The 133,242-nt window shown below is 42.1% G+C and overlaps 3 protein-coding genes across 3 annotated transcripts in view; all 3 read left to right on the top strand.

Moving 5' to 3' along the window:
* The window catches only part of LOC108414337, a 679,571-nt gene extending 654,960 nt beyond the window's left edge, over positions 1 to 24,611 (top strand). The window contains 15 exon segments of the mRNA XM_037546145.1: positions 5,877 to 6,053; positions 6,376 to 6,549; positions 9,078 to 9,251; positions 10,234 to 10,410; positions 10,572 to 10,745; positions 10,978 to 11,151; positions 11,304 to 11,471; positions 11,706 to 11,879; positions 15,468 to 15,644; positions 16,830 to 17,003; positions 17,781 to 17,951; positions 18,874 to 19,044; positions 19,416 to 19,586; positions 21,507 to 21,671; positions 22,706 to 24,611. Coding sequence (XP_037402042.1) covers positions 5,877 to 6,053; positions 6,376 to 6,549; positions 9,078 to 9,251; positions 10,234 to 10,410; positions 10,572 to 10,745; positions 10,978 to 11,151; positions 11,304 to 11,471; positions 11,706 to 11,879; positions 15,468 to 15,644; positions 16,830 to 17,003; positions 17,781 to 17,951; positions 18,874 to 19,044; positions 19,416 to 19,586; positions 21,507 to 21,671; positions 22,706 to 23,018 — 2,734 coding nt within the window. The 3' untranslated portion in view covers positions 23,019 to 24,611.
* Positions 24,612 to 50,637: 26,026 nt separating this feature from the next.
* LOC108416502 (NACHT, LRR and PYD domains-containing protein 12-like) lies at positions 50,638 to 108,756 on the top strand. Its single transcript, XM_037546156.1, is given in 22 exon segments — positions 50,638 to 50,848; positions 58,479 to 58,589; positions 58,816 to 58,923; positions 72,381 to 72,491; positions 72,718 to 72,825; positions 74,722 to 74,787; positions 82,277 to 82,351; positions 82,572 to 82,647; positions 86,664 to 86,856; positions 86,976 to 88,469; positions 88,472 to 88,748; positions 91,078 to 91,251; positions 94,836 to 95,009; positions 96,972 to 97,145; positions 97,298 to 97,465; positions 97,700 to 97,873; positions 101,543 to 101,719; positions 103,326 to 103,499; positions 104,434 to 104,604; positions 104,981 to 105,151; positions 107,068 to 107,232; positions 108,298 to 108,756. Coding segments are annotated over 22 exon segments (4,506 nt in total). The 5' UTR covers positions 50,638 to 50,825; the 3' UTR covers positions 108,440 to 108,756.
* LOC119265432 lies at positions 62,319 to 70,233 on the top strand. The gene is made up of 2 exons (XM_037546160.1): positions 62,319 to 64,419; positions 68,153 to 70,233. The coding sequence occupies exon 1, from the start codon at positions 63,497 to 63,499 to the stop codon at positions 64,364 to 64,366; it is 870 nt and encodes a 289-aa protein (XP_037402057.1). The 5' UTR covers positions 62,319 to 63,496; the 3' UTR covers positions 64,367 to 64,419; positions 68,153 to 70,233.
* Positions 108,757 to 133,242: the final 24,486 nt, after the last annotated feature.

Below are 133,242 nucleotides of genomic sequence, written 5' to 3' on the forward strand. Positions count from 1 at the left end.
GATGTTAGAATGGCAGGGCTCAGGCTGCATGCCAACATCAGCTGAAACTGCAGGTTCTTGACTATGTACTGGCTCTTGCTGCAGAGTTCCTTTATAGGCTTTGAGGCGATTGTGGTGTACTACCCACCGTCTTGAATGCCTGTCCTTGGAATCGGTAATCTCATATGTGACACCCAAGCCACCACCTCTGTCCATCCGTTTGAGAATAACAAAAGGTCCCTTCCATCTAGGAGCCAGCTTTTTCTGTCATTGAGCTGGATCATCAAGCCATACCAGATCTCTGGCCTTGTGAGGGTGAAATACAGCCTTTTTGTCATACTGGAGTTTCTGATGCTGTTTGGCTGCAGCTGAGTTCTGAGCAGCCGCACCCAGAGCCTGTGACAAGCGAGTAGTGAGGTCATTTGCATATACTGCAGGGGTACCAGGTGTAGGAGATGTCAGAGCTGGGTCACACTTTAGCAAAATGTCGACTGGAAGGTGAGGCTCTCTCCCATGAGCCAGAAAGAAAGGAGAAAACCCTGTGCTTGAATGTACACTGGAGTTATAAGCGAGTTCAATCTGTGGCAAATAACTGTCCCATTCACCCCCACTCTGAGACATATATTTAGCTAACTGATCCTTCAGTGTCCTATTCAGTCTCTCAACCATTCCATCAGATTGTGCGTGATATGGAGATGTGCGGGTTTTCTCAATCCCTAGCATCCTGCACAGCTGTTTCATTAAATCTGAGTCAAATTGTCTACCCTGATCAGTGTGAATTGTTTCAGGAATGCCATGATGGCGGATGTATTCCTCAAAGATACACTGAGCTACTGTAATGGCACGCTGGTCTTTCAGAGGAAAGAGATTGATGTAGCGTGTGAAATAGTCCATGATGACCAACACATACCGATGACCCTTTGATGTAATGGGCAGCTCGGTGATGTCAGCAGCAATGCTTTGGAAAGGACGATTGGCATGGACAGACTGCAATGGGGCACGCTCATGTGGAGTCGGTGAACTGCGTGTTTGACAGGGGAGGCACTCGAAGCAGAACTTGTGAATGTCACGAGACATATATGGCCAATAACAGATTCGTCATGCTCTCTGCAGGGTACGATCTGCCCCCAAATGTCCACTAAACTCAGTACTATGCAGGGCTTTCAATGCAGTAGGTATAAGCACATCAGGGAGAACAATCTGATAAACTGGCAATGTGTGCGGTGAGCATTTGAACTTCCTACATAATATCCCATTACGAAGAGACAGTTTGGGAAATTCATGCCAGAGTTTCCTCACAGTAGGAGACCGACCCTTTAAAGAGCCAAAATGTGGCCGGTGTCTGCCTACCTCCATCCATGCTCTCACGGTGCAAAGTGTATCATCAGCCTCCTGGTGTTTGCGCATATCATCTGGATCGATGGACAAAGTTGGGCAGATGTCAGGAATGTGCTTGACATCCTCCTTGTCACCAGTAGATGTTGCCATTTCCCTGGCACCTGGGGTGGTTAAGACACACTGAACAGCTTTCGTTTCCATAAGAAAACAGGGCCGCCTGGACATGGCATCAGCGTTGGCATGTTTCTTGCCTTCTTTGTGAATGACTGTGTAGTCATATACACCCAGTTCCAGTATCCAACGTCCCCGTCTACCAGTCGGATCACTCTCAACTGCTGCTTTCTGAAGGCTCAACAAAGGCTTATGATCTGAAACAGTTGTTAAGGTGGTACCAGCCAGGAAGTGTTTAAAGTGTCTTACAGACCAAACAATTGCCCAGAGCTCACGATCATATGTAGACCACTTTCGCTGTGAGGGGGTCAGTGTATGATTGGCGTAAGATATAACTCGCTCCGTCTGCTCTTGAACTTGAGCAAGCGCTGACCCTATGCAGTCCTGTGAAGCATCAGTGTAGAGCAAAAACGGTTGAGAAAAGACAGGATGGGCCACAATGGGAGGGTTAGTTAGAGCATGCTTTAGAGATTGGAAAGCATCTTCACAAGCAGGCATCCAGCTGAACAAAGCACCCTTCTGTGTGAGAGCATGAAGGGGCGCAGCAATGACTGAAAAGTTCCTGATAAAATGTCTATAATATGAACACAACCCCACAAATGCTCTCACCTCAGTCGTGGTTGTAGGGGTGGGCCAGTTAAGAACTTTGTCCAGGTTCTTCACATCTGGCTGGAGCCCTTGGCTGGAAACCACGTGACCAAGAATAGTGACCTGGCTGCATGCAAAGGAACATTTGGTAGGTTTCAGCTTAAACCCAGCAGAATGGAAACAGCCAAGGACCTCTTCAAGGCTGCCCAGGTGTTGGGAGAAGGTCCGGCTAAAGACTAAGACATCATCAAGATAAATGAGACATTCTTTCCAATGTAGGCCACGAAGCACCAGCTCCATCAGACGTTGGAAAGTCGGGAGTGCGTTTGTCAGACCCATAGGCATCACTTTAAAATGGTATAAAGCATGCCCTGTCATAAAAGCTGTTTTCTCTCGGTCCTGTGGCTCTAGCTCAACCTGCCAATAGCCGCTGGCAAGGTCCATGGTGCTAAACCAACATGAACCAGATAAGCAATCCAAAGCATCTGCAGGACGTGGCAAGGGATATGAATCTTTAATAGTGACAGCATTGAGTTTACAAAAATCAATGCAAAATCTGTAGCTCCCATCTTTCTTCTTGACTAAAACAACAGGAGAAGACCACGGGCTACAGCTTTCCTCAATGATGTCTCCATCCAGGAGCTGTTGGACTTGTCTGTCTAGTTCAGCTCGCATGTGGGGAGAAGTGCTGTAAGCTCTCTGTCTTATGGCCTGAGCACTGCCTGTCCTAATGGTATGCCTGACTCTATCAGTACAGCCATAATCATGCTCATGAGCACTGAAAACATCAGAGTACTTGAGAAGCAAGGTCTCCAATTGTTGCTGCTGTTCAGGATCTAGTGCTGAACTGCCAAGGTTGACTTTGGGAAGTGGTCGTGACAAGGTCCCAGTTTGGATTTCTGCTACTGTGGCCTCAGCTATGCAGAACTCCTCCCCAGTTTGGTGCACTAAAGAGTGAAATTCTCCTATTCTGGTGTCTTTGGGGACATGGCAGTCTTCATGCGTGGGATTCATCACACGTACCCAAATTACACCACTTTTAACAGGGGTCAGTGTACGCGCCACTGAGACCTGGCATGCTATGAGGTTCAGGTTCTAAGACACCAGTGTAAGTGAACATGTGCTCTGGATCACCAGTAGCTAACTGAATCCTAGCTAAAACTTTCATTTGGGACATGGCAGGCACCGTCACCGGCGCTAATGAGACTGCACTACATTTGAGAGGAGCCGTTTGTGAACAACACAACAAGAGCACTGTCCCGTTCCATAACTGTAGGTGCTGCTCTCTCAAATCAATGACTACATGATGCTTTTGTAGAAAATCCCAACCCACGATTACTGGCTGTACAGCATTTCTTACAACCTGGACATCATGAGTGGAAGACTCCTCACCCAGCCTAATGGTGACTGATAATGTGCCTAGAGTGTCCAAACAATCACCTGTTACTGACTTTGCCAGGATGAAGGACTTTTGAATAGGTTTTTGTCTAAGAGAAGGTACTGCCAATTTTAAGGCTTCACTTATTATGGAAATCTCAGAGCCCGTGTCCACAAACACCTTAACAGCTGTGTCTTCAAGAATGGCAAACACATATGCAATAGGCTTACCATGCATAGTACTAGATGAAACAGGTTTTGGGCCACTGTGTCCCAGTGAAGTAGATACTTGGCCCTCAGTATCCACTACCAGCCATTTCCCTGATGGAAAGTGTCCTCAACCGCAAATCTAACACGCTAATCATGCTCTCGGGAAGGTCGACGTCTGTCCCATGGGGATGCACTGTGCCGTGGACTGTAAGCAGGTTCCTGCAAACCACCAAAGTCAGCTGGGATGGACGATTCATGACGAGTAGGTTATCTGGAACCTGGGCTGAAGCTTCGCCGTGAGTCAGTACGGGAAAGCTGAACACGACCATACTCCCGAGAGGAGTAGTGGGTGCGGTGAGGAGAGGATGGGGGTGTTGGTGAATGTCGCCGCCGTTGTGGACCATGTGGTGCAGAGTCAAGGTCAAGGCATGTCCGATGGTCAAGGTGACCATAGCGATCTGGAGATGAATGTGGAGAATAGCGATGTTTGTCTGTACCTGTGTCCATCTCAGACCAATCAGGTGAATAGTGTCTGTTTCTATGCACATGCGTGGGTGGAGGGCTGAGACAGGCAGAACGAATATGCTGTTGCTTTTGCTGATTAACTTCAAGCCTGAGAGCCTTCAGCTCGGTAGACAGTTCTTTTACCACTTGCACTAATTCTGGAGATGTGCCCTGCTTTGTAGACACCATGGCTGTGGTGGTCTCAACTGGGGTTCTGGAATTAACCACTGTCTGAACACTGGAAGGGGCCGCTAATCTCAGGGCCTCCTCCACATGTTCCCACTTGCATGCAATGGAAAGGGCTTCATCTAAAGTAGTAGCTCCATGTTCATGACACTTAGACTGGAGAACTGGGTCCAGACCAGCTACAAAGCGTCTAAAACGTTCCATGGCAATGGCAGGCTCACCATAGTTAGGAAAAGCTTCTAGTACAAGTCGTGTGATTTCAGCTGCATAGACTTCCAATGGCTCTTTGGGCATACGAGGTCTTGCATTTACAAAAGTCTGAAAAAGGAGCAAAAACTGTTTTCTCCCAAAAACATCACTGAGCCTTGCAGTGCTTTGCTCATAATCATGTTGTACTGATGGTGGTAAGGATAGCCAGTAAGCTAATGCGTCACCACTAAGCCTAGTGGGGAGAATCGTAGCTAAAGTCTGAGTCTGTGCACTTGTGCATGCTTTAACAGCAAGTTCCAGCCTGGCTTTCCACAGAGAAAAACTTTCTTTGTCTTTACCATCACCATGAAAACAGGGAGGAAGTTCCACTTTATAGTGAATGACCCTCGTAGTAGTAGCCTGGTCAGCTGAGTGCGCACCATGTTCGTCAGCCTCATTAACTTGAACATCCGCGGAAGAATCCTCCCTTCCATCAGCATCCGACATATTCCTCCACTAGCTACTGTAGCATAACACTGCCCAACTTAGACAAAAGAGCAGAAATTTGCCAGTAAACGTCATTTCAGTGAATGCATGCAGCTGCAATCCACCGGTTCACTCATCAATTAGCTTAACTCTGTGATGTGACGCTGAGGGCAATCTGCCGTCGCAGTAAAGCCTCGGCTGCATGAAAGTTCGAGAAAACCAAGCGGTTAAAAAAAACACTGCTGCCACCAGTCTGTAACCCTCAAAGTGCGTGTAGTTCCAAGTAACACCAAGTCTCTTGTTCAGAGGGGTGGAAAAATATAGTCGGGTTACAAGATTTAGGTAGAACTTCTCTTTTATTTCCCACCGAACGGCTATGGACAGTATAATTAGCTACAGAACTGCTAACACCTTTTCTCTCTCTCTCTCTCTCTCTCTCTCTCTCTCTCTCTTTCCTCCCTGGGGGTGTTCACGTTCCATGTGTGAGTGTGTGTCCCTCTTAATTGGTTCCCCCCCCGTAAGTCAGTACATATGGACTAAATATCAGAGTTGTAATATTAACTACTTAGGAACTGTTTTTAACAGATTAACAAGAATATGCATCATCTCACATTTTTAATTACACATATTTTAAACTAAAAATTTTAAACTATACAATGAACAATGAATAATAATGAATGAAACCGATAAACAACTTCTTGCCCTCTTACACTTTCATATTAAAAACAGTAAATACATGACGCCATTTGTAATGATGGGATGAAAAAGCATGAATTTTAAATATTAATCTATTTAAAAGCAGAAAACTGTATCATGAAATTTTATTAATTAATATTTTCTTTCTCCAGACTTATATGCTGCAGTATAACAGAGGATGGATATGCTGCTCTGGCTTCAGCTCTGAAATCAAACCCCTTGTCACACCTGATAGAGCTGGATCTCAGAGGGAACGATCCTGGAGATACAGGAGTGAGGGAGCTCACTGATTTAATAGAGGATTCAAACTGTAAACTGAAGACACTGAGGTGAGTAATTCTGAGTGAAGATTCTCACAGGTGTATTTGTGTATTTAAGGAAAAAAGTGAGCTGAGATGTAATAAAGCAGTTTTCACTCGGCCATTTTAAGTATGTAACATTTCATAAAGTGTACTGGGTAATTAACTGAATTGGGAATTATAACAGCTGGAAACTATATGGAGAAAAAACAACTAACTATATTGGAGAAGGTCATCTTGCTATGATAGATGCTTGTAATTCTATGTTGATTACTCTGACATTCTGGTGTAGATTCTAAATATTTCTCATTATGTAGTTATTAATGTGGCTGTGTTTTTCTTCTCTCTGCAGACTGCTGAAAAGTGATGATGCAGAGGAAGCCTGTGAAGTTCTTAATAAGAGTCTGGGTAAAAACCCTTTACTGCAGAGAGAGTTAGATCTGAGCAGGACTGAACTGAAAGACATCAAAGTGAAGCAGCTGTGTGCTCTACTGGAGGATCCACACTACAGATTGGAGAAAATTACGTAAGCTGGCACATTCATTAAATTCACTTAGACTGATTGTTTAATTACTAACTGGCCTTGAATTGAACTGCTTAGTCATTTAAAAAATCAAACAGATCTTCTAAAACCACTGAAAAAGTATAAAAAAATGGAAGTAGTTATTCAAAAGTGTAAATTTAGTGTTTGGGGTTTGGGGCAGACACCCGCCAGTATAAAGTATCCCATAAATGATGATTTTGTATATATGTAACTTATTACTACACCTGTTAATTTTTGAAGTTTATGTAGATCACATGACCTTTGTAAATATCTAAGGTCTAAATATATATATATATATATATATATATATATATATATATATATATATATATATATATATATGTATATATGTATGTATATATGTATATGTATACAACCCCAGTTCCAATGAAGTTGGGACCTTGTTTAAAACAAATAAAAACAGAATACGATGATTTGCAAATCCTTTTCAACCTATATTCAGTTGAATACACTACAAAGACAAGATATTAAATTCAAATGGAATAAGTTCCAATGGAAATACTTTGGTGTATTTTGCAAATATTCACTCATTTTGAATTTCGTGCCTGCAACACGTTCCAAAGAAGTTGGGACAGGGGCAACAAAAGACTGGGAAAGTTGAGGAATGCTCAAAAAACACCTGTTTGGAACATTCCACAGGTGACCAGGTTAATTAGAAACAGGTGAGTGTCATGATTGGGTATAAAGGGAGCATCCCTGAAAGGCTCAGTCATTCACAAGCAAGGATGGGGTGAGGTTCACCACTTTGTGAACAACTGCGTGAGCAAATAGTCCAACAGTTTAAGAGCAACGTTTCTCAATGTGCAACTGCAAGGAATTTAGGGATTTCATCATCTACAGTCCATAATATTATCAAAAGATTCAGAGAATCTGGAGAAATCTCTGCAGGTAAGCGGCAAGGTAGAAAACCAACACTGAATGCCTGTGACCTTCGACCCCTCAGGCGGCACTGCATTAAAAAACCACATCATTCTGTAACAGATATTCCCACATGGGCTCAGGAACACTTCGGAAAACCATTGTCAGTGAACTCAGTTCGTCGCTCCATCTACAAGTGCAAGTTAAAACTCTGCCATGCAAAGCAAAAGCCGCATATCAACACCACCCAGAAACGCCGCCGGCTTCTCTGGGCCGAGCTCATCTGAGATGGACTGACGCAGAGTGGAAAAGTGTCCTGTGGTCTGACGAGTCCACATTTCACACTGTTTTTGGAAATCATGGACGTTGTGTCCTCCGGGCCAAAGAGGAAAAGGACTGTCCGGATTGTTTTCAGTGCAAAGTTCAAAAGCCAGCATCTCTGATGGTGGGGGGGGGGGGGGGGTGTTAGTGCCCATGGCAGGGGTAACTGGCACATCTGTGAAGGCCCCATTAATGCTGAAAGGTACATACAGGTTTTGTAGCAACATCTGCTGCCATCCAAGCACCGTCTTTTTCAGGGACGTCCTGCTTATTTCAGCAAGACGATGCCAAGCCACATTCTGCATGTGTTACAACAGCATGGCTTCATAGTAAAAGAGTGCGAGTACTAGACTGGCCTGCCTGCAGTCCAGACCGTCTCCCATTGAAAATGTGTGGCACATTATGAAGCACAAAATACGACAGCGGAGACCCTGGACAGCTGAGCAGCTGAAGCTGTACATCAAGCAAGAATGGGAAAGAATTCCACCTACAAAGCTTCAACAATCAGTGTCCTCAGTTCCCAAATGCTTATTGAGTGTTAAAAGGAAAGGTGATGTAACTCAGTGGGAAACACGCCCCTGTCCCAACTTCTCTGGAACGTGTTGCAGGCATCAAATTCAAAATGATTGAATATTTGCAAAAAACAATAAAGTTTATCCGTCTGAACATTAAATATCTTGTCTTTGTAGTGTATTCAATTGAATATAGGATGAAAAGGATTTACAAATCATCGTATTCTGTTTTTATTTATGTTTTACCCAACGTCCCAACTTCACTGGAATTGGGGTTGTGTATATATATATATAAATAAATAAAAAAACAGTTTGAATGTCTTTAGCTTTCTCTAGAAGAACATTCTGTGTCGAGGAATGATAGTTGAGGAATAGAAACATGGGAACAGAGCATATTTCCAATGATTTGTTGAAGATTTTTGTGAAAATTGCTGGTAGGTGGTCACTGCAGTGATTTAAGGTGCATAGAGAGAATAAATCTAACCCCAGAGCTCTTCTCATTTTTCATCTTAGTAGAACTCATTAAGGCCTTTGCTGAGCTGGTGATCATTCAGAACTTTGGAGTTGGTTTTATTTTGGATGCCTTTCCAAGCTGAAGTTGGCCCACTGGCAGCAATGTTGTCTGCAAAAGATATTTTGTGCTGAGAAACTAATGCTTCAATTTTTTCTTGCAAAAATATATATGTAAACTGGGTAAATGAGGAAAAAAATCATAAGAAATATAAAGGAAAACTCTCTCTTTGTTCTCACTCTCTGTCTTTTTTGTTTCTCTCTCTCTCTCTCTCTCTCTCTCCACAGGTTGCGTGACTACCTTATTACAGATGAGGACTGTGCTGCTCTGGCTTCAGCTTTCAAAACAAATTCATCACACCTGAGAGAGCTGGATCTCACTGGGAATAAAATAGGAAACTCTGGAGTGAAGCAGATCTCTGAGTTATTAACGGATACGCAGAGCAATCTGGAAAAACTTAAGTAAGTGAAATCTTCCTTTCTCTATTCATCTTAGGTCAGTTTCTGACCACAGAACAGCTGTTGACCAGATATTATTTATGTGTGATTTTCAGTGCAGCAGAGATACTGTAGTGAAATGGTAGTGTGGTTCTGGTTCTGACATGTGTACACATTCTGACGTGTCACCATTATGTCAAGCTTTTGACATGGCCATTTCAGTCACCTTCACCTAAACCTCTTTAACAACCTGTGTGCTGAGCTGAGGATTAATCCTATTAATTGTACTACATGGTTTTATTTAAAAATCATAAGTGTGTTTATTTTCTTAGTCTAAATTTACTTCAAGGAAAGGATAGATCTCTTTCATATTTTCAAGGCTCATTGATGATAATTTTTGAAGGCATGTAGCTTAGTTTATTTTTTGATTACTTTACTTTGTTTATATGATGGAAGAATTGCATCATTTTATTGTTTTTTTTTAAATAATTTAACAAATTTAAGCTGCTGTCCCTGAGCAAATTAATATTTAAAAATATGAACAATACTTTAATGTACAGGCTAATCAAAATAGCACAAGACAGCATGAAATGACATTTTAGAGAGAACAAAAAAAATGACAAAAAGCACCAGAGTACATATACACAAAACAAGGGACATATCATAGACACATATACCATAGGTATGATCTTGTTTCTCCTGCATGGTGCTGTGAAGCAGCACTACAAAACACTCACCATGTAGCCTTTGAGCTTTACTCATCATGCCAGGTTTCATTGGGGGAGACACTAACTAGTGTAGAGAGAGCTTCACTGAAAGTTCTTATAAATAGTACTGTAGTAGCTCTGATGATGTGTGGGTTTAAGTTTTAATGTAGTATCCGAATAATAATGATAGGGTTCAATCTCAGATAAAGGAAAATTTTCAGAGCATTGTATGGAGTTGTAATTTCTTATTGTATGATTGTAATTTCAGTTTAATAATTTAACATATATTTTCTCTTTAGTCTTTCATTCTGCAGTGTAACAGATGGAGGATTTGCTGCTCTGGCTTCAGCTCTGAAATCAAACTGCTCATCACACCTGATAGAGCTGGATCTCAGAGGGAACGATTTTGGACAGATAGAACTGAAGGAGCTCATTCATTTAATAGAGGATTCAAACTGTAAGCTGAAGACACTGAGGTGAGTAATTCTATTCAAAGTTATTTTAACATGATTAAGCTCTGCACATATGAATTCTGTTTTAGTAAATTTACATGTTTATGTTACATGGACAGTTTTTTTTGTCTGAACATTACAAAGAAAGACAAAACTAATAAATGTTATTATTCTTTTACCTGTAGACTGTTAAACAGCTCTACTGCAGAGGAAGTCTGTGATTCCCTGACTACAGCTCTAGGAATAAACCCCTTACTGCTGACAGAGCTGGATCTGAGTGGGAAAATACAAGGAGATACAGCACTGAAGAATATCTCTGACCTGCTAAAGGATTCACACTACAGAATTCAGAAACTGAAGTCAGGCATTTTGAGAAATTTGGTCAACATACAAGTTATAAAGTTATAAAAGTGTTATTTTATTTAAGAAGTATATGTTTCTTGTCACATAATGACAGAGTAATACTATGCCATATGAAAATGTACTATTTCATTGCTCTATTGTTAAGAAACAATTTATTATAGTATGATTTAGTATGATTTTAGTCTGATTTAGGGATGCAAATCCAATTTCTGTTCTTTCTATTTTCAGGCTGAATAAGTGCAGTATTACAGAGGAAGGCTGTGCTGCTCTGTCATCAGCTCTTTGTTCAAATCCTTCACACCTGATAGAGCTGGATCTGAGTGAGAATCAACTAGGAAACTCTGGAGTGAATAAGATCTGTTCTCTACTGAACAATCAGTGCTGTGAACTGCAGAAGCTGAAGTGAGTTCCAGTTCTTTCACAAAACAATTCAAAGGCATTTGTAATGATGAGACTAAAGTTAAAGTAATAAAAGTGTGACTTTTAAATAATAGTCTATTTAAAGCACAAATGCACTGTATGATGTTTTGATAATGAATATGGTCTCTTTCCAGTCTTTCATTCTGCAGTATAACAGAGGAAGGATATGCTGCTCTGGGTTCAGCTCTAAAATCAAAGCCCTCATCACACCTGATAGAGCTGGATCTCAGAGGTAATGATCCTGGAGATACAGGAGTGAAGGAGCTCACAGACATATTCATGAATTCAAAGAAAACACTGAGGTGAGACATAATAAAAAATGCCACTTGTGCAATTTAAATATTTAATGGATGATGTAGTGGATAATTAACCAAACTGGGAACTGTACTAATCAGAAGCTACATGGCAACAGCAATAATGAAGGACAGATTACTATAATAGATACAGCCTGTAATGCACATTGACACACTGGTGTAGTAGAATCTTATTTCTTGTCATTATACACTTATTAATATGGCTGTGTTTCTTCTATTTAGACTGCTGAACAGTGATGATGCAGAGGAAGCCTGGAAACGTCTTAATGAGATTCTGGGTAGAAACCCCTTACTGCAGAGAGAGTTAGATCTGAGCATGAAAGTACCAAATGACATTCAAGTGAAACAGCTCTGTGCTCTACTCCAGGATCCACACTACAGACTGGAAAAACTTAAGTAAGCATTTAGTTAAATACATTTAGATTGATTTTGTAGTTAGCCCTGAATTACATGACCGTATCTGTTCACTTGTAGAAATTCTACTGAGTTTACAATCAAGGCCAGTTTTACTTTAAAGAGTGTTGTGATCAATCTAAGCGTTGTTCTCAGAACTTAAGCAGAATTTCAACCTGCTTCTTTTGTATTTCTACTGAAGTTGTTTTGGGGAAGATACTTTTACTTTTACTTGTGTAATTATTTTATGCAAGTATCAACACCTTTACAGCTTCAATAGCTGCAGCCTCAGATAGCAGTATTTGTTAGCTAACATCTCTGAAGAACATCAGGCTGTTTTCATACTCAGTTAGTTCTCTAAAGATGCACCACATTTTTATCATGTTGTATCCCTTTCATTTGGTTTGGATGGTGGACTTCAAGGACTAAAGTGGACTAAATTACACATGGGGGTGTTTGTTCATTGATCAAGTTTTGCAGGGATCCAAGCACTCACAGAAAAACAGAAAATAGAGACACTTACTGTCCATGTACCAAAATCTAATGCATATTATTATTATTTTATTACTTGCCTCTCATTATTTACAGCAGCTCACAGTGCAGGAAAGATATTAGCGTTTATAAAGAGTGAAATGTTGAAGCAGCAGATTCTGTAGACAGTACAGTGAATAAATGGAAAAATGTGCTCTAGTGTTTAATTCCATCAAAATCAGTGCGGTTCAATTGCTTGGTGCGGATCTGATTTTGATTGGAGATATGCCAAAACTGAACTACAGTAGGAGTTGGAGAAGTCCGCACCATCCACAGCAGGTCTGAAAGCACCTCCCAGCTGCAATGGAGCTTCTGATTGGCTCTGCCACTCATTTTTACTGTCTCTCCGTGCTGGGAGTGGTGGGGCAAATGCCTGCCTGCCACTGTGGTTCCACCAGCATTGCTCAGCCCACACTGAAAGATGCATTGTAGCACCAGCAGTGGATGAGTGAGGGTGTGTTCAGCTGCTGTGCTACCTGCATATTATTGGTTCTAGGATAGAATGAAAAGTGCAGAAAGTGGTGAATTATTCTATAGAATAATTCTCTTTTTTCTCAATTTTGTTTTATCAGAGATTGGTAAGATTACAGGAAAGGTCTAATTTTGTAAATTCATGGTCAAAGTTATTTTACTCGTAAGATAATAATAATATAGTAATAATTTTTGTTTGATTAAGAATTATTGAATTATTGATTAGATATCAGCATTCCCACAGTCTTGTGTTGCAGGGTTAATTTTCAGTGTCAACCACAGGAGTAGGCGGTTAACCAGCCTAGTGCGGACTGTATGTAGTTGCTGTCAGGAAAATCCAGATAGTATCCTCTTATGTGACGAATAATCAGCATATAAAATGTTCACCAATGCTTTTTCTGTTTCGATTGCTCTTTACTGCCTAGATGGCACATAGGTCTGCACTAAGTGCCTGCTACTTTGTTTTTCCTCTACGAAGGCCCTGACCAGTAAAGAAGAGTCTTTTAATGTCCCCAGTCACTTATATACCCGATGTAACTTTATGACACATAGATAAAATACACTGCTCAAAAAATAAAGGGAACACTCAAATAACACATCCTAGATCTGAATGAATGAAATATTCTCACTGAATACTTTGTTCTGTACAAAGTTGAATGTGCTGACAACAAAATCACAAAAATCATCAATGGAAATCAAATTTATTACCCAATGGAGGCCTGGATTTGGAGTCACACACAAAATTAAAGTGGAAAAACACATGACAGGCTGATCCAACTTTGATGTGATGTCCTTAAAACAAGTCAAAATGAGGCTCAGTGTTGTGTGTGGCCTCCACGTGCCTGTATGATCTCCCTACAACGCCTGGGCAGCTCCTGATGAGGTGGCGGATGGTCTTCTGAGGGATCTCCTCCCAGACCTGGACTACAGCATCCGCCAACTCTTGGACAGTCTGTGGTGCAACGTGGCGTTGGTGGATGGAGCGAGACACGATGTCCCAGATGTGCTCAATCGGATTCAGGTCTGGGGAACGGGCGGGCCGGTCCATAGCTTCAATGCCTTCATCTTGCAGGAACTGCTGACACACTCCAGCCACATGAGGTCTAGCATTGTCCTACATTAGGAGGAACCCAGGGCCAACCGCACCAGCATATGGTCTCACAAGGGGTCTGAGGATCTCATCTCGGTACCTAATGGCAGTCACGCTACCTCTGGCGAGCACATGGAGGGCTGTGCGGCCCTCCAAAGAAATGCCACCCCACACCATTACTGACCCACTGCCAAACCGGTCATGCTGAAGGATGTTGCAGGCAGCAGATCGCTCTCCACGGCGTCTCCAGACTCTGTCACGTCTGTCACATGTGCTCAGTGTGAACCTGCTTTCATCTGTGAAGATCACAGGGCGCCAGGGGTGAATTTGCCAATTCTGGTGTTGTCTGGCAAATGCCAAGCGTCCTGCACGGTGTTGGGCTGTGAGCACAACCCGCATCTGTGGGCGTCGGGCCCTCATACCATCCTCATGGAGTCGGTTTCTAACCATTTGTGCAGACACATGCACATTTGTGGCCTGCTGGAGGTCATTTTGCAGGGCTCTGGCAGTGCTCCTCCTGTTCCTCCTTGCACAAAGGCGGAGGTAGCGGTCCTGCTGCTGGGTTGTTGCCCTCCTACGGCCTCCTCCACGTCTCCTGGTGTACTGGCCTGTCTCCTGGTAGCGCCTCCAGCCTCTGGACACTACGCTGACAGACACAGCAATCCTTCTTGCCACAGCTCGCATTGATGTGCCATCCTGGATGAGCTGCACTACCTGAGCCACTTGTGTGGGTTGTAGAGTCCGTCTCCTGCTACCACGAGTGTGAAAGCACCACCAACATTCAAAAGTGACCAAAACATCAGCCAGAAAGCAGAAAGGTACTGAGAAGTGCTCTGTGGTCCCACCTGCAGAACCACTCCTTTATTGAGTGTGTCTTGCTAATCGCCAATAATTTCCACCTGTTGTCTGTTCCATTTGCACAACAGCTGTGAAATTGATTGTCAGTGTTGCTTCCTAAGTGGACAGTTTAATTTCACAGAAGTTTGATTTACTTGGAGTTATATTGTGTTGTTTAAGTGCTCCCTTTATTTTTTTGAGCAGTGTATATCTGATAAAGAGTATCCATTGTAAGTTAATGACCAGAACTTGTGGACTAAAAATGGCTGCAGAGTGGCTGACTTGCTGCTCTCTCTGTACTACACACATGAATATTCACTTATTTTGTGTTAAAATAGCTCTTGTCTGAGAGAACAGCCTAACTCTGTGTGAATCACCAAATATTATGCTCTCTCTCTCTCTCTCTCTCTCTCTCTCTCTCTCTCTCTCTCTCTCTCTCTGTGTGTCTCTGTCTCTCTGTCTGTCTGTCTCTCTCTGTCTCTCTCTCTCTGTCTCTCTCTCTGTCTCTCTCTCTCTCTCTCTCTCTCTGTCTCTCGCTCTCTCTCTCTCTCGCTCTCTCTCTGTCTCTCTGTCTCTCTCTGTCTCTCTGTCTCTCTCTCTGTCTCTTTCTCTCTCCCTCCCTCTCTCTCTCTGTCTCTCTCTCTCTCTCTCTCTCTCTGCAGGCTGTCTAAATCAGGCAGTGTTAAAGGTGATCACTGTGCTGATCTGGTTTCTGCTCTGATCGTAAACCCCTCACACCTGAGAGAGCTGGATCTGAATGAGAATAAACTAAACAAGTCAGGAGTGGAGAAGCTCTGCATTCTACTGAAGAATCCTGACTGTAAACTGGAGAAACTGAAGTGAGTAATACTTCATTAAAGGGTTAATTACATGTCTTTAAGAGCAGTAGGTCTATAAAGCTGTTAAAGGTATTCTGGGACTGACAGCAGTTAACCAGGACAGTACATTGGCATTCTCAGTAATTTATTACTCATGTCTGGAAAAAAAAATATTTAAAGCGAATTTATGACTATTTGAAATTATATTAAGAGTAAAGCAAGAAATTAAAGTTTTTTGCCAGTTGCTTCTTTGCAGGGGACCTTGTAGGCCCCATGGTTGTCATATTATTGGTGGTCGTGGATTGTTTCCTTGTTGTTGAAGTGGTTCATGAAAGCAATAACAAAAATACATTCTTTCAAAATCTTCTCTTTTCATTGCTGCTTCAGCACCAACAAATGAATGGTGGGCAGCCAAATTGATAAAACTTGGAATAGTTCAGTGTGAATTCTGCTGAAGAGTCAAGGATTACTGCAAATGAATAAAGTTTTTCTAACTGATCTCTGTTATTCTATGATGAAACATTTCTATCCTGATGAACAGAAGAATCACACTGCCCTCATCCACAGGGCACAAGGGGTCACTGAGTGGTTTGATGAGTATAATAGAAATCACAGAACCCAGTTGAACACCTATGGGGAGATTCTGAAGCCACAGATGGGTAGAGCGCTGCCTGCGTCCACACAGAATCTCATACAACCAGCACAAAAACAAGATGGCGCTATTGCCTTGATGACAGCAGATTTCATTCCATATTTTCAAGCTTCACTCCATGTTTTCAGACTTTCATTCCATATTTTCAGATTTTTCATTCATTAAATAGAAATACTTTATTTACAAATTACATATGAATAATAAGATATATAAAAGGTAAGTGTTTGTTTTAAAGTCCTTGACACCACTGAAAAATATTTGCCTTGAAAGCAACATACAATAAAAATCTGTCAACACTGGAGTGAAATGAACACAGATAATTTCAGTAATCAGAATTTAATGCCCAGAAAATCAATGTAAGCATCAACCTAACATAATTCTGAATACAGCTACCATTAGCCGACATATGAACTGATGCAACCATTGAACTAAAATTTCCTAGTTAAGATGCCAGCTCTGAATATTGCCCAAGGAAATCACACGATGTCAGTGATTATATTTGTTCATGTGTATTCAGCAGTTTAGAAATAAGGAATCCATCTCTGTCTCTGCAGGATTAAAAAGGGCAGTATAGAAGAGGAAGGCTGTGCTGCTCTGGCTTCAGCTTTAACCTCAAACCCTTCATACCTGAGAGAGCTGGATCTGTACAAGAACAAACTTGGAAAGTCAGGAGTGGAGAATCTCTGCAACCTACTGAAGAATCCTCACTGTAAACTGGAGAATCTGAAGTGAGTAATACCGCCTACAATAAGGGGATTAATTACATGTCTTTTAGAGAATTTGGTCTAAATCTAAGAATTAGCTTAAAGGTTTTATAGACATTTCTTTAGCAGACTAGAACATATTCTACATAATGCACCACAAATTTAATAATAATAGGATATTAGGTAAAGCATGTATACATTACACATATTTTGTGGAGTCAGTGAGGCGAGGAGTCAAAACCATGTAGTAATCAGGCCCAGCAAAGTTAGAAGAGGGGCAAATCCAGAAAGCAGGGTAAACGAAAACAAGCAGCAAGTCAGAGAATCGAAACAGAAACCACTCAGTATGTTCACGGAGGAATGCAATACTTCACAAAGAGCTACTCTACAGCCTGGGCTCAAATACTAAACTAACTAATCAGGAGAAAATCATGAACAGGTGAGTAACATCAATTTTCAGGAGAGCGAGAGCACTGATGGGCTGTTGATGAGGCGTCAGAAATCCCATGACTCTGCTGAGGAGTCTGGGTAACGGAGACCGACTCCGGGAACAGCAGACGGAAATAGCTCAGCGTCCAGACTTCCCAGAGGATTCTGGGAAGCGTAGTTCTTGTCCTGTGGATCATCCACAATCTAAGATCAACCAGAATTCCATAGTATTTAGTGCATATTATTATTTAATTGTTGATATTTTTGAACAAAGCTTGTACATATATTCAGTGATTTATTTAATACACATGGTATTTTTTTCTTTTGTTAGTTGTGTTTAATTTACTCTTCCTTCTCCCTTTCACTCTACAGACTAGTTGAGAGTTTACCAGATAAATCCTGTGCAGCTCTGGTTTCAGCTCTTTGTGGAAATCCATCATATATCAGAGATCTGAACCTGAACAAGAATAAACTAGACGAGTCAGGAGTGGAGAATCTCTGCAACCTACTGAAGAATCCTCACTGTAAACTGGAGAAACTGAAGTGAGTAATACCGCCTACAATAAGGGGATTAATTACATGTCTTTTAGAGAATTTGGTCTAAATCTAAGAATCAGCTAAAGGTTTTATAGACATTTCTTTAGCAGACTAGAACATATTCTACATAATGCACCACAAATTTAATAATAATAGGATATTAGGTAAAGCATGTATACATTACACATATTTTTATTAAATCAATGATCAAATATCCAAAGATTAATAAATAATTCAGACAGTGAATATGTTAAAACTGTCATAGGATTTATCATTGTATTTCTTAGTCTTTAATACCTTCCTCTGGGGGCTAAGTGTGATGTGGAGTCAGTGAGCAAGTGGAGTCAGTGAGGCGAGGAGTCAAAACCATGTAGTAATCAGGCCCAGCAAAGGTAGAAGAGGGGCAAATCCAGAAAGCAGGGTAAACGAAAACAAGCAGCAAGTCAGAGAATCGAAACAGAAACCACTCAGTATGTTCACGGAGGAATGCAATACTTCACAAAGAGCTACTCTACAGCCTGGGCTCAAATACTAAACTAACTAATCAGGAGAAAATCATGAACAGGTGAGTAACATCAATTTTCAGGAGAGCGAGAGCACTGATGGGCTGTTGATGAGGCGTCAGAAATCCCATGACTCTGCTGAGGAGTCTGGGTAACGGAGACCGACTCCGGGAACAGCAGCGATGGAAATAGCTCAGCGTCCAGACTTCCCAGAGGATTCTGGGAAGCGTAGTTCTTGTCCTGTGGATCATCCACAATCTAAGATCAACCAGAATTCCATAGTATTTAGTGCATATTATTATTTAATTGTTGATATTTTTGAACAAAGCTTGTACATATATTCAGTGATTTATTTAATACACATGGTATTTTTTCCTTTGTTAGTTGTGTTTAATTTACTCTTCCTTCTCCCTTTCACTCTACAGACTAGTTGAGATTTTACCAGATAAATCCTGTGCAGCTCTGGTTTCAGCTCTTTGTGGAAATCCATCATATATCAGAGATCTGAACCTGAACAAGAATAAACTAGACGAGTCAGGACTGAAAGAGCTCTGCAACCTACTGAAGAATCCTCACTGTAAACTGGAGAAACTGAAGTAAGTTGATTAGTAGACCAGAACATTCATAATATATAGAATTTTGCACAGGTTAAGTACTAGCAAAATACATTTGAAAGAATACATAGTAGATATTGAATACATATTTTTATAAAATTAATCATTAATACTTATCTGAAAAATATGTGAATTATTCAATACATATGTAAATCAAAACAAATGTAAATTCCTTCTCAATGTGTAAGGATAAATATCAGCCTATAGCATTTATAACAGTTTACTATTTGATCATTGATTATTTTCTAAAAACTGATGTAATGTTGCAGCGTTTAACAATAATTTATATATTACACACTTTTTAAATATTTACTTAATGTACCTTTCTCTCTCTTCTCCCTCTCGCGCTACAGACTAGCCAACACTATGACAGACAAATCCTGTGCAGCTCTGGTTTCAGCTCTTTGTGAAAATCCATCATATATCAGAAATCTGGATCTGACTGATAATAAACTGGGAGATTCAGGAATGAAGAAGCTCTGTGATCTACTGAAGAATCAGGACTGTAAATTACAGAAGCTACTGTAAGTAACGTCATTATTGTGGCATAAAACTAATAAAACAGATTTATACGGACTGCAGATTATTGATATTTATTATGATTTGTTTTTCTGTGACGTTCTGATTATTTCCATTACATAATAACAAAACAGACCAGAATTTCATGATTATAGTCATTGAACAGCTTTGCTAATGCAACATGAACTGTACTTTCAGCCTCATCTTAAATGAATACTTCACTGAAAGGATCAACTTTACCCAGTTACACCCTCTTACCCCAAATAATGAATGAAGAAATAGTCCATTAGCAAAGACGTGTTTAGGGTCTGAAATGTGTTTACTTACTTTTGTACTGAAGCTAATATTATAGAAATAGAAGATTTTGGGTCACCTAAATTTCTAATATTTGTTAACTGCATTAGCTTCATATTTCCAGTACAGAACTGAATCGCAGTCTATTAGCTTGTTTTTTGTGAATTATGTTTTTAAAATTACAGATTTAGATTTACGACATATAGCAAAGTGCTTTGCTGTCCACACTGAAGGTATCCTGGCTAGCACCAGTCCAAACTACCCTGGAGCTAAGAAAGAAAAAATGTGCTGATACCTAGAAACACAAATACAAGACATTTCAATAAGTGCTGGATACATGTTTATTTAAGGGATCCAGAAGGAGATGGTCTTTGGTTGGTGTTTAAAGACAATTAGGGACTCAGACACCCTTGAAAGTTCATTTCAATACGTTACTTAATCCGCCTCTATGCAGAGCCAGTGATTCCAAGATTAGTGAGGGTGGATCTCGTGGTTGACCGTGTCAAAGGCTGTAAAAGCTCATGAAGAATAAAGACTAATGACAGTTTCTGTAAAGGGAGCCAGTTTAAAACCAGACTATTTGAAATTGTGGAGCTGATTCCAAACGAGAAAAGCAGACCAATGACTATAGACTGACTTTAGACTGACTATAGACTGACTATAGGCTGCATGTTCAAGAATTCTTCCCGCAGATGTACACATATTGACCAGCTGTGTGCCTCAGTTCACCACTGTCATCCTTTCTGCCTGCTCTCATCTATAAAGTGCATGAGGAGATGATGTAGAGGAGGTGATGTAAGGAGAGATGTGGACATGAAGACAGGGAGAGACAGAAAGATAGAAAGTGTAGATCTGAAAAGTGGAGTGTGGTTAAAAGGTTAAGAGTCTTGTGCCACCCCTGTCTGTCTGTTGTGGAGAATGGAGGAAGGTAAAATGCTCAGGCTGAGATTAAAGTCTGCCGTCTGGACTGCAGACCACCAATTCCAGAGCCCACCTACCTCCATTTTCTGAAACGTGGGGTAGATGAGATTAATGGGATTGAGATTCCTGTAACGTTCTGTGGAATATCAGAGTTGAGTATTGAAAAACGTGATGGAAGTGGATTTATGCAGTAATGAAAATATGAGATACAAATGCCGAATAAATGATATTTAGCTGAGGGTGAAAAGATCAGCCTCCATATTAATGATAAAAGGAAAGGTGAAGATGGACATGTCCACCTAACTGCTACAGCTTCTTATACAGGTCTTATACAGCTCAGTGCTTTTAATGATCATACTGACTATCGTCAGCTTAGGGTTCCACAATCAATCCTAATGATTGATCAGAATTGATCACAGATTGATCAGCCTGAGAGCTTTGTTTAACTGAGGCAGGGTTATGTCAGTTCCCCAAATCACTTACAGGCCATTCGTGTGGAGATGTGCTAGTTATAGTTATTAAAGTTCTAGTTATTGTTATTTTCAGATTTACTGTTTATAATTCTGGCTTTATTATTTGTCTAAATGTTATTAATTTTTATTGTTTTTCTTCTTCTTTTTATTATTATTATTATTGAAAATGTGTGTCTAAACTTGGTTTTGTACGTGTTCTGGACTGAAGAATTAAGGAACCTGTTTTACTGTCTGCAGGATTAAGAATTGCAGTATAGGGGATAAAGACTATGCTGCTCTCGCTTCAGCTGTGAGTTCACATCACTTACAACTGAAACTTCTGGATCTACGTGGGAATAAACTAGGAGAGTCAGTGATGAAGCAGCTTTCTGAGATAATGATGAAATCACAATGCAGTCTACAGTAAGAGAAAGAACCAAGTACACTTAAATATAAAACTGCCAGCTGCATCCAGTGTGATACAGTTTTGCTGCTCCACGTATGGACAGACACACACACACACACACACACACATACACACACACACACACACACACACACACACTCAGTATATGCTCTGCAGATGGAGGTTTTAACTTATTTTCACATGTGAATTTGATATATACAGTTAGCTACTGTATATTGACAGATGTTCTGTGACCGTAATATAGGCGAAGATACCGTAATTACAAAGTTCTCTACTGTTTTGGTCGTGGTCAGTTCCACCCCTTAGCCAAGTGTCCCCATCACACCATGCCGAGCTGGGAGGGAACTTCCTGTAACGCTCCAACACATCTTTCCCAACTGCCACTATAACAGTGTCACTGCAGGAGAACGCTAACGGCCAGTTCTGTTGTGTTAACTATTTAGCCACACAACTTTACTCTCTTAGATGACTGACCATTGATGGCTTTGGCCTCATCAGACCTCACAATGATAGGACCAACATTAATACTGGAGCCTCCATATTAATGTGGCTTTGATTGTAGAAGTGTGCTGTATGTTTAAAATAAGATCAACTAATGGAGTACACTCATTTTTAAATCATAGTCTAATAGAAACGTCAGACAGCACAGAGAGAAAGGTGAACAACACAAACAGGACAGAGGGAGATAAACAGTCAGATGTACTAAATGTAATAAACGTAAATGCAGATTTATTAACATACACATGTTGGAGCCTTTTCTTTAGTTTATACTGTTTTTTCACACTGATTTCCAATTAAATTCTATAGCACAATATAATTATCCTATCATCATACTACTTTTCTCATGTACATGTGGTTTATATAAGGCAATTCAGTTTCCCCTTAGTGTGAAAACCTCATACTGATGTGCTGCACTGACCACAGATACAACACTGATGTTTCTTTTGTAACAGATAAACATGCGAATACATAAATAATGATAAACACTATATTACAATAAGTAATATTTTATTCTAACTATTCACTACAGATTGGATGCTCCAAAGGGTTGGTTATCTTGGCTCCCTTCATTTAACTGGAACGAAGTGGAAACAGAAGAATCATCAGAAGATGAGGAAGCACATCATATGACTGCAGAGGTTCATACTGAAGTGGATCGGGATAAACAAATAACAGAGGAGAGTTCAGAAGATCAGAATAAAATTGATCGAGATGACCAGAAAACGGAGAAAAGATCAGACGGTCCAAATAAAATGGATGAGAAGAAAATGGAAAACAGCTCAGACAAGAAGCATGACAAGACCACAAAGGAGAACTTGGACAGTCCGAGTAAAACAGATTGAGTCAATGTCTCATCAGATGACCATCACTGTGACCATTATACCAGACATATGGCCATTAAAAGGTCTATCACAAAGATCGGAAACTCGTCTATCACCCTTTAGTGCAGTGGTGAAAAGTTAGGAAGGATGAGATTCTGAGTTGATTCAAATTCAGTTTAGTTTCACAGGATAACCGGTAACACTTTATTTTAAGGAACACACATTGGTGGCTTATTAAGGTCTTATTATTTGTTCAATAAAGCCTGAATTAGGCACTTCTAAATAGTTTATTCACTATGTATTAATCTTTATTCATTATGATCTGTATTAGCACATAATTAGAGATCTGTTACATGAAAATCATAAATAATTGCCTTATTAGTCATTATAACTCACAATAAGCAATTTCTTCGTGCCTTATTATGCTGAATTACTGAGCATGAATTATCACCTATATTATCATCTTATTAGTGTACAATTGGCAGAATGTGATTTCTACAGGTTCTGGATAGCATCAATGCATCACTGGAGTTTATTTCTTCTTTAGAGCTAATAAGAGTTTAATAAGTCACTAATGCTTCAGGATTTGTTCCATATTCTAAAGTGAAGTTATGATCAGCACTAATTAAAGGCTAAAAAGTGCTAAATAGAGTTTCAATAAGTCAATTTGTTCAATTTATTTACTTTTAGTTGTTAAAATGTTCAAAACTAGTTTCAGGCTTCAGAGCTTGCATGTTGTGTATAATAGATGTTTCAGGTGCTACAGTGTAAAATAGAGTAAAAAATGCCAAAGCAAACACTGTTAACTGAACTTAATTTTACTAAAGACAACCTATTACAGTTGGAATGACAAATTACTGCAATAACAAATCAATATCAGAATTCATTCATTTGACAATGTACATAACATTCCATGTTATTTTGATGCTACTCCACAAAATGCACCACTAAAGAACTAGAATCTTACACAGGATATTTTTTTCTTATGTCATGTAAAAGCATGCCAAGAGGACCTTCCCTCTGCTTATTTCCCCTCCAGTAGGTCCATTCTATTAAATCCAAATGTTCCTTCAGTGATATTTCAGATCTGTTGCCTCGTAGCCTCCATACAGTGGATTTGCAAATGCCCCACATCCGCTCAATGTTTTGAGTATGTGCCCCTGTCGTAGGCTCAACAAAAGATTCTTCATGATTGACTATGAGATGAAGATAACCCTCATTAGAAAGACAGCGATATGATCTCCACCCGTCTGATATTACTGTGCTCCCACGCCTCACGTAGTTCTTCAGGATGGGCATTAGGTGTCTTTCGGATCTACGCTTCACAACGCGCAACACTGGTCTCCGCTCATGAGCTTCAACACCCAGCATCCCAAACACCCATGACTTTCGGTTACTGCTTCTTCCCTGGCTGTACTGAAATGTAAAAGACAAAAATTTGATGTAGAAATATTTCTTTTTCATTTTAGTCCAAACATTGCTGTAAAATGACAAAATGTTAAGCACAGATAATACTTTGTTGTAATATCTTTCACAATATAAAAAAAAGTGTAATGCAAAATTTGGCCCCATACTGTGTGTTGCAAAATAAAATGATGACATGACTAAAATTAACACACACTGACAAGTGAAATATCAAGGACTCAGATTGAGAATGGATGAGTAACCAAACATTTTGGGTCTGTTTTTGGATTTCAGTAAGATGAAAAATGAAAAAGAAACTCCTGCCAAAACCAGTGGTGTTTTAATGATGTCATAAGTTGTAGTTACAGACTACCTGTTGGGGCATGATTAATTAGATAATCAGTTTGTTCATAAACACTTACTGGATACCTAATTAGTAATTAGGAAAAAATATGTTTTAGGCACAAGAGAGTTCATCTGTTGCAACACATTTGCGTTGGCCATTTTCTACCCCTTTCATTTTTGGTCAGTTTCTGACCACCTGACTGCTATTGTTAGGGTGGCTACCCATCCAGAATTTCCCTGGATTATCCAAGTCTTTTGTCACCTTTGCAGAAAAAAAATCCTTTCTGGACACAGCATTCAAGCATTTTTACATTTAAGTGTTCCTTATGTAGTTTAAACTGCTTCTTTTTATCTGGTTAAACCATATCCCCTAAAGACAGGGACAACTGTTCGGGAGAGGTACACTGCTGGTGACCTGTTTAGGCAAGAGGCAGCACTTCAACACATTAACTTAAAAATTAAGTTCTGTAGCTGAACTGATCTCTGAATGAAGTTGGTAAAAAAGCAAGCCACTGATTACATGTGCAGGAATTTTTCAGGGCTGAGATGCCAGCCTTAGCTGTTGTCTTGATATTATTTGGGTGGTGGTCCATTCTCAGCAGAGGTAGAGTGGGTGTATCAGACACAGCGGTATTATGAATAATACCACTGATGAAGTGCCAGAGGATGGCTAACACAAATCATCAAAAGATGCGCTCTCCTACGTCTCTGTCCCACTGTAGGGTTCTGAGCATGGACAGTAACCGTTATATTGGCATTTCTACACAAGTACAGGTCAACACCGAATGCTTACAGACTATGCTCAACGGGTTTTCTCAAAGCAGTTAGCAAACCTTGCTCACGGCCATGGAACCTTTGAGTGGGAAAATACAATAACGTACTTATTCACTGACTGGTTCTATGTTTGTACTGTACCACTTGTGGACGAAACCAGTCCTGTGTGTTTGTTGATGCAAAACAAATGAGACGAGTAGATCAGACTGAAGTGAAACAAACGGTTTTATTACAGAATTCTGGAGAGGTTACAAACAGAGAACATGCATCATGTATCTCCCAAGTAAGCTCTGACCGCTTCTCATCTGACTCCCTTTTTATAGTTGCATGACCGCTCCTTCCTTACCCCAGCCTCCATGGCGATAGGCCATCTCACCAATCCACATCATAAAAGTTTAAGTATGTGCTCAGACGTGAGCGCGTCTGCAAGGTCAGCTTAAGGTATTTCCTTATTTATCAACTCCCCCCGCTTTCCAGACAATGGCTCTGCTTATCTGACCAGATGAACCACATGTGTGGTGTGCTAATCCCAGTGTCTGCTACCATCAGCTTCGAGGTATTTCCTGTTATCTGACGTCCATGTGTATTCCACCATTAGTCAGCACACAGCCTTATGTGCTGACTCTTAGCTCTTAGAATTGGACAATATGACCATTAAGCTTTCAATGCTAAACATAAGCTTTCTTTAATAAATCTTAAGAGTAATATGAACAATAATAAGGCTAATAATTCCACACACTGCATTTTGTGTTATTTCAAAACTAAAAACAATCAAATAAGTTCACCAGGATCGCGTTATCACCAAGTACATAAAAGCATGCACTATTTTATTCCACCATTCAGCAAAACCATCAATCTAACAATAAAGAGGAGAGGAGCTGTTTGGCATTAATTTAGCATGCAAACTGCTCTACCCGCCACAACAGGTTGGATTCTGGTTTAAAGGATCTACAAAGAAAGCTGAATATTAAACATGTTTTGTAGTGTTGGGATCTGTAGGCTCCTAGCTAGGCTAATGTTTGCTGGTTCCTTTCCCCTACTTAGCAGCCGTCCAGCTTAGCTAGTCGGCTAAAGATCAAGGCACCACAATACAGGTTCAAACTAAAGGAGTCACCCACCACAGTACAGGCTTGATTGTAGCTAACTGATGCTTAAATAGCACATATAACCATTTGGCTCTACAGTGAAAAAAAACTAACAGTATTGCACAAAGAATTCCTAAAACATAGGTGTTAAGTGTATATGCACATGTTGTATCAGAGCCTGAGTGTTTTGTCTCATGACTACAAAACAGAGAAAGTTGAATAAACTTACTTTGCGTTTATGGTCAAATTTACTTTCATCGATCATCACTACTTCCTGTGGGCTTCCAATTTTCTGCTTTTTCACTCTTCTCATTCTTTTCATGGCAGACTTGCACACTTTGCGCAGTTTGCTAGCAAGTTTGCTTAAGGTTGCGGAACTCCTTGTGATGCCCTCTTGAAGCATATCTACCCGGCGAAGACGGAGCCCCTGGGCAAATCTGAATAAAAGATACAAAGAAAAAGGTTTTTACATTAAACTGCACTTTTATCATCAGGGCTCACAATGAAATCAGAATCAGTTAATAAAACTGTGAAGGAAACCCATTCACAACCAAATTATAAGACGTTTCAGCCCAAACTACTTTTTGATTCCACTGTAATACAGGCAGCCAGTCAGAAAAGAAATCATTTGCATACTGAGAGGTTTAAAACTGGTCATGTAAAGGCGACCAATGACCTTAGAGGAAAAAAAATGATAACACAAGAAAAACACAAGATATTCACCCTTTAAACAAATTTGTATACCAATAATATCCAAACCTTAAAATAGGCTCTTATTACCCATTTATCATTACCCTTTTTAATATGCTCACACTCGTACCATTTGCCTTTCAGGACACACGTCTAACATCTTGAGTGATGCTCTGTTTTATTTATCACGAGGGAATTGATGAGCCTTTGGACTATGCAAATCACAGCCTAATCACAGCTCTAGCCAAGCCTTACTTGGGTTTCCTATGACCTGCTAAAACCACTGATGTTATTTCTTATATCATTTTTGCTCATAACTGTGCTTACCTGTAAATGTAGTGGATCCAAGTGTGGAGCTTAACATGAGACCTCTCAAAAATCGAACCTTTTCAGATAGACCTCCGGATTGTGTGTTTGTTGTGGCACTTGTCACGACACACCCTTAAAAATGAAAGTGTAGAGGTCACATCTCCCATTTCTCGCTACGGTACAGGTTAATCAGTCATATGCAACGTTCAGATTTGAGGCTACTGTGACAGCCGCCCTGAGTAGCCACTATGTGAGCATTACCTGAACTACAGAATAAATAAAGTTTACTAAATCGTTGGCGTTAACTTATCGTAATTAGGTGACTCCGTGTGGCGAGGCATAATCTGTACGCGAATGCAGCTGTACTATCTGTCCAGACACATCTACTCAGCTAAAATACTAATCCGCCCATCTGTTTATTCGAGGTTTCTGTTCCACCTTAAATGGTGTGGGCGCCAGAATCTAACTCCAGCACCATTTAAGGTGGAATGGAAAATCAAGCAAAGAAGCTGTTGAGTAACGTTACAGAGCTAAATGAATCCTCGTGCTTACCAGTCTGGTTCTTGCTCTCGGCGATACTGAAGTGCCACGTCATGACTGCAGGATGGACATTTCATGCATTTCTTGATGAGGCCATTTTTCATTAACCAATGAAAAAATGGTTTGTTTTGACCATGTGGTCCAGAACATACTCTTCACCAGAAATCAAAAGGTGATACCATGGCTAGAGAAAGTCTTCATTCCATCTGAGCGAAGAATATACCGCCAAGCATTTCCCGCTTTACGCTTGTAAAGCCTGCCAAACCAATCAGATACTGACCTACTCCCGCCTGTAATGTGCATGTCTGTCCCTTAGAAGTATTCAAACTTTTCCTTTTTGTTTTCATTTTTTGATGACAATAATAATAATAATAATAATAATAATAAAGGGGGGCGCTGGTCAGAACCAGCGAAATTTCTATGGTCAGAACATGTGAACGCGCACACTTCAACCAGCAGAGGGCGCGTCAGTGAGTGGAGAGGAGGCCTGTGGGTTGAGATGGTGAGTGCTGTGAACTGAATTGTTCAATTCTTTTGTTACGTTTGATATTTGACGTTAACAAAGAATTAAATATATTCCACATATAAATGACTTTTAACACTGAACATTGCGAGTGATTGTTTAATGGTTAAGGGTATTCAGCTAAATCAGCGAACGTTAGCATGTAGCTACATAGTTAACTAGCTAGCCAGCTAGCTTGACCCTGAGTCCAATAGAACACCAATAGCTAATCTAACTTGTAATTTTTTGATCTTACAGATAAAATGTGATTATAAATCTATGAAAATTAATTATAAGACTAGTTTTACTTCCTAAGTTACATCACTGTTGTTATTGTCACTCACAGATCAAAAAGCGGGCTAACAAACAAATCAAAGCTCTTGAAACTGCAGAGGAGGCGAGTAAATGTAATGTCCCTGGTGAAAAGGAGCACCATGAGGGTGAGTAACAGCTCATCAGTGTTGTGTATGAGAATAATTTTAAAAAGTTGAATATGATATTAATATTTTCCTGTCATTACAGTACTAGTTCAGACAAAGGACAAGGGTAGCTCGCCTGGATCAAGCAGAAGTGTCACGACCACTCAGATCCCAGAGCGCTGGCTTATTAATAGTTCCTAGAATTCAGAAGGTTTCAGCTGGGGGAAGAGCTTTTTCTTATAAAGCCCCCAAACTCTGGAATGATCTTCCAGAAACTGTTCGGGACTCAGACTCAGTCTCAATCTTTAAGACTAGGCTGAAAACTCACTTGTTCAGTTCAGCTTTTGGTAGCTAATGTTCCCCCTAGATAAAGGCAGCAGATCCAGGGGTCCATGGACACAGGGAATTATAGTAAACTGAGACGCTGGTGCTGTCGTCCAGCTGCTCGCACGCGGTCACTCAGGTTTGTGGACGGTGGAGCGGAGGGATGCCAGACTGTCTCAGAGTGCTGCCGTGTCTGTGTGTCCTTCTGGTTCTCTCCTTTTAGTTAAGCTGTCATAGTCAGATCTGCCGGAGTCGTTAGCCACACTCAGGAAATGTTCACATTCCCTGTTTATGTACAAACGGATAGAACAAAACTAATCCCATTTACCTGCTTTTTTTCCGAGTATACAACCGCCCACATGTCCGGCTGGACACTGAAGGACGACTGACTGCCGAGCCCTCCTTCTACCCACTTCAGACCAGCTGCCCACGCCCCAGCTACCACCAACTACCTTGGATGAGCTGCCCACCCTACCCTGATGTTCTCATAGACTCCTAGATATTCCTAATATCAATATTACTGCTGATAATAGTAGTATAATCACTTGTAGGTAGTTTGACCAGAGGAGGATGGGTCCCCCTGGTGAGCCTGGTTCCTCCCAAGGTTTCTTCCTCAGTTCTGAGGGAGTTTTTCCTTGCCACTGTTGCCCCCGGCTTGCCCACTGGGGGGGGGGGGTTCTGTACATTCTGTACATTCTTACAGTCCTGTGGAAACTTTGTCTTTTCTGAAATCCTGTAAAGCTGCTTTGTGACAACATCCGTTGTAAAAAGCGCTATACAAATAAATTTGATTTGATTTGATTTGATTAGTACAGCCTGAACATTTATTTCTATCAATTTTAATTGCTATAATTTTTTAAACATTGATTTATTCCTTTTATTTATTTGTTCATGTATTTATTTGATGTTTGTGTTTTAATGCAGGTACATCTTCCATGTCTAAGTGTGAGTTTCTTGAAGAGAAGCTACGATGGCAAGAACAAAAAATCAAGGATTTGAAGGACGAGAGATACTTTCTCAGGGACCAGCTTAGGAACAAGGGTATCATTAGTTACCTTCATTAGTGTGTTTGCTCCACTTGACTTGTTCAACTGCAACTAAGCTAAGCCCAGTACACACAAATACACACACAAACACACACACACATCTAGGGGCAATTTAGCATGTTCAATTGGCCTGACTGCATGTCTTTGGACTGTGGGAGGAAACACACAAAGATACGGGGAGAACATGCAGACTCTACACAGAGAGGACCGTGGCTGCCCGGCCGGGGAATTGAACCCAGGGCCTCCTCGCTGTGAGGCGCTAGCGCGTGCCGCCCACTAAGCCCAGTAATTTCACTTAAAACATAATTTTGTTGTAAACCATCGTTCAGCCAAGGTATTTTAATGGCAGCCAGTACCAAAGAAAATGATTTTTAAAAAATGTTATTACACCTTTGATAAGCAAAACATTTATCAATGCATATCAATTTGAGTGTAATAGATTATCTGTCTAATGAACTCACAGTATATTTTGGTAGCAGCAACTGTGAAACCTTGGTTTGAGAAAGAATGTAAATCTACAAAAGATACTAGAATACCTGTCACGGGTATAATTGCCTGATTGTGATTATAACTTTATGTAACGTATGAACAGAATCGCAGACGCTCGCAGGTAAAAGGGGAAGAGATTTATTACCGGAGGTAATCAGGAGAATCCCCAGAGGGAGAAAACATATATCCGAGTCCAATCCAAAGTCGTGACACAATTCAGTCCAGGCAGGCAGAGGTACACAAGGGCAAAACAATACACAAAACCGGGTCAGGAGTAGCGAGAAGTCGATACACAGGAAATATACTATAGTTATACCGCTCAGTAATTGCATGGAACAATACCTCGCAAAGAGTCCAAGTAAAGTCCCAGCTTATAAAGAGAGAAACAGGTGCACAACATTAGAATTCCGGCGACTGTGATCGCTGACAGGTGTGGGGGAAGATCACGTGATCCTCCCTAGCATTCTGGGAAGTGGAGTCCGACTTCCCCGTTGACTGCGTGACAGTACCCCCCCCCAAAGAGTCCTGACGGACCTGACCACGGGGACGACCAGGACGACCACACCGACCACCACCAGGAACCAGGCCGGAGTCGCCAGAATGCCGGAACGACTGCGATCCTCGCATCCCAGACCCCAGACGGGCTGGCTGGGAGCAGGAGAGTCCCTTGCGTGGGCGGCCTCGTGGACGTGGGGCCGGTCTCTCCGGGTGCCGACTGTGAAAGTCCCGGATGAGACCCAGATCCAGCACATCTTTAGCCGGTACCCAAGACCTTTCCTCTGGACCATAGCCTTCCCAGTCCACGAGGTACTGCAATAGTCCACCACGCCTGCGGGAATCTAGCAGTCTCCGGACAGCGTATACCGGCGTTCCTTCCGTCCACTCTGGTGGCGGTGGCGTAGTATCTGGTGTCGCCTCGTCCAATGGTCCTGTAACCACAGGTTTGAGTAGAGAAACATGGAAAGAATTAGATGAACGAAACCTTGGGGGTAAGTCTAGCTTATAAGTAACGTCATTGATTCTCCTCAAGATTTTGAAAGGTCCAGTGTATTTGGGAGATAATTTTTTACAAGTCCCCTCTGGACGTCTGAAGTTCTTGGTGGATAACCACACTCGATCTCCTGGATTGTAGGTGGGTGTTGGACCCCTGTGTTTATCCGACTGTACCTTTTGACGACGAATAGCCTCTTCTATTCTGCAGTGTGTTTGTTCCCATACCTGCTCACTCTTTTTCATCCATTCATCTACCGCCGGAACATCGGTTCGGACCCCTGTCCAGGGTGCAACAGGTGGCTGGTAGCCTAGGATACACTGAAAAGGGGTTATACCGGTCGTAGAGCTAATGAGGGAGTTTTGTGCTATTTCTGCCCAGATTAAATAGCGTGACCAGTCTCTGGGATTTTCATGGCAGAAGAGCCGCAAGAACTTCCCTAGTTCCTGATTAGCTCTTTCACATTGTCCATTCGATTCGGGATGGTAACCTGAAGACAGACTGATTGAGACCCCCAAATGTTCAAAAAACGCTGCCCATACCTGAGACGTGAATTGGGGTCCTCTGTCGGAGATGATATCTTCCGGAATTCCATACACCCGGAAGACCACTTGAAATAGGGCTTCTGCTGTCTGAAAGGCACTGGGAAGGGCTTTGAATGTCACAAACCTGACTCCCTTCGAGAATCTGTCAATTATCGTCATTATGGTAGTGAATGTCTGTGAGACTGGCAAGTCTGTTACGAAATCGACAGCGATGTGTGACCATGGCCGGTTGGGAACTGGTAGGGGTAAAAGTCGCCCCGCTGGCAGTACTTTAGGTGTCTTGCATTGGGCACAAATAGAACATGAGGCTACAAAATTATGTACATCTTTGATCATGTCCTCCCACCAATATCTATTAATAAGGAGTTGTTGGGTGCGTGTTTCACCTGGGTGCCCTGATGTTAATGACGAGTGTGCCCAGGTGATAAGTGCAGTTCTGAAGGCAGGGGGTACATACAACTTCTCTGGTGGACACTGTTCAGGTATGCGAATGCTGGGGAGAGCTTTCTCAATGTCCTCGTCTATTCTCCAACGAATGGAGGATATCCTTACCTCGGGGGGAAGAATTGGGTGAGGATCCTCGTCTTGCTCATGGTTGATTTGGGTGTGAAATTTCCGGGACAATGCATCTGCCTTGGTGTTGCGACTTCCGGGTCTGTAGGTGATACTAAATTGAAAGCGAGAGAAAAACAAAGACCACCTGGCCTGTCTGGCATTGAGCCTCTTAGCTGTCCGGAGATATTCTAAATTCTTATGATCCGTAAGTACAGTGAACGGATGATTGGTGCCCTCCAGCCAATGTCGCCATTCCTCAAGAGCTAATTTGATAGCCAACAATTCTCTATCTCCTATTCCATAATTTCTTTCCGTCTGTGATAGTTTATGCGAAAAAAATGCTATGGGGTGTAGTTTAATGGGAGACCCGGTCCGTTGCGACAGAACTGCTCCCACCCCGGTTTCAGACGCATCTACTTCTACTACAAAAGGCAGCTTAGGATCAGGATGAGCCAGTATCGGGGCTTGGGTGAAAGCTTTCTTCAAGTCTTGGAAGGCTCTTTCTGCTTGAGCATTCCAATTGAGTCTCTTAGGGTTCCCTTTCAGTAATGAAGTCAATGGAGCCGCAATACCACTGAAATTTCTAACGAAGCGACGATAGAAATTAGCAAAACCCAAAAACTTCTGCAACTCTTTTACGGATGTTGGTTGTGGCCAATCTAGTACTGCCTCTACCTTATGATCGTCCATAACTATCCCCTGTTGACTAATGATATACCCCAAAAAGACAACTGAGCGCAAATGAAATTCACATTTTTCACCTTTTAGATATAAGTTATTCTGTAGTAGTCTCATAAGCACCTCTCTAACGTGATGGATATGTTTGTCAAAGGAAGGTGAATACACCAGGATGTCATCAAGATACGCGATTACAAATTTTCCCAACATGTCTCGCAGTACATCATTAATGAACGCCTGGAACACAGAGGGGGCGACAGAGAGCCCGAAAGGCATAACTAAATATTCATAATGCCCCCTGGTGGTCAAAAATGCGGTTTTCCATTCATCTCCTTCCTTAATCCGAATTAAGTTATACGCGCTGCGGAGATCTAATTTGGTGAAGTATTGGGCCCCTTGCAGTTGTTCCAGTGCTACCGGGACCAGGGGTAAAGGATATGGATATGCCTTGGAAATTTGATTAAGAGCCCTGTAATCAATACACGGTCTAAGCCCTCCATCCTTCTTCTTTATAAAAAAGAAACTAGAGGCTATGGGAGAGGTGGAAGGGCGAATAAAGCCCTGATCTAAGGCTTCATTAATATAACTGTCCAGGGCCTTCTGTTCCTCTTGTGTTAGGGGATATACTCTGGCTTTGGGCAGTATGGGTTCTGAAATCAAGTCTATAGCACAATCATAGGGTCTGTGGGCTGGTAATTTAGTGGCATTCTTCTTACTAAACACCTCCTTTAAATCTAGATATTCTTGTGGGATTTTGAAGGGAGACTCAGTGTCTGGGCTTTCAATAGTGGTTGATCTAATGGCGATAGATGAATTCTTAAGACAATTTTTGAAACAGTAATCTGACCATTGTGTAACAGTACGATCAGTCCAAGAAATGGTCGGGTTATGCCTTTCTAACCACGGAAGCCCAAGGATCACGTCAAAGTCAGTTTGATCTAGGATTAGGAAAGACAACTTCTCAGAATGCAAAGCACTAGCGTGTGTTTCAATAGGGATGGTGACATGGGTGATTGGCTGAAATCCCACAGGATCTCCATCTAATGCAGTAACTTCTAATGAATTCCGGAGGTTCTTGACAGGGATGCGTAGCTTCTCCACTATCTGAGCATGTATGAAGTTCCCCTCGGCTCCAGAGTCGATTAGTGCTGAAACGACAACAACCTTGGGGTGAAGGCACAACCTAACAGGTAGCAGTACAGATTTAGAAACCAGCCCCTTCGTGGGAATACTCACCACGTTAGCACGCGGAGTGAACTCCACGTGCTTCCCTGGGGTTGGTGCCTTATTTTGAGAGGTTCTCTTGCGACAGTCTCTGATGCGGTGACCAGGTTGTCCACAAAAAAAAACACAACTGCTGGGAAAAACGGTGTTGCCTCTCTTCCTCTGACAACCGGGATGATTCACATACCATGGGTTCCGGAATCTCAACGTCCCTTGAAACCCTAACAGGATGTGATATGTTTCGTGGGCCTCGTGCGCTTCCCTTCTTCCTTCTGGAGTTCATTAAATGATCTAGCTTGATGGCCAGTGATATCAGTTGATCTAAACTCAATCCTTCATCCTTACTGGCAAGCTCATTGAGGACTTCCGGGTTCAGTCCGTGTCTAAACATCACTAGAAGGGCCGTCTCATTCCAACCGCTACTGGCTGCGAGTGTTCTGAATTCCAGCGCGTATTCCACTACCGAGCGTGGGCCCTGACGTAGTTGGGTTAACAGTTCTCCGCTTACTTTTCCCTCATAGGGGTGATCAAAAACTAGTTTAAACTCCTTCAAAAAACGCTCATACGTCCATCCATTGAAGGCAGGCCAGCTAGCTGTAGCCCATTCTAATGCCTTTTCTGATAATCGGGACACCACGAAAGAAATTTTAGCTTGGTCTGACCCTACTGGCGAATTGTCAAAGAAAACTGAGCATTGCAACAAAAAACCTCTGCATAGATCAGGATTGCCTGTGAATTTATCGGGTTTACTAACCGGAAACGTTGTTAGGGTCGGCGTTGTCACTGGGTTAACGGGAGCCGTCCTGAGTGTCGAATCTGTCGGCTGCATTCCCCGAAGCTGGCTGGTCATTTCCTTGATGCTGTCTACAAGCTGTACCAACTGAGCTTGCTGTACTGCTTGTTGGTTAGTTAGGGACTCCAGTGAACTCGTTACTCCTGAGAGAACCTGCTGATGTTGTCCCAGAAGTTGACCCTGTTCCGTAAGTGCCCTTCGAAAAACATCCCCTTCCGCCGTCTGCATGGTAGGCGAGGTATTCTGTAACGTATGAACAGAATCGCAGACGCTCGCAGGTAAAAGGGGAAGAGATTTATTACCGGAGGTAATCAGGAGAATCCCCAGAGGGAGAAAACATATATCCGAGTCCAATCCAAAGTCGTGACACAATTCAGTCCAGGCAGGCAGAGGTACACAAGGGCAAAACAATACACAAAACCGGGTCAGGAGTAGCGAGAAGTCGATACACAGGAAATATACTATAGTTATACCGCTCAGTAATTGCATGGAACAATACCTCACAAAGAGTCCAAGTAAAGTCCCAGCTTATAAAGAGAGAAACAGGTGCACAACATTAGAATTCCGGCGACTGTGATCGCTGACAGGTGTGGGGGAAGATCACGTGATCCTCCCTAGCATTCTGGGAAGTGGAGTCCGACTTCCCCGTTGACTGCGTGACACTTTATTATATAACTTCAACTTATTTGAGCAGGCCACAGTTATTTTCCACAGTTATTAGTGGTCAGAATCATATACTTACATGACAACAAATAGAACATAAATTAGGTGCATTCTCTCCAGTTGGTTTGATACAAATGCATGTAAATGAAAGAAAGCAGAAAATGGAATTATTACAAATCAGGTGTCTTACGAAAAATAACAAACATTCTAACTTCTGACTGTTGTCATCCCTTTTGGAGGGTAGCAGCGAGTAATATTTGTTTGTTTGATGGTTATTAATAGCACCTTTAGAGCAGGACTTCCTTTTCCCAATTTTGGTGATCCAACACTATGCACATTTTTGTGCTTTGTCTCATCAAGCTTACCTCATTCAGAAAGTTTACTTCCTAACAAGTGCCTTATTTTGTGGGGCAGGTGTGTAGAGTAGAGAAAACAATGCAGAGCATAGGGTCTTCAGGACTGGCATTGGGAATCACTGCTTTAGCAATAGCAATGAGTAATGTTGTTTATTTGAGCTTCAGTTGTGTCTGTCAGCACCTGAAAGCCACCTAGTACTGACAGCCTGGAAGCAATTTACCAACTTTAGTACTTAATTGCATACAAACATGTAAAAATGACAATTAATTTGTAATTCACAATTATCCATATGTGATTGCAATTTGTTATCAGTTAAAATGTCAGGATTGCGACAGGTCTAGATGACAATTTGGCAGTTTGACATTATGACAAAAAATGTTTTAAAAAAATTAATGAAATTAATCATAAAATGTGGTATGTTTGTACATAGGCATGCTTTCTTATTATGTTATGAGTTATGAGTGAGGACACCAAAGCAAATCTTGGCCAAGCTGATTCCTTATCTGAGTCATCTGACTCTACCGGTATCAGTGACTCTTTGGAATCTGATCAGCCACTCAGAAAGGCAAAAAAGAAGAAGAAGCACATGGACATCAAATTTGAAAACCCGCCCATGCTAGAGGTGAGGTTAAATAGTCTGTCCTGAGCTGTATTGCTTTGGTTAGCTATGCAGGCACAGCAGGTGTTCTCATTTTTCTGAGCAACACTTTTATTTGTCTGAGCCGTGTCAGCCTGTGTAGTACCTAATTACATCTATAGACATTAAATAGACATTAACACACATTATTTAAAACATTATGCATCTTTCATTGAAAATTGTACAGAATTTGAAATTTATCACGAGGGAATTGATGAGCCTTTGGACTATGCAAATCACAGCCTAATCACAGCTCCAGCCAAGCCTTACTTGGGTTTCCTATGACCTGCTAAATCCACTGATGTTATTTCTTATATCATTTTTGCTCATAACTGTGCTTACCTGTAAATGTAGTGGATCCAAGTGTGGAGCTTAACATGAGACCTCTCAAAAATCGAACCTTTTCGGATAGACCTCCGGATTGTGTGTTTGTTGTGGCACTTGTCACGACACACTGGCTGAGCTATTCTTAGGTTGTAGACGCATGTAATAAAACTATGTGTGATTTAAGGGATCGTGCGGATTGTGGGCAGGTTGAAAGAGTATTCGAAGAAAACTCGGTGAACGACATTTATTCTGAGGATGTGAGTGAATTATATACTGTTGTCATCATATCTTCATCAGTTTAGCATTGATTTTGAGATTATTTAAGACCATAAGTGTGATGTTAATACATAAAGACATCGTCGTCAGAAAAAACTCTTAAAAATCTTGACCCGACACCTCTGACTTTTAAAGTATCATTGCAAGCTTTACAATGCAAATCCCACAGCGCACTCATATTTGAACCATTTTTATTCTTCTTGTTCAGTAATGGCATTTCTTTCCGTTTTAACAACAAACATCTTATATAGCTTTATGCTGGACAGTGGATAACCTGAAAAGTCTGTTGCTGGTATCATAGTGGCATGCTTCTCATGCTAGGCTTGGAAGCTTGACAGACATAGTAAAAGCCAACTAGGGCGATGGAGTTTAACAAACATAAAGAGGTATATTTCTTGAATGGACTTGATCTTTTTCATATTTATTCTAACTGATAATTGGTTTTTACAGCCCAAGGACCTGAGGAAGTCATCAAACGATACCGCAAGGTGCTGAAGACCTTTAGCAAGGAGCACACTATGTCCGAAGCATTCAGCCGACATAATGTTGACCGTGGAACAATTGCTTTTACTGCAGCAATTGCAGAACTTGCCATTGTTGATCCCAACAACACCCATGAAAGTCTTGCATCTACCTCAACAAAGGAGACCTTGGCTGCATTTGCAAAAAAATGTGCAGCCAACATCACAGAAGAAACAAAGAATAAAATACAAGACATGAAGGCAAAGGGACAGCTACTTCCCATTCGGTGGAAATAAGCTGTATATATCAAGCCAAAGAGACTTCACTGTTCACACTGTGAATAACTAGCAGAATTCCTTTTTTTGATAATGCCAATTTGACTGTTATGAGCCTGTTTGGAAACTGTAGTTAACTGCAGCAAGTTGAGTTAATTTTATGATTTGCTCATTTATAAATATAGCTGGCATAGGCCAGTAAGAATTGTTATAGTCAGTTCAGCCAGTTTTTCAGTTAACATTTTTCTTCTAGCAGTTGAGTGTATATCTCTAACAGCAAAATAAAATGGTTTGAATTACATGACAAATATCTGTAAGCATGTTTTTTTCATTATATCACCCTGAGAAATGACAACATGCATTTTTACAACATAGCATCCATTTAAGATCTGTGAATGGAACACAGGTAAAGTATTCAGATTTTTTGGCTACTAGAAAGTCATGAAATTATCTTCACTTTATGTATTGTACACAAATTCACTTATTGAAACTCTATTGAGCACTTTTTAGCCTTTAATTAGAGCTGATCATAACTCCACTTTAGAATATGGAACACATCCTGAAGCATTAGTGACTTATTAAACTCTTATTAGCTCTAAAGAAGCAATAAACTCCAATAAACTCCAGTGATGCATTGATGCTATCCAGAAGCTGTAGAAATCACATTCTGCCAATTGTACACTAATAAGATGATAATATAGGTGATAATTCATGCTCAGTAATTCAGCATGACAAGGCATGAAGAAAGTGCTTATTGTGAGTTATAATGACTAATAAGGCAATTATTTATGATTTTCATGTAACAGATCTCTAATTATGTGCTAATACAGATCATAATGAATAAAGATTAATACATAGTGAATAAACTATTTAGAAGTGCCTAATTTAGGCTTTATTGAACAAATAATAAGACCTTAATAAGCCACCAATGTGTGTTCCTTAAAATAAAGTGTTACCAACATTCCCATTGAGCATTGAGAACTGAGAACAAAGATGAAATAGAGTCAAGTGAACAGGGCTGTGTCAGCGGTTTCTGCCCACAGCAGTGCTATAACAGTCTGTTATTTTAACGTGGAAGTGACCGTAGCTCTAAAGATAAAAACAGTCCATGATTTTTGGAAATTTCTATTTCAAATAATGTTTTTATTCTCACAGCTTGGACTGTAAATTTAAACAAGTTTTTATTCAAACATGTGAACGTCCCGTCTTCTTTAAACACAAATTTAAAATGCAAGCATTAAATATTGTAGTGCCCCCCTATTCCTATGGGAGCGGTCACACATTCAGGTGTGCCACGTTCAGGTGTGGAAAGACGTTCATTGTTCTAATGTTGCTGGTTCAAAATGTGTCACGTGTTGCAGCTGAGCTGGGGATTATTTGGAGTAGCCTGTGTGTCACCCCATGGAGTGTGGCTACTGAGGATCTGCCCCGCTATCCCAGCATTTGGGAGGATTGAGGAATTGGTCTCCCCTGCTGATTGTTTAAATAAAAGAGCATTTGCTTTAAGTGCATTGTCTCAACACAATGACACAATATTAATGTTAAATAATAATGAACTGGACAGGACAGAGACAGAGAGAGACAGAGAGAGACAGAGAGAAACAGAGAGAGAGAGAGAGAGAGAGAGAGAGACAGAGAGAGAGAGAGAGCGAGAGAGAGACAGAGAGAGACAGAGAGAGAGAGAGAGACAGAGAGAGACAGAGAGAGAGAAAGAGAGAGAGAGAGAGAGAGAGAGAGAGAGAGAGAGACAGAGACACAGAGAGAGAGAGACAGAGAGAGAGAGAGAGAGAGAGAGCCAGAGAGAGAGAGAGACAGAGAGAGAGAGAGACAGAGAGAGAGAGAGAGAGAGAGAGAGAGAGAGGGAATCCTGGTCAAATATCAGTAATTCTGCTTCTAAAATACAGCACTTACAGTTTAATCCAAACCTGCCTCTGAATCTGGTGAATTAGTCCAGCGTTTTGATTCCTCTGCACTTCTTCTGTGGGCTGCTCCTGGACTTGGAAAGTGATTGACAGGCAGGGAGGACCAAGTCCTTATAGACCAAGTCCTCCTGATTGGTTTGTTACACTAGATGAATTTTTAGTTTCAGAGACCAGATCAGTCACAGAGATGTTTTTCCTCAGAGCATTTTAATCATCACTATGAAGATGTAAAGAGAATTTAGCTAAAATGGTCTAAATAAAGAATTCATCAGATTTGATTCATCATGAATCATGAATCAAATAAAATGGCTGATTCTCAGGATGATGAAAGTATATATTCATCTGCAGAATGAGGTTTTGGCATTGAGCAGTAAAACTACATGGACTTCTTCTTACATTCTATCCTAATTTGAAGATGCTTTTACAAAAAAAAAACACTAAGATTTTCTTTCTTTCTAGCACTTACTGAACAATAATCCTTAAGATTTGGGCTTGTAAACTGGGGTGGAAAGTCAGAAAAATACCTTTGGTGGAATAAAATCTTTGGGGACTTGCAACCTAACCAAGCAGGAGGACCTCCAGAGGTTTAACACCTGAAGCCAAGTGATTAAACAAGAGACAGAGAGACAGAGAGAGAGAGAGACAGAGAGAGAGAGAGAGAGAGAGAGAGCCAGAGAGAGAGAGAGACAGAGAGAGAGAGAGACAGAGAGAGAGAGAGAGAGAGAGAGAGAGAGAGAGAGAGGGAATCCTGGTCAAATATCAGTAATTCTGCTTCTAAAATACAGCACTTACAGTTTAATCCAAACCTGCCTCTGAATCTGGTGAATTAGTCCAGTGTTTTGATTCCTCTGCACTTCTTCTGTGGGCTGCTCCTGGACTTGGAAAGTGATTGACAGGCAGGGAGGACCAAGTCCTTATAGACCAAGTCCTCCTGATTGGTTTGTTACACTAGATGAATTTTTAGTTTCAGAGACCAGATCAGTCACAGAGATGTTTTTCCTCAGAGCATTTTAATCATCACTATGAAGATGTAAAGAGAATTTAGCTAAAATGGTCTAAATAAAGAATTCATCAGATTTGATTCATGACAAATCATGAATCAAATAAAATGGCTGATTCTCAGGATGATGAAAGTATATATTCATCTGCAGAATGAGGTTTTGGCATTGAGCAGTAAAACTACATGGACTTCTTCTTACATTCTATCCTAATTTGAAGATGCTTTTACAAAAAAAAAACACTAAGATTTTCTTTCTTTCTAGCACTTACTGAACAATAATCCTTAAGATTTGGGCTTGTAAACTGGGGTGGAAAGTCAGAAAAATACCTTTGGTGGAATAAAATCTTTGGGGACTTGCAACCTAACCAAGCAGGAGGACCTCCAGAGGTTTAACACCTGAAGCCAAGTGATTAAACAAGTAGAATCATGTGTTCTTCTGCCTAATTGGAATGAAAACGTAGCTTTTTGTGAATAAGACTGGTGATGACTGATAAAGAGAGAGTGTTTTATCTTTTTCCTAACAAGCCTTAGTGTGTAGCCACTGCCAGAAACAAGACGATCAAACAGAATTTTCTGTCCAACTGCCGCGATGGCAGCATCTATCTGGAAAGGAGTTAAATACAGTGCAGTACACTACAGCACATTACAATACACTAGAGTACAATACAACACAATACAATCAATACACTGGAGTACAGTACAATACACTACAAAACAATACAGTACACTACAGCACATTACAATCCACTAGAGTACAACACATTACAATACACTAGAGTACAATACAATACAATCCATACACTAGAGTACAATACAATACACTAGAGTACAATACAATACACTACAATACAATAAAATACACTAGAGTACAATACAATACAATATACTAGAGTACAATACACTAGAGTACACTACAGCACATTACAATACACTAGAGTACAATACAATACACTAGAGTACACTACAATACACTAGAGTACATTACAATCCACTAGAGTACAACACATTACAATACACTAGAGTACAATACAAACAATACAATACACTAGAGTACAATACAACACATTACAATCCATACATTAGAGTACAATACAATACACTAGAGTACAATACAATACACTACAATACAATAAAATACACTAGAGTACAATACAATACAATATACTAGAGTACAATACACTAGAGTACACTACAACACATTACAATCAATACACTAGAGTACAATACATTACAATACACTACACTACAATACACTAGAGTACAATACAACACATTACAATCAATACACTAGAGTACAATACATTACAATACAATACAATACATTACAATACACTAGAGTACAATACAATCCAATACACGAACGTCCAATACAATACACTACAATACACTAGAGTACACTACAACACATTACAATCAATACACTAGAGTACAATACAATACACTGCAATACAACACAATACACTAGAGTACAATACAAAACAATACACTACAATGAAATACAATACACGAAAGTCCAATACAACACATTACAACACACTAGAGTACAATACAACACAATAAAATACGCTACAATCAATACTTTACTCAGAGCTGTGTAAAGAGACGGTCTTCAGTCTGCGTTTGAAGACCGTGAGAGACTCTGCTGTTCGGACAGCCAGTGGGAGTTCATTCCCCCACCTGGGTTCCAGTACGGAGAACATTCTCCACGCTGGTCTTCCACGCGCCTTGAAGGATGGCGGGTCAAGCCGAGCTGTACTCGAAGCTCGAAGGGCTCGTGGTTCAGTTGGTTCATAAACTTCACTATTGAGGAAACTTTGATAAAATATGTCCTTCAGTCATCATTAATAAAAGGTTTGCATTTGTTTAGAAACTATTAAAATAGAGTATAGAGTCATTGTAACTAAGGCCCAGGCTGTCTTAGGTAGGAAAACAGGCCCCAAGCTTCTAGGCAAGAGAATGTCTGTACCAGGCATTCTCGCAGCGCTAGAAAGCCTTGAGAGATGAGCAGATATGAGCTGTAAGAAATACGGCCTTTCTATTAAAAGCAAGCCAGCTTTTAGTGAGGAAGCAGATAAGCAGCGAGCAGGAAGGGGGCGTAACTCTTAAGGAGTTACGAAGATGCCCAGCTCGGAGTTGAGAAAGCCATTATGGAGAAGTCGTAAAAATGATCCTTGTCAAACGAAGATCAAGGCATCAAAAAGTAAATTTAACATAGTGAATATAATGATAGCCAATGGGAACCTTAGGATGGTCAGAGAGGAGGAGTGAAGACATTTTCATTGACAGCATTTGGCTGACGCTCTGATCCAGAGCAACTTACAGTTTGATCATTTTACACAGGGAGGCCAAGGTGGTGTTAGGATTCTTGCCCAAGGACCCTTATTGGTGTAGTGTAGGGTCTTTGCCAAGGTGGGGATTGAACCCCAGTCTACAGTGTAGAAGGCAGAGGTGTTACCCACTACACCAACCAACCAACCAACCAACCAAGACCCAGGGAGGGGCAATGAGCATATTGAAAAAACATTATAAAAACTGATGTAATGTGTTGAATCTTCACATTTTGGTGATCCAGGAGCCGACTCGTCTTACTTAATAAATGAAGAGGGCCTTCTCTTTCCTCAGCAGAACATCGGCTGAAGTTTGGTTTTTCATTTTTCTTGAATCTTCTGCGAGAATGCTTTTCAGTCTTTTTGACTGTATTATCTTTTTAATATTTTGCAAGAATCCTTTGATTTTAATTATCCTTTTGTGCATTAGAGAGGAGGATAAAGTAGCACTACAACTTAACTTAGAATTAACTGATTAAATGATTAAATGAACGCTTTTCATCCACATCATCTGGGACTCGGGGTCGGAGGGCGAGGCGCTCTGAGCCCCGACACTATGTAATGATGTGTATGTTATAACCCTTGTGTAATTACAACAGACGGAGTAGGCCGTGATAACTATTAAGATACACATGTGTAATTACATGAGATGTACTACTGTAATCCGTCTGTAACAGTGACTATATCATTAGACGTTACATTGTTGTTCCATGTTGTTCACATGTAACTACACAGTTATTAGAAACACTAATATAAAGTGGGACCATTTATCCTTTAATAGCAATCCTTTTCCTCAGGAGGGTTGAAATTTGATTTGAATGTTAGAAAACGATTTTTAACTCAAGTCAGAAACAGGACAGTGAAGACGGCCAGTGTTACTTTTAGCTGTGTTACAACATCATTATCTAATTTAATCTGCATTTTTAATATAGCTTTTTACTTAATTTTTAATGCTTAATTAAAGATTGTGTATTGCATTAGATTCTCAAATCTCATACATTTATAAACTAATAATTATTGTATGCAATGTATAATAAGTATAATAGTAAAGATGGACAGTGGAGTAGATTCAGAAATTATCGTGCAATAGAAAAACACCATTTCATTAGATTAACTGCTAACCTGGCTTTCTCTGATTTTAGTGGAACTGAGGACAGATCAGGCTCCCCTGTGTCCAGCTGTGGGCCCTTGAAGAGTGATCGGTCAATGTCAGAAACTCTAAACTTCACAGGGGGGTCAGCCCCTCAGGAACGGTAGTTCTTCCACTTCACTGCTCTTCATAATTTCATTTTCCGATGCATTAATATGCTTAGACATTAGACTGTTAGACTGATTTCCAGCAAGGATTTTATTTGAAATATCAGTTTTTGTCTCAGGGACATTACACATCTTCAGTCTTGTAATTAATTTAGACTGTATTTTAAAGGAGAATGACTAAGATTAAATTTAAGAATCTGTGAAAATTTATAATCTCTTTAATTCTGAAACGGTGCAAAGAGGAGACCAAGAAAGAAGTTCAAATTACACGTTATTCTTCATTTCAGAACAAAAGCTATTATGATTTGTTTTTGTTAATAAACATAATAAACATCAATGTTTGTGTTAAGGCAGGCAGTCATCGGTTCAGTTAGTCAGCAATGATCCTAATAAGACATCCTAAAGATGTCCATTACAGTCACTGTGAGTCCGGCCCAAAACCTCAGATGGTCTCAGTTAATCCCTTCAGTTAAGTCACATTTCACCCAGATCCAGAGTGGATTGTTTAGAGTCCTGGTCCCTTTCCGTGGTTCATTCTCATGCTTTCAGGAAGTTTGTCTATTGGGTTTTTGTTCCTCTCGTGCTTCTTCCTGTGCTTGGATACAACTATCTGCTATAGATGCAACTATATTTCCTTGAATACAGCTATCTGCTGGCAGCACAGGCTGGACCTGATCCTGAATGTTGCTGATGCCCTGTCCCACCATCCATAAGCTGGTAAGGAGTGCTGCTACTGTGCCCACCTTAAAGAGAAAGTGGAGAGGAGCTCCGCTGCAGCTGCCACCACTGCCACCGGTCTTCATGCGGTGAGCTCCCAGGAGTTTCTTCAGGCCTGGGACGAAGGTGCCTAACTCTCCTGGGTGAGTGGATGGCTACAGGCAGGGTGAAAACCAGATTTAATTTAATGTTCAAACAGATTTTATTGTTTTTTGTAAATATTCACTCATTTTGAATTTGATGCCTGAAACACGTTCCAAAGAAGTTGGGACAGGGGCAACAAAAGACTGGGAAAGTTGAGGAATGCTCAAAAACGACCTGTTTCGAGGTTCACCACTTTGTGAACAACTGCGTGAGTAAATAGTCCAACAGTTTAAGATCAACGTTTCTCAACGTGCAACTGCAGGAATTTAGGGATTCATCATCTACAGTCCATAATATCATCAAAAGATTCAGAGAATCTGGAGAAATCTCTGCAGGTAAGCGGCAAGGTAGAGAACCAACACTGAATGCCCGTGACCTTCGACCCCTCAGGCGGCGCTGCATTAAAAACCCACATCATTCTGTAATGGATATTCCCACATGGGATCAGGAACACTTCGGAAAACCACTGTCAGTGAACTCAGTTCGTCGCTCCGTCTACAAGTGCAAGTTAAAACTCTGCCATGCAAAGCGAAGCCACATATCAACACCACCCAGAAACGCCGCCGGCTTCTCTGGGCCGAGCTCATCTGAGATGGACTGACGCAGAGTGGAAAAGTGTCCTGTGGTCTGACGCGTCCACATTTCACACTGTTTCTGGAAATCATGGACGTCGTGTCCTCCGGGCCAAAGAGGAAAAGGACTGTCCGGATTGTTTTCAGCTCAAAGTTCAAAAGCCAGCATCTCTGATGGTGTGGGGGGGTGTTAGTGCCCATGGCAGGGGTCACCTGCACATCTGTGAAGGCCCATTAATGCTGAAAGGTACATACAGGTTTTGGAGCAACATCTGCTGCCATCCAAGCAGCGTCTTTTTCAGGGACGTCCTGCTTATTTCAGCAAGACGATGCCGAGCCACATTCTGCACGTGTTCCAACAGCGTGGCTTCGTAGTAAAAGAGTGCGGGTACTAGACTGGCCTGCCTGCAGTCCAGACCGTCTCCCATTGAAAATGTGTGGCGCATTATGAAGCTCAAAATACGACAGCGGAGACCCCCGGACTGCTGAGCAGCTGAAGCTGGACATTAAGCAGGAATGGGAAAGAATTCCACCTACAAAGCTTCAACAATCAGTGTCCTCAGTTCCCAAACGCTTATTGAGTGTTAAAGGAAAGGTGATGTAACTCAGTGGGAAACACGCCCCTGTCCCAACTTCTCTGGAATGTGTTGAATGAATGGCACAGTTTAAGTAATTGTAATGTTTGCATGTGTAGCTCTGATGTATGTCAGAGATGCTTCTATGGCTGCTTGGACGCAGTGCCACACAAGGGTTGGATGTTAATCTCTATGGTACTGAACCCAGAATGCTTCAGGGCAGCGTGTAAAAGGGGTTTTCCTATAGCTGCAGTAAGATTATATAATGTTCCCATTTAAGTTCACCAGTAAACGCTGTGAAACCCGTTACTCAGAGGCCTCTGTGGTCGTCTGTACACAGAGCGTAAATAACAGGACAGTAAGCCGAGAATCACATCCAACAATGGTTCATCATTTGGAAAGCTTGTATTCGCCCAGCCCCTGCAGGGAGAACTGTCTACTGTACTGAGCAGCAGGAAACAAAACACACGATGTTCAAATCACAAGAGCTGCAGGTCTAATTTTCACATTATTCTCAGTTGTTTTGATGTTTGAGCAGAGAAATTAAACCTAATAGAGCCTGTGAACTGGCGCTTTGGCACATCCAGCATTCAAGCCCAGAGAAATGAATGTGCAGTCTGCACATTCAGCTGATAGTGATCCATATTGTTCACTAGAAATTACATTGTGGGAGATTCTGGAATCACTCTGGAATTCTGGAATTCCATTACATGACACAAACACTAAAAGAAAATTGGCAGACGTCCTCAATAATCCCTAAAACACAAGTGTCACGACCGGGCAGGGAGGACTCGAGCGCGGATAGGCAGCTGAGGCTTTATTAAAAGGGCCAGATCCAATAGGGTAGTCAAAAACAGCCCAGAGCCGTAACATCAACCCAATGAACCAAACGCAAAACACACCAGAGAGGCAAGACAGTCCAGGGTCGAGGCACAGCAGACCAACACAGGAGGCAAGGCAAAAATCAGAAACGAGGAAACGGGCAAGAACGTCATACACGGCAAAAGGGAACGCCTTATAATGAAGGGATGATCCGCAACACTCAGCAAGGAAAGACTGGAGACACATCAAGTACATACGCTGGAGAAAACAGGTGCAGGTAATCTAGAACTCAGGTGACTGAGATGTGGTGAGTGTGATTGGTGACGCTGAGTCCGGGGAATTGTGGGAGTTGGAGTTCGTAGGCAGGACGGGGCGCCAGAAATGGCAGAGATCCATTTCAGTCACAGCCATCCTGTAAATATGTGAAAGTGATTTATTACCCCTACATCTGCATCATCGTGTGGGCTCACTTTAGTTTTTTTAAAGTTGTTTTTTAAACTTACTTTATTTATCTAGTCACAGCAAAGATGGACATATTTAAAAAGTGCCAGTTCCTTAAACAAGTCTACTAATTGGCAAGATCCACTGATGGCCAGTAGGTGGCAGTGATGGCCATGTAGTGCAGTGTCAGCCTTTCACTGGAACGGCACCATAATTTTGTTGTGCTTGTTCATAACCCTTGTATGAAGTGTCATAGCAGAGATCTGCACACAGAAGCATCGGTTTCTCCATGCTGTGCAGGTGCGTTTATCAGAGAAAGAGGAAAGGAGGAGTGAAAGGTAGTCTTACCTTTCCTGGATTAGACCTGAATTATTTTATTCTGATGTTTCTCTCTAAAACCTGTGAAAGTGACACATTCTGTGTAACATGAACTCTAGGCTGGAGGGAAAGAGGTGATTCAGAAAGTGGAACAGTTTTTATTACTGTCTCAGTTTGACAGACGGGTTCATTCATTTCCCCGTAAACTCTCGGCTCAGGACTGCTGGACTTTGGTCAGTTTATCTGGCTGAGGTGAGAAAGTGTGTGGCTACTTTAAATACAGCTCACAGCCTTATCAGAGGAGCTTGTGCAGGCTGGGTGCCTCACGCTCCAGGGACTTGGCTCTGTTGTATCGGGGGGATGGCTGAGCTTTGAGGGGCTCTGTGGCAGCTGCTGCTTGCTGTCCTGTTCAGAAGGGGCTCTAGAACCATGATAAACAAAACTACACTGCGTACACTGTGTGTGTGTGTGTGTGTGTGTGTGTGTGTGTGTGTGTGTGTGTGTGTGTGTGTGTGTGTGTGTGCTACTTTGTGTTGGGCTGTGGGTGTGTGGTCAGTGTGTTCTTACCTATAAAACAGAAGTGTAAGGCTAGGAGTGACTTGCCTGCTATTCCAGTTAAGTTTAGTTAAGTGATACTTTTTTAATCCCACAAACGAGGAAATTCCACCTCCTCATTTAACCCATCCATAAAGTGAAACACCACATACACTCTAGTGAATACACACACACTAGGGTGCAGTGAGCACACTTGCCCGGGGCGGTGGGCAGCCCTATCCACGGTGCCCGGGGAGCAGTTGGGGGTTAGGTGTCTTACTCAAGGGCATCTCAGTCATGGACTGTCGGCACTGGGGATCGAACCGGCGACCTTCCAGGGTCAGTGGCTTTATATGCACCAAATAAAGATCACTCCTGACAGCAGACACCCCAATCTCCCCCGTTTCTCACTCTCACGCACATGTGACTATAACTCCCTTGTGTTATACAATGGTGTTCAAAAGTGTGAAGATCAGATGATGTTTTGTTGGTTTTCTCAGTGATAATGAGAACTCATCCTCTACAGAGAGCACACCTCAGTACGGCATTTAAATGTTTAGTGTTTTTATAAAGGGTCCTTGGGTTTGAGAAAATGGCGCTATATAAATTGAACTTACAGCCTATAAACTCACTTCCTCACCCTCTGTTCCTGTGACAAAGCTTCAACTATTCCCACCGCCATGCCGTCTCAGTCCTACCACAGCTATGGGGTGGGGTATGGGGGTCCAGCCTTCCAGCTACAGGCAGGAGCCACCCAGAACACCAGGCCCAGTTCTATGGGTTCTCCACCTCCCTCAATCATCGTCCCTCATTCTACCACAAAACGCCCAAAATGGTCCAAACCTGCAAATAAACTTTAACATACAGAGGAAAAATTAATGTGGCATAACTTTTGCAGAGACAAAATTTTGTGTCTTGTTGTTTCCTCCAATAAACGGAAGTCAGTAAATAAACAGTAATTGTGTGTTAAAATGTGCAGAGGTGTGTTCTCTGCAGGGGATGTGTTTACACTTAGTATTTATTAGTATGTATTGTTATTAACAGTATTAGAATATTTCACTGGATTCACTGGAATCTGACCTGCTTACATTTTAAAGTTGAAGATCCTCAATCTTTTCAATAATTAACCTTCAGCTCCTCACTGGCACACTGAACAAGAACAAAGCAGTCCAGAGTTCAGCTCATTAGAGGCCAGACTGAACTCTGAGGGGAATTTTCTAGGCCTATGATGCAGCACAGAAATGGGCAGGAAGTGGGGGGGTAAACAGTAAATGCCTGTAACGTGCAGCTCGAGAAGAAAACCGAAAGCCAAATGAAGAAAAGCTGCGCAGATATTCAGCTCTATTCCACGTTCCTCTATTACAATCTTATCTAGAACCTACAGACAGACAGAGAACACTGGTCTGCACTGATTTCAGCATCTGCTGCTCATTTTATCAACATCTGGAGAACCTTCAGACACCATGTGTTCCACGCAGACCCAGAAGTGATGCTGAGACAGAAGAAGAAAAGGTACGACTGGTAAATTATCCTCAGCGATGATCAGAGGGTCTAAATATTACTAACGTAACAAAACGAAGAGGCTGAGTGGATCGTAGCCATAAAGCTGTGATTTCACGCCTTCAGCTCACATAAACAAACCAAACCTCTGTAAAAACCTCTGTGCTCCTTTGACCTGACCTTCTACTTCTGAGCACCACTCATTTACTTTACCCTCCATTTGAGTTAGTTGGGTTTCTAAAGTCGTTGCATTAGGTTCTAATGCTGGTGTGCTGCCGGGATACCAGTGGCTGACTGGTTTACTGGTGGTAAATTCTTTTGCTCTTCTATACCTTCTACTATACCTACATCTTCTTCTGCCTCCTGAAAAGACTGTTTGTCTAAATACATCTGACTGAAAGTCTGCATTAGCTCACTACGGTTCTCTGTGGGTTCTCTGTGTGTAACAAATGGTCCTGCAGTGAAATCTAGATCTGGCTCAGGATCACCCACAGTACCCTGCTGATGCTCTGCCATGACTTCTCATGACTTCGGTTTCTGTGCTCCTCTGCCACCTTCATCTCTCAGACCAGCTCAGCAGGACTAGCTGACACGGCTTCGACCTTTTAGAAACGCGCTCAAATCCAGGACTGTCCACCTTCACCCACAAGACCTGCTGATAAAGTAATCAGAACCTTTTAAAAGCGGTTTGTTACGAAGTGATAAGGAAGTTCAATCCCAGTGAAGTGAAGTTTTACCTGGAAAAATCGTGGCTCACTCAACTCTCTGTATTCTATTCTACAAATAGCAGCTCTAATAGAGGCATTTTGTTTAATAATGAAACATTATTAAGTAATAATATTATAATGAGCTTTGGGACAATCATTTGTGTTAAATCCTATCAAACACCATCATCTGAATCAATTCCATATAATCAAGTAAAAACTGTGCAGAACCTAAGCTCATACCAACTGATAACCGGCTTAGTGCTAGTGAGGTAAAACTCAGCCTTCATGTTTCTTTACGGAGGAAGAAACTGCATTTCATCTAAAGAACAAAGTGAAAGTAAAATGTAAGAAACGGTTTTTACAGATTTCTGAAATCCGTCCAGCTGAATCACCACGTTTAGAACTGACTAAAAACACTGGACACAAAAATCACCTTTTTGGTAAGTTTTACGCAGGTTGGACATCAAGCAGTGAAACACAGTGTTCCTCTAGCACACCAGCTAAACCCGCTAACGAGCTGGCTGTAAACGCTAGACTTCCTCGAGGAGAGGCAGGAAATACTAACCCAACACTCAGAACAGTTACAGTGGGTGGTGTTTAATCTAATGTAGTTTTTCATAAATATATCGCTTTACAGGTCATTTTCTCAGATGTTTAGTCTGTTGTACAGCACAGTTTGGCTCTCAGAGCATAAAGGAGTTATATTTGCTACAGTTAGTAATAAATTTAAAGGACACCTCCACCCATTTACACAAATTTACAAACATAATTAAAACTAAATTTAAAGGAGAAAATCATTAAATTAAAAACCAAATTAGAAATTAAATTAGGACAGTTAAATAATAAATGAACTAAAAGTTAGATTGGGATTGAAAAAAGTGCCGTTACAGAGCTTCAGCGTTTAAACTGAGCTGAAATCTGCTGGAACAGGAACGTTTTCAGGCTGGTTTAAAGTGTCCAGTGTCGGCTCTTCTAGCGCTCTCTGTCCACTGCATCCATTTAAGAGCAGCACAGTATCGAAACGCTGCTGCTCCATGTTTAGTCTCCACCTTCACCAGGACTGACTGACCAGTTCCTAATGATCTGAGAGTTCTGCTCGGCTCATATCGCTGCAGCAGGTCAGATAAATATGCTGCTGCTGACCATTAAGACATTTATAGAGCAGCAACAGCTCCTTAAGTCTTTTCTGGAACAGACTGGGAGCCAGTGTATGGATTTAAGAATGGGGGGTCCTTCTTTTACTCCTAGTGAGACTCTGGCAGCTGCGCTCGGGACCAGCTGAAGCTGTTTGATCTTAGTAATGGTCTCCTAACTGAACTCTCAAAAAATACAGAGTCCATTAGTTCACCAAGGTTACATACTTGATCTGTAGATTTTAGGGCTGATCCAGATAGGGAGCTAGTTTTTGCATCTCATTGCTACTCTCAAATAAAATAATCTGTTTTATTTTTATTCAACTGCAGAACATTTTGTCCCATCCAGTTAGTGATGAGCTCAAGGCACTTAAAAAGTGAGTCAAGTGGATCATAGTTATTTTGGGAGAGGGCCAAGAACATCTATCATCTGCACTGCTGTGGGAAGATCTCATAGTCTTGTAGTATTTGGTCAAAAGGCAGCATGTATAAATTGAATAAGAGCGGCCCAAGAATTGAACCCTGCAGGACACCACTGGTCACTGGCACTCTCAGAAATATTATTTTAAATTTCCACAATTTCCCTTCTTTGTAAGTGTGAACTGAACTATTTTAGGTCAGCTCTTGAGAGCTCAACTCAGTTCTCAAGTCTATTTATGAGAATTTTATGGTCAGTGGTATCAAAGGCAGCACTGAGATTGCACAATAATAGAACAGATGTTTTTTCAGAATCTGTATTAAAGCAAATGTCATTAATAACTTTAATTAGAGCGGGTTCAGTATGATTAGGCTGAAAACCTGACTGAAATTTGTCTGTGCAGCTATTTAAGAACAGAAACCAGTTAGTGGCGTAAAGACAGTTTTCTCAATATTTTATTCCAATGAAAGGTTGATTTGAAATTGGTCTGTAGTCAGTGATTAGAGACGCTTCTAGATGTTTCTTCTAAAGAGAGGCTTCACGACTGCAGTTTTTAATTTGTTAGGAAATGAGTAAGGTGTTCACTATCTGAAGTGTTGCTACGGCTGCTACAGAGTGAAAAGCATTCTTTGAAAAGTTGGTTGTTAAGAGGGGGAGGATTTGAGATTCACAGCATTGATTAACATTCACTATAAATAGACCTAAACTGGGACTTTTTAACCATGATGTCTTAGTGTGGAGATGGAGAGGATAGGGGCTCTTTGGCAGATATACATGGCTTGCCTGGTATTATTGGTTTGGTGTTTAAAATTATGCAAAACTCATTGCATTTTTCAGATGGTACTAACTCAGGTTCCATATATGTAGGTGACCCACACAGCAAAATCGCCAGCGTTAATTTAACTCCCATAGTGTTAAAATGAACACTATTGCGGTGTTTCTCACCAGTTCCAAGTTAAAGTTACACTTTGAATAGTGTTAAAATTTAACCCCTTTTATAGTGTTAATTTCTGACACAGTGTTGTTTTATGACACTCAAACGTGTATTTTTAACACTAAATTGTGTTATTCTTTTTCACTATGAGTGTTAATTTCTGACACTCAAAACTGTTGCTTTATGACACTCAAGTGTGTATTTCTGACACTAAACTAAGTTATTACCTGTGTGTTATTGTAGTTTTACAACATGTGAATTTACCACTATATTAAAAGGTGTGCAGTCCTATCTTGAATGTTTTCACGAAATTCGGAAATCTACACATCTGCAAGGCTACAGAACATCAGTACTAACACTGGCATGCAACAAAACTCTTTATTCAAAAGAAAAACCTCCCAAGCACCATGTAGATTGGGAACAACATGAGCACAGTTACAAAGAAAACATGGGTACAATATACAGGCTTTCATCTTCACCATAGGCACTTTGTAAATCGAAGGGATTCTCTCTGGATACAACTGTTTGAACAAGTCATGGTGTTCCATTATTAAATACTTCAAATACACAGTCATGCCTTCGCTAAGCGATGGAGAAAATATGATGTTGATTATCTGCAGTAAAAGCAGTAGCAGTGTCCAATTTTGGTTTCCTTCTGGCGCAATGTCACCAAAAAGCAAAGGAATGTTTCTTACAAGACAAACAGTCTGAATGGAATTGAGTCCTATATTATTCCCACTACTGGCCAAGTTGATCCTTGCAGGAGGATTTTTACGCTCCAAGTACCCATAGTCAAAGGCATAAATTCTAGAACACAGATCAGCTTTTGACAAAACATTTTTGAGAGATACTCTAACAGTAACTTTATCTCATGCTGAGCCACCCCTTCAAGAATGTCATGCATAATGTCCAAAGAAAAATTGTGGCAAACATGAAAGAACTGTAGGCTGTTAAGTGTTGAATTCTGCTTTAAACCAAACACAGATAACTTCTGTGGGTCTGACTGCAACTCCTGGCAATGCCGTTCAAAAAGTTCTTTTCCACGCACGATTATCTTGGGGTCATCCCCACTGTAAACATTTTGCACATCCTCTTTTTCAGTCAAACACAAACGACAGAAATAACGTCCACTAAAAGATTCTGTAAAACCCAGGATAGATAAATTATCCCCAGTTATCTGACATATAGTTCCATGGACTTTTTCAGTGGAAAAAGGGAAAATCAAGGCCATCACTCTCCAGTGTTTTGATGTCAGTAATCAGGCGATGTAGAATAGAATCAAAGCCATATTTTTTCACATCATCAGCATGAAACAGTGCAACCAAGTGAGTGTTCATCACAGCAGAGTTAAACTTTGGTGGCAGATTTCTGAGGATAAAATACAGAGCACCTACTTTGTGCACACCACGCTTTGAACCCAGTGGGTTAGCAGTTTCAAAGTCGTCATAGTATAATTGAATTTGTAAAGACCTCTGTTTAGAGAACAATGGATGTCTTGAAATAACTCCCATCGCAAATTCTTCATATCGGTCAGTTTTTGGTACACAGGGTTCCCCAAGCAGCTTACAAATCTCAGAATTGCGGCACATAAATTTTATTGTTTCCAAAATTGGAATGTACACTTGTGTCTTTTACAGGGACTCGTTAGTACCTGTTCATTTATTTCGCCTTGTATCAAATCGAACTCCTAAATCTATTTCTACTGGCTCTACTATGCCCCATTTCTCACTAAAATATCTCATTCTTTTAGTTTCAGTATTAAACCCATCAAACAGGTTTTCAAAATTATCAAGACTTTCTTTTAATGTAGATCTTACAGGATCATCTTTAGGTACAGCAGATAGTATGTCATGCCTCATTTGGGAGTGCAGTCCAGTAGCAAGTTCTTCCAAATCACTAACAATTGTTGAAACAACACTGTTTGCCACACCACTTCATTGGAGTTTAGCAATAATTGAAGCACACGCATGTTTTGTTTTTTCGTTGGGAATACTCAACCCATTGTCCTCAAAACATGCAGCCTCTAGGTTTGGTGTTACCCTCATTTAACCAACTTCTGCATCATCTTGGAGATTGGGAAAATTAGCTTGAAAGGACTCAGAGTTTGTATCATCACCACTTTGGCCAAAATCATGCTCATGAAGCCTACTTAAATGTTTCTTGAAGCCTGAATACGTTGAGAACTGACACCTACAACAATCCTGTGCACAAACCACCTTAAACTTGGTGCTGGGATAAAAACTGTGAACAATTCTTAAATGAGTTATTAAGGACTGGCAGGCCACATGTACAGCCTGACAAATGAAACATTTAAACATTTAATCTAGTTGAAAAGCTTTGCCCGAAACTCACAAACTCTTGGAGACTCATCTGTTGTTGTAATGTCAATGCTGTAGACTGTTGTCTGCACAAATGTGTAGAAATGGACCAGGGACTCATCATAAGAAAGACTGAACACATAGTGAGACTTAAACAGCTCATCAAAGGCACCCAAGGATCTGTTGGCTTGTCCACAACGATGTAGAATGTGTCGATTCTCTTCTGAGCCTGGCCAACAGCAAGGATGTAAGGTTGTTTACCCTCTCTTCTTCAGGCTTGCGTTCTGTCAGTGGTTCTTCATCATGCTCTTAGGAAGTTCTTTCTTTCAAGTCTTGCATTCTGTCAGTGGTTCTACACCATTCTCTTAGGGCGTTCTTTCTTTTGAGTCTTACTTTCTGTCAGTGGTTCTTCATGATGCTCTAAGGACGTTCTTTCTGGTTCTTCATCATGCTTTTAGAACGTTCTTTCTTTTGAGTCTTGCTTTCCGTCAGTGGTTCTTCGTCATGCTCTTAGGACGTTCTTTTTTTCGAGTCTTGCTTTCTGTCAGTGGTTCTTCATCATGCTCTTAGGACGTTCTTTCTTTCGAGTTTTGCTTTCTGTCAATGGTTCTTCATCATGCTCTTAGGATGTTTGTTCTTTAGAGTCTTGCTTTCTGTCAGTGATTCTTCATCATGCTCTTAGGATGTTCGTTCTTTAGAGTCTTGCTTTCTGTCAGTGGTTCTTCATGATGCTCTTAGGATGTTCTTTGTTTTGAATCTTGCTTTCTGTCAATGGTTTTTCATCATGTTCTTAGGACATTCTTTCTTTCGAGTTTTGCTTTCTGTCAATGGTTCTTCATCATGCTCTTAGGATGTTTGTTCTTTAGAGTCTTGCTTTCTGTCAGTGATTCTTCATCATGCTCTTAGGATGTTCGTTCTTTAGAGTCTTGCTTTCTGTCAGTGGTTCTTCATGATGCTCTAAGGACGTTCTTTCTGGTTCTTCATCATGCTTTTAGAACGTTCTTTCTTTTGAGTCTTGCTTTCTGTCAGTGGTTCTTCATCATGCTCTTAGGACGTTCTTTCTTTCGAGTTTTGCTTTCTGTCAATGGTTCTTCATCATGCTCTTAGGATGTTTGTTCTTTAGAGTCTTGCTTTCTGTCAGTGATTCTTCATCATGCTCTTAGGATGTTCGTTCTTTAGAGTCTTGCTTTCTGTCAGTGGTTCTTCATCATGCTCTTAGGATGTTCTTTCTTTTGAGTCTTGCTTTCTGTCAGTGGTTCTTCATCATGCTCTTAGGATGTTCGTTCTTTAGAGTCTTGCTTTCTGTCAGTGGTTCTTCATCATGCTCTTAGGATGTTCGTTCTTTAGAGTCTTGCTTTCTGTCAGTGGTTCTTCATCATGCATTTAGAACGCTCTTTCTTTAGGACAGGACAGGAGGGGCCTGAAGAATGCGCCCTGCTCGGCATCCCAGTCCAGGTATCTCAGTTCGCAGGGTAGTATGGCGATAACACAGCAAAATTGCCATGGAGACAAACTTGATCAGACCCAGACAGAGTCAACAATCAGCAGGAATCCAGAAATCCAGGGAAGTGGGGGAGCGATAAAAGAGCATCTCACCAAGTCCATTATGGTCATACAAACGATCCATTTTCCTTTGCAAAGCCGCCAATTTCTCCACGATGTTATCCAGGGTACGACTTCAGTCGACAGTCAAAGTCTGAGTGTTGACAGCTCTGCCCACCACGTCAATCATATCGGGCAGCTTCAAGGGGCCGTGGACAGCTGCCCCCATTCTGCGAATTTTGCTCTTACACCAGGGCAATGCCTAATCCAATCAGCAAAACACCTGTGATCATGGTTCCGAATAGGTAGACGTCCTCAATATCCTCCACGGAGAGAGTCATATATTTATTTCATAATTACTGCTCTACAGGTAAAATTGAACTGAATTGTTGCTTTTGAAAGCAGTTTTTGGCTTGAGTCAGAAGAAGTACAATGTTACAATGTTACAGTAAAGTTCTCAAAGATCTCTGTTAATATTTAATTATTGCAGGCAGCAAGTACTAAATCATGCAGTGGGTTTTGATGGTAACTTGTCCTGTGAATAATTTCATTTCTTGAGATAAAATAACCAATAATCTCTCTGATTTCAGTGGATCTGAGGAAAGGTCAGGCTCTCCTGTGTCCAGCTGTGTGTCCTTGAAGAGTGACCAGTCCATGATGGAACCTTCCAACTTCCAAGGAGGATCAGACCCTCAGGAAAGGTGCTCTTTTATTTACTTTTAGCTCCTCCTAATGCCGTCCTCAGACGCATGTTCATTATCATCTCCCCAAAGCTGATTGATCAGAAGACAAAGACATTAGCAAATTAAAAATGTATGAAGTGTCACTTTGTGTCGTATTTCAAAGTGATACTGAGGTGCACAATCTAAAACATGTTTAATAGACCAGAAAGGAAGTGTTTCATGCTCACTTTCTGTCTGATTTCAGGGCAACTGAAAGGTCAGGTTCTCCTGTGTCCAGCTGTGTGTCATTAAAGAGTGATCAGTCCATGATGGAACCTTCCAGTTTTCAGGGAGGATCAGTCCCTCAGGAAAGGTGCTCCTCTCTCTTCCTTTTTTTTCTTTATAATTTCCATCTCAGATGAAAAGGCATTTCCAGTTTAATCTCAAGAGGCTTTATTGTCTTTTCAGCTCTGTACAAGTACATGGTGAAATGGAACAACATTCCACCAGAGCCATAAGTGCAAGATAATACAGTAAACAGTGCAGATGATACAGTACAGTAAATAAATACAAAAGACTTACAGAACAGAGCACAGGCAGTACTCGGTACTGAGAGTATGTGGAGCTGTGGAAAGGAGGATGGAACCCACTGACATGGTAGCAGGTTAGCAGATAGATAGCCTAGCACATGTGAGCATAGCAGTCACTGAGTTAGCAACCAGAAGAGCAGTGGAAAGAAATACAGTATTTGGTTGATGCACTATTCCAGCACCCAATATTGTTATAGAAGTAAAATGTGCAAAAATGTAAATAATCAGCTAAACGTTATCTCAAGCATTTCAATGAAATACCATAATTATATTCCTGTTTAAATAGGATGTCACAGCAATAAGCTGGAGCTGCAAAACGTGGAGTGTGACTTAGTCTCATATTGTGTGTGTGGGTCCATGTTGATGAACTGAAGGACAGTCTGTGCTCATCCAGAATGCGGCAGCACGGCTCGTTTTCAATCTGCCCAAGTTCAGCCACGTCACCCCACTGCTGCGCTCCCTTCACAGGCTTCCTGTAGCTGCATCAGATTAAAACCCTAATGCTGCCTACAAAGCCAAAAGTGGACCAGACCCTCCCCTCCCTAACAGCAATGGTCAAAACTCGAACTGAGCTATGAGCCCTTCGAGCTTCGAGTACAGCTCGGCTTGACCCGCCATCCTTCAAGGCGCGTGGAAGACAAGCGTGGAGACTGTTCTCTGTACCGTAGCCTTGTTGGTGGAATGAACTTCCATTTGTACAGCAGTCTCTGGATGACAGCAGTCTGTCACGTCTGCCCCCGATCTCTCCGTGTTGGCCATCTGACTTTGGACGGTTATGAGCCTGATTTTGGATCTGCCCTTAATAAATCTCGCTTATCTCAGGACGTGCATCCGCCTCCTCGCTCCACGTTACAGTTGGAAATGAATGTGTGTCACGCCCGGCTGTCCTGATGTGAGTAACGAGTAAGCCCATGAAATAGGACGATCTTTGAACTGGTCTGGGACATGAGTTTTATCTGGAGGGCAGTGGTCTGGTGTCTAATGGTTAGGTTGATCTCTTCCTCTGATTCCCAACAGACAGAAGCAACCTGAATAAACAGGGGAGAATGGGTTTGAGTTCACAGACAGACTCCTCCTTGTCATTTTGATGTAGGTGGGACAGGGTATGAGCTTTGGAATTAGTACAGGAACAAAATGTTAAACTGAAAGTGTGAGAAAAAGAACGACTGACGAGCTTGATGGAGATTAAGGCATTCTTCTAAAGCCAGCTTAACTGGTAGTTGTTAGGACATTCTTTCTCTTTAGTCTTGCTTTCTGTCAGTGGTTCTTCATCATGCTCTTAGGACGTTCTTTCTTTTGAGTCTTACTTGCTGTCAGTGGTTCTTCATCATGCTCTTAGGATGTTCTTTCTTTTGAATCTTGCTTTCTGTCAGTGGTTCTTCATCATGTTCTTAGGAAGTTCTTTCATTTGAGTCTTGCTTTCTGTCAGTGGTTCTTCATCATGCTCTTAGGATGTTCTTTCTTTCGAGTCTTGCTTTCTGTCAGTGGTTCTTCATCATGCTCTTAGGACATTCTTTCTTTCGAGTCTTGCTTTCTGTCAGTGGTTCTTCATCATGCTCTTGGGACGTTCTTTGTTTCGAGTCTTGCTTTCTGTCAATGGTTCTTCATCATGCTCTTAAGACGTTCTTTCTTTTGAGTCTTACTTTCTGTCAGTGGTTCTTCACCATGCTCTTCTTTCTTTTGAGTCTTGCTTTCTGTCAATAGTTCTTCATCATGCTCTTAGGACGTTCTTTGTTTTGAATCTTGCTTTCTGTCAATGGTTTTTCATCATGTTCTTAAGACATTCTTTCTTTCGAGTCTTACTTTCTGTCAATGGTTCTTCATGATGCTCTTAGGAAGTTCTTTCTTTCGAGTCTTGCTTTCTGTCAATGGTTCTTCATCATGCTCTTAGGACATTCTTTATTTTGAGCCGTTTTCTATCAATGGTTCTTCATCATGCTCTTAGGAAGTTCTTTGTTTTGAGTCTTGCTTTCTGTCAGTGGTTCTTCATCATGGTCTTAGGACGTTCTTTCTTTCGAGTCTTGCTTTCTGTCAATGGTTCTTCATCATGCTCTTAGGACGTTCTTTGTTTTGAATCTTGCTTTCTGTCAATGGTTTTTCATCATGATCTTAAGACGTTCTTTCTTTTGAGTCTTACTTTCTGTCAGTGGTTCTTCATCATGCTCTTAGGAAGTTCTTTCTTTTGAGTCTTGCTTTTTGTCAGTGGTTCTTCATCATGCTCTTAGGACATTCTTTCTTTCAAGTCTTGCTTTCTGTCAGTGGTTCTTCATCATGCTATTGGGACATTCTTTCTTTAGAGTCTTGCTTTCTGTCAATGGTTCTTCATCATGTTCTTAAGACGTTCTTTCTTTTGAGTCTTGCTTTCTGTCATTGGTTCTTCATCATGCTCTTAGGAAGTTCTTTCTTTTGAGTCTTGATTTCTGTCAGTGGTTCTTCATCATGGTCTTAGGACATTCTTTCTTTCGAGTGTCGTGGAAATGTATTTAATAGTGTTGAAATATGACTTTTGAGCTTTTATGCTTAAGGATGATTCTAAATGTCACAGTGGCCGAGAGGTAGCGGGATTGTTTTGTGTCTCAGGAGATAAGGGGAAGTGACCTTGCTATGAGAACAGAAGCAGAGTGGGAAGATAGATGCAGCAAGGCAGTGGTGCCTAGCCACAAGGCTACGGGTCGAAACTGGATGTTTTGCCTTGGCTGCTTGCTGTAAGCAGGTCGTATAAGATAAACATGTAGGAGAAAGGTGTACGATTGAGAACAATGCTGACTAATGCTTACTGCCATAAGAGGAACGTAAGGGCGGGGGAACAACAGAAAGCTATAAGAAGCAAGACACACAGTGAAAGAGGTTAGGTAGGGGAGAGAGAATACATTTTTGTTATGATCACTTTTAATAAACTTGCTACTCACTCTTGATCCAGACTCAGAGACCATCATTATTACTTGTCATCCAGCGGTTTCCACCACAATTTGGCATCACGAACAGGATGAGCAGCGGACTGCGGCGAGGGGAGGAGGAGTGAAACACCCACCGAGGACGCTCTCTGGCTGAAGCCGGGCCCAACAGCAGGGGAAAATCCCACAGAATAAGGGAGAAGTACCATGGGGGCGGGTGTGACTAATCATCCCTCCGCACGCAGTCCAAGCCTCATCAACGAACAAATAGGTGGTGAGTGACAAGTTTAAGATTATTTGATCGTTGTTGAACTTTATACCCCTCCACCTCGCCTAAAGCACTCCGCCCTGGACAAAGTTAGTTGCATGACGGTGTAACACATTGCGTGGCAGTCGGGGCAGGATGCTCGACGGCGCAATCAGAAAAGACTAGCCTGGTCAGAGCGAGGCCTCTACTGATAGACGTATCTTTAGAGCAATAGGTCCGGACCGTGGGTAGGAGTGCATAAATAATACCAATAGTACAGGGTGCTGATTGGGTATTAAATAGGGATAAAAAGGGAGGTGTGACTTGGTTGTTGGGGCCAAATTTCTCTGAGTCGCCAAGATCGAGTGAGAGAGCAAAATGGGATCCCAGGTAACTAAAGACCTACAGTTTAATCCTAAAGTTCACACTGCGGCTCTCTTTAGTCAGATGGGCCAGGATTATGGCACTGATAGCATTATGTATGTCCCGTTGTGGATAAAGTATTTCGGATTCCCTACCACTGGGAGCCTCAGTGTGAAGTATTTAAGCAGGTTCAAGAAAAGACTTGAGCAGCCACCAGTTGGCTGCCCAAAGGCAATAACTAAGCATTGTCAGAAAAATAAAGAGAAAATGTTACAAGCAGTAGAGTTCTGGATGGATGAAGCACAAAAGAGAGAGAGTGAGAGAGAGAGGGGGGGAAGGGGAACTAACCCTGTGTCTCAGTGTGTCTCAGTCACGCTTGATCCTGACCTCGATGCCGCCCCACCGAGATGACCCCAACCGGGAGAACCAGCAGCACCACCACCGGAGATGCTCCCAGCACCACCACCGGAGATGCTCCCACCACCACCACCGGAGATGCTCCCACCACCACTACCGGAGATGCTCCAACCACCTCCACCGCCATACAACCGGCCACCGCCACCACCTGCAACGCCTAGCCCATACGCACCAGCAAGGGCAGGCCTGGGTGAGATCCAACAGAGCGCATCAGCGGCTCCACAGACCAGCCCATCCCCGACAGGCCCTGGACAGCAGCAGCCTCCTCCAGTGTGGTCACCTGTGGCTGCACACACCAGAAGCCGTAACGAGAACAACATAGAGGGGAATGTTCTTACAGCAGTTCAGGCTCCGAGTGGATGTTTTCCAATGGTGGAAGTTGCATGACCTGAAGGCCCATTGTTAGTCCACCGATACTGGACTGAAAAGGATACAATGGAAGCTGCCTCTGGTTTATCCGACCCTCGACAAGTAGGAGGTCGAAGGTTTGGGGAAGAATTTGAGGACTTTGTTATGTCTTGTCGCCCAACTGCGAATGAGATAAAACGCATCTTGTTCAGGAAGCTGGGGTCCAGTTACTGCAAGATCGACCGGAATTGGCCAGATGGAGACATTCGCCTGGCGGCCCCCAGTTATCAGCCACCAGCTGGCCAACCGGACCCCAATGCTCCCTATCGGAATATGATAAGGGATCTGAGAACTCGCCTAGAGGCTGCTTTCCCTCTGCATGTGAACACGGGGAAGATAGCTGCATGTAAGCAGGAAGATGGGGAGACTGTCCAAGATTATCTAGTCCGCTTGACAAGAGTGCACACAGATTACAGCAGGCTGGAAGCACCTGCACAGAGAGCGAACGATGCAGAGCACGTGGGCCCATGGGAAGCACACTTGCGTAATAGCTTCTTATTGGGACTGAAGCCAGAACTGTCTAGCGCCATAAAACAGCATTGTGTGGGATTTGTCAGACAGCCTCTCAGCGTCATTGAGGATCATGCCAAACACCATGAAAGCTTCCTCAACTCAGAAACAAAGAGGAGAGAGAAAAAACGAGCAGACACGATGGACCAAGCCATGCTGACGATGGTACAGCAAGTTGCAGCCCTCCCCACCAGAGCTCCGCGCCAAGGAGGCCGAGGGAGAGGGAGGGGACGAGGACGAGGCAGAGGGAGAGGATTCGCTGGCAATGGGCCAGCCTTCCAACCAAGTGTGGATCAGATGGGTGAATGGGAGAATCGGTGCTATAACTGCGGCCAACTTGGACATTTCGCCAGAGACTGTCCAGGACAGCCCACTCAAGAGAAGTGACGGGCGGCGGAGAGGCAGGATGGCGAGGCGGGATCCACTGACACACCAAAAAGGGAAGTGCCATCTTCTTCTCCCTATTTTTCATTAGTGCAGCAGCTGACAACATGCCCTTTAAGCATGCCAAAAATAATGCTAACGGTACAAGGGAAGGATTTGGAATTTTTGGTAGATAGTGGGGCAGGGCATTCGGTGATTAGAACGAATGACCTTCAGTGTGACACACAGCAGGGAAAATCTCAATCATTAATAGGTGTGGGGGGAGAAGTAGTTAGAGAGAAAGTGTCTGTGCCTCTCCAGTGCTCTCTAAATGGCAAAATGTTTTCGCATTGTTTCTTAATATCTTTCGTTTGCCCAGTAAATCTGTTAGCTAGGGATCTAATGTGTAAATTGGGATGCACTTTGATTAGCTCACCAGAGGGACTAGCCATAGATTTTCTAGAACAACCATGCATGGTTCAATTAGCATCAGGAGTCCCGGGATACGCTTACATGTGGTGCTGTGGTGATGAACAAGGGGAAACTGTTGAACATTTTCTGTCAAAAGCCCAACAAACAGTTTTAGGTTCTTTGCAATGGAAAACTCAAGATGTGCATTGCACCTCACACATCAGTCGAGGCCCAGATCATGATTATGAGAAACAGTTTTTTAACCAAATGACAGAATCCCTTGCCACTACAGCACTCATATGGAGCAACAAAATGGCGGCCGCCCAAGTTTCACTGACAAAAGCTCAGAGCGAATTATTCACAGTAGGTAATTCGTACCCACACATTTCCCTAGCCAGATTTGAACACACCCTCCCATGGCAAGACTTTGGACCATGGGCTTTGAGAGTGGCCACGGCTAACGATTGGATTGACACAGAGCGCCTTAATGTACAGTACAGCACCTCCACGAAAACATGGAAGTGCCCTTTTCAATGCAGATTGACAACGGAGCGCACTGTGGAGTTAGTTGGCCCCCCTCCATTGGTGCAGGCTGCCACGCTCACAGAGGAGGAGGAACTAGAACTGGCCTCACTTCCTCCTCAACTGTGGGCGTCTAGTAAATATGATGTGGGACTAATTAAAGACTGTGAACCAGTTGTGATCACTCCCAAATTGGCATACAGACCCAGGCAGGCCCAGTATCCTTTGAAGCCTGAGGCAATTAAGGGCATTAAGCCTGTATTTCAAGCACTGCTCCAGGCAGGGGTATAGTAATAGTTCCATGTCCAGACTCACCAGTAAGAACACCAATCTTCCCAGTAAAGAAACCCGGCCGGGAGGAGTGGAGGTTTGTTCAAGATCTGCAAGCAGTAAATGCAGCAGTCCAAGCCAGAGCCCCAGAGGTTCCAAACCCACACACCATTTTGTCCCAAATCCCCACTGACCACACCCACTACACAGTAGTGGACCTGACCAATGCATTTTTCAGTGTGCCAGTGCACCCTGACAGCAGATTCTGGTTTGCATTCTCATTTGAAGGCAAGGCATACACATTTACACGTCTTTGTCAGGGGTATTGCGAATCGCCTACCATCTATAATGCGGCCTTGAGAGATAGCCTGGCTTCACTAACACTACCTGAAGAGGTGGTGCTGGTTCAGTATGTGGATGATTTGCTCCTGAGCGCCCCCTCACGGGAGCTCTGCAAACAGGCCACTCAGCGGTTGCTGCAGCATCTAGCCAACAATGGGCACAAAGCCAGCAAAAACAAACTGCAGTATTGCAAGCCAGAGGTCACCTTTCTGGGCCACATTATCACTGTAGGCCAAAAGCGAATGGCAGCAGACAGAATACAGGCGATTTGCCAAACTCCCAAACCAATGACTAAGAAACAACTGTTGTCTTTCCTTGGTATGTGCTCATATTGTCGCACTTTCATTCCATCTTATGCTGAGAAAGAGGGGCCCCTGAGGGAAATCATCCCAACAAAAAGCACAAATACCACACGCCTGCAGTGGACTGAGCAGGCTGAGGAAGCTGTCACACAGCTCAAGATAGCTTTGCAAAACATGCCTGCTTTGGGTATACCTGATCCAACAAAACCCTTTGTACAAATGGTGGATGCGAAAGGCATCTATATGACGTCAGTCCTCACACAAAAACATGGGGATAAGTTACGCCCAGTGGCGTATTTCTCCTGCAAATTGGACCCTGTAGCTCAGGGCCTGCCAGTTTGCCTTAGAGCAGTGGCAGCAGCAGAAAAGGCTCTAGTAGCCTCTAGAGACTTAGTTGCGTATGCCCCCCCCACACTCAAGGTTCCACACGCAGTGCATAACATCTTGCAGGACCAAAGGGTTGCACACCTCTCCACACAAAGATGGTTGCGTTACCATACAGCTTTGCTGGACCTGCCCAATGTCACGGTGCGCCGTTGCAATGCTCTAAACCCAGCCTCACTTCTGCCTACTCCAGAAGATGGAGAGCCACATGATTGCCAGCTATTGCTGTTACATGCATGCACACCCAGAATAGATCTCAAAGATGAGCCACTGCCGAACGCAGAGTTAGAACTATTCGTTGATGGTTCAGCCAGCAAAGATGAGATGGGAATAAATCGGGTTGCATATGCTGTGGTCTCTGCTACGGATATTTTGCACACACAGAGCCTTCCTAGCTCATATTCAGCACAAGCTGCAGAGCTTATTGCATTAACTAAAGCCTGTGAACTCGCAGAAGGCAAAACGCTCACGGTCTGGACGGATTCCAGATATGCGTGGGGTGTGGCACATGACTTCGGTTACATGTGGAAACAAAGGAATTTTCTGACAAGCTCGGGCACTAAAATAAAACATCACAAATTCATTAATGAATTACTTTCTGCCTTATTGCTACCATCACAAATTGCAGTAGTCAAATGTGCAGCACACACTTCAGCAGATGACCCTGTCAGTAAGGGAAATGCTTTCGCAGACCATGTGGCAAAACATACTGCCTGCACAGAGCCAATCGCCGCCACACAGCTTCTTGTAACAGACCAAGAGAAACCTACTCTGCAAGACATCCAGTCCTCTGCTACTCCGGCAGAGCGGGCTCAATGGTCCAAATCAGGGTGTGTTAAACAAAATAAGGTATGGGTACACAACGCCACGAACAGACCATGTCTCCCTAAAGCATACATGAAAGGGTTAATTGCTATTGCTCATGGGAGGAGTCACATGTGCACAAAACACACACAGACACACGCAACCTCTGTCACAACAGTCTGTGGGTCACCCCCCAGCGACAGAACCATTCCAACATTGGCAAATTGATTTTGTTGAATTAACTCCAGCAGAAGGGAAAAGGTTCCTCCTGGTCTGTTTATGCATGTTCAGCAAATGGGTTGAGGCTTTTCCCACAGGTACCCAGGATGGCGAAGCAGTGGCCAAAGCATTCCTTAGGGAAATAATTCCCAGATGGGGCCTGCCACAACGTGTTTCAAGTGACAATGGTAAACCCTTTGTGCACACAGGCTTGAATAGCCTGACCAAGTATCTAGGAATAGATATGAGAAAACATTGCAGCTACCACCCCGCCAGCGCCGGGGCGGTAGAGAGGGCTAATGGGACCATTAAGAATGGTCTTGCAAAAATGACACAACAAACAGGCCTTAACTGGGTCAAATGTCTCCCTTTGGTCCTTTGGCAGAGTAGAACCAGACCACAGACGAGAACTGGCCTAAGTGCATTTGAGATAGTGTTTGGCAGGCCTCCCAACACGGGAATAGGTCCCCCCCCACTCGATAACCAGTTGCTTGACCACTCTCTCACGACCTACTGCGTCTCACTTTATGAGACGCTTCTGTCTGTGTCTAAGCAGGTGAAAGCCGTACTACCTCAAGCAGCTGACCAGCCCTTCCACGACCACAAGCCGGGTGACTGGGTGCTGATCCAGGACCTGAGGAGGCGGAGGTGGAACCAGCCCAAGTGGAGGGGACCTCACCAAGTGCTCCTGGTCACCCACACTGCAGTCAAGGTGGAAGGACGAGGAACGTGGGTACATCACACTCACTGCAAGAGGGCTCCAACGACACCTGAGGAAACGACTTCAACATGATGTACATCACACTGTTGCTTTGCCTCGTCTCCCTGGCAGGAGCTTGGGAGACCACTGAGAGACAGTGTGCAGGTAACAGAGCCTGCATGATGTCTGTTGTGGCAGCTAATGCTGTGGACCCCGACAGACATTGCTTAGTATGCCACAAGTTTGCCGTCCCATGGGTTCCAACACCACTAGACAATGCTACGGCTGCTCCACTGATCCAGAACATGTCAGACTGTGGACTGAACACAGGGGTGGGGTTCATGTTAAATGTTTCCCAAGAATATTTACTGACTGGGCGGATGCCTGTATGGGCCACTAATGGCACCCAAGCTATCGCACATAGACCCAATGATTGTGAAACGAATGGTCCCAGATATTCACCTCAGTTTCAAAACATATCTTTTTCTGTAATACCCACTTATAATGCTACCATGTGCTTGTGTTCAGTAGGTGTCCCAGATGGCCCCATCTTAGGTCACACCCAGTGCCGGGTCAATTTTACTGCCCTAAATCTAGAAAATACTAATTGTTCTGTCTCTACTGGTAACATCACCCATTATTTCCAGTCTACTAACTGCACCCTACTCATGTACACCCAAACCTCGGGTCCGGTAAGCTGGGTCTGTGGTCAATCGGCCTACACTGGGTTCCCAATTGCATCGCAGTATAACTGGAGAGGGTGCTGTACTCCCGCCATAGTAGTTCCCAATTTAGCCGTGCTCCATAAGCCCGTTAGGACTAGGCGAGGTGCCTCAACTTACAATGGATACACCCTCGCTGACCCCTGGACCTCCCCAGGGACAGCTGTGGGGTGGTCTGTGTTCTTAGGGGGAGGCACAACAGCAGCCTTGAATAAGATAAATGGCCTGGCATGGCAGATACTAGTCTTGGCCAATGAAACAGAAAAAGCTCTCACCTTAGTGAATACTGAGATGGCTGCAATTAGGCATGCCGTGTTGCAGAACAGAATGGCTCTTGACCTCTTACTGGCTAAGGAAGGAGGGGTCTGTAAGGTATTGAACACCTCATGTTGTTTCTCACTCCCAGATTATTATAGAAATATGTCTGATCTCATTGCTCACATGCGAGCAGGCATTCAGCCTCCGCCACTTGCAGATGACTCCTGGTTTAGCTGGCTGACATCTCTGATGGGCCCATGGGGACACTGGATTGTTACTATGTTAATACCATTTATATGTGTGTTACTCCTTGTGATATGCATTGCTCCCTGCATCTCTAATTGCATTTCTGCCATGGTTGCCCGCTCCTTTACTGCTCAATATCACATGTTACAGATGGACTTTGTGGATGATGAAAATCACCCTTCTTCTGATTCTTTGAACTTGCGACAATTATTTAATGAGGGGAAGTAGAGTTTAGAAGTTGATTTAGAATCAAAGGGGGGAATTGTCGTGGAAATGTATTTAATAGTGTTGAAATATGACTTTTGAGCTTTTATGCTTAAGGATGATTCTAAATGTCACAGTGGCCGAGAGGTAGCGGGATTGTTTTGTGTCTCAGGAGATAAGGGGAAGTGACCTTGCTATGAGAACAGAAGCAGAGTGGGAAGATAGATGCAGCAAGGCAGTGGCGCCTAGCCACAAGGCTACGGGTCGAAACTGGATGTTTTGCCTTGGCTGCTTGCTGTAAGCAGGTCGTATAAGATAAACATGTAGGAGAAAGGTGTACGATTGAGAACAATGCTGACTAATGCTTACTGCCATAAGAGGAACGTAAGGGCGGGGGAACAACAGAAAGCTATAAGAAGCAAGACACACAGTGAAAGAGGTTAGGTAGGGGAGAGAGAATACATTTTTGTTATGATCACTTTTAATAAACTTGCTACTCACTCTTGATCCAGACTCAGAGACCATCATTATTACTTGTCATCCAGCGGTTTCCACCACACGAGTCTTGCTTTCTGTCAATGGTTCTTCATCATGCTCTTAGGACGTTCTTTGTTTTGAATCTTGCTTTCTGTCAATGGTTTTTCATCATGTTCTTAAGACGTTCTTTCTTTCGAGTCTTACTTGCTGTCAGTGGTTCTTCATCATGCTCTTAGGATGTTCTTTCTTTTGAATCTTGCTTTCTGTCAGTGGTTCTTCATCATGCTCTTAGGAAGTTCTTTCTTTCGAGTCTTGCTTTCTGTCAATGGTTCTTCATCATGCTCTTAGGACATTCTTTCTTTTGAGTCTTGCTTTCTGTCAGTGGTTCTTCATCATGCTCTTGGGACGTTCTTTGTTTCGAGTCTTGCTTTCTGTCAATGGTTCTTCATCATGCTCTTAAGACGTTCTTTCTTTTGAGTCTTGCTTTCTGTCAATGGTTCTTCATCATGCTCTTAGGAAGTTCTTTCTTTTGAGTCTTGCTTTCTGTCAATGGTTCTTCATCATGCTCTTAGGACGTTCTTTCTTTTGAGTCTTGCTTTCTGTCAATGGTTCTTCATCATGTTCTTAGGATGTTCTTTCTTGTGAGTCTTGCTTTCTGTCAGTGGTTCTTCATCATGCTCTTAGGACGTTCTTTCTTTCGATTCTTGCTTTCTGTCAATGGTTCTTCATCATGCTCTTAGGAAGTTCTTTCTTTTGAGTCTTGCTTTCTGTCTGTGGTTCTTCCTCCAGGTTGAGTGGCTACTGCTTTTGAACAGATCAAATTCCTTCAAGCCTGCTTCATGATGATGATGATGACGATGATGATGATGATGATGATGATGATGATGATGATGAAGCCTTTATTGTCACATAGTCACCAGAGTAACCAGCGAAATTTTGATCAACCCATCCGAGCACATATAATATGACAAGGGGGGGAGACAGGACAGGAAGACAGGAATAATGGAAACTACAGAGAAATGGAATACATTAGGTGAGGGAGGAGACAAACACCCCACCCCCCTCCCCCCTAAGGAAACTCAGTCTGGGAACAGAGAGAAAAAAACAGCTCAGCATTAGCACACAGTTCCACACACAGAGTCCATGACATGCAACGGGGATGGGGGCGGGGGGGTGAGGACAAACCCAGCACGGCAAGCGGCCATCCGGATCTGCAGCCATTAAACTGGCGCTGATCAACAGACCCGTCATGCCATACTGGGAGGGTAAAAGCGGCGAAGGCGTTGGGAAGGGGGAGGGTTAGGAGGGAGTGAGGAAATGGGGAGGGGAGGGGAGGGTAGGGGAGGGGGTGATAAGGTCCTGAAGAAGGCGCCCTGCTCAGCATCCCAGTCCAGGTATCTCAGTTCGCAGGGTGGTATGGCGATAGCAAAATTGCCATGGAGACAACCTTGATCAGATCCAGGCAGAGTCAACAATCAGCAGGAATCCAGAAATCCAGGGAAGTGGGGGAGCAATAAAAGAGCGTCTCACAGCAGTGTTCCTCTGGGGGAGATGTGATGTACCAGCCAAGGCCAAGGCCCGTGCTCATACGGGGAGCCGAAAGTAGATAAGAAAGGGGTTCCAGGCTTCAAGCGAGTAGCCGTATTTTTTACGGTAGCTCACCAAGTCCATTATGGTCACACAAACGATCCATTTTCCTTTGCAAAGCCGCCAACTTCTCCACGATGTTATCCAGATTACGACTTACAGTCAAAGTCTGAGTGTTGACAGCGCAGAGAGTGTCTCTCAGTAAAGAGCTCAGACAGACTAGACACAGAAGCAAAGCAGGAGAGATAAGGGAGAGGAGAGGGAGAAAGTGCGACCGCCTTCGTTGAGAGCCAAAGTTTTGGACATAATTACTTTATATGTTACTTTATAAACATAATGACAGTTTTATGTCATAATTACTGCTCTACAGGTAAAACTGAACTGAATTGTTGCTTTTGAAAGCAGTTTTTGGCTTGAGTCAGAAGAAGTACAATGTTACAATGTTACAGTAAAGTTCTCAAAGATCTCTGTTAATATTTAATTATTGCAGGCAGCAAGTACTAAATCATGCAGTGGGTTTTGATGGTAACTTGTTCTATGAATAATTTCATTTCTTGAGATAAAATAACCAATAATCTCTCTGATTTCAGTGGATCTGAGGAAAGGTCAGGCTCTCCTGTGTCCAGCTGTGTGTCATTAAAGAGTGACCAGTCCATGATGGAACCTTCCAACTTCCAAGGAGGATCAGCCCCTCAGGAAAGGTGCTCTTTTATTTACTTTTAGCTCCTCCTAATCCCGTCCTCAGACGCATGTTCATTATCATCTCCCCAAAGCTGATTGATCAGAAGACAAAGACATTAGCAAATTAAAAATGTATGAAGTGTCACTTTGTGTCGTATTTCAAAGTGATACTGAGGTGCACAATCTAAAACATGTTCAACAGACCAGAAAGGAAGTGTTTCATGCTCACTTTCTGTCTGATTTCAGGGCAACTGAAAGGTCAGGTTCTCCTGTGTCCAGCTGTGTGTCATTAAAGAGTGATCAGTCCATGATGGAACCTTCCAGTTTTCAGGGAGGATCAGTCCCTCAGGAAAGGTGCTCCTCTCTCTTCCTTTTTTTTCTTTATAATTTCCATCTCAGATGAAAAGGCATTTCCAGTTTAATCTCAAGAGGCTTTATTGTCTTTTCAGCTCTGTACAAGTACATGGTGAAATGGAACAACATTCCACCAGAGCCATAAGTGCAAGATAATACAGTAAACAGTGCAGATGATACAGTACAGTAAATAAATACAAAAGACTTACAGAACAGAGCACAGGCAGTACTCGGTACTGAGAGTATGTGGAGCTGTGGAAAGGAGGATGGAACCCACTGACATGTTAGCAGGTTAGCAGATAGATAGCCTAGCACATGTGAGCATAGCAGTCACTGAGTTAGCAACCAGAAGAGCAGTGGAAAGAAATACAGTATTTGGTTGATGCACTATTCCAGCAGCCAATATTGTTATAGAAGTAAAATGTGCAAAAATGCAAGTAATCAGCTAAACGTTATCTCAAGCATTTCAATGAAATACCATAATTATATTCCTGTTTAAATAGGATGTCACAGCAATAAGCTGGAGCTGCAAAACGTGGAGTGTGAGTCTCATATTGTGTGTGTGGGTCCATGTTGATGAACTGAAGGACAGTCTGTGGGACTTGAGAAATCTGATGGCGTGTGGAAAGAAACTGTTGCCCAGTCTGGCTATGAAGGCCCGAATGCTGCGGTACCTTCTTCCAGATGGCAGAAGAGAGAAGAATTGTTACACAGTGCAGGGTAGATGTCTGTAATGGCCGAAATTAATAGTTTTATAACAATGGAAGCACTAAAAAAGATTTTTACTTATTCAGGCTTACTGCATAATTTTGTTAGACTTTTAGAAATCTTTTTAAAATCTTTTAGATGTGCAACAAACAACAAAAGAAGTTTGACCAGTTGTAGTTCATTCTGTGGGGATGACAAATATGCAATGTCAATCATTTCAAGACACTGCCAGTCGATCACGACACGAAATGTTTTTATCCCTCTTGTTCTCCTCATTCTGTCTGGCTGGTTCTACAAGGAAAGGTTGGTTTTAGTGCTTTTAGCTCCTCAGCAGAGATAAACAGGCTGGAGTGGATGTGGAAATTTGGAATTGTGATGTGAGTTAACTTACCGCAGATCTGCCAACCTTGGTGAAATATCTATCATTGAGCTTCAGGTGGTGAGCTGCCATCCATGAAGAGATGTCAGACAAACGTGCAGAGATGCGACTGTGTGTGAGAAGGAAAGCATTAGCTGAGTGTCATCAGCATAACAGTGATAAGAGAAGCCATGAGAAGATATTACATCACCAAGAGAGCTAGTCTAAAGAGAAAAGAGAAGAGGTCCCAGCACTGAGCCTTGGGGGACATCAGTGTAGACCGTGCATGGAGAGCATGTGGACCCTCTCCATGTTACCTGATAAAAGCGACCCTCTGAACTTGAACCACTTCAACGCAGAGCCAGTAATTCCACAAGTGGTGAAGACGTCCAGAACGACTGTATGGATTGTATCCATAGATGCATTTATCACCTCCCCAGAGAGGATTGATTAGAACACAAATACTTATAGTACATAGTACCATTTTGTACCATATTAAAAAATATTTCATATTCAAAATAATGAGAAATTGGAGAAGTAACAGAAGATCCCCTGTTACGCCTTTTGTTCATTTGTTTTTCATTTCAAAATCTAGTGTTGAAAAATGACAAAATGACAGTCGATTGCATTTGTATTTCTGTCGGGGGGGGCAATAAATAGTTTCCATTTACAGTTTCACAGACTAAAATCATAAATCAAGCAGTTGTGGTTAAAATGATAAAGACAGGAAATATGAATGAATGTTGAGAATATGAGGCCTACCTCTGACATTTTGTGAGGCTATATGATGTTTTGTATTGATATTTGTATATTTGACTTTTTTCTATCAGCAAGAAAAATATTGAACAGCATGGGGAAGAGACTCCCGTACTGGACTCCCACCAGCAACATGAAAGGTAAATGAAGTCATGCTGCCCAATAATGAAGCCAGAATTTGTTTACGGTGGTACTAGAGGGGTACTGATACATGTGAAGGGGTGCTATATCTATGGTTGTGATGGTGGCAGTATGTGAACATGGAGTGGGGGGTTAGCTACCTGCTGAATTCAGTGCAGAGAAGATTCTATATTAAGGCTGCTTTCACATCTTGTTTGAACCAAACCTGTGATTTTGTATTTGTTTTGATTGGTTTTATACTGTAATGACTGTAATGGCTAAAGTCTGCTCTCATTTCACAATCTGAGCTAAAAAAGTCCCACTTTACATGAAAATGAGACGCTTAACATCTATGGGTTTCACAGTCGAGGCAATTTGTGATTGGGTGGTTCATTTGGATGTAACCTATCAGGTTGCTGACACAATATGCCCATGACCCAGCAGCAGTGCTTTGCTATTGTTTTATTGCTCTCCTGACATCATTAACAGCTCGTGCTGCAGGAGTGGTACGAGTGTCTGTAAAGAGTCGGACATTAAAACAGGAAGATTATGCACTGACATGCTGTTTGAAGAAAATATGATGATGCTCTGAAACATATGATGTCAAATCATTAGTTTGGAGGCTGATTTTTGCTCCTGCCTCCTGGGGTGACCTGTCTGGTGATGAGCGCTCAACTATCCCATTACAAATGCTAAACAACCGGCCAACAACAGTCCTAAACTGATTTGTTTCTCAACAACGTCAACTTAGTATGAACAGCACATGTTAACTGGCTCAGTGCGTCAGTGATGGATCACGCCGCCTTCCTGCCGTCAGTCCTACCACATCCCTGTCCGAGCATCTCACAGTATTCAGACTCCAGTTAGCAGACGACTGGATTTCTCTATCATATAGTTTGAGGGGTGAACTGCAATATATCAACACCAGACAAGCAGAGTCCTCCTTTTAGCTACGTTTAAACTGAAAGCTGTGCTTTTGTGTCGTGTTTGATCCACAGTTCATGTTGTCCGAGTGACAGAGTGCTGCATCAAGTTAGCCAGCTGCTAAAAACAGTTAGCCTGGAAAGATGGTGCTCTCCTGCTCTCCAGTGCCTCACAGCTTCCTGTTTACTTTCAAATCTTTTAACTCAGGGCTGTAACATGAACCCACTTCTTTCTTTCACTTTCGGTGCTTGGGAATGCACTAAAAGTAAAAGAAGGCGCTTTGGCACTGTAACAGTGCTGCAGATGTGATTTAACCCTCCTGTCCACTTCACCTCCTGCCCCGTACTTTAGTGTTCCTGGTCTGTTTTAACTTAAATTAGCACAAAAACTATTTTTCACCACCATATTTTTATTCAGCATTCTTTAGCTGTGAACAACGTCTCAGAGTAGCGTTTAACCTGAATTAGAATTAGACATAAAATAACTGCAGTGAAAGTACAAATACAGTGAGTGAGTTTGGGGGTGTGTATGAGGATGAGCGAGTGAGTTGGGGGGGTGTGTATGAGGATGAGTGAGTGAGTTGGGGGGGTGTGTATGAGGATGAGTGAGTGAGTTGGGGGGGTGTGTATGAGGATGAGCGAGTGAGTTAGGGGTGTGTGTATGAGGATGAGCGAGTGAGTTGGGGGGGTGTGTATGAGGATGAGCGAGTGAGTTGGGGGTGTGTATGAGGATGAGCGAGTGAGTTGGGGGTGTGTATGAGGATGAGCGAGTGAGATGGGGGTTTGTGTATAAGGATGAGCGAGTGAGTTGGGAGTGTGTATGAGGATGATTGAGTGAGTTGGGGGTGTGTAGAGGATGAGTGAGTGAGTTGGGGGGTGTGTATGAGGATGAGCGAGTGAGTTGGGGGTGTGTATGAGGATGAGTGAGTGAGTTGGGGGGGTGTGTATGAGGATGAGCGAGTGAGTTGGGGGTGTGTGTATGAGGATGAGTGAGTGAGTTGGGGGGGTGTGTATGAGGATGAGCGAGTGAGTTGGGGGTGTGTGTATGAGGATGAGCGAGTGAGTTGGGGGGGGTGTATGAGGATGAGTGAGTGAGTTGGGGGGGTGTGTATGAGGATGAGCGAGTGAGTTGGGGGGTGTGTATGAGGATGAGTGAGTGAGTTGAGGGGGTGTGTATGAGGATGAGCGAGTGAGTTGGGGGTGTGTGTATGAGGATGAGTGAGTGAGTTGGGGGGGTGTGTATGAGGATGAGCGAGTGAGTTAGGGGTGTGTGTATGAGGATGAGCGAGTGAGTTGGGGGGGTGTGTATGAGGATGAGCGAGTGAGTTGGGGGTGTGTATGAGGATGAGCGAGTGAGATGGGGGTTTGTGTATAAGGATGAGCGAGTGAGTTGGGAGTGTGTATGAGGATGATTGAGTGAGTTGGGGGTGTGTAGAGGATGAGTGAGTGAGTTGGGGGGTGTGTATGAGGATGAGCGAGTGAGTTGGGGGTGTGTATGAGGATGAGTGAGTGAGTTGGGGAGGTGTGTATGAGGATGAGTGAGTGAGTTGGGGGGTGTGTATGAGGATGAGTGAGTGAGTTGGGGGGGTGTGTATGGGGATGAGGGAGTGAGTTGGGGGGTGTGTGTATGAGGATGAGTGAGTGAGTTGGGGGTGTGTATGAGGATGAGTGAATGAGTTGGGGGTGTGTATGAGGATGAGGGAGTGAGTTGGGGGGGTGTGTATGAGGATGAGTGAGTGAGTTGGGGGGGTGTGTATGAGGATGAGCGAGTGAGTTGGGGGTGTGTGTATGAGGATGAGTGAGTGAGGTGGGGGGTGTGTATGAGGATGAGTGAGTGAGTTGGGGGGGTGTGTATGAGGATGAGTGAGTGAGTTGGGGGTGTGTAGAGGATGAGTGAGTGAGTTGGGGGGGTGTGTATGAGGATGAGTGAGTGAGTTGGGGTGGTGTGTATGAGGATGAGTGAGTGAGTTGGGGGTGTGTATGGGGATGAGGGAGTGATTTGGGGGGTGTGTATGGGATGAGGGAGTGATTTGGGTGGTGTGTATGGGGATGAGGGAGTGAGTTGGGGGGGTGTGTATGAGGATGAGCGAGTGAGTTGGGGGGGTGTGTATGGGGATGAGGGAGTGAGTGAGTTGGGGGGTGTGTATGAGGATGAGCGAGTGAGTTGGGGGGTGTGTATGAGGATGAGCGAGTGAGTTGGGGGGGTGTGTATGAGGATGAGCGAGTGAGTTGGGGGGGTGTGTATGAGGATGAGGGAGTGATTTGGGGGGTGTGTATGGGATGAGGGAGTGATTTGGGTGGTGTGTATGGGGATGAGGGAGTGAGTTGGGGGGGTGTGTATGGGGATGAGGGAGTGAGTTGGGGTGTTGGGTGTTGAGTTGGGGTGAATACAGTCTGGACACCCATTCATTTCCACAGGTGTAACGATTGATTGATTAAACTAACCCTATTAAGTTCAGTGAAAGAGGTGATCGTCAGTTTTATATGTTATAGTGCAGTGTGGAGGAGATCATGAGGCAGAGACTTCCAAGATGGCGGCGGGCAGTAGCGCAGCGGCTTCTCACGCTCCGAGCGTACACCCTGTTTTCAGCTGTTTTTACGTCGGTTCTGAGCCCAACTTCACACGCCCCACGCGTGTGAGTTATAGCAGAACCGAACTTTTGAGGATTAAGGACGGTTTGGCCAGAAAAACAGCAAAAAGAGACAATAATATCAGAGCTACGCTGGGCAGGCTGAAGCTCCTACGAGTGCCGGCGTGGGGGAGCAGAGCGCCGCAGACAAAGAGCAGGAGGAGGCGGTGCAGCAGACGGCAGAAGAGGGGGAAACGCGCGGGCGTGCTAGCTAGGCTAAAGGCTAATGCTAACCGACCCCCAATTCCGGTGCTTTTCCTGTCTAACGTCCGCTCTCTGGATAACAAGCTGGACCTGCTGCGGCTGAGGATGAATGTTTCTGAGGAGATGAGGAACTGTGCTGTGATTTGTCTCACGGAAACCTGGCTGAACCACACCATGCCGGACTCAGCCTTCCAGCTCGCCAGCCGGCAGCTCTTCCGAGCGGACCGCAACCGGCTATCCAGGAAAGCCCGGGGGGGCGGCTTGTGCGTCTACATAAACAAAGTTTGGTGCACAAACTGCGTGTTGGTAAACAGCCACTGCTCCGAGGCGACAGAACAGCTGACTGTGAAGTGTCGGCCTCACTATCTGCCTCGTGTGTATTCGGCGGTGTTTTTGATTGCTGTTTACATAGCACCGGATGCTAATGCTAACAACGCGCTGAAGGAGCTTTATGACAACATCAGCTCGCTTCAGAACAAGCATCCGGAGGCGTTCTACGTGGTAGCGGGGGATTTTAACCACGTAGAACTGAAGAACACCCTGCCGAGGTTTTACCAACACGTCAACATCCCAACGCGAGGTAATAACACGCTGGACCGTGTTTACACCAACGTGAGGGATGCATACAGAGCCTTCCCCCGCCCCCACCTCGGGCTCTCCGACCACATCTCAATCATGCTGGCCCCTGCATACCACCCCCCACTGCGTCGCTCCAAACCCACACAGAAGACCATCACTGTGTGGCCCAGTGACGGCGACGCTGTGCTGCAGGACTGCTTCGGCTGCACAGACTGGCAGGTCTTCAGGGAGGCTGCTGAGTGTGAGGGGGAGCTGGACCTGGAGGAGTACACATCTGCTGTTCTCGGGTACATCAGCAAGTGCGTATGAGGATGTCACTACCACCAAGACTGTGACTTGCTACCCGAACCAGAAACCCTGGCTGAACGCAGAGGTGCATTCTCTGCTGAAAGCCAGGGATGCTGCCTTCAGGTCTGGGGACTCAGGTGAACTCAGGAGGGCTAGAAGAGAGCTGACTGTTGGAGTCAAGAGGGCAAAAGCAGCATATGCTCTGAAAATCCAGGGACACTTTTCCTCCCAGGATCCACAGAGTATGTGGAGGGGCATCAAGTGCATCACGGACTACAAATCCAACGTTGCACAAAGCTCCAAAGACCCATCCCTGCCTGAGGCTCTCAACAAGTTCTACGCCCGCTTTGAGAGTCCTGACACCCCCCCCAGCACTAGACTCACACACTCACCAGGAGAGGAGCCCCTCAGCGTGACACCAGCAGAAGTAAGAAGGACGCTGAGGAGGATCAACCCCCGGAAAGCTGCTGGCCCGGACAACATCCCCGGAAGGGTGCTAAGAGACTGCGCCGACCAGCTCTCGGACGTCCTGGCGGACATCTTTAACGCCTCCCTCATCCAGGCAGCAGTCCCCTCTTGCATGAAGACTGCCACCATCATCCCGGTCCCCAAGAGCTCTGCAGTGACGGGTCTGAATGATTACCGGCCAGTGGCCCTCACGCCGATAGTAACAAAGTGCTTTGAAAGACTGGTTCAGACCCACATCAAAGCCACCATCAACGTCACTGTGGATCCACACCAGTATGCGTACAGGAGGAATCGATCCACAGAGGATGCCATCTCCTCTGTGGTCCACACTGCCCTCACCCACCTGGAGCAGAAGGATTCCTATGTTCGTATGCTCTTTGTGGACTTCACATCTGCTTTCAACACCATGATTCCTCAGACCCTGATAACAAAACTCTCCTCACTTGGACTGAGCTCTTCCATGTGCAACTGGGTGCTAGACTTCCTGACCAACAGGCCGCAGTCTGTGAGGATCCACAACATCTCCTCCCCCACCATAACCCTCAGCACGGGCTCCCCTCAGGGCTGTGTGTTGAGCCCCCTCCTGTTTACACTGCTTACATATGACTGCTCACCTATCCATCCAGGCTGTCATATGGTGAAGTTTGCGGACGACACAGCAGTGGTTGGATGCATCACAAACAGAGATGAGTCCAACTACAGGCAGGAGGTGGAACACCTGGAGGGTTGGTGCAGAGAAAACAACCTCTGCATCAACGTAAAGAAGACGAAGGAGATGATTGTGGACTTCAGAAGGGGCCATCATGACCACCTCCCTCTGCACATTGGAGGTTCTGAGGTGGAAGTGGTCGACAGCTACAGGTACTTGGGTGTGCACCTGAGCAGCAACCTCACCTGGAGCAACAACACTTCCACTCTGGTCAGGAAGGCACATCAGCGGCTCTACTTCCTCAGGAGGCTGAGACGAGCTGGACTCGGGAGGGCAGTCCTCACCTCCTTCTACAGATGTGTGGTGGAGAGCGTCGTGTGCTCCAGCATCAACGTGTGGCATGGAAGCTGCTCTGCTGCAGATAGGAAAGCACTGCAGAGGGTGGTGAAGGCTGCACAGAGGATTGCTGGAGTCAGCCTCCCCAGCACCACAGACATTTACACCTCCAGATGCAGGAAAAGGGCTACCTGCATCAGGAAGGATCCCACCCACCCAGCACATGCACTTTTTGTCCCGCTCCCCTCAGGCAGGAGGCTGCGGAGCATCAAGTGCAAAACAACCAGACTCAGAAACAGCTTCATACCAGAAGCTGTAAGGCTCCTAAATTCCAACTGACACTTACAAGAACAAGTACTGTTACAGGCACTGTCACTTTAAACCGCACTGAGACACTTTATCTAGACACTTTATCCACTGCTCTAAGTCAATATCATGCTGCTATAGCAAACTTGCACTCTGGACTTCATATTGCTGCTAACTTCCTACTCTCCCTCTCTTGTGTACTTCTATTTATTTATCTATTTTAATAACAGCTCTTGGGTGTAAACTGGACCATGAGATCTTAATTTCGTTCCACCTCATGTACCATGTGATGCGAATGACAATAAAATCTCCTTGAATCCTTGAATCCTTGAGGCTGTTAGGTGTAAAACACAATATTTATGGGTGTTTTAAGTTGTAAATCGGTCAGATTTGACCTGAACACTACAGGACGGTTAATTCTGCTCAAGCTTATTAGGATGTTAGGAAAGAGGTGAGTTCTCTGTAGGTCAGTACAGCTACGCCATTGATCGGTCACTGGTCACAGGAGAGCAGATTGCTGGTCGCTCCACTCCAACAGGGAATATATCACTTCACATTTTAGCCGTTGCTAAAGTATATTTGGTGCCCCTTTTTACTCGTGGCCTCTCCTTCCGCTTCTAATCATGTTCAGAAACTCTCCTCTCCTGGCGACAGCAGAGTAGTTTCGCTTTCCTCGCAGTAGAAAACATCACCAGGGCTGTCGCTGAACGTGGAAGTATGAGAATGGTGTATTATTTAAAAAATGTATTGAACCTTTCTTATCGCTCTATCAAGGAAAAGTTACATCACGATAATTATTGTTATCATTTTATCGCCCAGCCCTAGTTCACACTAAAGAATCGTCTTTTCTAATGGACCGAATGAAATGAGGGAGTTCAACATCAGGGCGTGCTTTCCTCAGAGCCTGTTTACACTGCAGCATCTGCATAATCGGTCTATTTAACATCTCACTCTACAGAAAGAGCGTAAGGGCAGATAAGAGCAGATGAGAATAGAAAAAAATAAAATTGCTACATGCTTGTTTTCACTGTGCCAGACTAAACAAGCAGAATAAGCTGAAGTGCTTTCCTCTCTCTTTGTGTCTCTCTCTCTCTCTCTGTCTTTCACTTTCTCTCTCTGTCAGCAGTAAAGGAAAAACTTCAGCCTCTTCTGAATCCAGTCATCAGCCCCAGAAAAAAAGATATTCTCCCCCAGATCAAAGGTATTCCCAGTTTTGCCAGTGCACAAAACTACATATAAAAATACCTACTTAAAAATACAAACTCCATCCTGCATAAAGTTCACAGGCCTTTGCTATTTTCTTTCATTATTAATATTTTTTTAGCGACTACAGTTAAAAATCCTGCCAGTAGTGGGTGTTGCAGCACCGCCTGGCTGCTGGTCAGAAAAGACTGAACTAAGAATGTTTACTTTTATTTTAGCTGCAGAGGTCAACCGGGGTCAGATTCTACCGTGACAGGTGACAAGCTTCAAAAGAAGATCAAAGATGTCTTTGATGTAAGACAAAGTATTTGTGGTAACTCTTCCTCTGCAGGCTATTCGTACGTCAGGCACCTTCTTAAGCTCTGCATGAGATCTGTGATCATTTGTGAACCATAACTGAGATGAGCTGCTTGTTCCAGCTGACATCAGAGATTCACTTTATTTTTGTTGTCAGCTAAGACAGTAAAATCGCTCAGGTGGGCTCTCGAGTGCTACAACCAACTAGGCGTTGGGCCCGTCATCAGGAGATTGCAATCTCTGGTGATGTTCCAGCCACCTGTGGCAGGGAGCACCGTGGGCCTCACTCTCTCTGAGTGGATAGGATGGCACCCCATCTCCCACCATCATCCAGCACAGTGCTGGCCAGTGCGGGCATCTGTTAGCTGACGTTAGCTGTTAGCTGTTAGCTGTCACTTCCAAGCGAGTTTAGCTGCTTAATGATGTGTCAGCAGCAGCTGGAACAGATGTGGTGGCTTCACGTGGCTCAGAGAAAGCTTGTGTTCACCCTCCTAGCGCTGGTGGGCGAAGCCTGCTCAGTGGGTGGACCTGGATATGAATAAATAAGGAGAACCAGTGAGGCAGTGCTAGAAACACATTTAGATATAAGGAGCCGTTAATCAGTCAGACAGCTGCAGGATTACTGAGCAGGTCTCTGGGTAAATCAACAGAGAGGCTGTAATTAGGGCCTGCTAGGTCGTTAGCTGACATGTTGTAGAATCTTCTTCTTCTTCTTTCGGCTGCTCCCTTTAGGGGTCGCCACAGCGAAACATCTGCCTCCATCTTGCCCTATCCACTGCCTCCTCTACTTTCACACCAACCATCTCCATGTCCACCTTCACTACATCCATAAACCTTCTCTGAGGTCTACCTCTTCTCCTTCTACCCGGCAGCTCCATCTCCAACATTCTTTGCCCAATATATCCACTATTCCTCCTCAACACATGTCCAAACCATCTCAACCTGGCCTCTCTGGCTTTATCTCCAAACTGCTCCTCCTTCACTGTCCCTCTGATCTGCTCATTTCCAATCTTGTCCAGCCTCGTCACTCCCAACGAAAATCTCAGCATCTTCATCTCCTCCACCTCCAGCTCAGCCTCCTGTCTTTTAAACAGAGCCACAGTCTCCAAACCGTACATCATAGCAGGACACACTGCTGTCTTGTAAACCTTCCCTTTCACTCTTGCTGCTATCCTTCTGTCACACATCAGCCCTGACATCCGTCTCCACCCACTCCATCCTGCCTGCACCCTCTTCACCTCTTTTCTACACTGTCCATTGCTCTGGATGGTTGATCCAAGATATTTGAAGTCATACACCTTTACGACCTCTACTCCTTGCATCTTCACCTTTCCACCTGCCTCCCTCTCATTTACACACATGTATTCCGTCTTGTCTCTACTGACCTTCATTCCTCTCCTCTCCAGTGCAAACCTCCACCTCTCCAGATTCTCTTCCACCTGCTCTCTACTCTCACTACAGATTACAATGTCATCTGCAAACATCATGGTCCATGGAGCCTCCTGCCTGACCTCATCTGTCAACCTGTCCATCACCATTGCAAACAAGAAGGGGCTCAAAGCTGATCCCTGATGTAGCCCCACCTTCACCTTGAAACCATTTGTCACTCCAACTGCACACCTCATCACTGTCTCACTATCCTCATACATGTCCTGCACCACCCTAACATACTTTTCAGCTACAACTGACTTCCTCATACAGTACCACAGTTCCTGTCTTGGCACCCTATCATCTGCCTTCTCTAGATCCACAAAGACACAATGCAGCTCCTTCTGACCTTCTCTGTACTTCTCTACCAACACTCTCAACGCAAAAATTACATCAGTGATACTCTTTCTGGGCATGAAACCAAACTGCTGCTCACTGATCTGAACCTCTCGCCTTAGCCTTGCTTCAACAACTCTTTCCCATACCTTCATGGTGTGGCTCATCAACTTTATACCTCTGTAGTTACTGCAGCTCTGCACATCACCCTTGTTCTTAAAAATGGGGACCAGTGCACTGCTTCTCCACTCATCAGGCATCCTCTCACTCTCCAGGGTTTTGTTAAACAACCTGGTTAAAAAGTCCACTGCTTTCTCTCCTAAACATCTCCACACCTCCACAGGTATGTCATCTGGACCAACTGCCTTTCCATTCTTTATCCTTTTTAAAGCTGCCCTCACTTCCACCTTACTAATTCCACTTACTTGTCCTCCTTTCTCTCTCGTTTTCCTCATTCATTAGTTCTTCAAAGTACTCCTTCCATCTACTCATCACTCTCTGTTCACTCACTAGTACATTTCCCTCTCTATCCTTTATCAGCCTAACCTGCTGTACATCCTTTCCAGCTCTATCTCTCAGTTTAGCCAAACAATACAAGTTCTTTACTCCTTCTTTACTGTCCAGCCTCTCATACAGCTCATCATAGGCCTTCTAACCCGCCTTCCTCCTCTCCTCTTTGATGGTCTTCGACCTACAGTAGTCCAATTTCCACCGGCACCCTGCTGGTCAACAGCAACGGAGGCGGTCGTTGTTTACCCGGGCCTGGACCGATCCGATATTGCAATACTATTCATGATCCACATGATAGTTTTGGCACAAGTTTTACGCCAGATGCCTTTCCTGACGCAACCCTCACCATTTATCCGGGCTTGGGACCGGCACCAGAAGTATACAAAGTACACCCCTAATGGCTGGTTTGACATGTTGTAGAATATCTTCTTTTATATGACAAATTCCCCTGGCGTCAGAAAGTGCTGGCCTATGGTGCAGGTTCTTGAGGATGCTAGGTTTGAAATGATATGATTTGGAAAAGCCTTGTGCAACATTTAGACTCGACAGGTGCCATTACTGATAATACTGTTTTTAATTAGCTAACTACAGTAGTTCAATGTGATAAAGCGGCAACTGCAAGTGCGCAGTTTACAAAGACAGAGTATAAAAACAGTGTGAAAAAAGAAAAAAGAGAATATTAAATTGAACAAAAGACAAAAGATGTTTTCAGCTACTACATAACATTTTGCTCGTGAAAGAGAAAGGAATCTGTGTTTGATGTTTTTATACGTTGTTGTATCTAAGACACCTAATTTTATTAAATATTTAAAGCACATTGACTTGCCTTTGGAACTTTGCACACATGAATCCATCTGGATATTACTAATCTAAAATTTTAACAAGAAAAATGTGTAGATATTTTAGACATTGGGCAGGCCTACTTCAGAATCTACCACATCATCAATGTAGACAAGTTAACCGGTTCTACAAGCCCCAGTAAAGCCCAAGACGCCTTGTTTCACAGGTGATTTGGTTTCTTCTGGACCATGAGCAGTATGTGTTTCTCCACACATTCCCATTTACATCTCTCTGGTGTCAGTTATTCCTTATTGTTTCTTACCATCTCTCTAAAGTCATCTTGGTGGTTTTCTCTCTTTATGGTATTCTTCAGAAGTAAAAGTACAGTATTCTTTCATGATCCTGCTTAGTGTGCCAGGTGTATTGTTATTGTTAGGCTCAACAGTGTATTTCATGGCAAATAGTGGATTTTGGCACATCTTTGAGCTTTATGATGTCCTGAAATCCTCAGACTGACATTTCTTTGATTTTCTTCAGCAGCTGAAGCCACGTCTACAATCAACCAGAGCATGATTACATATACAGTCCTTTAACAACTGAACAGACAACTGGCCATTCACTCTTAGTCCTTTTACATGGGTTTACTTTGTATCAAAAGGAATTCATATGAATATGATCGTGCATGCCCTTTATTTACAGTGTACTGAAGCACACAGCCAAATGACATGTTGCTGTCCAAATACTTACATACTGCATGTATAGCTTTATAGCTGTGGTTATAAAAATGCTAAAAGGTTTTGGGCAATAAACTTACAAACTCTCATTATATTATTTGAAACCTAATATATAGTTAACATGTAGTGAAGATGCAATTAAATAACAGAATTTTCCTTAATCTTAAAAATGATACACGTCATCTGTTTATTCATTTACCTTATCTGCTTATGTTTTGTCTTAAGGACCTGAAGAAAAAGATAATTGTGCTTGTAGAGCACGAGCTGGAAAGTTATATGAGAATTCTGAGAAAGGAAAACACAAAATATTACAGAAATACCAAGAACATCAGATGGGAATTGAGACATGAGGTTCTTAATATGACACTGTACTACCTGGAGGAGATGCAACACAAGGACCTTGTTGAAGCACTGCAAAGTAAGAGAACAACCAGATAAAACTACTGCACAGTATTTCTATACCATTTCACAGAAAGGTGTGACATTTATTTGACCTTTTATTTCTCTCTGTTGGGTTTTTTATAATTGATTAATTAGATGCGCTGATTGGAATTATATGGCATCCACTCAGAAAAGGAATGAGGGAGAAGTGTCTTCATGTATATGAAGGAATTGCAAAGCAAGGAGAATCCACCAGTCTAAACAACATCTACACAGAACTGTACATCACTGAAGGTGGAGCTGGACAGGTCAACAAAGAACATGAAGTGAGACTCATTGAGAAGAACAATGTAACAAGACACACAAATCAAATGGAGCAAGAGGTGCAGATCACATGCATGGACATGTTTAAACCTCTACCTGAAGAAGACAAACCCATCAGAACTGTTCTGACCCAGGGGGTTGCAGGTATTGGAAAATCAATCTGTGTGCAGAAGTTTATTTTGGACTGGGCTGAAGGTATAAAATATCAGGACATCCAGTTAATCTTCCCACTTCCCTTCCGAGAACTGAACCTGAAGAAGAAAGAAAGACACAGTTTGATGGACATCATCTATTTATTTTTCCCAGAGACAAAAGGACTGAGATTATCAGATCAGAATAATGTCCTGTTCATCTTCGATGGACTGGATGAATGTCAGCTTCCTTTAGCATTTCAGAAAAATGAATTCTTGAATAATGTTTCAACATCAGCCCCACTGGACGCTGTGTTGATGAACCTCATCAAGGGGAATCTGCTGCCCTCTGCTCTGATCTGGATAACCACTAGACCAGCAGCCACCAGTATGATCCCTGCTGAGTGTATCGACCGAGTCACAGAGGTGCGTGGCTTCAATGATGAGCAGAAAGAGGAATATTTCAGAAAGAGAATCAGTGATCAGCACCTGGCCAGCAAAATAATTGATCACATCAAAGAGTCAAGATGCCTCCACATCATGTGCCACATCCCCGTCTTCTGCTGGATCTCAGCCACTGTACTTCAGAGGATTCTGGAAGAAACAGACAGTGAAGAAACACCAAAGACCCTGACACAAATGTACACCTGCTTTCTGATCTACCAGACCATACAGGGGAATGTTAAGTACACAGGTAAAAATGCCTTGGACATACCGTGGGATAAAGAGGGGATGCACTCACTGGGAAAGCTGGCTTTTCAGCACCTGGAAGAGAGCAATCTGATCTTCTATAGAGAGGATCTAGATGCATGTGGCATTGACCCCAGTAAGATATCAGTGTACTCAGGACTGTGCACTCAGGAGACAGTCAGATTTCAGGACACAATTTTCAGCTTTGTACATCTGAGCATTCAAGAGTTCCTCGCTGCTCTATTTGCGTACATTTCTATCAGAAATAACCAGAAGAATGTTTTAGACCATCAGTCTGAATCACAGGAGAGTAAAAAAACAGAAGTCATTGATTTCCTCAAGACTGCAGTAGACAAGGCTTTGAAGAGTGACCATGGACATCTGGACCTTTTCCTTTGCTTCCTTCTGGGTCTCTCACTGGAGTCTAATGAGAAGCTCATTCGAGGTCTGCTGACCCAGAAAGGAAGCAGGTCTGACTGCCAGAAGGACATAGTTGAGTACATCAATCAAAGTTTAAGGAAAATCCATCTCCAGAGAGATCAATCAATCTCTTCTACTGTCTGAATGAGTTAAACGATGATTCTCTAGTGAAGGAGATCCAGAGTCACATGAACTCAGGACGTCTCTCTGAAGCTGAACTCTCACCTGCACAGTGGTCAGCTCTGGTCTTTGTCTTGCTGACATCAAAGGAGAAGCTGGAAGTGTTTGACTTAAAGAAGTTCATCAGATCAGATGAGTGTCTTATCAGACTGCAGTCGGTGCTCAAGGAAGCCACGTCAGCTCTGTAAGTAAAACCTTGATCCTTTAGGTTTTAGAATGTTCTGTACTTCTCTGAGCCTCTCTATCAAGGGTACATAACCTTGATACTTTAGGGGGGAGGGGGTGGGTGTTTAAGCCAAATGAGGGTGAGAACACTCTGTACAATTGGTGTTTGCTTCTGCTTTCGTGTGGAAGAAAGAACTAACCTAACTGGTGACCTGTGAACATCTCTGTATGAAGACGTTGAAATAAATCTCACCTTCTCCTCAGAAGAGCGTGATTCTGTCTACTTTATTCTCAATAACTTCAGTAATGACTTCACACGTCAACAATTGTCCAGCCAACCTAGGAGAGTTTTTACACTGAAGGCACTTTTGAGGAGGAGATTAGATTTATTTCAAGGCGTCTTCATCCAGAGATGTTCAGAGGTTACCAGTTAATGATTAAAAAAAAAAAAAGTAACCAAAAGTTACCAAGATGGATATTAATCTCAAGATTGATACATGCCAAATAAACCGGACTAGCAGGTGTGAATCACCAGAAACATCACAAAACCAAGAAAATATTATTTTTGAGTTCTTTTCTCACAACTTCCAAAATCAGCTAAGGTCTTTATCTGACTAGCTACATATCCCTGTTCAAAGAAAAACAAGTAACTCCAAAATAGGGGTCAAATGATAGCGATACTGATCAATAGTAATCAAGGCTACTGATAATGTATATTTGGGGCTAATACTCCCCAATACTATAACCAATTTACCATGAATCTGATGTTTGTACTGTTTATTTACAAGAATGCAACGGTAACTCAAAGCTTACATTAAATGAGCAATAGAACATTACAAGAAATAAAGTGCTTTGAGTTTTAGACAGTAAAGGAGGCAAATATAGTTATTTAAACATTTCAGTGCTATCTTTAAGAAAATAAACAGATAAAAATAACAAATAAAAAGGGGCTCAAAAATTTGAACCATTTACAAAAAAGAACCACGTACATCACATTTTCCATCAATCTGAAGAACCCTGTCATGATGCAAAGAACCCATTAATCATGCAAAGGTTCTTTGGGTGTGTGGTTCTATATAGAACCATTATCTTTCATAAAGATCCCTTGAATAACCTTCTTTTTTTATTAAAACAATTACATAGAACTGTAAATGTATTACAGCAAAAATAAGCGTCTGAGACATCATGAAAAATTGTCACTACTTTGTAAAGAACAATGAGGAAATATTTAATATAATGTGTTTGTTTAATTTTATTTTTCAATTAAAAATATATGTTGCAGTAACTGCAGTAGTTGGAAGTGTTGAATGTATCACATGTATTCTGAAGGCATGATTTCATGATCACAGCCCGTTTTGTCTAAGCAGAGCGGTGAAATCTTTAGAACTAGCGAGCTGCAGCTGGTCTGTACTTAATGAGCTAAAATAGAAATGAAGATGACCAGAAATCGTACCTTATTTATTAACTGTAAAACAGAAAGTGACCTTAAACAATAAATGACACGTGATTTTAGAAATAATTTAGTGCCTTCTGGAGTCTTGTTTGCATAGTGGACCCACTGAAGCTCTGCTGTAGGGAACACGATCTGAACAGGTTTAAACTACTACAGGAGCGATTTGGGTCCCCACAGTGTGTCAGCTCCACACACAGAAACCTCACTCTGCCCAAAGTGAAGTGAGCTGCACACACAAATCTGTTGTTTCAGATACAGAAATACCAAAAAGAGCTTTTAACAGCATGGAAGCATGTTCAATTTTAAAAATCAGACAAGACAAGTGGATATGTAAAACTTTCTAAGAGAAACACTAAATTCCTTATTCAGAGTGAAAATTTCCAAAACAGGAAGTTTTTCATTATATGTAAATATATTTAGAACAGATTTCAGACCATTGACAAAGTACTGTTCAGCCAGAGTTTCAAGAGACAACTGAAGTAAGTAGCAAGAACATTCTTCCATCCACACTCACCGGCCACTTTATTAGGTACACCTGTTCAGTTGCTTGTTAATACAAATCAGCCAATCACACGGCCGCAGCTCACTGCATTTAGTCATGTAGAGGTGGTCACGACAACTTGCTGAAGTGCAGACCAAGCATCAGAACGGGGAAGAAAGGGGATTTAAGGGACTTTGAACGTGGCATTGTTGTTGATGCCAGACGGGCTGGTCTGGTCTTAAACTATATTAAACGCCACGTTCACGGCCCAGTTTATAAATCTCTTCATGCCTTCAGCTCATGCATACAACCTAATCATAGCCATAACAGAGAGAGAGAGAGAGAAAGATTCATAATACTTGTACAAAATGATGTCGAGATTTCTTTAACTTCTCTGATATATTTTCATTTTAGGCTGAGTGAGTGTAACCTGACAGAGAGAAGCTGTTCAGCTCTGAGTAAAGTTCTCAGCTCTGAATCCTGTAAGCTGACTAAGCTGGATCTGAGCGGGAATCCTATAGAGGACAGAGGAGTAGAGCTGCTCTCAGCTGGACTGGAGAGTGCAGACTGTAAACTGGAGACACTGAGGTGAGTTCATCTCTGTCATCAGCATATGTAGAAGTTGTATATTTAATAACTACACTTATGAAAATGTTCAAACAGCTAACAGGTCATTTAAACAAACCCTTTGGAGGAGATCACCTTTGCTTGTAGAGATATGGATTTCTACAGCTGGTTCAAGTAACACATCTGATGCCTTGAAGAGAAGCAATGATACCACCACAACATAGAGACACACAGCCCTGTAAAACATTTCTGCATGTGGAAGCTTTCTGTTTATTACCATGCTGTCTGCCACTTTATGAAATCAGTGTTATGTAGCCTGTTGATGAGGTCGGTTGCTCCAAGACAAATCCGGAAAGTTCTGAACAAGTGATCTCATTGCATATATCAGAACAGAACAGAAGACGTGTATTTGGACATAGAAGTCAGGATCTATACATTATGTTTTTATTTGGTTTTTCATTGTGCAGTAATTACCCATGATGCATAGACTGGTAATGACCACTTTCATCATTGCTTCAAACACAGAATGAACAGTGTGGAGTGCGTGATCTCCATATGGTGCAGTCACAGCACTTACGTTCAACTGCTGGAGCAGTTAGCTGTTTCTGTATCTCACACAAATAGCTCAACTTCAGTTAACATGGCATTGGTAAATGCTAGATCTGTTGTAATAAAACCTTCTCAAAACTTATTTTTCATTCTTTTTTAATAAGTTATCTCTATTAGTATTAATTATTGTTAGTACCATGGAATGTTTCACCAACATATCTGATGTTTTGTTTGGGACTTTGGCTTGTTTATAATTCCTCTGATTGTAACCCTCCATTTAGTTTTTGAGCATCACCTTATTTCAGTTCTTAGGCGTAGTATTTCCAGGATATTTACACTCACACCCCTAGGTGTGAGTGTGTGAGTGACTGTCTGTGTCTGTCTGTCTGCCCTGCGATGGACTGGCGACCTGTCCAGGGTGTATCCTGCCTTTCGCCCGAAGACTGCTGGGATAGGCTCCAGCATCCCCCCGCGACCCTGACGGAGAAGCGGCTTAGAAAATGGATGGATGGATGGATGGATTTCTGGTCATCTTCATTTCTATTTTAGCTCATTAAGTACAGACCAGCTGCAGCTCGCTAGTTCTAAAGATTTCACCGCTCTGCTTAGACAAAACGGGCTATGATCATGAAATCATGCATTCAGAATACATGTGATACATTCAACACTTTATTAGGTACACCTGTTCAGTTGCTTGTTAACACAAATCAGCCAATCACACGGCCACAGCTCACTGCATTTAGGCATGTAGAGGTGGTCACGACAACTTGCTGAAGTGCAGACCGAGCATCAGAACGGGGAAGAAAGGGGATTTAAGGGACTTTGAACGTGGCGTGGTTGTTGGTGCCAGACGGGCTGGTCTGAGTGTTTCAGAAACTGCTGATCTACTGGGATTTTCACACACAACCATCTCTAGGGTTCACAGAGAACGGTCCGAAAAAGAGGAAATACCCAGTGAGCGGTCAGTTGTGTGGACGAAAATGTCTTGTTGATGTGAGAGGTCAGAGGAGAATGGCCAGACTGGTTCCAGACGATAGAAAGGCAACAGGAACTCAAATAACCAACCAGAATCTCTGAGGAACGTTTCCAACACCTTGTTGAAAGTCTGCCACGAAGAATTAAGGCAGTTCTGAAGGCAAAAGGGGGTCCAACCTTTTACTAGCAAGGTGTACCTAATAAAGTGGCCGATGAGTGTATATTATACAACAGTTAGTTCTGGCTATGCAAGCTGATTGGTTGAGAGTTTTTTTGAATACATTGTATCAGTCAGCTGAGAGGCTGTTGCTAAGCAACGACTCTGACAGCTGTAGGAGACGTTTGAGTCGCTTGAACGTTTTTACTTCTTACTTTGCCACAAACAGAAAACGGACGCTGTTGAGATCTCATCTGACCGACAGCCGATTTGGTCCGACTCTGAAGATGAGATGACACTAAATTCCAAAACTGTCAGTCGGTCTGTGTGGAGCTGAAGAACGAACTGCTAGCTGTGCAGAGAGTGGGCGGAGCTCATTACTCTGACGTAGCAACAAGCTGCTTGTTAAGGAGCTATAATTTGGCAGAAGGAATTGAACATTAAACTATATTAAACGCCACGTTCACGGCCCAGTTTATTAATCTCTTCATGCCTTCAGCTCGTGCCTACAACCTAATCATAGCCATAACAGAGAGAGAGAGAGAGAGAGAGAGAGAGAGAGAGAGAGAGAGAGATTCATTATACTATATAATATATATTATACTATATTATATATTATATATTCATTATAAGCGGCTTAGAAAATGGATGGATGGATGGATGGATTTCTGGTCATCTTCATTTCTATTTTAGCTCATTAAGTACAGACCAGCTGCAGCTCGCTAGTTCTAAAGATTTCACCGCTCTGCTTAGACAAAACGGGCTGTGATCATGAAATCATGCATTCAGAATACATGTGATACATTCAACACTTTATTAGGTACACCTGTTCAGTTGCTTGTTAACACAAATCAGCCAATCACACGGCCGCAGTTCACTGCATTTAGGCATGTAGAGGTGGTCAAGACGACTTGCTGAAGTGCAGACCGAGCATCAGAACGGGGAAGAAAGGGGATTTAAGGGACTTTGAACGTGGCGTGGTTGTTGGTGCCAGACGGGCTGGTCTGAGTGTTTCAGAAACTGCTGATCTACTGGGATTTTCACACACAACCATCTCTAGGGTTCACAGAGAACGGTCCGAAAAAGAGGAAATATCCAGTGAGCGGTCAGTTGTGTGGACGAAAATGTCTTGTTGATGTGAGAGGTCAGAGGAGAATGGGCAGACTGGTTCCAGACGATAGAAAGGCAACAGGAACTCAAATAACCAACCAGAATCTCTGAGGAACGTTTCCAACACCTTGTTGAAAGTCTGCCACAAAGAATTAAGGCAGTTCTGAAGGCAAAAGGGGGTCCAACCTTTTACTAGCAAGGTGTACCTAATAAAGTGGCCAATGAGTGTATATTATACAACAGTTAGTTCTGGCCATGCAAGCTGATTGGTTGAGAGGTTTTTTGAATACATTGTATCAGTTAGCTGAGAGGCTGTTGCTAAGCAACGACTCTGACAGCTGTAGGAGACGTTTGAGCCGCTTGAACGTTTTTACTTCTTACTTTGCCACAAACAGAAAACGGACGCTGTTGAGATCTCATCTGACTGACAGCCGATTTGGTCCGACTCTGAAGATGAGACGACACTAAATTCCAAAACTGTCAGTCGGTCTGTGTGGAGCTGGAGAAAGAAATGCTAGCTGTGCAGAGAGTGGGCGGAGCTCGTTACTCTGACGTAGCAACAAGCTGCTTGTTAAGGAGCTATAATGTGGCAGAAGGAACTGAACATTAAACTATATTAAACGCCACGTTCACGGCCCAGTTTATTAATCTCTTCATGCCTTCAGCTTGTGCCTACAACCTAATCATAGCCATAACAGAGAGAGAGAGAGAGAGAGAGAGAGAGAGAGAGAGAGAGATTCATAATACTTGTAGGGTTTGTAGGACAAAATGATGTTGAGATTTCTTTAACTTCTCTGATATATTTTCATTTTAGGCTGTGTGAGTGTAACCTGACAGAGAGAAGCTGTTCAGCTCTGAGTAAAGTTCTCAGCTATAAATCCTCTAAGCTGACTTTGCTGGATCTGAGCGGGAATCCTATAGAGGACAGAGGAGTAGAGCTGCTCTCAGCTGGACTGGAGAGTGCAGACTGTAAACTGGAGACACTGAGGTGAGTTCATCTCTGTCATCAGCATATGTAGAAGTTGTATATTTAATAACTACACTTATGAAAATGTTCAAACAGCTAACAGGTCATTTAAACAAACCCTTTGGAGGAGATCACCTTTGCTTGTAGAGATATGGATTTCTACAGCTGGTTCAAGTAACACATCTGATGCCTTGAAGAGAAGCAATGATACCACCACAACATAGAGACACACAGCCCTGTAAAACATTTCTGCATGTGGAAGCTTTCTGTTTATTACCATGCTGTCTGCCACTTTATGAAATCAGTGTTATGTAGCCTGTTGATGAGGTCGGTTGCTCCAAGACAAATCCGGAAAGTTCTGAACAAGTGATCTCATTGCATATATCAGAACAGAACAGAAGACGTGTATTTGGACATAGAAGTCAGGATCTATACATTATGTTTTTATTTGGTTTTTCATTGTGCAGTAATTACCCATGATGCATAGACTGGTGATGACCACTTTCATCATTGCTTCAAACACAGAATGAACAGTGTGGAGTGCGTGATCTCCATATGGTGCAGTCACAGCACTTACGTTCAACTGCTGGAGCAGTTAGCTGTTTCTGTATCTCACACAAATAGCTCAACTTCAGGTAACATGGCATTGGTAAATGCTAGATCTGTTGTAATAAAACCTTCTCAAAACTTATTTTTCATTCTTTTTTAATAAGTTATCTCTATTAGTATTAATTATTGTTAGTACCATGGAATGTTTCACCAACATATCTGATGTTTTGTTTGGGACATTGTCTTGTTTATAATTCCTCTGATTGTAACCCTCCATTTAGTTTTTGAGCATCACCTTATTTCAGTTGTTAGGTGTAGTATTTCCAGGATATTTGTTTTGCTCATTTTATGACCAAAATAAGAACTTGGTACATTGTTCTGGGTTTTGAGTGAGATGTGATTTCAATTTGTGATGACATTCCAAAATGTTATGTTATCCTCAGATGTCACTGCATTAAAAACAGTCCTGATTCTGTACTGAAATCACTGCATGGGCTCAGAAACACCTCCAGAAATCACCTCCACAATTCACTGAGTTTGCTGTGCAATCCACAAACGCCAACTAAAGCTGCATCATGTACAGAAGAAGCCATAGGTCAACATGATCCAGAAACGCTACCATCTTATCTGAGCCAAAGCTCATTTAAGATGGACTGGGGCAAAATGGAAAACTCTTCTGTGGTCAAATGAATCAACATTTGACCTGTTTGGAAACCACAGGAGCCATGTCCTGTGGACTGAAAAGGACATGAATAGTCAGGCTTGTTATCAGTGCACAGCTTAAAAGCCTGCATCTCTGATGGTCTGGGCTTGCATTAGTGTTTATGGTGTCAGTAGCTTACACATCTGGAGAGGGTCTTTCCGTGCTGAACTTTATATAGCGGTTTTAGAACAACATATTTCTGCATATTTCAGCAAGACAATAAACCACATGCTGCTTCCATCACAACAGCATGGCTTCACAGAAGGAGAGTCCAGGTGCTGAAATGACCTGCCTGCAGTCCAGTCACCAATAGAAAATATTTGTCACATAATGAAATGAAAAATCCAGCAAAGAAGACCCACAGAAGACCCAGAACTGCTGAGCAGCTAGAATCCTACATCATGCAAGACATTGGACAACATTCCTCTCCCAAAACTCCAGCAGTCAGTCTCCTCATTTCCCAGATGTTTACAGATTGTTGTTAAAGAAGAGGGGATGATACACAACGATAGACATGGCCCTGCCCCAACTTTTATGAGATGCGTTGCTGCCATGATGTTCTAAATGAGTCAATATTTTTCATGAAACACTAAAATGTCTCACTTTCATCATCTGATATGTGCTCTATGTTCTGTTGTTAATATGGGTCCATGCAAATCATTTTGTTTTTTTATTTACATTTTACACAGTAATTCATATGTCTTTTCTCCACCATTCATCTCTGTCTGTAGGCTGAATAAGTGCAGTATTACAGAGGAAGGCTGTGCTGCTCTGTCATCAGCTCTTTGTTCAAATCCTTCACACCTGATAGAGCTGGATCTGAGTGAGAATAAACTAGGAAACTCTGGAGTGAAGAACATCTGTTCTCTACTGAATAATCAGTGCTGTGAACTGCAGAAGCTGAAGTGAGTTCCAGTTCTTTCACAAAACAATTCAAAGGCATTTGTAATGATGAGACTAAAGTTAAAGTAATAAAAGTGTGACTTTTAAATAATAGTCTATTTAAAGCACAAATGCACTGTATGATGTTTTGATAATGAATATGGTCTCTTTCCAGTCTTTCATTCTGCAGTATAACAGAGGAAGGATATGCTGCTCTGGGTTCAGCTCTAAAATCAAAGCCCTCATCACACCTGATAGAGCTGGATCTCAGAGGTAATGATCCTGGAGATACAGGAGTGAAGGAGCTCACAGACATATTCGTGAATTCAAAGAAAACACTGAGGTGAGACATAATAAAAAATGCCACTTGTGCAATTTAAATATTTAATGGATGATGTAGTGGATAATTAACCAAACTGGGAACTGTACTAATCAGAAGCTACATGGCAACAGCAATAATGAAGGACAGCTTACTATAATAGATACAGCCTGTAATGCACATTGACACATTGGTGTAGTAGAATCTTATTTCTTGTCGTTATACAATTATTAATATGGCTGTGTTTCTTCTATTTAGACTGCTGAACAGTGATGATGCAGAAGAAGCCTGGAAACGTCTTAATGAGATTCTGGGTAGAAACCCCTTACTGCAGAGAGAGTTAGATCTGAGCATGAAAGTACCAAATGACATTCAAGTGAAACAGCTCTGTCCTCTACTCCAGGATCCACACTACAGACTGGAAAAACTTAAGTAAGCATTTAATTAAATACATTTAGATTGATTTTGTAGTTAGCCCTGAATTACATGACAGTATCTGTTTACTTGTAGAAATTCTACTGAGTTTACAATCAAGGCCAGTTTTACTTTAAACAGTGTTGTGATCAATCTAAGAGTGTTGTGATCAATCTAATTATACTGTTGATCTCTGCAGCTGTAATGATCTCAGGCATGCTTAACTTCAGCTCTTAAACAGTGGTCTAATAGAGTTCCACAATAGACATATTGATTATAGGTAGTTACATTTACACAAGAACATGTACTTCAGTAATATATTGATGGTTTTTACTGTCCTGAGTGTTTTTCAAATCATATTAATTTTATTTCTATCAAAGTGAGTCAATGAATCTTTTACTCTTTTACATTTTAGTCATTCATGTTTAGATTGTTTTTGTGTATGTTCAGTTTGTTTTGGTGGTGGCAATATTTGTACTGCTTAGTGATTGGCTATATCTCTGACATTGGAGCTTCTGTATTTTAGATCAATAGCTGCAGCCTCAGATAGCAGTATTTGTTAGCTAACATCTCTGAAGAACATCAGGCTGTTTTCATACTCAGTTCTCTAAAGATGCACCACATTTTTATCATGTTGTATCCCTTTCATTTGGTTTGGATGGTGGACTTCAAGGACTAAAGTGGACTAAATTACACATGTGGGTGTTTGTTCATTGATCAAGTTTTGCAGGGATCCAAGCACTCACAGAAAAACAGAAAATAGAGACACTTACTGTCCATGTACCAAAATCTAATGCATATTATTACTTGCCTCTCATTATTTACAGCAGCTCACAGTGCAGGAAAGATATTAGCGTTTATAAAGAGTGAAATGTCGAAGCAGCAGATTCTGTAGACAGTACAGTGAATAAATGGAAAAATGTGCTCTAGTGTTTAATTCCATCAAAATCAGTGCGGTTCAATTGCTTGGTGCGGATCTGATTTTGATTGGAGATATGCCAAAACTGAACTACAGTAGAAGTTGGAGAGGTCCGCACCATCCACAGCAGGTCTGAAAGCACCTCCCAGCTGAAATGGAGCTTCTGATTGGCTCTGCCTCTCATTTTTACTGTCTCTCCGTGCTGGGAGTGGTGGGGCAAATGCCTGCCTGCCACTGTGGTTCCACCAGCATTGCTCAGCCCACACTGAAAGATGCATTGTAGCACCAGCAGTGGATGAGTGAGGGTGTGTTCAGCTGCTGTGCTACCTGCATAGTATTGGTTCTAGGATAGAATGAAAAGTGCAGAAAGTGGTGAATTATTCTATAGAATAATTCTCTTTTTTCTCAATTTTGTTTTATCAGAGATTGGTAAAATGGAAAAGGTCTAATTTTGTAAATTCATGGGCAAAGTTATTTTACTCGTAAGATAATAATAATATAGTAATAATTTTTGTTTGATTAAGAATTATTGAATTATTGATTAGATATCAGCATTCCCACAGTCTTGTGTTGCAGGGTTAATTTTCAGTGTCAACCACAGGAGTAGGTTAACCAGCCTAGTGCGGACTGTATGTTCTTTACTTCCTAGATGGCACATAGGTCTGCATTAAGTGCCCGCTACTTTGTTTTTCCTCTATGAAGGCCCTGACCAGTAAAGAAGGGTCTTTTAATGTCCCCAGTCACTTATATACCCGATGTAACTTTATGACACATAGATAAAATACACTGCTCAAAAAATAAAGGGGACACACAAATAACACATCCTAGATCTGAATGAATGAAATATTCTCATTGAATACTTTGTTCTGTACAAAGTTGAATGTGCTGACAACAAAATCACAAAAATCATCAATGGAAATCAAATTTATTAACCAGGCCTGGATTTGGAGTCACACACAAAATTAAAGTGGAAAAACACACGCCAGGCTGATCCAACTTTGATGTGATGTCCTTAAAACAAGTCAAAATGAGGCTCAGTGTTGTGTGTGGCCTCCACGTGCCTGTATGATCTCCCTACAATGCCTGGGCAGCTCCTGATGAGGTGGCGGATGGTCTCCTGAGGGGTCTCCTCCCAGACCTGGACTAAAGCATCCGCCAACTCCTGGACAGTCTGTGGTGCAACGTGGCGTTGGTGGATGGAGCGAGACATGATGTCCCAGATGTGCTCAATCGGATTTAGGTCTGGAGAACGGGTGGGCCGGTCCATAGCTTCAATGCCTTCATCTTGCAGGAACTGCTGACACACTCCAGCCACATGAGGTCTAGCATTGTCCTACATTAGGAGGAACCCAGGGCCAACCGCACCAGCATATGGTCTCACAAGGGGTCTGAAGATCTCATCTCGGTACCTAATGGCAGTCACGCTACCTCTGGCGAGCACATGGAGGGCTGTGCGGCCCTCCAAAGAAATGCCACCCCACACCGTTACTGACCCACTGCCAAACCGGTCATGCTGAAGGATGTTGCAGGCAGCAGATCGCTCTCCACGGCGTCTCCAGACTCTGTCACGTCTGTCACATGTGCTCAGTGTGAACCTGCTTTCATCTGTGAAGATCACAGGGCGCCAGTGGTGAATTTGCCAATCCTGGTGTTCTCTGGCAAATGCCAAGCGTCCTGCATGGTGTTGGGCTGTGAGCACAACCCCCATCTGTGGACGTCGGGCCCTCATACCATCCTCATGGAGTTGGTTTCTAACCATTTGTGCAGACACATGCACATTTGTGGCCTGCTGGAGGTCATTCTGCAGGGCTCTGGCAGCTCCTCCTGTTCCTCCTTGCACAAAGGCGGAGGTAGCGGTCCTGCTGCTGTGTTGTTGCCCTCCTACGGCCTCCTCCACGTCTCCTGGTGTACTGGCCTGTCTCCTGGTTGCGCCTCCAGCCTCTGGACACTACGCTGACAGACACAGCAATCCTTCTTGCCACAGCTCGCATTGATGTGCCATCCTGGATGAGCTGCACTACCTGAGCCACTTGTGTGGGTTGTAGAGTCCGTCTCCTGCTACCACGAGTGTGAAAGCACCATCAACATTCAAAAGTGACCAAAACATCAGCCAGAAAGCAGAAAGGTACTGAGAAGTGGTCTGTGGTCCCACCTGCAGAACCACTCCTTTATTGAGTGTGTCTTGCTAATTGCCAATAATTTCCACCTGTTGTCTGTTCCATTTGCACAACAGCTGTGAAATTGATTGTCAGTGTTGCTTTCTAAGTGGACAGTTTGATTTCACAGAAGTTTGATTTACTTGGAGTTATATTGTGTTGTTTAAGTGCTCCCTTTATTTTTTTGAGCAGTGTTTATCTGATAAAGAGTATACATTGTAAGTTAATGACCAGAACTTGTGGACTAAAAATGGCTGCAGAGTGGCTGACTTGCTGCTCTCTCTGTACTACACACATGAATATTCACTTATTTTTTGTTAAAATAGCTCTTGTCTGAGAGAACAGCCTAAATGAATCACCAAATATTATGCTCTCTCTCTCTCTCTCTCTCTCTCTCTCTCTCTCTCTCTCTCTCTCTCTCTCTCTCTCTCTCTCTCTGTCTCTCTGTCTGTCTGTCTCTCTCTGTCTCTCTCTCTCTGTCTCTCTCTCTGTCTCTCTCTCTCTCTCTCTGTCTCTCGCTCTCTCTCTCTCTCGCTCTCTCTCTGTCTCTCTGTCTCTCTCTCTCTCTCTCTCTCTCTCTCTCTCTGTCTCTCTCTCTCTCTCTCTCTGCAGGTTGTATAAATCAGGCAGTGTTAAAGGTGATCGCTGTGCTGATCTGGTTTCTGCTCTGATCGTAAACCCCTCACACCTGAGAGAGCTGGATCTGAATGAGAATAAACTAAACAAGTCAGGAGTGGAGAAGCTCTGCATTCTACTGAAGAATCCTGACTGTAAACTGGAGAAACTGAAGTGAGTAATACTTCATTAAAGGGTTAATTACATGTCTTTAAGAGCAGTAGGTCTATAAAGCTGTTAAAGGTATTCTGGGACTGACAGCAGTTAACCAGGACAGTACATTGGCATTCTCAGTAATTTATTACTCATGTCTGGAAAAAAAAATATTTAAAGCGAATTTATGACTATTTGAAATTATATTAAGAGTAAAGCAAGAAATTAAAGTTTTTTGCCAGTTGCTTCTTTGCAGAGGACCTTGTAGGCCCCATGGTTGTCATATTATTGGTGGTCGTGGATTGTTTCCTTGTTGTTGAAGTGGTTCATGAAAGCAATAACAAAAATACATTCTTTCAAAATCTTCTCTTTTCATTGCTGCTTCAGCACCAACAAATGAATGGTGGGCAGCCAAATTGATAAAACTTGGAATAGTTCAGTGTGAATTCTGCTGAAGAGTCAAGGATTACTGCAAATGAATAAAGTTTTTCTAACTGATCTCTGTTATTCTATGATGAACCATTTCTATCCTGATGAACAGAAGAATCACACTGCCCTCATCCACAGGGCACAAGGGGTCACTGAGTGGTTTGATGAGTATAATAGAAATCACAGAACCCAGTTGAACACCTATGGGGAGATTATGGAGTGATGTGTTAGACTGCATTCTCCACCACCATCAAAACACAATCGGACCGTCTTTTGGAAGAATGGTGTTCAATCCTTCCAGACCATCTCATTGAAGCTGTTCTGGTGGCTTGTGGTGGAATATGTGCAATGAACACTGTGTATGTGTGTGTGTGTGGGTGTGTATATATATATATAGACACACACACACACACAAAGAAGTTTGATATATGTAAGCTTAATGTTATATATGAATTTTGATATATATTAAATGAACGTCACTGTTGAAGAGCTCGTGGATGGCTAACAAAAACAGTGCATCAATAAATGGCCATTAACAAACTCCAGGTGGAGCTTTAAGGAAGGGAATTCTGATATGGTGACCAGTATATATATAGTGATCCCTTGGACAGAGTGATCTGAGAGTGATATATGATGTGAAGCCACAGATGGGTAGAGCGCTGCCTGCGTCCACACAGAATCTCATACAACCAACACAAAAACAAGATGGCGCTATTGCCTTGATGACAGCAGATTTCATTCCAGATTTTCAAGCTTCACTCCATGTTTTCAGACTTTCATTCCATATTTTCAGATTTTTCATTCATTAAATAGAAATACTTTATTTACAAATTACATATGAATAATAAGATATATAAAAGGTAAGTGTTTGTTTTAAAGTCCTTGACACCACTGAAAAATATTTGCCTTGAAAGCAACATACAATAAAAATCTGTCAACACTGGAGTGAAATGAACACAGATAATTTCAGTAATCAGAATTTAATGCCCAGAAAATCAATGTAAGCATCAACCTAACATAATTCTGAATACAGCTACCATTAGCCGACATATGAACTGATGCAACCATTGAACTAAAATTTCCTAGTTAAGATGCCAGCTCTGAAAATTGCCCAAGGAAATCACACGATGTCAGTGTTTATATATGTTCATGTGTATTCAGCAGTTTAGAAATAAGGAATCCATCTCTGTCTCTGCAGGATTAAAAAGGGCAGTATAGAAGAGGAAGGCTGTGCTGCTCTGGCTTCAGCTTTAACCTCAAACCCTTCATACCTGAGAGAGCTGCATCTGTACAAGAACAAACTTGGAAAGTCAGGAGTGGAGAATCTCTGCAACCTACTGAAGAATCCTCACTGTAAACTGGAGAATCTGAAGTGAGTAATACCGCCTACAATAAGGGGATTAATTACATGTCTTTTAGAGAATTTGGTCTAAATAAGAATAAAAACTAAGAATCAGCTTAAAGGTTTTATAGACATTTCTTTAGCAGACTAGAACATATTCTACATAATGCACCACAAATTTAATAATAATAGGATATTAGGTAAAGCATGTATACATTACACATATTTTTATTAAATCAATGATCAAATATCCAAAGATTAATAAATAATTCAGACAGTGAATATGTTAAAACTGTCATAGGATTTATCATTGTATTTCTTAGTCTTTAATACCTTCCTCTGGGGGCTAAGTGTGATGTGGAGTCAGTGAGCAAGTGGAGTCAGTGAGGCGAGGAGTCAAAACCATGTAGTAATCAGGCCCAGCAAAGGTAGAAGAGGGGCAAATCCAGAAAGCAGGGTAAACGAAAACAAGCAGCAAGTCAGAGAATCGAAACAGAAACCTCTCAGTATGTTCACGGAGGAATGCAATACTTCACAAAGAGCTACTCTACAGCCTGGGCTCAAATACTAAACTAACTAATCAGGAGAAAATCATGAACAGGTGAGTAACATCAATTTTCAGGAGAGCGAGAGTACTGATGGGCTGTTGATGAGGCGTCAGAAATCCCATGACTCTGCTGAGGAGTCTGGGTAACGGAGACCGACTCCGGGAACAGCAGCGAGGGAAAGAGCTCAGCGTCCAGACTTCCCAGAGGATTCTGGGAAGCGTAGTTCTTGTCCTGTGGATCATCCACAATCTAAGATCAACCAGAATTCCATAGTATTTAGTGCATATTATTGTTTAATTGTTGATATTTTTGAACAAAGCTTGTACATATATTCAGTGATTTATTTAATACACATGGTATTTTTTCCTTTGTTAGTTGTGTTTAATTTACTCTTCCTTCTCCCTTTCACTCTACAGACTAGTTGAGAGTTTATCAGAGAATTCCTGTGCAGCTCTGGTTTCAGCTCTTTGTGGAAATCCATCATATATCAGAGATCTGAACCTGAACAAGAATAAACTAGACGAGTCAGGAGTGAAAGAGCTCTGCAACCTACTGAAGAATCCTCACTGTAAACTGGAGAAACTGAAGTAAGTTGATTAGTAGACCAGAACATTCATAATATATAGAATTTTGCACAGGTTAAGTACTAGCAAAATACATTTTAAAGAATGCATAGTTGATATTGAATACACATTTTTATAACATTTATCATTAATACTTATCTGAAAAATATGTGATCTGAATTATTCAATACATATGTAAATCAAAACAAATGTAAATTCCTTCTCAGTGTGTAAGGATAAATATCAGCCTATAGCATTTATAACATTTTACTATTTGATCCTTGATTATTTTCTAAAAACTGATGTATTGTTGCAGCATTTAACAATAATTTATATATTTCACACTTTTTAAATATTTACTTAATGTACCTTTCTCTCTCTTCTCCCACTTGCGCTACAGACTAGCCAACACTATGACAGAGAAGTCCTGTGCAGCTCTGGTTTCAGCTCTTTGTGAAAATCCATCATATATCAGAGATCTGGATCTGACTGATAATAAACTGCGAGATTCAGGAATGAAGAAGCTCTGTGATCTACTGAAGAATCAGGACTGTAAACTACAGAAGCTACTGTAAGTAACGTCATTATTGTGGCATTAAACTAATAAAACAGATTTATACGGACTGCAGATTATTGATATTTATTATGATTTGTTTTTCTGTGACGTTCTGATTATTTCCATTACATAATAACAAAACAGACCAGAATTTCATGGTTATAGTCATTGAACAGCTTTGCTAATGCAACATGAACTGTACTTTCAGCCTCATCCTAAATTAATACTTCACTGAAAGGATCAACTGTACCCAGTTACACCCTCTTACCCCAAATAATGAATGAAGAAATAGTCCATTAGCAAAGACGTGTTTAGGGTCTGAAATGTGTTTACTTACTTTTGTACTGAAGCTAATATTATAGAAATAGAAGATTTTGGGTCACCTAAATTTCTAATATTTGTTAACTGCATTAGCTTCATATTTCCAGTAAAGAACTGAATCGCAGTCTATTAGCTTGAATTTTGTGAATTCTTTTTTTAAAATTACAGATTTATATTTACGACATATAGCAAAGTGCTTTGCTGTCCACACTGAAGGTATCCTGGCTAGCACCAGTCCAAACTACCCTGGAGCTAAGAAAGAAAAAATGTGCTGATACCTAGAAAGACAAATACAAGATACAAGACATTTCAATAAGTGCTGGATATGTGTTTATTTAAGGGATCCACAAGGAGATGGTCTTTGGTTGGGTTTACAATTAGGGACTCAGACACCCTTGAAAGTTCATTTCAATACGTTACTTAAACCGCCTCTATGCACAGCCAGTGTTTTCAAGATTAGTGAGGATGGATCTCGTGGTTGACCGTGTCAAAGGCTGTAAAAGCTCATGAAGAATAAAGACTAATGACAGTTTCTGTAAAGGGAGCCAGTTTAAAACCAGACTATTTGAAATTGTGGAGCTGATTCCAAACGAGAAAAGCAGACCAATGACTATAGACTGACTTTAGACTGACTATAGACTGACTATAGGCTGCATGTTCAAGAATTCTTCCCGCAGATGTACACATATTGACCAGCTGTGTGCCTCAGTTCACCACTGTCATCCTTTCTGCCTGCTCTCATCTATAAAGTGCATGAGGAGATGATGTAGAGGAGGTGATGTAAGGAGAGATGTGGACATGAAGACAGGGAGAGACAGAAAAATAGAAAGTGTAGATCTGAAAAGTGGAGTGTGGTTAAAAGGTTAAGAGTCTTGTGCCACCCCTGTCTGTCTGTTATGGAGAATGGAGGAAGGTAAAATGCTCAGGCTGAGATTAAAGTCTGCCGTCTGGACTGCAGACCACCAATTCCACCCACCTACCTCCATTTCCTGAAACGTGGGGTAGATGAGATTAATGGGATTGAGATTCCTGTAACGTTCTGTGGAATATCAGAGTTGAGTATTGAAAAACGTGATGGAAGTGGATTTATGCAGTAATGAAAATATGAGAGACAAATGCAGAATAAATGATATTTAGCTGAGGGTGAAAAGTTCAGCCTCCATATTAATGATAAAAGGAAAGGTCAAGATGGACATGTCCACCTAACTGCTACAGCTTCTTATACAGGTCTTATACAGCTCAGTGCTTTTAATGATCATGCTGACTATCGTCAGCTTAGGGTTCCACAATCAATCCTAATGATTGATCAGAATTGATCACAGATTGATCAGCCTGAGAGCTTTGTTTAACTGAGGCAGGGTTATGTCAGTTCCCCAAATCACTTACAGGCCATTCGTGTGGAGATGTGCTAGTTATAGTTATTAAAGTTCTAGTTATTGTTATTTTCAGATTTACTGTTTATAATTCTGGCTTTATTATTTGTCTAAATGTTATTAATTTTTATTGTTTTTCTTCTTCTTTTTATTATTATTATTGAAAATGTGTGTCTAAACTTGGTTGTGTTCGTGTTCTGGGCTGAAGAATTAAGGAACCTGTTTTACTGTCTGCAGGATTAAGAATTGCAGTATAGGGGATAAAGGCTGTGCTGCTCTCACTTCAGCTGTGAGTTCACATCACTTACAACTGAAACTTCTGGATCTACGTTGGAATAAACTAGGAGAGTCAGTGATACAGCAGCTTTCTGAGATAATGAAGAAATCACAATGCAGTCTACGGTGAGAGAAAGAACCAAGTACACTTAAATATAAAACTGCCAGCTGCATCCAGTGTGATACAGTTTTGCTGCTCCACGTATGGACAGACACACACACACACACACACACACACACACACACACACACACACACACACACACTCAGTATATGCTCTGCAGATGGAGGTTTTAACTTATTTTCACATTAGAAAAATCAACAAAAAATGTGTTTACACTTTTGAATTTGATATATACAGTTAGCTCCTGTATATTGACAGATGTTCTGTGACCGTAATACAGGCGAAGATACCGTAATTACAAAGTTCTCTACTGTTTTGGTCGTGGTCAGTTCCACCCCTTAGCCAAGTGTCCCCATCACACCATGCGGAGCTGGGAGGGAACTTCCTGTAACGCTCCAACACATCTTTCCCAACTGCCACTATAACAGTGTCACTGCAGGAGAACGCTAACGGCCAGTTCTGTTGTGTTAACTATTTAGCCACACAACTTTACTCTCTTAGATCACTGACCATTGATGGCTTTGGCCTCATCAGACCTCACAATGGTAGGACCAACATTAATACTGGAGCCTCCATATTAATGTGGCTTTGATTGTAGAAGTGTGCTGTATGTTTAAAATAAGATCAACTAATGGAGTACACTCATTTTTAAATCATAGTCTAATAGAAACTTCAGACAGCACAGAGAGAAAGGTAAACAACACAAACAGGACAGAGGGAGATAAACAGTCAGATGTACCAAATGTACTAAACGTAAATGCAGATTTATTAACATACACATGTTGGAGCCTTTTCTTTTGTTTATACTGTTTTTTTCACACTGATTTCCAATTAAATTCTATAGCACAATATAATTATCCTATCATCATACTACTTTTCTCATGTACATGTGGTTTATATAAGGCAATTCAGTTTCCCCTTAGTGTGAAAACCTCATACTGATGTGCTGCACTGACCACAGATACAACACTGATGTTTCTTTTGCAACAGATAAACATGCAAATACATTCATAATGATAAACACTATATTACAATAAGTAATATTTTATTCTAACTGTTCACTACAGATTGGATGCTCCAATGCTTTGGTCATTTTGGCTCCCTTCATTGATCTGGAACAAAGTGGAAACAGAAGAATCATCAGAAGATGAGGAAGCACATCATATGACTGCAGAGGTTCATACTGAAGTGGATCAGCATAAACAATAACAGAGGAGAGTTCAGAAGATCAGAATAAAATTGATCGAGATGAGCAGAAAATTACACAAACTTTGTTTGGCTTGTAGGTGAGCCTGATTGTTTAACAGAGCTGCAGTGGCACATTCTGTTGTACACTGCTTGTGCTGTAAGGGAACGAGTGTAGTTCTGTATTTAAAGTCAATGCCCCAGTCAGAAGTTGGCACAATGGGGCCTCAGTACAGCCCGTTTTTCCCTGTGTTTCAAAAGACGTCTGTACATGAACAGTTAATGGGAATATTGACTGGAAATTGGTGGAGCACTTCTCCTCTTTGTTAGAAGCTTGTCCTTTTTTCTTAATTAAAAAAAAATCTTAATATTCTGTAAACTGTTGTGAGGATTATTGAATTAGCTGCAAACAATGTGTACAGATACATACTGTAATACTGTCTGGAGTTTTCTATGTAAGCGTTCAGGAATGTGCATCTTCTTAAAGTCTTATGCGGCTGAGATGCTTCAGGAGACCTGATAAGAAATACATAGATTCATGAATAACTTGCACCTTCTACATTATTTGTGGTTTGTATTAATTAGCAGGACAGCAGTAATATTACAAAAACACCAGTTTTATTGAAATACACAATGAGAATGTGTAACATTGGGGAGTGAGAGGCAGTAGCCTTACTTTGGCTCTTCCATGAAACATAGTCAACACAAGCAGGAAAGCTCAGCTAGTCAAGTTAATGACTAGAGGCCAATTCACAAATCAAAATGCAGACAACTGCATGACTGGTGAACTGGTGAATCTCAGTCACATGCCCAGAATCCAAGATTAACACATTTGGCTTCAATCCAGTTGGGAAACGGTGGGTTTGACGTGGCTTCAGTCAGTCAGTCCAACACAGACAAATATTGAAAGAGTAGCACTGTGCTAAGTATCAATAATAGCTGTTTCATCGGCTCCGGTCACTAAAAGAGCAGTAGCTTTGGCTGAATTCACCCTGAATCTCCAACAGCCCAGGACTTTTAAAAATCATCTCTCTGTAAATCATCTCTAACGTTTACTCGCTGAGGGATTGGACTGAAGTTGTTCTAAAACAGTTGTGGTTATCCTGTAACACTTTATTTTAAGGAACACACATTGGTGGCTTATTAAGGTCTTTTTATTTGTTCAATAAAGCCTGAATTAGGCACTTCTAAATAGTTTATTCACTATGTATTAATCTTTATTGATTATAATCTGTATTAGCACATAATTAGAGATCTGTTACATGAAAATCATAAATAATTGCCTTATTAGTCATTATAACTCACAATAAGCACTTTCTTCATGCCTTGTTATGCTGAACTACTGAGCATGAATTATCACCTATATTATCATCTTATTAGTGTACAATTGGCAGAATGTGATTTCTGTGAATGTGATATAGGTTCTGGATAGCATCAATGCATTACTGGAGTTTATTGCTTCTTTAGAGCTAATAAGAGTTTAATAAGTCACTAATGCTTCAGGATTTGTTCCATATTCTAAAGTGGAGTTATGATCAGCACTAATTAAAGGCTAAAAAGTGCTCAATAGAGTTTCAATATGTCAATTTGTTCAATTTATTTACTTTTAGTTGTTAAAATGTTCAAAACTAGTTTCAGGCTTCAGAGCTTGCATGTTGTGTATAATAGATGTTTCAGGTGCTACAGTGTAAAATCGAGTAAAAAATGCCAAAGCAAACACTGTTAACTGAACTTAATTTTACTAAAGACAACCTATTACAGTTGGAATGACAAATTACTGCAATAACAAATCAATATCAGAATTCATTCATTTGACAATGTACATAACATTCCATGTTATTTTGATGCTACTCCACAAAATGCACCACTAAAGAACTAGAATCTTACACAGGATATTTTTTTCTTATGTCATGTAAAAGCATGCCAAGAGGACCTTCCCTCTGCTTATTTCCCCTCCAGTAGGTCCATTCTATTAAATCCAAATGTTCCTTCAGTGATATTTCAGATCTGTTGCCTCGTAGCCTCCATACAGTGGATTTGCAAATGCCCCACATCCGCTCAATGTTTTGAGTATGTGCCCCTGTCGTAGGCTCAACAAAAGATTCTTCATGATTGACTATGAGATGAAGATAACCCTCATTAGAAAGACAGCGATATGATCTCCACCCGTCTGATATTACTGTGCTCCCACGCCTCACGTAGTTCTTCAGGATGGGCATTAGGTGTCTTTCGGATCTACGCTTCACAACGCGCAACACTGGTCTCCGCTCATGAGCTTCAACACCCAGCATCCCAAACACCCATGACTTTCGGTTACTGCTTCTTCCCTGACTGTACTGAAATGTAAAAGACAAAAATTTGATGTAGAAATATTTCTTTTTCATTTTAGTCCAAACATTGCTGTAAAATGACAAAATGTTAAGCACAGATAATACTTTGTTGTAATATCTTTCACAATATAAAAAAGTGTAATGCAAAATTTGGCCCCATACTGTGTGTTGCAAAATAAAATGATGACATGACTAAAATTAACACACACTGACAAGTGAAATATCAAGGACTCAAATTGAGAATGGATGAGTAACTAAACATTTTGGGTCTGTTTTTGGATTTCAGTAAGATGAAAAATGAAAAAGAAACTCCTGCCAAAACCAGTGGTGTTTTAATGATGTCATAAGTTGTAGTTACAGACTACCTGTTGGGGCATGATTAATTAGATAATCAGTTTGTTTATAAACACTTACTGGATACCTAATTAGAAATTAGGAAAAAATATGTTTTAGGCACAAGAGAGTCCATCTGTTGCAACACATTTGCGTTGGCCATTTTCTACCCCTTTCATTTTTGGTCAGTTTCTGACCACATGACTCCTATTGTTAGGGTGGCTACCCATCCAGAATTTCCCTGTATTATCCAAGTCTTTGGTCACCTTTGCAGAAAAAAAATCCTTTCTGGACACACCATTCCAGCATTTTTACATTTAAGTGTTCCTTATGAAGTTTAAACTGCTTCTTTTTATCTGGTTAAACCATATCCCCTAAAGACAGGGACAACTGTTCGGGAGAGGTACACTGCTGGTGACCTGTTTAGGCAAGAGGCAGCACTTCAACACATTAACTTAAAAATTAAGTTCTGTAGCTGAACTGATCTCTGAATGAAGTTGGTAAAAAAGCAAGCCACTGATTACATGTGCAGGAATTTTTCAGGGCTGAGATGCCAGCCTTAGCTGTTGTCTTGATATTATTTGGGTGGTGGTCCATTCTCAGCAGAGGTAGAGTGGGTGTATCAGACACAGCGGTATTATGAATAATACCACTGATGAAGTGCCAGAGGATGGCTAACACAAATCATCAAAAGATGCGCTCTCCTACGTCTCTGTCCCACTGTAGGGTTCTGAGCATGGACAGTAACCGTTATATTGGCATTTCTACACAAGCACAGGTCAACACCGAATGCTTACAGACTATGCTCAACGGGTTTTCTCAAAGCAGTTAGCTAACCTTGCTCACGGCCATGGAACCTTTGAGTGGGAAAATACAATAACGTACTTATTCACTGACTGGTTCTATGTTTGTACTGTACCACTTGTGGACGAAACCAGTCCTGCGTGTTCGTTGATGCAAAACAAATGAGACGAGTAGATCAGACTGAAGTGAAACAAACGATTTATTACAGAATTCTGGAGAGGTTACAAACAGAGAACAGGCATCATGTATCTCCCAAGTAAGCTCTGACCGCTTCTCATCTGACTCCCTTTTTATAGTCGCATGACCGCTCCTTCCTTACCCAAGATATCAGTAGATTCCATCAAGCCTCCAATGTGTGCGTTAGGCCATCTCACCAATCCACATCATAAAAGTTTAAGGATGCGCTCGAGACGTGAGCGCGTCTGCAAGGTCAGCTTAAGGTATTTCCTTATTTATCAACTCCCCCCGCTTTCCAGACAATGGCCCTGCTTATCTGACCAGATGAACCACATGTGTGGTGTGCTAATCCCAGTGTCTGCTACCATCAGCTTCGAGGTATTTCCTATTATCTGACGTCCTTGTGTATTCAACCATTAGTCAGCACACAGCCTTATGTGCTGACTCAGCTCTTAGAATTGGACAATATAACCATTAAGCTTTCAATGCTAAACATAAGCTTTCTTTAATAAATCTTAAGAGTAATATGAACAATAATAAGGCTAATAATTCCACACACTGCATTTTGTGTTATTTCAAAACTAAAAACAATCAAATAAGTTCACCAGGATCGCGTTATCACCAAGTACATAAAAGCATGCACTGTTTTATTCCACCATTCAGCAAAACCATCAATCTAACAATAAAGAGGAGAGGAGCTGTTTGGCATTAATTTAGCATGCAAACTGCTCTACCCGCCACAACAGGTTGGATTCTGGTTTAAAGGATCTACAAAGAAATCTGAATATTAAACATGTTTTGTAGTGTTGGGATCTGTAGGCTCCTAGCTAGGCTAATGTTTGCTGGTTCCTTTCCCCTACTTAGCAGCCGTCCAGCTTAGCTAGTCGGCTAAAGATCAAGGCACCACAATACAGGTTCAAACTAAAGGAGTCACCCACCACAGTACAGGCTTGATTGTAGCTAACTGATGCTTAAATAGCACATATAACCATTTGGCTCTACAGTGAAAAAAAACTAACAGTATTGCACAAAGAATTCCTAAAACATAGGTGTTAAGTGTATATGCACATGTTGTATCAGAGCCTGAGTGTTTTGTCTCATGACTACAAAACAGAGAAAGTTGAATAAACTTACTTTGCGTTTGTGGTCAAATTTACTTTCATCGATCATCACTACTTCCTGTGGGCTTCCAATTTTCTGCTTTTTCGCTCTTCTCATTCTTTTCATGGCAGACTTACACACTTTGCGCAGTTTGCTAGCAAGTTTGCTTAAGGTTGCGGAACTCCTTGTGATGCCCTCTTGAAGCATATCTACCCGGCGAAGACGGAGCCCCTGGGCAAATCTGAATAAAAGATACAAAGAAAAAGGTTTTTACATTAAACTGCACTTTTATCATCAGGGCTCACAATGAAATCAGAATCAGTTGATAAAACTGTGAAGGAAACCCATTCACAACCAAATTATAAGACGTTTCAGCCCAAACTACTTTTTGATTCCACTGTAATACAGGCAGCCAATCAGAAAAGAAATCATTTGCATACTGAGAGGTTTAAAACTGGTCATGTAAAGGCGACCAATGACCTTAGAGGAAAAAAAATGATAACACAAGAAAAACACAAGATATTCACCCTTTAAACAAATTTGTATACCAATAATATCCAAACCTTAAAATAGGCTCTTATTACCCATTTATCATTACCCTTTTTAATATGCTCACACTCGTACCATTTGCCTTGCAGGACACACGTCTAACATCTTGAGTGATGCTCTGTTTTATTTATCACGAGGGAATTGATGAGCCTTTGGAGTATGCAAATCACAGCCTAATCACAGCTCTAGCCAAGCCTTACTTGGGTTTCCTATGACCTGCTAAAACCACTGATGTTATTTCTTATATCATTTTTGCTCATAACTGTGCTTACCTGTAAATGTAGTGGATCCAAGTGTGGAGCTTAACATGAGACCTCTCAAAAATCCAACCCTTTCGGATAGACCTCCGGATTGTGTGTTTGTTGTGGCACTTGTCACGACACACCCTTAAAAATGAAAGTGTAGAGGTCACATCTCCCATTTCTCGCTACGGTACAGGTTAATCAGTCATATGCAACGTTCAGATTTGAGGCTACTGTGACAGCCGCCCTGAGTAGCCACTATGTGAGCATTACCTGAACTACAGAATAAATAAAGTTTACTAAATCGTTGGCGTTAACTTATCGTAATTAGGTGACTCCGTGTGGCGAGGCATAATCTGTACTCGAATGCAGCTGTACTATCTGTCCAGACACATCTACTCAGCTAAAATACTAATCTGCCCATCTGTTTATTCGAGGTTTCTGTTCCACCTTAAATGGTGTGGGCGCCAGAATCTAACTCCAGCACCATTTAAGGTGGAATGGAAAATCAAGCAAAGAAGCTGTTGAGTAACGTTACAGAGCTAAATGAATCCTCGTGCTTACCAGTCTGGTTCTTGCTCTCGGCGATACTGAAGTGCCACGTCATGACTGCAGGATGGACATTTCATGCATTTCTTGATGAGGCCATTTTTCATTAACCAATGAAAAAATGGTTTGTTTTGACCATGTGGTCCAGAACATACTCTTCACCAGAAATCAAAAGGTGATACCATGGCTAGAGAAAGTCTTCATTCCATCTGATCGAAGAATATACCGCCAAGCATTTCCCGCTTTACGCTTGTAAAGCCTGCCAAACCAATCAGATACTGACCTACTCCCGCCTGTAATGCGCATGTCTGTCCCTTAGAAGTATTCAAACTTTTCCTTTTTGTTTTCATTTTTTGATGACAATAATAATAATAATAATAATAATAATAATAATAATAATAAAAGGGGACGCTGGTCAGAACCAGCGAAATTTCTATGGTCAGAACATGTGAACGCGCACACTTCAACCAGCAGAGGGCGCGTCAGTGAGTGGAGAGGAGGCCTGTGGGTTGAGATGGTGAGTGCTGTGAACTGAATTGTTCAAATCTTTTGTCACGTTTGATATTTGACGTTAACAAAGAATTAAATATATTCCACATATAGATGACTTTTAACACTGAACATTGGGAGTGATTGTTTAATGGTTAAGGGTATTCAGCTAAATCAGCCAACGTTAGCATGTAGCTACATAGGACCCTGAGTCCAATAGAACACCAATAGCTAATCTAACTTGTAATTTTTTGATCTTACAGATAATTTTTTTTATATATATATATATATAACCCTACATTTTGTACAGTGTCCTTGAGTGTCGAGAAAGGCGCTTTTAAATTTAATTTATTATTATTATTCTGTAGTCAACTAGCATAACAGTCTATAATGTGGTTAATTTACAGAAAATAAACCTTTAATTTTATATCACTGTCCTCTGATAAACAGTACAGCCTGAACATTTATTTCTATCAATTTGAATTGCTATAATTTTTTAAACATTGATTTATTCATGTATTTATTTGATGTTTGTGTTTTAATGCAGGTACATCTTCCATGTCTAAGTGTGAGTTTCTTGAAGAGAAGCTACGATGGCAAGAACAAAAAATCAAGGATTTGGAGGATGAGAGAGACTTTCTCAGGGACCAGCTTAGGAACAAGGGTATCATTAGTTACCTTCATTAGTGTGTTTGCTCCACTTGACTTGTTCAACTGCAACTAAGCTAAGCCCAGTACACACAAATACACACACAAACACACACACACACACACACACACATCTAGGGGCAATTTAGCATGTCCAATTGGCCTGACTGCATGTCTTTGGACTGTGGGAGGAAACACACAAAGATACGGGGAGAACATGTAGACTCTACACAGAGAGGACCGTGGCTGCCCGGCCGGGGAATTGAACCCAGGGCCTCCTCGCTGTGAGGCGCTAGCGCGTGCCGCCCACTAAGCCCAGTGATTTCACTTAAAACATAATTTTGTTGTAAACCATCATTCAGCCAAGGTATTTTAATGGCAGCCAGTACCAAAGAAAATGATTTTTAAAAAATGTTATTACACCTTTGATAAGCAAAACATTTATCAATGCATATCAATTTGAGTGTAATAGATTATCTGTCTAATGAACTCACAGTATATTTTGGTAGCAGCAACTGTGAAACCTTGGTTTGAGAGAGAATGTAAATCTACAAAAGATACTAGAATACCTGTCACGGGTATAATTGCCTGATTGTGATTATAACTTCATTATATAACTTCAACTTATTTGAGCAGGCCACAGTTATTTTCCACAGTTATTAGTGGTCAGAATCATATACTTACATGACAACAAATAGAACATAAATTAGGTGCATTCTCTCCAGTTGGTTTGATACAAAGAGCAGGAGTTCCTTTTCCCAATTTTGGTGATCCAACACTATGCACATTTTTGTGCTTTGTCTCATCAAGCTTACCTCATTCAGAAAGTTTACTTCCTAACAAGTGCCTTATTTTCTGGGGCAGGTGTGTATGGAGTCAAATTAGGGTCTTTAATGGTGACGAGAAAAAAAATATATCGCAAATATAAGATCAGCATTTTGCATTTTACGTTCCTCTTTTGTTTCTGCAATACTTTCCCTCTTTTGCGTTCATCATTTTTTTTCGCGCTTCTTTCTTTTCTTTGCTCCGGTTTTACCCTCTGTGCTGGGGCGGGGAAAGAGGCGTGGCCAAGAGCGAAAGGTGTTCGGTTTACTGGTATCATGGCAGCCGGTCGCCCAGCTGGACCAGAGCTATATACACTCTATAGACTGATGGTAATAATCAACTTTTATAGACATATTCTCTATTTCGGTGGCTGGATTTGTTTTCACTGACTAAACTGTGCCGTGTGATCAGGGCTGTGAGAAGAGTAGGCCAGCTAGCTAACATGGAAAACATGGATACCAGTTCCACTATACAGCCAAATGGTTCCCACGGCGTCCACCGCTGGATCCCAACCCGTGTTTCTTTAAACATGTTATCTTGGTAAACGGTAAAGTGAGTTAATGAACTCCAGTAAGTTAATTACGAGCTAACTTCAGTTAGTTTGAGCAGTGGGCGGGGCTGGCGGCAGCTGCTTTTACATCTTCTAGAAATGTTAAATGAAGACTCCAACTCCAATCTCCAACTGATGACGCGGAACTTTCACGACACGCCTTTCGCTCTTGGCCACGCCTCTTTCCCCGCCCCCACACAGAGGGTAAAACCGGAGCAAAGAAAAGAGAAGCGCGAAAAAAAATGATGAACGTAAAATGCGAGACGCAAAGAAAAGCAGTGACGTGCAAACAAAAGAGAGAAACGCAAAAGAGGGAAAGATCGCAGAAACTTATATTTGCTGATCTTATATTTGCGATATATTTTTTTTCTCGTCACCATTAAAGACCCTAATTTGACTCCATAGGTGTGTAGAGTAGAGAAAACAATGCAGAGCATAGGGTCTTCAGGACTGGCATTGGGAATCACTGCTTTAGCAATAGCAATGAGTAATGTTGTTTATTTGAGCTTCAGTTGTGTCTGTCAGCACCTGAAAGCCACCTAGTACTGACAGCTTAGAAGCAATTTACCAACTTTAGTACTTAATTGCATACAAAAATGTAAAAATGACAATTAATTTGTAATTCACAATTATCCATATGTGATTGCAATTTGTTATCAGTTAAAATGTCAGGATTGCGACAGGTCTAGATGACAATTTGGCAGTTTGACAATATGACAAAAATTGTTTTAATAAAATAAATAAAAAATTGAAATTAATCATAAAATGTGGTATGTTTGTACATAGGCATGCTTTCTGAAGTTATGAGTGAGGACACCAAAGCAAATCTTGGCCGAGCTGATTCCTTATCTGAGTCATCTGACTCTACCGGTATCAGTGACTCTTCGGAATCTGATCAGCCACTCAGAAAGGCAAAAAAGAAGAAGAAGCACATGGACATCAAAGTTGCAAAACCCGCCCATGCTAGAGGTGAGGTTAAATAGTCTGTCCTGAGCTGTATTGCTTTGGTTAGCTATGCAGGTACAGCAGGTGTTCTCATTTTGCTGAGCAACACTTTTATTTGTCTGAGCCGTGTCAGCCTGTGTAGTACCTAATTACATCTATAGACATTAAATAGACATTAACACACATTATTTAAAACATTATACATCTTTCATTGAAAATTGTACAGAATTTGAAATGCTTACACTTGGCAGGTTTGGTTTATTTAAAACAGACCATGGAATGACTGCTCAAGTGAGAACACTGCTAATCAAACTCAAACTAATTAAGTCCTCCCAGGAGGTCTCAGTCACCTGCCAAGTGGACTCTGGTTCAGTCTATTTGAAATAAGAATGCAGTATGTATCTTAGATGTCTACACAGGTGAAACACAAGCTGAAACAGTATTCCCTCTCCGCAGACCTTCTTTGGTAACTGTAACAGACTTACTTCTGATGCTGTTTTGACATATGTATGCATCTTATCATCTTTTCACATGCTCTAAATTATAAAACAGATCTTGTTTTGCACATTCAGCTCCACTGTTAAATACTCCATATGCACATATGACCACATACATCAATTACATTGCGTATTAATTCAGCAAATTTCCTAAACTTTACAAAAGCAGTAAATTACTCAATGTACACAGGACATACATAAAACCCACAAGGTCAATTAGGCTAGTGTGCAACATGGTTCTGAAAGTTCCATTAACCCCTTAAAATCCCAGGCTTATTATAAAGGCTTAATATTCAGTAAGTACAGGGACTACAGTAATGGCCAAGCCTTACTTGGGTTTCCTATGACCTGCTAAAACCACTGATGTTATTTCTTATATCATTTTTGCTCATAACTGTGCTTACCTGTAAATGTAGTGGATCCAAGTGTGGAGCTTAACATGAGACCTCTCAAAAATTGAACCTTTTCGGATAGACCTCCGGATTGTGTGTTTGTTGTGGCACTTGTCACGACACACTGGCTGAGCTATTCTTAGGTTGTAGACGCATGTAATAAAACTATGTGTGATTTAAGGGATCGTGCGGATTGTGGGCAGGTTGAAAGAGTATTCGAAGAAAACTCGGTGAACGACATTTATTCTGAGGATGTGAGTGAATTATATACTGTTGTCATCATATCTTCATCAGTTTAGCATTGATTTTGAGATTATTTAAGACCATAAGTGTGATGTTAATACATAAAGACATCGTCGTCAGAAAAAACTCTTAAAAATCTTGACCCGACACCTCTGACTTTTAAAGTATCATTGCAAGCTTTACAATGCAAATCCCACAGTGCACTCATATTTGAACCATTTTTATTCTTCTTGTTCAGTAATGGCATTTCTTTCCGTTTTAACAACAAACATCTTATATAGCTTTATGCTGGACAGTGGATAACCTGAAAAGTCTGTTGCTGGTATCATAGTGGCATGCTTCTCATGCTAGGCTTGAAAGCTTGACAGACATAGTAAAAGCCAACTAGGGCGATGGAGTTTAACAAACATAAAGAGGTATATTTCTTGAATGGACTTGATCTTTTTCATATTTATTCTAACTGATAATTGGTTTTTACAGCCCAAGGACCTGAGGAGGTCATCAAACGATACCGCAAGGTGCTGAAGACTTTTAGCAAGGAGCGCACTATGTCTGAAGCATTCAGCCGACATCATGTTGACCGTGGAACAATTGCTTTTACTGCAGCAATTGCAGAACTTGCCATTGTTGATCCCAACAACACCCATGAAAGTCTTGCATCTACCTCAACAAAGGAGACCTTGGCTGCATTTGCAAAAAAATGTGCAGCCAACATCACAGAAGAAACAAAGAATAAAATACAAGACATGAAGGCAAAGGGACAGCTACTTCCCATTCGGTGGAAATAAGCTGTATATATCAAGCCAAAGAGACTTCACTGTTCACACTGTGAATAACTAGCAGAATTTCTTTTTTTGATAATGCCAATTTGACTGTTATGAGCCTGTTTGGAAACTGTAGTTAACTGCAGCAAGTTGAGTTAATTTTATGATTTGCTCATTTATAAATATAGCTGGTATAGGCCAGTAAGAATTGGTATAGTCAGTTCAGCCAGTTTTTCAGTTAACATTTTTCTTCTAGCAGTTGAGTGTATATCTCTAACAGCAAAATAAAATGGTTTGAATTACATGACAAATATCTGTAAGCATGTTTTTTTTTTTCATTATATCACCCTGAGAAATGACAACATGCATTTTTACAACATAGCATCCATTTAAGATCTGTGAATGGAACACAGGTAAAGTATTCAGATTTTTCGGCAGAAAGTCATGAAATTATCTTCACTTTATTTATTGTACACAAATTGACTTATTGAAACTCTATTGAGCACTTTTTAGCCTTTAATTAGAGCTGATCATAACTCCACTTTAGAATATGGAACACATCCTGAAGCATTAGTGACTTATTAAACTCTTATTAGCTCTAAAGAAGCAATAAACTCCAATAAACTCCAGTGATGCATTGATGCTATCCAGAACCTGTAGAAATCACATTCTGCCAATTGTACACTAATAAGATGATAATATAGGTGATAATTCATGCTCAGTAATTCAGCATGACAAGGCATGAAGAAAGTGCTTATTGTGAGTTATAATGACTAATAAGGCAATTATTTATGATTTTCATGTAACAGATCTCTAATTATGTGCTAATACAGATCATAATGAATAAAGATTAATACATAGTGAATAAACTATTTAGAAGTGCCTAATTTAGGCTTTATTGAACAAATAATAAGACCTTAATAAGCCACCAATGTGTGTTCCTTAAAATAAAGTGTTACCAACATTCCCATTGAGCATTGAGAACTGAGAACAAAGATGAAATAGAGTCAAGTGAACAGGGCTGTGTCAGCGGTTTCTGCCCACAGCAGTGCTATAACAGTCTGTTATTTTAACGTGGAAGTGACCGTAGCTCTAAAGATAAAAACAGTCCATGATTTTTGGAAATTTCTGTTTCAAATAATGTTTTTATTCTCACAGCTTGGACTGTAAATTTAAACAAGTTTTTATTCAAACATGTGAACGTCCCGTCTTCTTTAAACACAAATTTAAAATGCAAGCATTAAATATTGTAGTGCCCCCCTATTCCCATGGGAGTGGTCACACATTCAGGTGTGCCACGTTCAGGTGTGGAAAGACGTTCATTGTTCTAATGTTGCTGGTTCAAAATGTGTCACGTGTTGCAGCTGAGCAGTGGATTATTTGGAGTAGCCTGTGTGTCACCCCATGGAGTGTGGCTACTGAGGATCTGCCCCGCTATCCCAGCATTTGGGAGGATTGAGGAATTGGTCTCCCCTGCTGATTGTTTAAATAAAAGAGCATTTGCTTTAAGTGCATTGTCTCAACACAATGACACAATATTAATGTTAAATAATAATGAACTGGACAGGACAGAGACAGAGAGAGAGAGAGAGAGAGACAGAGAGAGAGAGAGAGAGAGAGAGAGAGAGAGAGAGAGAGAGAGAGCGAGAGAGAGACAGAGAGAGACAGAGAGAGACAGAGAGAGAGAGAGAGAGAGAGAGAGAGAGAGAGAGAGAGAGAGAGAGACAGAGACAGAGAGAGAGAGAGACAGAGAGAGAGAGAGAGAGAGAGCCAGAGAGCGAGAGAGACAGAGAGAGAGAGAGACAGAGAGAGAGAGAGAGAGAGAGAGAGAGAGAGAGAGAGGGAATCCTGGTCAAATATCAGTAATTCTGCTTCTAAAATACAGCACTTACAGTTTAATCCAAACCTGCCTCTGAATCTGGTGAATTAGTCCAGCGTTTTGATTCCTCTGCACTTCTTCTGTGGGCTGCTCCTGGACTTGGAAAGTGATTGACAGGCAGGGAGGACCAAGTCCTTATAGACCAAGTCCTCCTGATTGGTTTGTTACACTAGATGAATTTTTAGTTTCAGAGACCAGATCAGTCACAGAGATGTTTTTCCTCAGAGCATTTTAATCATCACTATGAAGATGAAAAGAGAATTTAGCTAAAATGGTCTAAATAAAGAATTCATCAGATTTGATTCATGACAAATCATGAATCAAATAAAATGGCTGATTCTCAGGATGATGAAAGTATATATTCATCTGCAGAATGAGGTTTTGGCATTGAGCAGTAAAACTACATGGACTTCTTCTTACATTCTATCCTAATTTGAAGATGCTTTTACAAAAAAAAAACACTAAGATTTTCTTTCTTTCTAGCACTTACTGAACAATAATCCTTAAGATTTGGGCTTGTAAACTGGGGTGGAAAGTCAGAAAAATACCTTTGGTGGAATAAAATCTTTGGGGACTTGCAACCTAACCAAGCAGGAGGACCTCCAGAGGTTTAACACCTGAAGCCAAGTGATTAAACAAGTAGAATCATGTGTTCTTCTGCCTAATTGGAATGAAAACGTAGCTTTTTGTGAATAAGACTGGTGATGACTGATAAACAGAGAGTGTTTTATCTTTTTCCTAACAAGCCTTAGTGTGTAGCCACTGCCAGAAACAAGACGATCAAACAGAATTTTCTGTCCAACTGCCGCGATGGCAGCATCTATCTGGAAAGGAGTTAAATACAGTGCAGTACACTACAGCACATTACAATACACTAGAGTACAATACAACACAATACAATCAATACACTGGAGTACAGTACAATACACTACAATACAATACAGTACACTACAGCACATTACAATCCACTAGAGTACAACACATTACAATACACTAGAGTACAATACAATACAATCCATACACTAGAGTACAATACAATACACTAGAGTACAATACAATACACTACAATACAATAAAATACACTAGAGTACAATACAATACAATATACTAGAGTACAATACACTAGAGTACACTACAGCACATTACAATACACTAGAGTACAATACAATACACTAGAGTACACTACAATACACTAGAGTACATTACAATCCACTAGAGTACAACACATTACAATACACTAGAGTACAATACAAACAATACAATACACTAGAGTACAATACAACACATTACAATCCATACATTAGAGTACAATACAATACACTAGAGTACAATACAATACACTACAATACAATAAAATACACTAGAGTACAATACAATACAATATACTAGAGTACAATACACTAGAGTACACTACAACACATTACAATCAATACACTAGAGTACAATACATTACAATACACTACACTACAATACACTAGAGTACAATACAACACATTACAATCAATACACTAGAGTACAATACATTACAATACAATACATTACAATACACTAGAGTACAATACAATCCAATACACGAACGTCCAATACAATACACTACAATACACTAGAGTACACTACAACACATTACAATCAATACACTAGAGTACAATACAATACACTGCAATACAACACAATACACTAGAGTACAATACAAAACAATACAATACACTACAATACACTAGAGTACACTACAACACATTACAATCAATACACTAGAGTACAATACAATACACTGCAATACAACACAATACACTAGAGTACAATACAAAACAATACACTACAATGAAATACAATACACGAAAGTCCAATACAACACATTACAACACACTAGAGTACAATACAACACAATAAAATACGCTACAATCAATACTTTACTCAGAGCTGTGTAAAGAGACGGTCTTCAGTCTGCGTTTGAAGACCGTGAGAGACTCTGCTGTTCGGACAGCCAGTGGGAGTTCATTCCCCCACCTGGGTTCCAGTACGGAGAACATTCTCCACGCTGGTCTTCCACGCGCCTTGAAGGATGGCGGGTCAAGCCGAGCTGTACTCGAAGCTCGAAGGGCTCATGGTTCAGTTGGTTCATAAACTTCACTATTGAGGAAACTTTGATAAAATATGTCCTTCAGTCATCATTAATAAAAGGTTTGCATTCGTTTAGAAACTATTAAAATAGAGTATAGAGTCATTGTAACTAAGGCCCAGGCTGTCTTAGGTAGGAAAACAGGCCTCAAGCTTCTAGGCAAGAGGATGTCTGTACCAGGCATTCTCGCAGCGCTAGAAAGCCTTGAGAGATGAGCAGATATGAGCTGTAAGAAATACGGCCTTTCTATTAAAAGCAAGCCAGCTTTTAGTGAGGAAGCAGATAAGCAGCGAGCAGGAAGGGGGCGTAACTCTTAAGGAGTTACGAAGATGCCCAGCTCGGAGTTGAGAAAGCCATTATGGAGAAGTCGTAAAAATGATCCTTGTCAAACGAAGATCAAGGCATCAAAAAGTAAATTTAACATAGTGAATATAATGATAGCCAATGGGAACCTTAGGATGGTCAGAGAGGAGGAGTGAAGACATTTTCATTGACAGCATTTGGCTGACGCTCTGATCCAGAGCAACTTACAGTTTGATCATTTTACACAGGGAGGCCAAGGTGGTGTTAGGAGTCTTGCCCAAGGACCCTTATTGGTGTAGTGTAGGGTCTTTGCCAAGGTGGGGATTGAACCCCAGTCTACAGTGTAGAAGGCAGAGGTGTTACCCACTACACCAACCAACCAACCAACCAAGACCCAGGGAGGGGCAATGAGCATATTGAAAAAACATTATAAAAACTGATGTAATGTGTTGAATCTTCACATTTTGGTGATCCAGGAGCCGACTCGTCTTACTTAATAAATGAAGAGGGCCTTCTCTTTCCTCAGCAGAACATCGGCTGACATTTGGTTTTTCATTTTTCTTGAATCTTCTGCGAGAATGCTTTTCAATCTTTTTGACTGTATTATCTTTTTAATATTTTGCAAGAATCCTTTGATTTTAATTATCCTTTTGTGCATTAGAGAGGAGGATAAAGTAGCACTACAACTTAACTTAGAATTAACTGATTAAATGATTAAATGAACGCTTTTCATCCACATCATCTGGGACTCGGGGTCGGAGGGCGAGGCGCTCTGAGCCCCGACACTATGTAATGATGTGTATGTTATAACCCTTGTGTAATTACAACAGACGGAGTAGGCCATTATAACTATTGAGATACACATGTGTAATTACATGAGATGTACTTCTGTAATCCGTCTGTAACAGTGACTATATCATTAGACGTTACATTGTTGTTCCATGTTGTTCACATGTAACTACACAGTTATTAGAAACACTAATATAAAGTGGGTCCATTTATCCTTTAATAGCAATCCTTTTCCTCAGGAGGGTTGAAATTTGATTTGAATGTTAGAAAACGATTTTTAACTCAAGTCAGAAACAGGACAGTGAAGACGGCCAGTATTACTTTTAGCTGTGTTACAACATCATTATCTAATTTAATCTGCATTTTTAATATACCTCTCCTTGGATCACCACCTTATCGTGGTGGAGGGGTTTGCGTGCTTGAATGATCTTAGGAGCTATGTTGTCTGGAGCAAAAGCTCCTGGTAGGGTCTCCCATGGCAAACTGGTCCTAGGTGACAGGTCAGACCAAGTGTGATCCATAATAACCCCTATGAAGACACAAAAACAGGACTTGTGTACCCTGCCCGGAACAGGGTTACCGGGGCCCCACCCTGGAGGTTGAGAGATACCGGCTAGATATAGTCAGGCTCACCTCAACACACAGCTTGGGCTCTGGGTCCAATCTCCTTGAGAGGGGCTGGACTTTATTCTTTTCTGGAGTTGCCCATGGTGAGAGGCGGCGGGCAGGTGTGGGCTTTCTCATAGCCCCTCGACTCGGTGCCTGTATGTTGGGGTTTTCTCCGGTGGACAAGAGGGTAGCTTCCCTACGCCTTCGGGTTGGGGAACGGGTCCTGACTGTTGTCTGTGCTTATGCACCGAACAGCAGTTCAGAGTACCCAGCCTTCTTAGAGTCCGTGGGAAGGGTACTTGAAAGTGCTCCTCCTGGAGACTCTATTGTCCTACTGGGGGACTTCAACGCTCACGTGGGCAATGACAGTGAGACCTGGAGGGGTGTGATTGGGAGGAATGGCCTCTCTGATCTGAGCCCGAGTGGTGTTCAGTTTTTGGACTTCTGCGCAAACCACAGTTTGTCCATCACGAACACCATGTTTGAACACAAGGATGTCCATAAGTGCACATGGCACCAGGACACCCTAGGCCGCAGTTCAATGATTGACTTTGTAGTCGTGTCATCGGACTTGCGGCCATGTGTTTTGGACACTCGGGTAAAGAGAGGAGCTGAGCTGTCAACTGATCACCACCTGGTGGTGAGTTGGATCAGGTGGTGGGGGAAGATGCCGGTCAGACCAGGCAAGCCCAAACGCATAGTGAGGGTTTGCTGGGAACGTCTAGCAGAAGAACCTGTCAGATTGATCTTCAACTCACACCTCCGTCAGAACTTTGACCAGATATCGGGGGAGGTGGGGGACATTGACTCAGAATGGGCCATGTTCCGTTCCTCCATTGCTGAAGCGGCTGACTGTAGCTGTGGCCGTAAGGTAGTTGGTGCCTGTCGGGGCGGTAATCCTCGAACCCGGTGGTGGACACCCCACATGAGAGATGCCGTCAAGCTGAAGAAGGAGTCCTACCGGGCATGGTTGGCCTGTGGGACACCAGAGGCAGCTGGCAGGTATCGACAGGCCAAGTGATCTGCGGCTTCAGTTGTTGCCAAGGCAAAAACCCGTGTATGGGAGGAGTTTGGTGAGGCCTTGGAAACTGACTTTAAGTCGACTCCGAAAAGATTCTGGCAAACCGTCAGGCGACTCATAAGGGGAAAGCAGTGTGCCACTAGCACTGTATATAGTGGAGATGGTGTGCTGCTGACTTCGACTGAAGACGTCATTGGGCGGTGGAAGGAATACTTTGAGGACCTTCTCAATCCCACCGACACGTTCTCCAGTGAGGAGGCTGAGTCTGGGGACATGGGAATAGGCTTGCCCATTACTGAGGCCGAAGTCACTAAGGTAGTTAAGAAGCTCCTTGGTGGCAAGGCTCCAGGGGTGGATGAGATCCGCCCTGAGTTCCTCAAGGCTCTGGATGTTGTGGGGCTGTCTTGGCTGACACGCCTTTTCAACATTGCGTGGACATCGGGGGCGGTGCCACTGGATTGGCAGACTGGGGTGGTGGTGCCTCTTTTTAAAAAAGGGGACCGGAGGGTGTGTTCCAACTACAGGGGAATCACACTCCTCAGCCTCCCTGGCAAGGTCTATGCAGGGGTACTGGAGAAGAGAGTCCGGCTTATAGTCGAACCTCGGATCCAGGAGGAACAGTGCGGGTTCCGCCCTGGTCGTGGAACACTGGCCCAACTCTTCACCCTCTCCAGGATTCTGGAGGGTTCATGGGAGTTTGCCCAACCAGTCCACATGTGCTTTGTGGATCTGGAGAAGGCATTCGACTGTGTTCCCTGGGGTATTCTGTGGGAGTTGCTTCGGGAGTACGGGGTACATGGCTCTTCGCTACGAGGCCCTGTACAAACAAAGCTGGAGTTTGGTTCGCATAGCAGGCAGTAAGTCAGACTCGTTCCCAGTGAGAGTTGGACTCCGTCAGGGGTGCCCTTTGTCACCGATTCTATTCATAATTTTTATGGATAGCATTTCTAGGCGCAGTCAAGGGATGGAGGGTGTCCGGTTTGGTGACCTCAGGGTCACATCACTGCTGTTTGCAGATGATGTGGTCCTATTGGGGACATCAGGCCGCGAACTTCAGCTTTCGCTGGATCGGTTTGCAGCCGAGTGTGAAGCGGCTGGGATGAGAATCAGTACCTCTAAATCCGAGACCATGGTTCTCAGGCGGAAAAGGGTGGAGAGCCCTCTCTGGGTCGGGGATAGGCTCTTGCCTCAAGTGGAGGAGTTCAAGTATCTCGGGGTCTTGTTCACGAGTGATGGTACAAGCGAGCGGGAGATTGACAGGCGGATTGGTGCTGGGTCAGCAGTGATGCGGGCTCTTTACCGGTCTGTTGTGGTAAAGAAAGAGCTGAGCCATAAGGCAAGGCTCTCGATTTACCGGTCGATCTACGTTCCCACCCTCACCTATGGTCATGAGCTTTGGGTAATGACCGAAAGAATAAGATCGCGAATACAAGCGGCCGAAATGAGTTTCCTCCGCAGGGTGTCTGGACTCTTCCTTAGAGATAGGGTGAGAAGTTCAGTCATCCGGGAGGGACTCGGAGTAGAGCCGCTGCTTCTTCACGTCGAGAGGAGCCAGCTGAGGTGGTTCGGGCATCTGGTTAGGATGCCTCCTGGACGCCTCCCTCGGGAGGTGTCACAGGCGAGTCCACCTGGGAGGAGACCCCGGGGAAGACCCAGAACACGCTGGCGCGACTATATCGCCCAGCTGGCCTGGGAGCGCCTCGGAATCCCCCTTGGAGAGCTGGTGGAAGTGGCTGGGGAAAGGGAGGTCTGGGCTTCATTGCTTAGGATGCTGCCCCCGCGACCCGAACCCCAGACAAGCGGAAGATAATGGATGGATGGATGGATTTTTAATATAGCTTTTTACTTCATTTTTAATGCTTAATTAAAGATTGTGTATTGCATTAGATTCTCCAATCTCATACATTTATAAACTAATAATTATTGTATGCAATGTATAATAAGTATAATAGTAAAGATGGACAGTGGAGTAGATTCAGAAATTATCGTGCAATAGAAAAACACCATTTCATTAGATTAACTGCTAACCTGGCTTTCTCTGATTTTAGTGGAACTGAGGACAGATCAGGCTCCCCTGTGTCCAGCTGTGGGCCCTTGAAGAGTGATCGGTCAATGTCAGAAACTCTAAACTTCACAGGGGGGTCAGCCCCTCAGGAACGGTAGTTCTTCCACTTCACTGCTCTTCATAATTTCATTTTCCGATGCATTAATATGCTTAGACATTAGACTGTTAGACTGATTTCCAGCAAGGATTTTATTTGAAATATCAGTTTTTGTCTCAGGGACATTTCATAAACAAATGGAGGAATTTACTCGTTAACACATCTTCAGTCTTGTAATTAATTTAGACTGTATTTTAAAGGAGAATGACTAAGATTAAATTTAAGAATCTGTGAAAATTTATAATCTCTTTAATTCTGAAACGGTGCAAAGAGGAGACCAAGAAAGAAGTTCAAATTACACGTTATTCTTCATTTCAGAACAAAAGCTATTATGATTTGTTTTTGTTAATAAACATAATAAACATCAATGTTTGTGTTAAGGCAGGCAGTCATCGGTTCAGTTAGTCAGCAATGATCCTAATAAGACATCCTAAAGATGTCCATTACAGTCACTGTGAGTCCGGCCCAAAACCTCAGATGGTCTCAGTTAATCCCCTCAGTTAAGTCACATTTCACCCAGATCCAGAGTGGATTGTTTAGAGTCCTGGTCCCTTTCCGTGGTTCATTCTCATGCTGTCAGGAAGTTTGTCTATTGGGTTTTTGTTCCTCTCGTGCTTCTTCCTGTGCTTGGATACAACTATCTGCTATAGATGCAACTATATTTCCTTGAATACAGCTATCTGCTGGCAGCACAGGCTGGACCTGATCCTGAATGTTGCTGATGCCCTGTCCCACCATCCATAAGCTGGTAAGGAGTGCTGCTACTGTGCCCACCTTAAAGAGAAAGTGGAGAGGAGCTCCGCTGCAGCTGCCACCACTGCCACCGGTCTTCATGCGGTGAGCTCCCAGGAGTTTCTTCAGGCCTGGGACGAAGGTGCCTAACTCTCCTGGGTGAGTGGATGGCTACAGGCAGGGTGAAAACCAGATTTAATTTAATGTTCAAACAGATTTTATTGTTTTTTGTAAATATTCACTCATTTTGAATTTGATGCCTGAAACACGTTCCAAAGAAGTTGGGACAGGGGCAACAAAAGACTGGGAAAGTTGAGGAATGCTCAAAAACGACCTGTTTCGAGGTTCACCACTTTGTGAACAACTGCGTGAGTAAATAGTCCAACAGTTTAAGATCAACGTTTCTCAACGTGCAACTGCAGGGAATTTAGGGATTCATCATCTACAGTCCATAATATCATCAAAAGATTCAGTGAATCTGGAGAAATCTCTGCAGGTAAGCGGCAAGGCAGAAAACCAACACTGAATGCCCGTGACCTTCGACCCCTCAGGCGGTGCTGCATTAAAAACCCACATCATTCTGTAACGGATATTCCCACATGGGCTCAGGAACACTTCGGAAAACCACTGGCAGTGAACTCAGTTCGTCGCTCCGTCTACAAGTGCAAGTTAAAACTCTGCCATGCAAAGCGAAGCCACATATCAACACCACCCAGAAACGCCGCCGGCTTCTCTGGGCCGAGCTCATCTGAGATGGACTGACGCAGAGTGGAAAAGTGTCCTGTGGTCTGACGCGTCCACATTTCACACTGTTTCTGGAAATCATGGACGTCGAGTCCTCCGGGCCAAAGAGGAAAAGGACTGTCCGGATTGTTTTCAGCTCAAAGTTCAAAAGCCAGCATCTCTGATGGTGTGGGGGGGTGTTAGTGCCCATGGCAGGGGTAACCTGCACATCTGTGAAGGCCCCATTAATGCTGAAAGGTACATACAGGTTTTGGAGCAACATCTGCTGCCATCCAAGCAGCGTCTTTTTCAGGGACGTCCTGCTTATTTCAGCAAGACGATGCCAAGCCACATTCTGCACGTGTTACAACAGCGTGGCTTCGTAGTAAAAGAGTGCGGGTACTAGACTGGCCTGCCTGCAGTCCAGACCGTCTCCCACTGAAAATGTGTGGCGCATTATGAAGCTCAAAATACGACAGCGGAGACCCCGGACTGCTGAGCAGCTGAAGCTGGACATCAAGCAGGAATGGGAAAGAATTCCACCTACAAAGCTTCAACAATCAGTGTCCTCAGTTCCCAAACGCTTATTGAGTGTTAAAGGAAAGGTGATGTAACACAGTGGGAAACACGCCCCTGTCCCAACTTCTCTGGAACGTGTTGAATGAATGGCACAGTTTAAGTAATTGTAATGTTTGCATTTGTAGCTCTGATGTATGTCAGAGATGCTTCTATGGCTGCTTGGACGCAGTGCCACACAAGGGTTGGATGTTAATCTCTATGGTACTGAACCCAGAATGCTTCAGGGCAGCGTGTAAAAGGGGTTTTCCTATAGCTGCAGTAAGATTATATAATGTTCCCATTAAAGTTCACCAGTAAACGCTGTGAAACCCGTTACTCAGAGGCCTCTGTGGTCGTCTGTACACAGAGCGTAAATAACAGGACATCAATCAATCAACAGGAATCACATCCAACAATGGTTCATCATTTGGAAAGCTTGTATTCGCCCAGCCCCTGCAGGGAGAACTGTCTACTGTACTGAGCAGCAGGAAACAAAACACACGATGTTCAAATCACAAGAGCTGCAGGTCTAATTTTCACATTATTCTCAGTTGTTTTGATGTTTGAGCAGAGAAATTAAACCTAATAGAGCCTGTGAACTGGCGCTTTGGCACATCCAGCATTCAAGCCCAGAGAAATGAATGTGCAGTCTGCACATTCAGCTGATAGTGTTCCATATTGTTCACTAGAAATTACATTGTGGGAGATTCTGGAATCACTCTGGAATTCTGGAATTCCATTACATGACTCAAACACTAAGAGAAAATTGGCAGACGTCCTCAATAATCCCTAAAACACAAGTGTCACGACCGGGCAGGGAGGACTCGAGGGCGGATAGGCAGCTGAGGCTTTATTAAAAGGGCCAGATCCAATAGGGTAGTCAAAAACAGCCCAGAGCCGTAACCTCAACCCAATGAACCAAACGCAAAACACACCAGAGAGGCAAGACAGTCCAGGGTCGAGGCACAGCAGACCGACACAGGAGGCAAGGCAAAAATCAGAAACGAGGAAACGGGCAAGAACGTCATACACGGCAAAAGGGAACGCCTTATAATGAAGGGATGATCCGCAACACTCAGCAAGGAAAGACTGGAGACACATCAAGTACATACGCTGGAGAAAACAGGTGCAGGTAATCTAGAACTCAGGTGACTGAGATGTGGTGAGTGTCATGTGATTGGTGACGCTGGAGTCCGGGCATTGTGGGAGTTGGAGTTCGTAGGCAGGACGGGGCGCCAGAAATGGCAGAGATCCATTTCAGTCACAGCCGTCCTGTAAATATGTGAAAGTGATTTATTACCCCTACATCTGCATCATCGTGTGGGCTCACTTTAGTTTTTTTAAAGTTGTTTTTTAAACTTACTTTATTTATCTGGTCACAGCAAAGATGGACATATTTAAAAAGTGCCAGTTCCTTAAACAATTGGCAAGATCCACTGATGGCCAGTAGGTGGCAGTGAAGTCCATGTAGTGCAGTGTCAGCCTTTCACTGGAACGGCACCATAATTGTGTTATGCTTGTTCATAACCCTTGTATGAAGTGTCATAGCAGAGATCTGCACACAGAAGCATCGGTTTCTCCATGCTGTGGAGGTGCGTTTATCAGAGAAAGAGGAAAGGAGGAGTGAAAGGTAGTCTTACCTTTCCTGGATTAGACCTGAATTATTTTATTCTGATGTTTCTCTCTAAAACCTGTGAAAGTGACACATTCTGTGTAACATGAACTCCAGGCTGGAGGGAAAGAGGTGATTCAGAAAGTGGAACAGTTTTTATTACTGTCTCAGTTTGACAGACGGGTTCATTCATTTCCCCGTAAACTCTCGGCTCAGGACTGCTGGACTTTGGTCAGTTTGTCTGGCTGAGGTGAGAAAGTGTGTGGCTACTTTAAATAGAGCTCACAGCCTTATCAGAGGAGCTTGTGCAGGCTGGGTGCCTCGCGCTCCAGGGACTTGGCTCTGTTGTATCGGGGGGATGGCTGAGCTTTGAGGGGCTCTGTGGCAGCTGCTGCTTGCTGTCCTGTTCAGAAGGGGCTCTAGAACCACTGCGTACACTGTGTGTGTGTGTGTGTGTGTGTGTGTGTGTGTGTGTGTGTGTGTGTGTGTGTGTGTGTGTGTGTTCTTACCTATAAAACAGAAGTGTATGGCTAGGAGTGACTTGCCTGCTATTCCAGTGGCTTTATATGCACCAAATAAAGATCACTCCTGACAGCAGACACCCCAATCTCCCCCGTTTCTCACTCTCACGCACATGTGACTATAACTCCCTTGTGTTATACAATGGTGTTCAAAAGTGTGAAGATCAGATGATGTTTTGTTGGTTTTCTCAGTGATAATGAGAACTCATCCTCTACAGAGAGCACACCTCAGTACGGCATTTTAATGTTTAGTGTTTTTATAAAGGGTCCTTGGGTTTGAGAAAATGGCGCTATATAAATTGAACTTACAGCCTATAAACTCACTTCCTCACCCTCTGTTCCTGTGACAAAGCTTCAACAA

This window comes from Pygocentrus nattereri, chromosome 16 (genome assembly GCF_015220715.1).
Source record: "Pygocentrus nattereri isolate fPygNat1 chromosome 16, fPygNat1.pri, whole genome shotgun sequence".
Lineage (NCBI taxonomy): Eukaryota > Metazoa > Chordata > Actinopteri > Characiformes > Serrasalmidae > Pygocentrus > Pygocentrus nattereri.

Coding starts and splice junctions, on each gene's coding strand:
- LOC119265432 (XM_037546160.1), top strand. CDS start 63,497: ATGGAAGCTGCCTCTGGTTTATCCGACCCTCGACAAGTAGGAGGTCGA.